Source organism: Dromiciops gliroides, chromosome 2 (assembly GCF_019393635.1).
Source record: "Dromiciops gliroides isolate mDroGli1 chromosome 2, mDroGli1.pri, whole genome shotgun sequence".
NCBI lineage: Eukaryota > Metazoa > Chordata > Mammalia > Microbiotheria > Microbiotheriidae > Dromiciops > Dromiciops gliroides.
Genome location: NC_057862.1, coordinates 358,219,385 through 358,363,563, shown reverse-complemented (window position 1 = coordinate 358,363,563; position 144,179 = coordinate 358,219,385). Strand labels below are relative to the sequence as shown.

General features: G+C 42.0%; 2 protein-coding genes across 3 annotated transcripts; both read left to right on the top strand.

Moving 5' to 3' along the window:
• The first annotated feature begins 12,258 nt into the window (after window positions 1–12,258).
• On the top strand, window positions 12,259–18,662 carry SRSF6 (serine and arginine rich splicing factor 6). The gene is made up of 6 exons (XM_043984238.1): window positions 12,259–12,596; window positions 12,847–12,995; window positions 14,479–14,606; window positions 14,883–15,091; window positions 15,512–15,595; window positions 15,710–18,662. Exons 1-6 carry the CDS (start codon window positions 12,490–12,492, stop codon window positions 16,056–16,058), a joined length of 1,026 nt encoding a protein of 341 aa, XP_043840173.1. The 5' UTR covers window positions 12,259–12,489; the 3' UTR covers window positions 16,059–18,662.
• A 42,472-nt stretch (window positions 18,663–61,134) lies between these two features.
• L3MBTL1 (L3MBTL histone methyl-lysine binding protein 1) lies at window positions 61,135–131,483 on the top strand. Of its 2 annotated transcripts, none has more exons than XM_043982501.1 (22): window positions 61,135–61,247; window positions 67,021–67,174; window positions 67,707–67,921; window positions 68,710–68,851; window positions 69,222–69,345; window positions 69,852–69,975; window positions 70,818–70,899; window positions 99,616–99,707; window positions 100,280–100,384; window positions 102,292–102,427; window positions 102,725–102,816; window positions 103,591–103,742; window positions 105,371–105,447; window positions 106,251–106,336; window positions 108,914–109,024; window positions 112,870–112,984; window positions 113,310–113,409; window positions 116,255–116,452; window positions 116,634–116,683; window positions 123,718–123,824; window positions 124,408–124,470; window positions 131,287–131,483. In XM_043982501.1, the coding sequence occupies exons 2-22, from the start codon at window positions 67,048–67,050 to the stop codon at window positions 131,419–131,421; spliced, it is 2,433 nt and encodes an 810-aa protein (XP_043838436.1). In that variant the 5' UTR covers window positions 61,135–61,247; window positions 67,021–67,047; the 3' UTR covers window positions 131,422–131,483. The 2 variants fall into 2 exon arrangements, with proteins under 2 accessions (XP_043838436.1, XP_043838435.1); XM_043982500.1 differs by having other exon boundaries at window positions 123,667–123,824.
• Window positions 131,484–144,179: the final 12,696 nt, after the last annotated feature.

Here is a 144,179-nt window from a genome sequence, read left to right as displayed (position 1 = left end):
AGAAAAGAAAGAATAAATAAATAAATAAATATTATAAATATATAGACAAATAAATGAATGAATGAATGAATAAATGGATAAATCAATCAATTAATCAATGAATAGGTGAATGAGTAAATAAATAAATAAAAGTACAACCTCTGAGTGGCTTATGGGGCCTTGGACTGAAGTGAGCCTCTTGCTGCATGTCCAAGCTACCAGCCTGCCTGCAGACCTGGTAGTTTCACACCTATGCTATTACCCACTGCTATTTGTTCTCCCAGAACTGTCATCTCAGGTGGGATGGTTACTCTTTGGGAAGAGCTCCCTCCCCTTTGCCTTGCAATCATTTTGATTTGTTCATCTCTTCTGACTCGATATTGATGAGTTTTGCAATGTTCTTGTTTTACTCTTGCTGTTGGTAACTTGTCACTATAACTATGAAAGCTGCTGGCATGAGCACCAGTAAGTCCATTCACAGAACCGTGTCCTTTGGGGATCTAACATAAAAGTTTTAGGCTCTAAGATTAGGATTCTGACCTCCAACAATGATTAGTTCACCCAGGAACACAGCCCAGCACAAATACTTCCCAATTCTCAGCTCCAATGCACAGGTCAATCTATGGGGTGGTTACAAATAGAATCGCTGCTTGGTTGGAGTATTGTCAGGGTCCCATCAAGTTCAGGAACATTCACAGGACCAGAGGTGAGGAGACAAGCTACTTCTCCTCACATGCCCTCACCACAGCCAAAGTCTTCTGAAGCCTTGTCCTGTTGGATTTTCAGTTCAGCTCAAGACTCAAAACCAAAAGAAAGCCACTCCAGCCTTTAGGAATAAGCATCATCAGGTGGTCTGAGTAGATAAACCCTGGAGTGGGGTGATACTGTGCCTTTTATCACTAACCTGTCAGTGTCTCTACTTCCTTTTAACTGGAAGTTATGGCCAGTCCTAAGCCAGTTACAGTATAACTCTTACAATTCGTTACTTCTGAGGACAAAGGAGATTTTTAGTTGTCTTGGAATGTACTCCTGTTTTGCTCCAATAAAAACTGAGTTCAAAGGAATAGAATGTCATGCTTAATGCATCATTCAAGCCCAGGACAGCCCCGCATTAAACAAAAAACATAAGATTAGTAAATAAATTAATGGTATTTAAATACAGCTATCAAAATATATATTTTTCAAAGTTCACAGACCCCAGGTTAAGAGCTGCTCTAACCTAATGTGGTGGGTACATTGATGAATCAGCAACGCAAGTAGCAAATGAGCAGGCTACTTAAATGGCATATATATGTTCATAAATGACATTCCAAAGCCCTAAAAAGAGTCTCATGGAGCACATCTATAGAATCTCCTTCAGGTAAATAAATTGGGGCAATGAGAGGGACTGAAGAAGTGGCCTCAAGAAGCTGGTGGTTGGCTTTTGGGTCTTTTTCCCAAAGAAATCATGCAAAGGGGGAAGGGACCCACATGTACAAAAATATTTATAGCTGCTCTTTATGTGGCGGCAAGAAATTGGAAGTTGAGGGGATGCCCATCAATTGGGGAATGGCTGGACAAGTTGTGGTATATGAATACAATGGAATACTATTGTGCTGTAAGAAACGATGAGCAGGAGTAGTTCAGAGAAGCCTGGAGGGTCTTGCGTAGGCTGATGATGAATGAGATGAGCAGAACCAGAAGAACATTGTACACAGTATCATCAACATTGAGTGTTGATCTACTGTGATGGCCTATATTCTTCTCACCAATGCAATGGTACAGAAGAGTTCCAGGGAACTCATGATAGAAGAGGATCTCCAAATCCAGGGAAAAAAAAAAAAGAACTATGGAGTATAGATGCTGAATGAACCATACTATTTCTTTTGGTTTTGGTACTGTTTTTCTATTTTGAGGTTTTTCATCATTGCTCTGATTTTTCTCTTATAACATGACTAATGCAGAAATAGGATTAATGTTATTATGCATATATATATGTATATGTGTATGTGTGTGTGTATGTATATATATATATATATATATATATATATATATATATATATATATATATATATATATATAACCTATATCAGATTACCTGCTGTCTAGGGGAGGAGGGAGGGAGGGGAGGGAGGGAGAAAAATCTGAAATTGGAAAGCTTGTATAAACAAAAGTTGAGAACTATCTTTACATGTAACGGAAAAAAAATACTTTATTAATTTAAAAAAAAAAGAAGCTGGTGGTTGGGCTTTTCTGAAGATCCCATTGTTTTCCCTCCCTTGAAAAGATCAGGCCCTAACCTGGCTGACCACAGGTAGGCCTAACTATGAAAACCTTGGCTCAGTATGAAGATATATTGCATGAACTAACAATGCAAGAAGCAAACTTTACCCAGAAACAAAATAGGATTAGAATAAACAATGTTGGTTTAGAAGAAGAGATGATGGGGGGCAGCTAGGTGGCGCAGTGAATAAAGCACCGGCCCTGGATTCAGGAGTACCTGAGTTCAAATCTAGCCTCAGACACTTGACACTTACTAGCTGTGTGACCCTAGGCAAGTTACTTAACCTCATAGCCCCACAAAAAAAAAAAAATTATAAAATACACTTCCCTCTTCTTGGGGGGTGGAGGGAGGAGGAGAGAGAGGGGGTAATGAATGCAGAATGTTCAATGTGATATCAGACAATTGCTGTGTCAATTAATTTTGCTTAACTGTTTTGTTTTACGGGAATATGGGGTGGGGGAGAGATTTTACAAGAAAAAAAATCATCAATAGCACTTTTTTTTAAACTACAAGATTAAAAGAAATTAGGTCCAGCAAAATTATTCAAAGATCAGTCTGTCCAGATCAAATGTTGGCAGTACACCATCAAGTTCTCCATCACCACCAGTGTCCCTCTCTCCCATTTTTACAGTCAGTTCTTCCACTATAGTCCTTGAGAAAAATTTCCAGCTGTTCAGAATCATCTTTTATTCAGCTATCTAACTTGTGCATAGAGAGAAGAAACAAATGTTTGCAAGGTCAAACTGAAATTGGAAGAGACATGCTAAAACAAAAGAATGCTTCTAAGACACCCCTCTCATGGAAATCCATGGTAGAAGGAATAAAGGGATGCAGGATGAGAGGAGTAATAATAATTCTAAGATTCAGACATTTTTCTTTTTTTGAATCCCCCACTACCACCCTATGTGTCTCTTGTTTACACAATGTATTTTCCCAGTCCCGTGAGGGGGCAGCCTTTCCTTAGGGAATACCATTTTGATGTTCTTGAACATGAAATCACCAATTTCTGCATCCATGGAGCCTGATTCTTAACACCACCAGAATTAGCCACTGTCATCGTGATAGGTCACCTTGCTCCCAGATGAATGGATTCTTTTCTTTTTAAATAATAAACGTTTTTATTTATAGTTTTGAGTTCCAAATTTTATCCCTCCTTCCCTCTCTTCCCCCCTACCTGAGGTAGTAAGCTATCAGATATGGGTTGTACATGTGCAATTGTGTAAAACACTACCATATTAGTCATTTTGTACAAGAAAACTTGATTAAAAGAAAAAAATGAAAAAAAAGTGGTTCAGTCTGTGTTACATCAATATCATCAGTTCTTTCTTTGGAAGTGGATAATATTTCCTCGTAGTCCTTTGGGATTGTCTTAGATCATTATATTGCTGAGAATAGTTAAGTCGTTCACAGTTCTTCATCAAATAGTATTGCTGTCACTGTGCACAAAGTTCTCTTGGTTCTGATGACTTCACTATACATCAGTTCAAACAAGTCTTTCCAGGACTTTTTGAAATCATCCTGCTTGTCATTTCTTATAACACAATAATAAGATGACTAGGGATTGCCATTCCAAAGCCCTAAGCCTTTATATTTGTTATTTTTGAGCAAAGCATCCACAGAGCTGTTAACAAGCTCAAGCATACATAATTATGCCTCTTCTAATAACCTACTCTATCCCTCTGACCTGGGTTTGTGCAAGCAAGGAGTGGACTATGGTGGTCTGTGACTTGTGAATCAGTTTGATAGGCAAAAATCCTGCACTTACTCAATTAGCTTTCCATGTGATAGAAACATGAATATGTTTTAAGTTTCACTTTTCAATTTAAGTTTATTTCCCCAAAATCAGTCTCTCTCAGACCCTGGCTTTCCCATCAGAGAAAGCAAAGGAAGAAACTGCTTGACCCAAGATCATACTTACTGTATTCTGCCGATGACATGTACAACTCAATAAGGGAGGATTTTATCTTAAAACAGTAATAAAATCCAAACCCAAGGTCATAGGCTCAACTGTATTCCTCTACCCTGTGGAAGTGAGCCTCAGTAAATATAGAATATTATACCTGGAATCAAAATAACCTGAGTTCAAACATGTTCATACACTTAACAGCTATATGACTGGGCATGTCACTTTCTGCCTCAGTTTCCTTATCTGTAAAATGGGAATAATAATAGCACTTATCTCCCAAAGTTGTTGTGAGAATAAAATACTAGTCATTATTGTTATTGTTATTCACTGCTTCTCCACCTGGCCCCTGAAAAGTATAAAAACATCTCCACTTGGGTTAATAGAGGTCTTAAGTCATTCAGTATTTGGGGTAGAGGTCTCAACTACTCCTAGTATATAACTGTTATGTAATCAAGTGTCTGTGAAACAGATCACTTGGTTTTCTGGGCCTCTGGTACAGGACCTGCAATGAACTATGCTCTGCTGATGGGATTCCTGATTGGCACCTGTTCCTATTTATGCTTCCAATAAACTTCACCCCACAATTACAAGTCTCTCAGGCCATCAATTCATACACTTCTTGATTTGAACCCAAGCACTAATCAGCTTGGCCTTTGGTCATAATGACAATATTTCTCATGCCAATTTATAGGTTTAATAGAATACTAATCAAAATACCAGATGATTACTTTATAAAACTATATAGAATAATTAAATTTATATGAAAAATTTAAATATGAAACAATGCTTTTTTAAAAAAACCCTGATGATTAAGAGATTTATTGGACCTAACTTTCAAACATACTAATTTTCAATTTTTACCAAAATTATCTGGTACTTAAAAAAAGAAGAAGAATATATTAATAGAATAGAGTCCCCAAATAGCATATATATGGGAGCAGCTAGGTGGCGCAATGGATAAAGCACCGACCCGGGATTCAGGAGGACCTGAGTTCTGACCTCTTTCAAAAAGATACTAGCTGTGTAACCTTGGGCAAGTCACTCAACCCTCATTACCCTGCAAAAAAACAAACAAACAAACAAAAAAGATAAAGTGTATATAAAAGATTAGTACTTGATTAACTGAAAGATAAAAGCAACAAAATATAGGGAAAAGACGTGACTCAATTAAATTAAACAAATATTTATTAAGTACTAATGTGCCAAGAACTACTCCAGGCACTAGAGAGACAAATAAGAAAAGCAATCAGTTCCTTCCCTCAAAGAGCTTCTATTCTAATGGATTCATCATTCAATAAATGTTGTTGAGAAAATTAAGTAACAAATCAACAAAAAAAAAAAATTTAATTTAACCATTCATAGCATTTAATACATTATATGACAGTTGGATCAATGAATAAAACATCAGAAGGCCCATAAACATTTTAAACTGGCACTACATAATTATCTCATTTGTGGAAAAGATATGTTTATTGAGGGACTCATTGTAAATAAGGTAGGTAGACTAAATTACATAAAAACAAAATACTTCTTTGTAACAAAAAAATATAAGCAAGATAACGGGAAAATAATTGGTTAGGGAAGGTATCTATAGTAAAAGTAACATTAAAATACCTAAAAGAAAATGATACAAATATTGAAACCCAATTTCCAATAGATAAAATGATCAAAGTGCAACAATTGGAATGACACCACCTGCTGGAGACTTACTGTAGAAAAGCTCTGCCATGAGGAGAAGGTCTCTGAGGACAAGCCATATGGTCAAGGTCCTTAGCATCAGGAAGTGACATTTGCACATGGGTACTGTCTATCAAGGCTACCAGCCAATCAACTTGAGGAGCCTCCCATTTCTGGGAGGGGGACACGAAGTAGGAAGCAGACGCTGGCGGAGGGGTTCTCTCTCTTTTTGGTTCCTGACCTCACCATGGGATGATAGGGTCTCTTAGAAATAGTTAGATTTTTACCTTTCTCTCTGATCCTAATGCTCTCTAATAAATACTTTTTTTAAAAATGTATTTATTTGTTTTTTGCAGGGCAATGAGGGCTAAGTGACTTGCCCAGGGTCACACAGCTAGTAAATGTCAAGTGTCTGAGGTCAGATTTGAACTCAGGTCCTCCTGAATCCAGGGCTGGTGATTTATCCACTGCACCATCTAGCTGACCCTCTAATAAATACTTGAACACTTAAATACTCTTGCTTAAGCTTATGACTTGTTGGCGACCACTCATTAGATTTTGGATAGTATAGCTAGAATTTTAGCCCCTTACAGAAGGATACGAACAGATATAAGAATGCAAATTGGGGCAGCTAGGTGGCACAGTGAATAGAACATCAGCCCTGGAGTTAGGAGAACCTGAGTTCAGATACTTACTAGCTGTGTAACACTGGGCAAGTCAATTAATCCCTATTGCCAGAAGGAAGGAAGGAAGGAAGGAAGGAAGGAAGGAAGGAAGGAAGGAAGGAAGGAAGGAAGGAAGGAAGGAAGGAAGGAAGGAAGGAAGGAAGGAAGGAAGGAAGGAAGGAAGGAAGGAAGGAAGAAAGGAGGGAAGGGGAGGGAAGGAGCAAAGAAGGAAGGAAGGAAGGTAGGTAGGAAGAAAGGAGGGAAGGGGGAGGGAAGGAAGGAAGGAAGGAAGGAAGGAAGGAAGGAAGGAAGGAAGGAAGGAAGGAAGGAAGGAAGGAAGGAAGGAAGGAAGGAAGGAAGGAAGGAAGGAAGGAAGGAAGGAAGGAAGGAAGGAAGGAAGGAAAGGAAGGGGGGAGGGGGGAGAGAGGGAAGGAAAAAAGACAAGAAAATCGTTGGCAATCATCGAAAAAATGTTTATCCTCCCTAATAAGATGATGGTGAGGTAGCGTGGCATAATGGATAGAGGGCCAGCCTCTCAGCTAAGAAGACACAGGTTCAAGTTCAGTCTCTGGCACATATTGTCTGTGTGAGCCTGGGCAAGTCACTGAACCAGGCAACTTAATAAGTAAGTTGTAGAGAAGGTGTCTGAGTAGAGGGAACTTCCTTACCTAGTAGTTCCCTATACCAGTGAAAGGACAGGTCTAGTCTCTATGCCTTATAAAATGAAATTTAATGTTTATCCTCTCTAAGGGATGCAAATTAAAACAGCTCCAAGGCACCAACTCCATGAACCAAATTAGCACAAATAACAAAGTAGTATAGGTGTGGTTTATGAAGAAATAGGTATACTCATGCATTACAATACATTGTGGAATTGGAAATCAGTTGGTCAGTCTTTTCAGTGGTGGACTCTTTGGGGTGATCCCATTTTCGGTTTTCTTGGCAAACAGAGTTAAGTGACTTGCCCAGGGTCACACAGCTAGTAAGTGTCTGAGGCCAGATTCGAACTCATGAAATGAGTCTTTCCAACTCTAGGCCCTGCACTCTATCTACTGTGCCACCCTAAGCTGTAACTTCTACATGTTAGTAAATGGTATAATATTGTGATGCTGTGGATGAAAAATAAATCCTCTGTTGGCGAAGCCTCTAGATTGAGCCCCCCTAAATTTAATTAGGCTGATCTTTAGATGACAGACACAGTCTTTTGCCAAGGCCATACTCCAAGTCTTTCTAGCTTAGTAGGACCTTCTAAAAATTGCTCAATCTACTAGATATATAGCCTCCAAGAGCCTGAAGTCACCTCTATGTCATGACAAGGTATACAAATAAACAAAAACACACACAAAAAATATGTTATAATTTTTTTTTGTATTTATAGGACATTTTCTTACTTCCTTGGTCTCTTTGGGATATAGGCTTTGACCCAGCAATACCACTACTAAGCCTACCCTGCAAAGAAATCAAAGGAGGAAAGGGGCTTATATGTACATATATATTTATTTATAGCAGCTTTTTGTGGTGACAAAAAAACTGGAAACTAAGGGGGTGTCCCTCATTTGGGGAAGAACTGACCAAGTGGAATAGAATATTATTGTGCTGTTAAGAAATGAAGACAGTTTCAGAGATACATGGGAAGACTTGTATGAACAGATGCAGAATAAAGTGAGCAGAACAAGAAGAACAGTATATAACATCAACATTGTAAAAATTAACAATTTGGAAAAAACTTAAGATTCTGATCAACCAAGATTCTAGAGGATAAGTGACATGGAACGCTACCCATAGAAAGGTGATAGGCAAAATTTGCAAAATGAGACACACATTTTTGGACTGGATGCATATGGAAATTGGTTTTCCTTGACTATGTTTTGGGGAAAGTTGCTTATTCATTGCAAAGATTTTTTTTTTCCTTTCTCTCTTCCATTTAGGAAGAGAAAAAATAAGCTTGATGATAAAAAAATAAAATAAAATTTGATTTTAAAAAAGACCTGAGTAGAAAATAAGAATCATAAATTGAAAAATATAAAGAAATATGGAGACATATAAAACTAGAACAGTATATACATTAAGTATGACTACATAAAAGAGGACACAAATACAGAGGTGAATGTATAAGTAGAACAGGAGAGGACAGAAAGAATAACTATTATATTATACATATTTGCATATGGAATTTCATTTTAAAAGTATAAATCGTTTTGAACACATATTTAATTGGTTTTATTATTTATAATTATTTCTATCAGGTTATTTTTTAGAGAGGAATGTCTTCATGTGATTTTTGTGAAGATATAATACTAATTCATGTTTAAAGTTATTTTCATGTTTATTATCTCTCCATCTAGACCAATATTCTTTTTTATGGTCAAATATCTATCTTTTTTTATAATAAACGTTTTTATTTAAAGCTTTGAGTTCCAAATTCTATATCTCCTTCCCTCCCTCCCCTCTCCCCTTCCTGTGGCAGTAAGCAATCAGATATAGGTAGTACATGTGCAATTATGTAAAACATTACCATATTAGTCCTTTTGTGTAAGAAAAATCGAGGGGATACCCATCAATTGGGGAATGGCTGAACAAGTTGTGGTATATGAATGTAATGGAATACTATTCTGCTATAAGAAACAATGAGCAGTATGAAAAAATTCTCTAAATCACTATTGATTAGAAAGATGCAAATTAAAACAACTCTGAGGCTGGCTAATATGACAAAAAAGGAAAATAATAAATGTTGGAGAAACTGTGGAAAAATTGGAACACTAATACATTGTTGCTGGAGCTGTGAACTGATGCAACCATTCTGGAGAGCAGTTTGGAACTATGCCCAAAGGGCTATAAAGTTGTGCATACCCTTTGACCCAGCAATACCACTATTAGGTCTTTTCCCCAAAGAGATCATAAAAAAGGGAAAAGAACCCACATGTACAAAAATATTTATAGCTGCTCTATTTGTGGTGGCAAGGAATTGAAAATTGAGGGGTTGCCTATCAATTGGAGAATGGCTGAACAAGTTGTTGTGTATGAATGTAATGGAATACTATTGTGCTGTAAGAAACGATGAGCAGGCAGATTTCAGAGAAACCTGGAAGGACTTACATGAACCAATGCTGAGTGAGATGAGCAGAACCAGAAGAACATTGTACACAGTATCAACAACATTGTGTGTTGATCAACTGGGATAGACTTGACTCTTCTCAGCAATACAATGGTCCAAGATAGTTCCAAAGGACTCATGATGGAAAATGCTCTCCAAATCCAGAAGAAAAAAAAAAAGAACTGTGGAATCTAGATGCAGATTGAATCACACTATTTCTACTTTATTTGTTTTTTTGAGGTTTTTCCCTTTTGCTCTAATTCTTCTTTCACAGCATGACTAATGCAGAAATATGTTTAATGTGATTGTACATATATAACCTATATCAGATTGCTTGCTGTCTTGGGGAGAGGGGAGGGAGGGAGAAAATTTGAAACTAGAAATCTTATAAAAACAAATATTGAAAGCTATCTCTACATGTAACTAGAGAATAATAAGATACTTTTATTATAAAAATAAAACTTTTAAAAACCAATATCAGGGGCAGCTAGGCGGCGCAGTGGATAAAGCACCGGCTCTGGATTCAGGAGTACCTGAGTTCAAATTCGACCTCAGACACTTGACACTAACTAGCTGTGTGACCCTGGGCAAGTCACTTAACCCCCACTGCCTTGCAAAAAACAAAAAAACAAAACAATATCAATGTTTATAGAAGATTTAAAAGGATAAGGACTGAGGATTTAGCAATTAGGAAATCCCTGGTAACTTTGAAGACAGCAGTTTCAGTTGACTTGTGAAGCTGGAAGCCAAACTGCAAGGGATTGAGAAATGAAGAGGGTTTTGTGTTGCTGTTTTGTTGTTTTTGTTTTTCAAAGACTGGGAAGGCCTGTGTTTGTAGGTAGTAGGAAAGGAAGTAGCTAGTAGCTAGAAGGAGATGGAAGATTAGAGAGAGAGATGAGATGGGAGGGTGCAAGGTGTTAGAGGATACAGGAGAGTATATAGAGTCAAAAGAACACAAAAATGGGAGCAGAGCAAAGGAGAGAATGAAGAATAATGTTAAGGAATTCTGAAGTTTAAACTAGGAGAGGAGGAGCTCACAGTAGATGGATCCTATTTCCTCAATAAAACCGGATGAAAGTTCCTCCGCTGAGAGAAGGAATGGAGTGAAGATGTGTGGAATGATCACTGCTACAAGGGTACAGTGATGTAGAAAACAATTAGGTAAGATTAAAAGGATTCCCGCAGCTAGGTGGTGGCAGCGCCGTAGGGCCTGGAGTCAGAAAGACCTGAGTTCAAATTTCACCTCATCCACTATCCCGGTCAAGTCTTAGCCCTATTTGCCTCAGTTTCCTTATATGTAAAATGACCTGGAGAAGGAAATGGCAAACCACTCCGGTATTTTTGCCAAGATTAAAAAAGAATGGTGTCACAAAAAGTCGGACAATACTGAAAACGACTAAACAACAACAAAAGGACGATCATGCAACCTGCGGGGTCGAATTGGGATTCGATGACTTAAATTTACAGTGCATCCAGTAAAAACAAATCGCATGCCTTCCTCCAGAGCTGAATGCAGAGGAGAGGACTGGCACGGAATGGGCACTGAAAGGGCAAAGGGGCCGGGACAGGAAAGTCGGGGTCAGTGCACAGTTGGGCTGCTTCGACTACAGGAAAGGGACTGCGAAGTAAGAAAAGTGAGGCCGGACATGGCAAGGCCTCACAGGGCGGGGAGGAGTGGAGGTGGGGCACTTCCTAACACGGGCCCCGCCTCAACCCCGCCCCCAACCCCCCTTCTCTTACACACACACACACACACACACACACACACACACACACACACACACACACACACACACACACACACACACACACACACACACCCCATCCCTCCCCCTTGCTTACTCGGATCCTCCCAACCAGACGGCATATCTCCCTCCCACCTCTGGCGCCAAGCAGCCTCATATGAGGCTCCTTTGTGGTCAGCACCGCCAGTCATGGATAGCACTTATAGAGAGGTTTTTAAGGTTTGCAAAGTGCTTTCCATATGGTGGAAACTCATCAAACTCGTTTGACCCTTACAACAACCCTCTGAGGGAGGTGCTGTTACCAACTACATTGTACAGACAGAGAATTTAGTGACTCGTCCAGGGCCGCACAGCTACTGTAAGACAGAATTTGAACTCAAGTCAGCCCAGCTTCAACAGAGTTCCAAGGCAGCGATTTTCAGTAAGAATTCCTTGCCGGCAGGGAGGGCGGGATGAACCAACCAGGTCCCCAGGGGGCCAATAGGGGAGCACTGCGTCCCTCACTCAGACGCCCCGGACCAATCCGATGGCATCTCGTGCCCAGATCGGCTATGGGTGGGAAGATACGCCGAGCACGCTAGGACCCGGTGCCAAGGGACCAATCCCGAGGCATAGCGCCCCTCCCCGAGGCCCACTAGCCAATGGACAGAGAAGACGATCCCAGCCTCCCCTAGTCGGGACCAATCCTAAGGCAAGGCAGAGTGGGCAGTTACTTCACGCTGCTGGCACAACAGTTAAAAGCTTTCTGTAAGGCTACGTCGCGAATAACCACACTCACTGACTGGGATTGTACGGAGCAGGGGACTGGGGCGGGAACAGGGAGGGAATGAGGCTTGGAAGCTGTTTGCTGACAAAGATTTGGTGCAGGGAGCGCGAGTTTCGCGCATGCGTGAAGCCTCCCGCACCTGCGCGGTGACGTAGGGCAGCGTGCCGGGAAGCCCCACCCCGCTCCGCCCTTATAGCCACGGCCTCAAAGCGCGCGCGCCATTGTGTGGCTGGGATTCGGCCGCCGTTGTTTCTTCGTCCTCTGTTCGTATTCTCTTGTTCTCCTTTTCTTTCCTTTTCTCCCTTCTCTCTTTCCTTTTCTGTCCCTACCTTCCTAACCCCCTCACCCCTGTGTCCGCCTCCTTTCCCCCCTTCCCCCCCGCCCACCAGCGGAAATGCCGCGCGTCTACATTGGGCGCCTCAGCTATCATGTCCGCGAGAAAGACATCCAGCGTTTCTTCAGTGGCTACGGGCGCCTGCTGGAAGTCGACCTGAAAAACGGGTGAGCGCGCGGCCTGGACGCCCTGGCTCTCGCGGTGTCTCTTGGGGTGAGGTGGGGCGGGGTGTTTTGGTGGGGGGGAAATGAGCGTCCGCGCCGCCGCGTGGCGGAGCTCGCTCTCAAAATGGCGGCGGCCCGACTGACAGGGGGCGGGGGGGGGCGGGGCTGCACGTGCACGCGAGGGGAGGGGGTCTGGCGTGCTCTGTCGGGGGCTTGACCGCCGCGGGGCGTCCCCGCCCCCTTCTGGGTCCAGGTACGGCTTTGTGGAGTTCGAGGACTCCCGCGACGCCGACGATGCCGTTTATGAGCTGAACGGCAAGGACTTGTGCGGGGAGCGCGTGATCGTGGAGCACGCCCGGGGCCTTCGCCGGGATCGCGACGGCTATAGCTACGGCAGCCGCAGTGAGTCCAGTTCCGCGCGTGCCGCGACGCCTCGGGGAGTGAAGGGCGGGCAGGGGCGGGGGGCGGGGGGGGGTGCAGCGGCAGGCAGGCAGGCAGGCAGGCTAGAGGGGCAGGCAGACCTCGGTGGCTCCCCCTGGCGGGGAGGGGAGGCGGGGCGGGGACTCAGCACAAAGGAGCCAAGCGCTCTTAGTCACCTGGGCCTAGGGCAGGTGTGCTGCGTGCAGGGGCGGCCAGGGCAGCAGGGAGAGGAGAGAGCGGGGATGGCTTTGGTGTTCGGTGCCTGCCCAAAGCACCGCCGTCCTAGCTCTCGCACCGAGGAAAACTCTATACAGAGAATCCTCGGGCTGATGGCTGACCAGGGAAAGGGTGGGGGAAGAACCCGGGAAAATCGGGTGCATATTAGAAACATACCTCTGCATTTTGTCTTTCGGTAATTTGTAAGAGCTTGGAATTAAGCCCAGAAAGGCACCACCGGAACCATTTCCGATGCTGGGGGTATTAACACCCCCAAAGGTGTGCTCCCTGAATTTTAGTGCACTAGATGCAAATATCTATAGGCAGATATCCTTCAGAGTTGTAGAATTTGAGAATCCTAGGTTACGGGGTGGGGGGAGGTGGTTAGTGCTGGATAGGCTTTGAGACCTCTCCATTTGACAGTTAATAAGTAGCTTCTCTAGAACCAACCTAATGTTTCATTAGTTTATTCAGACTGGGAATTAGAGTTAGTGTCGTGCTGTAACTGAAGTGTGGTTGGGGCATGTTAAGGGGGGAGGTGGTAGTTATTTGCTACTTAATTAAAATGTTAAATGTTGAAATTGTTGCATGTTGAATTCAAACTTTTTAACAAGTCCTTGATGTTTCAATTTGAAAGTGACCAATGGGGCTGAGGCTGTGTCCACTGAGGCTAAGATGACTGCCTTTCCTGATTGGCCTTGGCTTTTCCATACATTGTGTGACCCTTGCCCTATGACCCTTTGGCTGACCTTACCGGAAGCCATGACGACAGCAGCCTTTTGCCATTAGACGCAGGGTGATGGTGAGGATTCCAAGGGTTAGACAAAACTGGTTAATCTGAACTAGGTGACTGTTACCTTGCGTGTTTTGTGGCCAAACCACCACCAAAAACCTCACACTGTGATGTAAGTACTTAGTGTAACTAGTAAACATTTTTGTAAAATGTAGAAATGCATGTAATCAGTTAAGTTTTATATTTTACAATGTTCTGTAAAATAAAACTTAGCGAGGTAAATTGAATAAAGGAGCAGTCACTTTCTAACAGATTGTAGGAAAAATTTAGTAGGATTTTAGTTTATTTGACTTGCCCTTAATATAATGTATGGCAAATCACATATGTGTTGGAGGTTTAGCAAGATAAAAGCAAAGTCCTACTCCAGTAAATAAATTACTTTGTTTGTACTAACTTTCAAAACATTTTGTGCTCTTAGCATTATGAAACACCTAACTATTCATTTATGTGATAAAGGTGGTGGTGGAGGAGGATACAGCAGTCGCAGAGCCACTGGCAGAGATAAATATGGACCACCTGTTCGAACAGAGTACAGACTGATTGTAGAAAATCTTTCTAGTCGTTGCAGTTGGCAAGATTTAAAGGTAGGGGTAGTTGTTTTTTTTTTAATGAGGCAATTGGGGTTAAGTGACTTGCCCAGGGTCACACAGCTAGTGTCACATGTCTGAGGCCGGATTTGAACTCAGGTCCTCCTGAATCCAGGGCCAGTGCTCTATCCACTGCACCACCTAGCTGCCCCGGGGTAATTGTTTTAAAGGTACTCTTATTAATATATTTTAGAAAGTATGGGTCTTGGAATAATTGCTTTACAATTAAGCTAACCCTATTCAGGAACTAACTAGACTGTTACTGCTACATAGGATTTCATGAGACAAGCTGGAGAAGTAACATATGCAGATGCCCACAAAGAGCGAACAAATGAAGGTGTAATTGAATTCCGTTCCTACTCTGACATGAAGCGTGCTTTGGATAAATTGGATGGCACAGAAATAAATGGCAGAAATATAAGACTCATTGAAGATAAGCCACGGACAAGCCATAGGAGATCCTATTCTGGAAGTAGATCTAGGTAATTTAAACTATTGCTTACCATTAAAACCAACTTTCATTTTGAATCAGTGTTTTTTCTACAATTGTAGAAAGTGCATTGGTTTTTGGAGTCAGAATTATGGTTCTTAAGTCTGTTGTAGCATAGAAGAACCTTGCCTAAATTTTCAAGTAAAATTTGCTTTTTATATATCATGTAACTTGGTGATTAGTTACTATCCTTAGTTTTACGGCATAGATTATTGGTAATGAGAGAATCATTTTCCTTGGGGATAATCGTCAGCAGTATAGTTTGAATACCAATTAAATAAAATCTGAGTAGGATTTCATTGTATAAATGAATGGAAAAGCATTTATTTGTTGCTTACTGTAAGCAGGTGCATGAGGTGGGAGGTGGTGGTACAAAGAGAAAAAAAATACAGTCCATGCTTTCTATTTCTAGGTCCCGGTCTAGACGAAGGTCTCGAAGTAGGAGTCGAAGAAGCAGCAGAAGTAGATCCCGTAGTGCCTCAAAAAGTCGCTCAAGGTAAGGGGTGTTTTTTGTTGTTTGGTTGGTTGCTTTTTTGAAGTTCTGGCCCGCTTAAGGTATAGTCATAAGATAATGTGCATGATAAATTTTTACAATTTATGTCTTTTCAAGATCCAAATCTAGGTCTCGAAGCAAAGATCATTCACGTTCCCGATCTAAAGGCAGAAAATCTAGATCAAAGAGCAAATCTAAAGCCAAGTCCGATCGAGGCTCTCGATCTCGTAGCAGATCCAAGGCAAAGTCGGAGAAGTCACACAGTAGGTCCAGGTCTCCATCTCCCAAAGAAAATGGAAAAGGAGAAACAAAGTCAAAATCAAGATCAAGAAGCCAGTCTCACTCCAATTCACCACAACCTCCACCACCATCAAAGGCTCGTTCTGAGTCTCCTCCAGTCAAAAGGGCTACATCAGTATCTCACTCTAGATCTCGGTCACGGTCAAGATCTAGTTCAAGAGATTAAAAGTCCTGAACTCCTTTGCACACTTATGGAACACTTTCTTACTTGCCAGGCAATTCTGTGGTGTTAAGTACTTCCGATGTTGGCCTCTTCTCAGGAGAAAGCCTGAACTTAGGGGCATAAAGGTTTGATTTGGAAGCAAAATTAATGGGGAAGAAATGAGGCTCTAGAGAAATGGTGACACAAAGCAAGCAAAGACCCCCTTTTGTAGAAATTAAGCTCTTTGATTTTATAGTATTTCAGCAGTAATAACTTTTGTAGAGATTAGGCTTACTTATGATTTTTAGCATTTCAGCAGGATCTGCTGTTGAATGAAGTTTTCTTTTAAAGTATTAAACTCTCAAAAATGCTTTGAACTTTTAAAGCTTTGGAGAGGACTCAGTTGGGTGTTTTTTTTTTTGTTTGTTTGTTTTTTGTTTTTTAATTATGTTCAAGTTACAAATCCTGAGTTGTATTAAAGGTTTGCTACCAAGGGAATGAAAGCCACAGGTCAATATTAAATGGCTTTTGAGCAGTTTTGTCTCATATCAAAATTTTTTTTTAAGTACAAACTGTGTTGTATATGGTTAAGTGTAAAATTAGGCAAACCTAAAATCAGCAATAAATTCAATTTGGTATACCATTGTATTTCCATGTTATTAATTAAAACTTGCTAAAGTAAGTCTCTTCCCACCCCCTGCTTTTTTTTTCCCCACGTTAGAAACAAAAGGTCTTTGTAGGCAGTCTTGCATAATGCAGTAAAGGTGGAAATGTTCTAACTTGAGGTTTGCTAGTGCCCCAGGTAAATGACATTCCAAATATTTTTTTGTTTCTCTTAATTATCACCATTTTCTGGTTGTGGTCAGTGTCCTTAACATCAATTTAATTGTAGGATTTGCAACTTGAACAGGAGCAGCAGCTGTTCCTTAGTCTTCCACTTTTCAAAATGGGATGTGTGAACATTAGGTTTTCTTTTCAAGGTTAACAGTTAATTTCGTAAAACTGTAGTTAGAACATCTGATTTGTTAAGTTGGAGGATAGGGACTTAGACCTTAAAATAAGGACTCTTAGATGAACAAACTTCATCTACTTATAGGTTGGCAACCTACTGTTAGACAATTCCCCTGAACACTAAGGTTAAGTGACAGTGTCTGCAGCTGCACAGCTACGTCTTCCTGTCTAAAAAAGTTGGCTGTCTCTGCTTAGTCATACTGCCTCTAATTTATAAAGTAAAATCCCACCCAATTATCTCCTTTGGGTTAAGAGAATTTAATAATGTGCAATTAGAATTTCCTGGTAAATTTTGTAAAATGTAGTTTTTCTTTAAATCAGTGCTAATTCCAAACCTCTGCTTTCATCAAAACTTTTAAATTTTACTCCTAGTAAAATGAAACTTGAATTCACATTTATGATAACTACATATAAATTGATTTGGAGTATATACATGTATGATCAAGATCTTACATGCCTGTGAGTACTTGACTTTCTGGTGCAAAGACAAGAAATTTGGAGTTAGCCAGATGTTTGTCAACTGAGGGGGAGTTAGTAATTTCTAGAATGCGTACATTTAAAGTTATTACCTTGACACTTAAAACTGAGGCCTTCCCTCAGTTTTATTCAAAAGTCAGCAGAATATCTCAGTGGCTTAGAAGGGTTGTTCATAGAACAAAAGTCCACAGTAGTGCATTGAATGAAGACTTTAATGTTAGAACTGGGCTTTTTATTTTAATTGATTCACTGTTAAAATGTGTACAAAGTAAAATGGGTTAATCAAATGAACAAAGCAAAAAGATGCAATTGGGGCAGTTGTAATTGTTTCTTATATCTAGATGAGAAAAAAAAATCAAGTCAGCCTAAAAATCCTAAAATCCATTTGTATCACATTGGAATAATTTATGAGGTTGACAAAAAGACCTGACAGAAAATTGCCTCAGACTTTGAATTGAGAAAATTCATGGCTATGAGGAAGACTGCTAGGTTTTATCTGAAGGTACAAACCATCTAGGTGTTGGGCTTTTAAAACCTAGCTTTGAGTCTAGTGTCCTTGAGGAACTCCACATTTTGAAGTATCTTAGAGATTGTAGTAGAAATCATTTAACTTGCTGCCAAGACACAACAGGGTGCAAAATAACTGGTGTTTTGCCTTGTGATAACTAGATTTTCCTTGTAAGTTACAGAAAATGAGCTGCTTGTTTGGTTAATTTTTTTTAGATGTTTACTACAACAGAGAGGATGTCCTTTTTCATTTATAGAAGAACTAGGTACTGTAAGATTAGAGAGTAGTAGCAGTCTACTATTTTTTTCCCATACTAGTGACCAGAAGTAAATGGTTGAGTATACTATCTCTGGGGCACTAAGCTAAAATAAAAACCATAAAATAGCTCACCTTTGGCCTTCGTGGATTCATTCTTTGGCTAGATTTTTTTTCCCTCAGTTTTGGGGGGATTCAGTTAGCTTTTCAAAATTTCCAAGGCAAGGTGGTCCTTAATTTGGGCTTTACTCTAAAAGTTACACTACAGTATATAGCAATATTAGCATGTTTGGACATTGTTGACTACTGCCTTGGCTATATAGATAATTGTTTAGCTGTATTATTAAATAAAAATTTTTCAGTAACTACAAAGCCTATTGCATTTATTGAGTTTATCTGGTCACATAAACATAACTTGTTTAATGGTTCTGATTAGGTTAGTTTTTGTTTATAGTATTTGAAATATTTTATCTTTATTTTATCATAAATATAATGGGTAATAGAAGGAGCCTCCTCTGGAAATTGTTACTATGAGAAACCAGTCTTGTAAATTCCATGCTATTCTACCTGAGACAAAACTTAGAAGCTTGACAAATCTGAACATCAACCAAAAGGTGAAGGATTTAGACTAGATGAACTGATATGTCTCCTGAAAAGGAAAGAACATCTAAATACTTAATTGTAAAAGTGCCTACTAGGATGATGGAAAGTGAGTCAGTTTCCCATTTCCTGCAAGTCATGAGTGGATTTGCTAGCTCTGAGGGACCTTCATTCAACTCCCCACTTTACCAGTTAATCTCTCCGACCCATAGTTCATCTACAAAATGAGGGAATTGAACTAGGTAAGAGGTATCAAACAAGTCCCACTGAAAATCTCCCAAATGCAATTAGAGCTAGAATAAAAAGTAATGGGATGGGGCAGCTAGGTGGTGCAGTGGATAGAGCATCGCCCCTGGAGTCAGGAGGACCTGAGTTCAAATCTGGGCTCAGACACTTGACACACTAGCTGTGTGACCTTGGGCAAGTCACTTAACCCCAATTGCCTCACCAAAAAAAAAGTAATGGGAAAATATTTAACAAAGTAAAAATATGCTAGAACATAGATAATGTTAATACGTTGTTTTCTAAGTATGTGGCCAATAGGAATCCTTATGTACAATTTAGTTGCCTCTGCATCTACTAGATACCACTGGACTAGTTGATTTTAAATCAAGATCCCTTCCAACTTAACTACCAGGATCCTATTCTTTCAAAATTACAATTATTGCCAAACCAGCTAAAAGAAGGAAGGGGTAAACTAATGTATTTCATTTCTCTGCAGTGCTGAGTCACAAACCAATACATACCGAATTGTTCCAGTTCCTCATGATATTGTTTTTCAATGGTAATTAAACTGATTTTGAACTAAGTATAGTCTAAAAGGTCATAAAACTGTTGTCCTATTATGCTATTTAGTCATGTCTGACTCTGACCCCACTAGGGGCTCTTTTAGCAAAGAAACTGGAGTGGTTTGCCATTTCCTCCAGCTCATTTTTATAGATGAGAAAACTGAAGTGAACAAGGTTAAGTGATTCCCAAAGTCACAGCCAGTGTCAGGCCAGATTTGAACACAGGATGAGGCTTCCTGACTCAAGGTCCAGCACTCCACTGTACCACCTAGCTGCCCTAAATATCACTTAAAAGACTGTCCTATTAGATTTTTCATTTATGCATTCTGTTATACATGTTGACCTGCATGATAGAGAATACCAAGGTGAGAGGAACAAGTACGTTTTTATGAGGAAATTGGAATGGATTAGCCTCTAGAAGGCAGAGTAATTTGATTTAACCATTATTAAAAATCAAAAGCTAAAAACCGGTTTCTTGGTTTAGAGAATACTGGAAGAAATGAATTTAAGCTGTAGTTTTAGGGTTGATTGATGTTCATGATCTGCTTTTAAATGTATGAGGTTATTTATCTGTGTCTGCAAATATTGAAATAGAATTGCCAAGCTTTGTCTCATGTTTAGATAGTACTTTCACTTTAAATACTTTGAGCCCTTGGAAACTCACAAGGTATGTAAAAGGCATTTTCATTTGATTGAATTTGCCCAGCTTTCAATCATTTTAATTAGTAGGGCTAGAAACTAGGTTTATCCTGTTCTTGCCCTGTTTTCAAAGAATGGGTTTTCAGAACTAGAGGACCTGGATTCAAATTCCACGATTTGACCTTGGGCAAGTCATTTTTCACCTGTTGACCTCAATTTCCCTATCTTTATTATGAGTTAGTGGAATTAGCCTTCTAGCTTTAAGTCTACAGTCATATAATCCCTACATTAAGTCACCAAGTTCCTTTTTAATACTTTTTGTATCTGTCCCATTTTATCCTGACTGCTACTGCATTAATCCAGGCTCTGGTTACCTAATATTTTGGGATTAATACCATGGGTCTTGGAGGCATCATTATTATGCCCAAAATAACTAAGGTAAACTGTCCTCTGATATTCCTCAATTATTTGGCCTGAGTACTTTTTTTTATTTGTAAGGCATTGCTTTGACAGCAAATAATAGAGGTGATAGTGTTTTCTGTTGGATATCTTTAAGGGATTCTTCCTTCTTGTGGATCAGAATAAGACACAAACCTCCTTAGTTTGGCATCCAAGACCCTCCACAATCTAACTCCAACTCCAATTTAACTTCCCAGACTTTTCTGTACTTCACATGTTCTAGTCCAGCTAAACTGGACTATCAGCTTCAACTGAGCTTTTCTAAGCCCCTGACATTCATGTAGGCTCTTTTACCCCAAAGTTGGAATACTTCAAGGTAGGTGTTAAACTTGATTGATACCTCACACTTGTTTTGTAAGTGTGTTTGTTTTGTAGTGTTTTGTAAGTGTATCTGTTTTGTAGATTGTACTTGGATATAAGTCTCCACTTTCAATTAGTTCTTTGAGGGCCAGATTTGTATTTCAATTAGTTCTTTGAGGGCCAGATTTGTATTGTTTTTACATCCTTATATACTTAGCACCTTGTATATAAGCACTTAAACATTTGAATTTAATCTGACTTAGAAACTTTTTCAAACCAAGGACCCATAAAAAAAATCGTAGGCTATTATAATAAAAAGCAACCTAAACTGATTAGGGTGGGAGAAGGGAATATAAAACATTTAACTTAGCTACTTTAAAATTATCAGGGAGTATAAATATGCCAAATAATTTTTTGAATACATAAGCTCTATAATATGTTCAGTTTAGAAGGCAATGAGCGGAACAGCTAGGTGGCGCAGTGGATAGAGCACCAGCCCTGGAGTCAGGAGTACCTGAGTTCAAATTCGGCCTCAGACACAACACTTATTAGCTGTGTGACCCTGGGCAAGTCACTTAACCCCTATTGCCTCGCTTGGGAAAAAAAAAAAAAGGCAATGAGCAAGATTGACTGAAACCAGTTAAGATAAAATGATTTGTACCTAGGAGTAATAAGAAAAAGTAGAGTGAAACAGATGAGTGCAAAATTGGATTCAGTAAACTCTGAGCCAAGTTTTGTGTATGTTGAATAAACTACCTTAATATCAAAAAATAAAGGAAGATTTTTTTCTATGCTGAAAAACTGCTTTTATTTTCAAATGTCAACATTTATTTTTCAAATCAAGCTGATGTGCTTTGTGATAAAGCAACATATTAATTTGAGTTGAGATGTTTAATAAATGTGTTAAATCTTAGAGGGCTTAATAGTGTATCAGCAAACAACCAAAAGATGTCAAGTAGCTAGCTGTTTTGGCAGAAGAGAGGGAAATATCTTGTACCACCTTTGCTCCATGAGAGGTGAAAACCAGCCTCATATCTGGGAGCCGATTCCAAGAAATTTTTGAGACTAGGCAAACTTGTGTCCTTTATCACCTGCTCCTTCTAGTACCTAGATGGTTATTCTTTCCTTCATGCTTAACAATTAGAACTCAACCATAACCCAATTCAGCCTTTCCCCTACCTCTGTCCTAATATTCTCAAATGCATGGTTATTTTTTTTTAGGTGAGGCAATTGGAGTTAAGTGACTTGCCTGGGGTCACACAGCTAGTAAGTGTTAAGTGTCTGAGGTCAGATTTGAACTCAGGTCCTCCTGAATCCAGGGCCGGTGCTCTATCCACTGTGCCACCTAGCTGCCCCTAAATGCGTGGTTATTAACAAACATTTGAAATTGTTAATATTTTTTTATCACATTAAGTCCCATTATTGAGCATTCTAAGTGTCCCTATTCATAAGAATCACAAATTTAGAGCTGGAGGGAACTTTTAGAGGCCATTGGGTCTAACCTCCTCAGTCTATTCCTACCTTTCTCAGAATTTATGGCAAGAATGCTGTTCAAATGGATTCTTTTAACAGTATTGTTATACTTAAATTTTCAGCCTGTACCACCCTACAGAGTGATGAGTTCCTTAATTTTAGGCTTTTTTTGTATTAAAAAAGCCACAATTTTTTACTCAGTAGACTATACCAAATAAAATAATAGTAATTCCAATAAAGCCAAGTCCAGTTACACAAAACTTTGCATACTTGAATCATTTGATAAAGTGGGTAATAAACTTTCTCTGAACCTCATAGACTTCTGATTATTAACTTACTATCTGTCCAATTATTTAGCTTTAATTATCTTTAAGGATTTATTTTTCTCCTACCTTTTCCCTACCCAGTTGAACAACAACAAAATCCTTCTAACATTCATTCATAGGTAAAACAAATTCCAAAGATAATTCCAAAAGACTGACTTCTGCTTCCTGGATTTGAGAAGATAGATAGATAGATAGATAGAGATCACCAAAGCAGGAATTTGGCATATTGTTTCACTATTTTCATTTTCTTCCACATAATAATTTGTTGGTTCTATGATTTGTTCTTTTACCCACTCATTATTTAGTATTTCATTGCTAAGTCTCCATTTGGGTTTGTGTCTTGTTTGTCAGCTCTGAACAAATGAGTCCGTTTATTGTGCTATAGTCTATAAGACACCAAAACTGTTTCCTCTTTTTTATATTCATCTGCAATATCTCTGTGCCCTAATACATTGTCAGTTTTGTAAAAGTTTCATGTGGTGCTGAAAAATATTCGTATTTTTTGCAATCTCATTTAGAAGATGTCATAAGGCTTATGACTAGTTTCTCCAGGTATTCAATTCCATGTTTTCCTTTTTGTTTATCTTCCTGTTTGACTTTTCCAAAACTGAGAGATGAATATTAAAGTCTCCTGTCACTGTAGTTTTACCTTCTTTGTCTTCTTATAGCTCAATTAATATTTCCTTCAAGAATTTAGATATTAAAATATTTGGACTGGAGCAGCTAGGTGGCACAGTGAATAAAGCACTGTGTATTCAGGGAGGACCTGAGTTCAAATCCAGCCTCAGACACTTGACACTAGCTGTGTGACCCTGGGCAAGTCACTTAACCCTCATTGCCCACAAAAACAAAAATAAACATACTATTCCCCACCCCGTTTATTCTATTCTCTCTCTCCTTTCACCCTATCTCTCCTCAAAAGTGTTTTTCTTCTGACTGTTCTCTTCCCCAGTCTACCCTCCCTTCTATCACCCACCCCACCTCCTCTTCTCCCCCTCCTCTCCAACTTTCCTGGAGGTAAAATATATTTCTATACGCAGTTGAGTGTGTATGTTATTCCCTCTAAGCTAATTCTAATGAGAATAAAGTTCACCCATTCTCCCTCAACTCCCCCATTTTCCCCTCCACTGTAAAAGATTTTTTTCTTCTTTTATGTGGGATAATTTACTCAATTCTACCTCTATCTCATTTAAGTATTTATCTCTTACTCATAGCTATGAAAGATATATTATCACTTCTCTTCTAATTTTTTAATGATGTAGTCTTTAATATTCAGGTCATATCCATTTTAATTCATTGTAGAATATACCTATTTTTTTCTAGATTGCCTTCCAGTTTTCCCAGTAATTATTACCAAATAGGAAGTCCTTTCCTAAGTAATTTGCATTTTCTGGTTTATCAAACACTAAATTATCAAGTTCTGTTGTTTTTTATTCTTCCTTGCCTACATTGTTTCATTGCTGCTCTAACCTTTATTTTATTAAACAATACCAAATGTTTTGATCATTGTGTCTTGTTTGTGGGGTTTTTTTGGGGGGAGGGGGCAATGAGGGTTAAGTGACTTGCCCAGGGTCACACAGCTAGTAAGTGTCAAGTGTCTGAGGCTGGATTTGAACTCAGGTCCTCCTGCATCCAGGGCCAGTGCTTTATCCACCGCGCCATCTAGCTGCCCCTTTCATTGTGTCTTTATAATTTATTTTGAGGTCTGTAATTACTGTTGATCTTTCGTTCCTACTTTTTCTCATTTCCCTTGATAAGTCTAGATCTTTGTTTCTTCCAGTGGATTTTATTATTAATTTCTCTAGCTCTATAAAGTACCCCTGTAGTAGTTTGGTATAGCATTAAGAATTTAAATTAATTTTGGTAGTATTTTCATTTTTATTATATTGGCATGGCCCAACTATGAGCAGTAAATTTTTCTCCAGCTACTTAAACTTTAACTTCCTTAAGGAGCATTTCATAATTGAACTGATACAAGTATTGAGTGTGCTTTGGTAAAAATGATACCCAAACATTTTATGCGTTTTGTGGCATGTGTTTTTAACTAAGATTTCCCTTTCTATTATTGCCTCTTAGGTTATGCCCTCACAGTACAGAAATGTTGTTTGTTTGTTTTTTAATTTTTGTGTGTTTATTGTGTAGCTTGCTACCTTGCTAAAGCTGTTGTCTTGGCTTATTTGCTGATTCACTAGGATTTGCTAAGAAAACCATTGTCATGACAAAATAGATAGTTTTACCTCCTCTTTGCCTATTGTCATGCTCTTAATTATTTTCTTCTATCTTATTTCTATTGCCAGCATTTCTAGAACTATACTAAATAATAGTGGAGAGAGTGGGCATCCTTACTTTACTAATGTATTTTTTGAGAAGGCTTCTAGTAGATTGCCATTGCAAATAATACTTGCTTTTTGTTTTTGTTAAATACTGTTTATTATACTTTGAAAAGAGTCCTTTTTTACTATATCTTATAGGATTTTTAGCATAAAAGTGTTCTACTTTTTTGTAGGCCTTTTTTCTTTTTCTTTTTCTTTTTTTTTTTTTTTTTTGGTGAGGCAATTGGGGTTAAGTGACTTGCCCAGGGTCACACAGCTAGTAAGTGTTAAGTGTCTGAGGCCAAATTTGAACTCAGGTCCTCCTGACTCCAGGGCCGGTGCTCTATCCACTGCGCCACCTAGCTGCCCCAGGCCTTTTTCTATTATCTATTGATATAATCATGAGGTTTTGCTTGTTTTTGTTCTTAATATAATTGTTTTGACTTTCTCGAAATGTTGAACCATCCTTGCATCCCTGATATAAATCCAAGTTGGTTATAATGAATTTTGATAATTTTCTTTTGACTGGATTTTTCTTTTCTTTTTGACAAGATTTTATTTAAAACTTTTGAATCTGGGGCAGCTAGGTGGCGCAGTGGATAAAGCACTGGCCTTGGATTCAGGAGGACCTGAGTTCAAATCCAGCCTCAGACACTTGACACTTAAGTAGCTGTGTGACCCTGGGCAAGTCACTTAACCCCAATTGCCCTGCAAAAAACAAAAACAAAAAAAACAAAAATAAAACTTTTGAATCTATATTCATTAATGCCGTTGGTCTGTATTTTCCATCTGTGCTTTGTCATTAACTTGTTTAGCTATTAGAAAAGAATTTAATAGAGTGCTTTCTTTCTGAATTCTTGAGAATAATTTTTTAGGATTGTTATTAATTATTCTTTAAAAGTTTTATAGTATTTGTCTATAAATCCCATAAAGACCACAAATGGTTGTTGTTAGTTCCTTTACAATTAGTGCTTTCTTTTTTTTTTAAGATTAGATTATTATGATTTCTTTTTAGTGTTCTGTTAGTTGGGTAATTTCTTGTTTTTTAAGGTAATCCTCTATTTCTTTTGTATTCTCAAACTTGTAAGCATATATCTGAAAAGTTTTAATAATTCTTTTTATTCTTATGATTTTGTTGTAATTTAACCTTGGTAATGTTTTATTTTGTTTCTTTGATTTTCTGTCCTCTTTAAAAATCAGATTGACTAAAGCTATATGAATTTTATTAATATTTTCAAAGAACTACCTTTTGGTTTTATTTATCATTTTTTAAAATTTAAACTTTTGCTTTATTTTTTTTTAGTGTTTTATTTTCCAATTACATGTAAAGATGGTTTTCAACATTCATTTTTGTAAGATTTTGGGTTCTGAATTTTCCTCCATCCTCCTTTCCATTCCCCCCACCCCCAAAGCCTCAAGCAGTCTGATATAGGTCATACATTACGGTCGTGTTAAATATATTTCCACATCAGTCACGTTGTGAGAGAAGAATCAGAACAAAAGCAAAAAAGAAAGAAAGAAAGAAGAAACAACTAAAAAAACATCATTTCTTATAGCACAATAATACTCTATTATATTCATATACCACAACTTGTTCAGCCATTCCCCAATTGATGGGCATCCCCTCAATTTCCACTTTGCCACCCCAAAAAGAGCAGCTATAAATATGGGTCCTTTTCCCATTTTTGTGATCTCTTCGGGATATAGACCCAGTAGTGGTATTGTTGGGTCAAAGGGTATGCAGTGTTATAGCCTTTTGGGCATAGTTCCAAATTGCTCTCCAGAATGGTTGGATCAGTTCACAACTCTACCAACAGCACTTTAGTTTTCCAATTTTCCCATATCTTCTCCAACATTTATCATTTTTCTTTTGGTCATCTTAACCAATTGGATAGGTGTAAGGTGGTACCTCAAAGTAGTTTTTTGGTTTTGGTTTTGATTTTTTTGTTTTTTGGGGGGGGGGGTTGTGGGGCAGTGAGGGTTAAGTGACTTGCTCAGGTTCACACAGCTAGTAAGTGTCAAGTGTCTGAGGCCAGATTTGGACTCAGGTTCTCCTGAATCCAGGGCCAGTGCTTTACCCACTGTTCCATCTAGCTGCCCCTGCTTCAAAGTAATTTTAATTTGCATTTCTCTAATCAGTGGTGATTGATAACATTTTTTCATATGACTATAGATAGCTTTAATTTCTTCATCTGAAAACTGCCTGTTCATTTGACCATTTCTCAATTGGAGAATGTCTTGTATTCTTATATATTTGATTCAGTTCCCTATACATTTTAGAAAAGAGATCTTTATCAAAAATACTGACTGTAAAAAGTTGTTTCACAGCTTATTGTTGTAAAAGAGCGTTTTAAAAGATTCCCCAGGGGGCAGCTAGATGGCACAGTGGTTAGAGCACCGGCCCTGGAGTCAGGAGTACCTGAGTTCAAATCCGGCCTCAGACACTTAAAACTTAACTAGCTGTGTGACCCTGGGCAAGTCACTTAACCCCAATTGCCTCACTTAAAAAAAAAAAAAGATTCCCCAGGTTTGTTAAGCCCTTACAGGCCATCAATCTGTAAGGGCCAAATTTAATATGGGAAGAGTTAATTGTGAGGCTAGTTGCAATATTGGGATTCAGAAAACAACAGGGGACCTCTGAGTCCCAAGCCTCCTCTCTTCCACACTGCCCCCTCCCCTCTCCAAACCATTTCTCCCATACTGATAAGAAAAGAAACCAAAAAGCCTCTTCTTAATAAAATTAAAAAACAGGGTTTATTGATGTGGAACAAATGTAGAAATAAGGACAAAGACAAACAGGAAATACGACCTGTAAACTCGCCTACCGGACTCAGCTGCTTCGCTTAACTTTCTCTATCCCCTGTGCATCCGTGTTTAACTTTCTCGCCTGCTGCAGTGAACTCTGCTCACTTGCTTTCCCCCATCTCTCTTTCCCCCAGAATAAAAAAACTTTCTCTCCCAGGAAACCCAGGCCGACCACCCACACACCCCAAGCTAATTCGTTGGCACCTCTAGGGGCAACGCCCAAAGCCGGCTGGGGCATGGGTTTTCCTGTAGGGCACACCCAGGGCTTGGGGTTTTTGTCCATATCCCCGCTGGTGGAGGGAGGAGGTAGGGTGTGCCTGAGGCTTGAGGGGCGCGCCCAAGGCTTTCTCATTTTAGCCAGAGATGGGGTCCCAAATCACAATAAATTCTTACACTGTTTCCTTCTAATCTTGGTTGCACTGATTTTATTTGTGCAAAACCTTTTTAATTTAATGTAATCAAAATGATCCATTTTGCATTTTATGTTCTCTATCTCATCTTTGGTCATAAATCCCCTTCCCCCATTCCCACAAACCTCCAGATCTGAGAAGTAAACTATTCCTTTTCTAATTTGCCTATGGTATCACCCTTTATGTCTAGATCATGTACCCATTTTGATTGGTATACGGTGTAAGATGTTGGTCTGTGCCTAGGTTCTGCCATACTGTTTTCCAGTTTTCCCAGTAGTTTTTGTCAAATAGTGAGTTCTTATCCCAGGGGCTAGAATCTTTGGGTTTAATAAATAGGAGGTTGCTATATTCATTTACTGTTGTGCTTTGTGTGCCTAACCTATCCTACAGATCCACCACTCTATTTCTTAGCCAGTACCACATAGTTTTGATTGTTGCTGCTTTATTTTGTTTTTGGTTTTTGTTTTTTGGTAAGGCAGTTGGGGTTAAGTGACTTGCCTAGGGTCACACAGCTAGTAAGTGTTAAGTGTCTGAGGCCGGATTTGAACTCAGGTCCTCCTGAATCCAGGGCTGGTGCTCTATCCACTGTACCACCTAGCTGCCCTATGATTGTTGTTGCTTTATAATGTAGTTTTAGATCTGGTACAGCTAGGCCTTCTTCTTTTGCATTTTTTTCATTAATTCCCTTGGTATTCTTGACCTTTCGTTCTTCCAGATGAATTTTGTTATTTTTTCTAGCTCTGTGAAATAATTTTTTAGTAGTTTGATTGGTATGACACTGAATAAATAAATTAATTTGGGTAGAATTGTCATTTTTATTATGTTAGCTCAACCTATCCATGAGTAATTGATATTTTTTCATTTGTTTAGATCTGATTTTATTTGTGTGAAAAGTATTTTGTAATTGTGTAATTTTGTAATAGTTCCTGAGTTTGCCTTGGCAGGTAGACTCCCAAATATTTTATATTGTCTAAGGTTATTTTAAATGGAATCTCTCTTTCTATCTCTCGCTGCTGTCCTTTGTTGGTCAAATATAGAAATTCTGATGATTTATGTGGGTTTATTTTATATCCTGCAACTTTGCTAAAGTTGTTAATTTTTTCAAGTAGTTTTTTAGTTAATTGTTTGGTTGGTTTTTTTGTTTTTTGTTTTTTGCAGGGCACTGAGGGTTAGGTGACTTGCCCAGGGTCACATAGCTAGTAAGTGTCAAGTGTCTGAGGTCACATTTGAACTCAGGTCCTCCTGAATCCAAGGCCGGTGCTTTATCCACTGTGCCACCTAGCTGCCCCCCTAGTTAATTCTTTAGGATTCTCTAAGTATACTATCATATCATCTGCAAAGAGTGATGATTTTGTTTCATCCTTACCTATTCTAATCCCTTCAATTTCTTTTTCTTCTCTTATTGCTAAGGCTAACATTTCTAGTACAATATTGAATAATACTGATGATGATGGACATCCTTCTTTCACCCCTGATCTCATTGGGAATTCTTCTAACTCATCCCCATTACATATAATGCTTGCTGATGGTCTTAGATAGATACTGTTTATCATCTTAAGCAAAGCTCCATTTATTCCTATGCTCTCTAGTGTTTTTAATAGGAATGGGTGCTGTATTTTCTCAGAAGTTTTTTCTGTATCTATTGAGATAATCATATTATTTTGGTTAGGTTTGTTATTGATATGGTATATTATGTTGATAGTTTTCCTAATATTGAAGCAGCCCTGCATTCCTGGTATAAATCTCACTTGGCCATAGTATATTATGCTGGTGATAAATTGCTGTAATCTCTTTGCTAATATTCTATTTAGAATTTTTGCATCAATATTAATTAGGGAGATTGGTCTATAATTTTCTTTCTCTGTTTTTACTCTTCTTAGTTTAGGTATGAGCACCATATTTGTCTCATAAAAGGAATTTGGTAGGATCCCTTCACCCATTTTTCCAAATAGTTTGTATAATATAGGAATTAATTGTTCTTTAAATGTTTGGTAGAATTCACTTGTTTGTTTGGTTTTTTTTTTGTGGGGCATTGGGGGTTAAGTGACTTGCCCAGGGTCACACAGCTAGTAAGTGTCAAGTGTCTGAGGCCAAATTTGAACTCAGGTCCTCCTGAATCCAGGGCCAGTGCTTTATCCACTGCGCCACCTAGCTGCCCCCTAGAATTCACTTGTAAACCTATCTGGTCCTGGAGATTGTTTCTCAGGGAGTTCATTAATAGCTTGTTCAATTTCTTTTTCTAAAATGGACTTATTTAAGGATTTTATTTCCTCTTCTGTTAATCTGGACAATTTATATTTTATAATATTTTGTAAATATTCATCCATTTCATTTAGATTGTCAAATTTATTGGCATATTGTTGAGCAAAATAGCTATACCTTTTAAAGGCATTTTTCTTTTTCCAACCTATTGACTCTAGCATAACTCTCATTTCTTTTCCCAATTTTTCTTCTACCTCTCTTATTTGGTTTATAAAGTCCTTTTTGAGCTCTTCCAAGAGGGCTTTTTGGCCTTGAGACCAATTCCTCTTCCCCTTTAAGGCTTCACATGTAGGCATTTTGACATTGTTGTCTTCATCTGAGTTTATGTTTTGGTCCTCCCTGTCACCATAGTCATTTTCTATGGTGAGGGTTCTTTTCTGTTTCTTATTCATAGTTTAGCCTATTTCATACCTTTTAAAGTTGAGCTCTGCTCCTGGGGTGCAGCGTGCACTGTCCTAAGCTTCTTTTTCTGGGGCCCTGGGGCCCAGGGGCCCAGTTACTGGCTTTCTGCTCAGAGGCTTCAGTGACTTGCAGCTGGCTCATTGCACTGCAGTGACTCAGCTTAGTTGTGCCTGTTGGGTAGCAGATACCCCATTTGGCAAATTGTCTTCTGTGTTGAAGCTGGGGGCCTCACAACTGGCCTGCTGTACCACTAGCTTGATGAGCTAGGCCCACAGGTCCTCAGCTGCTAATTTGTGCTGGGGCTAAGAGCCTTTTGCTGGCTTGCCCAGATACCCTCTGTGCCAGACTGTGCCCCCCTTCTAGCCAGGTGAGACAGACATTTCCTGAAGACCTTCTAGGTTATCTTAAGCCAGAAGATTGTTTCACTGTCTTTTTGTAGGTTCTGTGGTTCCAGAATCCATTGAGAGGCTTAATTTAACATTGTTTGAGAGAAATTGGGGAGAACTCAGGCAACTTCCTGGCTTCTCTCTTCCATCTTCTATTTATCATTTCTACAGCCTTTTTGGTTTCCAGTTTTTCTATTTCTCTTCTCATTTTCAAGACTTCACCTTTTGTATTTATTTTTGGTTTATTTGTTGTATTTCTTAGTTTTTAAATACATATTAAAATTATTAATCCTCCCCTTTTCTATTTTGTGAGTATCTGTATTTAAGAATACATTTTTTGAGGCAGCTAGGTGGCGCAGTGGATAAAGCAGTGGCCTTGGATTCAGGAGGACCTGAATTCAAATCCAGCCTCAGACACTTGACACTAGCTGTGTGACCCTGGGCAAGTCACTTAACCCTCATTGCCCCACAAAAAAACGAAACAAAACAAACAAACAAACAAAAAAACAACAAAGAATACATTTTTCCCCCTCTGAGGAGTACTGTAGCTATATCCCGAAAATTTCAGTATATTGTTTTATCATTGTTCTTCAAGTAATTATTAACTGTTTCTATGATTTGTTCTTTGACCCACATATTATTTAGGGACTTCATTATTGTCTCCATTTAGAGCTATGTCTTTAGATTGTGCTCCCCAAACTGATTACTGTTTTTATTGTGTTATAGTGTGCAAGAATATGTTTAGTATTTCTTCCCTTTTATACTTATTTACAATTTCCCTGTAACCCCATACATAGTCAGTTTTTATAAACATTACATGTAATACTGAGAAATATATATGTGTGTTTATTATATATAGAAATATATGGGTCTATTAAAGAATGAATATATAATAGACCAATTTAGAAGACACCATAGGTCTTTTAGCTTTTATTTCTCCAGAAGTTTGTTCAATATCATATTTCTTCTGTTGTTTATCTTTCTGTTAGATTTGTCCAATTCTAAAAGAACCAAGTCAACAATTATTTTTAGAGGGATACTATGTGGTAGGAATTGCTGGGAATCCAAAGAAAAGCAAAAACTGTCTCTGCCTTCAAGAAGTTTTTAGTCTAATGACCAGCTTCTTAAAACTGTGGGTCACGACCCCATATGGAGTCACATAATTGAATGTGGGGGTTGTGAAAAATTTGGCAACAGTAAAAGGTTCTGCACACCTACTTTATATACCTGTGTACCCAGGGCCGTGTAAAATGTTCTCAGATGAAAAGGGGATCGCAAGTGGATAAAGTTTAAGAAGCCCTGGTCTGATGGAGGAGACAACATTCAAACAACTAGGTACAAACAAAATATGTACAGGAAAAAGTGGAGATAATCTCAGAGGGAAGGCACTAACATTAAGAAGGGCTGGGAAAGGTTTTTTGTAGAAGGCTGAATTTTAGCTGGAAATTGAAGTAAAAGACACTAGGAGGTAGAAATGAGAAGCGAGAAAATTCCAGACATGGGAGACAAAGCAGTGAAAATGCATAGAAGCAAACTGGGCAGGTAAGCCTGTAGTTCCTGCTACTGGAGAAGCTGAGGCTGTGCATCTCTTGAGTCTGAGAGTTCTGAGATGTAGTATGGCTAAAGCTGATTGGATGTCTGACCTGAGTCTGGCATCAATATGGTGAACGCCTTTGGACTGGAGGGCAACCAAGCTTCCTAAAGAGGGCCATATGTCCCAGGGTGGAAAAACAGAGCAGGTCAAAGCTTCCATGACAATCAGTATTGGAACTGAGCCTGCATATTGCTTCCGCATTTCCATCTTGGATAAGATAGACCCAGTCTCGAAAAAAAAAAAAAAAGAGAGAGAGAAAATTCAGTCAAGAGACTCCGTTGTTGGCAACTCCTTAGTATAATTTCCTCAGTTATTTCTACATTGTGAATTTTTGTTTTTACTTACAATCTAGTACAGGGGATGCAATGTGTACAAATGTAATATCTGAAAGAATGTGATAAGTACACAAGAAAGATACAAATAAAGTGTTATGAGGGTTCAGTTGTGAGTGGAAAATAAGACAGTAGAGGAAAGAAAACATTTGAGCGAGGCCTTGAAGGGTGGATAGAATTTTCTCAGGCAGAAAAGTGGAAAGGACATTCCAGGTAGAAGTAATAGTATGAGCAAAATCAAGGAAGTAGGAAAGTTGAGGATATGTTACAAAGACAGTGAATAGTCCGGTGTGATGGAAATAAAAAATGTGTAAGGGAGTTCAATCACATCTGACTCTTCGTGACCCCATTTAGGGTTTTCTTGGCAAAGATACTGGAGCGATTTGCCATTTCCTTCTCCAGCTCATTTTACAAATGAGGAAACTGAAGCAAACAGGGTTAAGTGGCTTACTCAGAGTCACACAGCTAGTGTCTGAGGCCAGATTTGAACTGAGGAAGATGAATCTTCCTGACTTTAGGCCCACCACTCTATCCACTGGGCCATCTAGCTGCCCAATAAGAACTAGCTGTGTGACCCTGGGCAAGTCACTTAAACCCAAGTGCCTCACTAAAAAAAAAAAAAAAGAACTAATGCCAGAGGGGCAGCTAGGTGGCTCAGTGGATAAAGCATCGGCCCTGGATTCAAGAGGACCTGAGTTCAAATCCGGCCTCAGACACTTAATACTTACTAGCTGTGTGACCCTGGGCAAGTCACTTAACCCCAATTGCCTCAGCAAAACAAAACAAAACAAAAAGAACTAATGCCAGAAAAGTAGCTAGAGCCAGACCCCCAAAGGTCACTAAAGAGTTTAGACTTTATTTTATGAGCAATGGAAAGAGCAGGGCCCTGGGATTGTTGATTGTTTCCAACATGGCTCCTGATGTTGCCAGAAAAACTTGTATCCCTTAAGGGAGCTTGGGATACTGTGGATTGATGACATCAGTGAGCATGAGGTTTATGATCAGAGATCTGAAGGAGGGAGATTAGGTATGGAAAATGGAGTTTGGAAGGTCTTGCAGTAGGCCAAGCAAAAAAAACAAATGATGGTCTAAATTAGAGTAAGGACAGTGGGAATGGTAAGCAGAAGATGATGAATGCAAGAGCCAAAACATTTTCATTCTCTTTACCTTTTTGCTTTATGGTCTTCAAAGGAAGTTGAGAAAGAAAGAAAAAATATCTCTGTCCATACTTTCACTACATCAGACTGAGAACTACTATCTGCTTTGTAGTCCAACATGGAATAGAGAGGAGAAAATTGTTGCTTAGGGGATGATAAAATGGAGAAACATGGCATCATTATATCTTTTGCCAAGACAGGTTTTGTTAAAGTATTTGACAAAACCTCTCATTTTATTAGGGATAGAGAGATATGGGCTAGATGATTGTACAATTGGGCAGATTTGGAATTGACTGAAATGACCAAACCCAACAATTAGTCATTAATAAGTTGATTTCAACTTAGAGGGGGGTCTTTGGTGGAATTTCCAGACATCTATCCTTGACCCTGTATCATTGGACGTTTTAAAAAGTGACTTGGATGAAGACATAGATGGAATGTAGATGACATAGTGGTGGGGATTGGAAACTAACACAATGGATTGCAGGATCCAAATCAGGATCCAAAAATATCCCTATAAGTCAGAAGAAAAATGTGGACTAAATCTAATAATATACAACTTAATGCAGTATATATGGAATCCTACATTTGGGTTCAAAAGATCAATTGCACAGGGACAAGATGGAGTAAGCTTCACTAATCAGCAGTTCATCTGAACTAGATCTGGGGGTTTTAGTCATTTGTAATTTCAATATGAACTAACAGTGAATTATGGCAGCCTATGAGGAGATTGTGGGTGAGGTACCAAGAAGGAACACAAATGCTCAAGGATCACATGTGTCAGGCAGGGTATTCCCCAGTCCTTTGGCTACCAGTAGGAAGCATACCCATATCAAGAGTCCAAAACGCTGAGTCTTAACCCCTATATATGATTGCTATTTCTGGGCAGATTCACAAGAACCAAGTGGGAGGGGCATCATAGGGGCAGTCACCAGCCATCAACCAATCAGCCATTGATTAGACTGCAATTCTACCCACCTCAGCCACCATTGGAAACTTTTCTAAACTGATTATGATCAGGAGAGCCTTGAACATCTGGCTTAGATGAAGCTAAGTGAGTTACTGAGTACATGGGAACTTCCTAGTGCATGAGCAGGTGAATCAGTGCTCAAACATGGAGTTGCTTCTGTCACCTAGGGCCTAGTAAAAGACCAATCTTCACTCAGTCAAGAAAGCTCTCAGGCTGTATTAAAAGAGGTACAATGTCTTCACTTCCCAATACCTGCATTCTTTGGATTTGATTCTTCCATCATTGTGCTCCCCTAGGAAAAGGTCATTAACAGAAAACTCACCATCACAGAGACTGCTTTAGCTTTGGTACTCACACCTCATCAGAACCCCCAGATGACTGCCCCTCTGATTGGAAGACTGAAGGATAGAGTAAAACACTCCCCCTCAAAGTCTCACTTTAAAGAGGACCAGCCAACTTTTCATTTGCCATCAGCTGCATTGCTTTGTTTCCACTCAACCTCATCATTCCCCTGTGCTGTGTACCCTTTGATTAATTATATTTTTTATTTTTAAGTTATGGAATAAAACAAGCATTTCCATAACATAACACAATTTTTTAAAAAAGGTGATTGCAGAGGGCAGCTAGGTGGTACAATGGATAAAGCACCAGCCCTGGATTCAGGAGGACCTGAGTTCAAATCCAGCCTCAGATACTTGACATTTACTAGCTGTGTGACCCTGAGCAAGTCACTTAACCCCAATTGCCTCACCCAAAAAAAAAGATGATTGCAAATGAAACTGCAAATCCACTGTGTTCAATTTACTATTCCTTCTAAATATATGACAGTTATGTAAATTTCTTTTTTTCCCCTTTTTTATCTGTGTGGGGGGGGAGCAACCACCCTAGAGATGGCTTCCATTATACAATAGTTATATGTATGTAAAATTATTCTATTCATACTTATATTTATCACTTTTCTTTCTCTGGATGCAGATATCTATCATCGTATATCCTTTATTTTTCATTTGTATATTTATAATAGTCAAAATTACTTAATCACTCAAAGTCATTCTTAATATAATATTGTTGTTACTGTATAGAATGTTCTCTTTTCACCTCTCCTTTCCCAGCTTCCTTTTGTGTGTTGTCTTCCTTTATTAGATTGTAAGCTCCTCGAGGACAGGGACTTTTTCATATTTGTTTCCCTTGTGCGAGAATAATTTGCCATTTCCTTTTCCAGCTCGTTTTACAGGTGAGGAAACTGAGGCAAACAAGGTTAAGTGACTTGCCCAAGGTCACACAGCTAGTAAGTATCTGAGGCTGTATTTGAATTCATGAATATGTGTCTTTCTGACTCCAGGTCCAATATTCTATCTACTACCTATATACCCTGTGCATGGCACATAGTAGGTGCTTAATAAATGTTTATTGTATTGTATTGCATTGTATTCTCCAGAATGAAAGCTGTAAATGTCCCATTGTACTTTTCCCTGTTTGGAACAAGTTTAAGTTCTGGGTGGTATATTTTAGGAAAAAGATTGACAAGATAGAAGGAGGCAGATAAGTGGTGCAGTACATAGAGTATTGGACTTGGAGTCAGGAAGACCTGAGTTCATAACCCTGCCTGAAATACTATCTGTGGGCAAGTCTCTCAACCTGTCTCATTTTCAGTTTCTTCATCTGTAAAATGAGGGTAAGAATAGCACCTATCTGACAGAATTGTTGTATAGATCAAATGGGATAAGATGTGAAAAGTGCTTCACAAACCTTAAAATACTATTTAAATGCTAACTATTATTATTATGGACAGGAAAGTGGAAACCATTCCATATGAAAATTAGTCAAAGTGATTGGGAATATCTTGCATAGAGAAGTGAAAGCTTAGTCAGGAACAAAATAGCTACTTCAAGTGTTTAAATGGATTTCATTTAGAGGACGGCTTAAGCTTATTATGCTTGACCCCAGAAGTTAAGAACTAGGAACAAGGAGCAGAATTTGCAGAGACAGATTTCCACTCTATATAGTGTTGCCCAAATCTCCTTAGATTTGCCCTCCATTTTAACCACACCCAAGTTGATTGGTTCTTTGTTAATTCAAATCCATAGCTCCAAGCTCTTCTTTGATATTCTCTCCATACCAAACCAAACTAGATGATGCATGAATTCAAAGCAAATACAGTTAATTAACACAGAATTAATGAGGTAATAACAAACAATTGGGTCTAGTATGAAATGCATTTGGCACTCCTCAAATAATTTCCTTTCCCAAAAGTCTCCTGAGAGTGCTAGTCAACTCCCAGTTAACTTCTCTATCTACCCAAAATGGCAGGAGAGGGACACAGTCTGCACATTGCAAGGTGAAAGTGACTAGTGTGCACAGCAGATTCCCCTCTCCTTCCAATTCTTTCCAGCAGCAGTAAACAATGACTTCCTGGCATAGCAACAACAGTGTTGTTTTTCTCAGTACAGCAGCAATCACAGGGGAATAGTCAACTTCTCTTGGATATTGGAAGGGAACTTTTTTTGCTGCATCTTTCTTTCTCTACCATCTCCCCTCCCTATGATAACTGGTCTTGTATCCATGGCCTTAGCATGGTCTAGACATGACTGCCACCATTTCTGAGACTCTCCACAACTGAAACCATACCTTCCAGCTCTATACTAGGTTAACGGCAAGCCTACCCAATCAGATTATAAAATGGATGACGTTGCCATGCTACAGACTGAGCCCACCCACAGGCTTCTGGGGGGGTAATTTAGTTCCAGTAAAATTTCCTCTAACGTGGGGGTCTGTTGGCTTTGGTCCCAGTCTCTGTGTGGGAATGTGGGGTCTCTGCACATTCGTACATAAAGAAAGACTGCCTTGTAATTAGACCTGTCCAGAAGTAGAATTGGCCACCCTGAAAAGTAAGTTCTTCTTTTTGAGTGGTGGCTCGGTGAACTCTTGGGGGAGGATGTCTTAGAGAGGATTCCTATCCAAGTACAGTTACAACTATACTTCTGAAGCCCCTTATAATTGTGAAATGCTGTGAAGTGTGTTCTGTTATTTGAAGTATAATCCTAAATCATCAGACACATTTATATTCAAAGACCAAGATCAATCAATTCAACCCAACAAACCTTTAATTAAGCACTCAGTGTAAAAGGTAAGATAAAAATGAAACAAGCTTTGCCTTCACAGAGTTTACCTTCTACTGGTGAATATAATAATACTGATGGGGAGATAGAAGGGGATTTGAGGAGAGAAGGGAATCTTCAGAGAACAGGAGTCTTGAGCTGAGTATCGAAGGTAAAGATGTTGAAAGATAAAGGAAGACATCCCAGTCCAGGAGGATGGCTTGTGCTTGTGGGAGTTGAACTGCCAAATTGAGGAAAGAGTTAATCATCTTGTTAGGCTAGCCAGGGAGGTGATGTGACTGATTTAGAGCTACAAAGGATTTTAGCAGTCATCTGGTACTATCTCCTCATTTTACAGATGAGGAAAGAGAAGTAATGTGACATACCCACAGTTTCCCAGGTAGTATCAGAGCTGAAATAGGAACCCAGCTCCTCTGACTTTTGAACCAGTATTCTCTTCACTACACCTTGCTGCCTTCCCCTACACGGGTAGGGGAGAGATTGAGGGAAGGAAACAATCATTTAAGTGTAGTGGATAGAGTGCCAGGCCCGGAGTCAGAAAGACACATATTCATGAAATCAAATCTGACCTCAGACATGTCCTAGCTGTGTGACCTTGGGCAAGTCACTTAACCCTGCTTGCCTCAGTTTCCTCATCTGTAAAATGACCTGGAGAAGGAAAGAGCAAAGCACTCTAGTATCTTTGCCTAGGGGGCAGCTACGAGGCACAATGGATAAAGCACCGGCCCTGGATTCAGGAGAACCTGAGTTCAAATCCAGCCTCAGACACTTGATACTTACTTACTAGCTGTGTGACCCTGGGCAAGTCACTTAACCCTCATTGCCCTACAAAAAAAAATGTCATTTTTTAGTATCTTTGCCAAGAAAATCTGAAGTAGGGTCACAAAGAGTCTGACACGGTTGGAAAATGACTGAACAAAGGTAGCAGAAAGCTTAAAATATTATCTCTTGTAATCCTCACAACAGTCCTAGGAGGTAGGTGCTGTTATTATTCCCATTTTACAGTTGAGGAAATGGAGGCAAACAGAGGCTATTAGAAACAGGTAAATTGAGGCATGACTCCCAATCTGGTACAAAGAAGAAAGGCTATTTTATTATGATCTTGCAAAAAAGGGCAGGCACTCTAGAAGAGTGGTGCACCTTGCCACAGCAGTTTCCTTTTTATAACACAAGGTCCCTCCCCCATCTGGGTTCACATCCTTCATGACACTTCTTTTTTTTTTTTTTTCTGGTGGGGCAATGGGGGCTAAGTGACTTGCTCAGGGTCACACAACTAGGAAATGTAAGTATCTGAGGTTGGATTTGAACTCAGTTCCTCCTGAATCCAGGGTCAGTGCTTTATCCACTGCACTACCTAGCTACCCCCTACACTTCCAAACATGTAGACCTCCCCCCCAAGATGTGGCACCACTGCTGCCCCCACCCCATGGGACAACCAGACCCTGAGATTTTATGATTCTTTGTTATCTAACTTCAGAAAACCTCTGTTGACTCAGCAGGGAAAGGAAGGAAAATTTTGGGGAGTGGGGATAAGCCTTTAGGGCTTGAATTATGTAGATCTTATCTGAGAGGAACATGCTCTACTGGTTAACTGTTAACTCAGCAGGAAAAAGGAAGGAATGGTGGAGATGGGGGGTGGGGGGAAAGAAACCCCCAGTACTTGAATAATGTATCCTGCCTTCTGAGAACACATTATTCCTCTCAATCCCTCCTCTTTTTATTTCTTCATTTGTGTCTCTCCTCACCCATTGTTCCCCTCCCATACCAAGTAAATCTTATACACCATTTCTTCCATCTTCTGATCTAGACTTTGTTTAATCCCTCATTGAAGGATCATCATTTGATACCCTTCTTCAGCTCCAGTAGAGTTATTACCTGCATTCCCTCCACCACTCTAATAATTAAGTTAATAAAGCAGGGAATTAGTGTATGACTTTAAGAGCTGCCAGGGCACATAGAAGAAAGAACCCCAATTACTTCCACCAGCTTCTGTTTAGCCATGAAAACCATCCAACCTCAAACCAAGAATTCCATTTCTGAACATGGTACATAAGCCACTTTCCTAATTCTGTGGCCATAGCTTTAACTGCTTCATACAACTGAATACCTAATCCTGTTTCGTAGGTATCTTTCAGGAGAAAAATTGGGGCCTAATTATCCCAACATAACATATACGTTTCCAGTTCTTGGGAAGACATGTGTAAGCAATTTTTGGCCACAAATCCAATAGTGTCCTTTTAAGAGTGGTTTTGTTCCCTGGAAAATTCTATCTTCATATTTTTGGTAACAACCCCCAGATATAATACAAGGAACAGATGTCAATAACTACCAAGATTATAACAGTAAGCATGGCTAACAGCATTAGCTAATATCAAGTCTCTGTAATTTCAGTGAGTACTCCCAATGTCCATTCAATTAGCAATTTCATCTTAGATATCAGATGTCCCATGTAGTTATCTGGTCTCTGGAACTCCTTTTCTTGGGGCAGTCTGGAAGATGTCTTGTCTCCAGGGCACCTCTTCAATGAATTTACTTCTCTGGTTTCAATTACTTGTAGAGACTCCTCAGATGTTCCTGTTAAAATCTCTTACAAAATAGTCTCAATATAAATTGATACAGTTTCTCATTCTACTTCTCCAATAACTAGTCCATGTGGTAAAAACCACCTCAAACCCCATGATTCTGACTTTATCATCAAAATCAAGATCTCATAGTTTACCTGGACCTTAACAAATTTATAACATGGCTATTTATAGCTTTATCTAATTCTGTATCTGATAAACAGTAACAACAGGTCAAAGGGTTACCACTACCTTGATACATGCAAGCCATATAACCTAAATGTTTCAAAATACCACAGAAGGCAGAACTCTTAGATCTTTCTTTCTCTCTGTCTCTGTCTATATATATATATATATATATATATATATATATATATATATATATATATATATATATATATATACACACACACACATTTCACCTTATTTCTCCAAAAATTTTCACTCAATTGTTTAAGATCTAATCCTCACATAAAACTTAGGTTACAGAATATCTTTGTAAGAAGATGACCACAAATGAACCTACATAAAATTTACCCAGTTAACTTCAATTATAGTAAAGGACTTAGGCTGACACTTAAGCAATTAATTTCAAAACAGTACATGTCAAATAAGTTGTCCATAATAAACCATATTTGTATTACAGGACATGCTCTACAGACATGTTATTTCCATATTACATAATGAACTTAAATAGAAATGAGTTTTCATCACGTGTAACAAGTATTCTGTGTTATCCCCCTCTAAGAAAACTGGTTGCATTAAAATTCTTTTCTTCAAAATTGACTTGATATTTCTGATTCAGTTTTAAAATATATAACTAATAACAGATGACAAGGCTAAATGCTTATACATTCTAGTTGTTTAGAATCTGAAAGGGACTAGAACTTCTAAGCCAAATGGCTTGAATCTTATACCTTCATTTCACACATATTATAGTATTAACTTAAGGTTGAAGATCCAATGTTGTGTTCATGCTGATTACATGACATGATTATAGGAATTTGCCATAAAAAAAGAGGAACAAAACTTTGAGGGAATAATACATCCCCAAACTTAATTTCCACTCCTGGTAGAAGTTCTGCAGACAGCCAATGCAGTGTGCCAGGCATAACATCAGCCAGGTGGGAGAGTTTACATTCCATATGTAATATTTGGGGAAACTGAGTCAGGAGATGCCTACCTCAGCCTTTGCCAAAAATTTGGTCTAGCATTTCCCAAGAGAACTCCACCTGCAGTGCATACATGTAAAAACCCCATAGGGTTGCTGGCATCATGGGTCATATGGCTCAACATTCCTTGAGGTCATAACTGGAGTTGGACTCAGAATAATAATAAATAGTCCCATAAAGTCTTAATAACAAACTCCAATAATCAGTACTAAAAGTGAACTCACTTCTCAAGGATCACATATCCTAGATAGCAAGCATTAACTAACAAGTTAAATAAATGCTTTTCATCCCTAAGTTTACACTAAACAAATGGATTTGCTTTAAGATGCTTAATAACAAACAACAAAAGAATTGGAATAAGTATGATTAATCCCAAATTGCATAGAGAACAGACTAGAAAATGTTTCACATAATATTATATAGTAAAACAAGTTCAGGTATTAACCATGTAAGCATAAACATAGGATACTGCCCTCATAATTCCTTTAAACAATGGGAACATCTTTAAAGTGACAACTAGTTTGCATGTGTTTCTACACATGTTCTAATTCAAATTAACAACATAAGTAAACAGATTCCCCATTTAGGTGATATAAGATAGCTCATAAGTTACTATTGTTCACTAACATATCTTATACACATGAGAAGTCCAGGAATTGCTTAATACCAATAAATTCAGATCAAAACAATAAGATCTTTCTCATAGCTTACTAGTTATTTAGATGCTCTAGTATTAATTTAATAGCCAATTAATCCAATATTGCAATAACAAACTTCCACTTTGCGATTTATACACTAAGCCTAAGAATGAAACTCATATTCATATATTCAGGGTCCCAGGAAAGCTTTTTCCATCAATTAATAAAGTCTCACAAATCATAGTAGCTTTGGACATAATTGTTATCAATATCAAATTGTCATTGCAACAAATTAGCTTACAAATAAGATAGCAGGCCTTCTAAATCACACAAGTGTTAATTGAACATGTACACATTATGTCCTGAAAATCTTTTTTTTTAAAGAAACAGCTTTAAATTTATCCTGATGTTAAAAGGAATATTCACAGAAACTTCACGACATAAAATACTTTTAAAATGCTAAATCTCTCTCTCTTTTTCAATCCTCAAAGCCAGAAAGGAACCTTTAAGATTGGAATTTCCCAAGATTAAGTTGAGGCAAGTTAACTTTACCCCCACCCCACCTCTCTCTCATCCAAATGTGTTTGCTGTGGGGAGGAATTTCAGCTTCTTTTAAACCAAAAAGGAAACATTCAATTAACTTATTCTTATTATAATAACAGATTTTTACTGGGCCCTTTTAAAATTCTCTCATTATCTCTTTTGTTTATTTGTTTCAAGTTACGGTATTTAAATACATCACAATATAAAGTCAGTGGGGCCCATAAAATAACCCAGCAGTTTTTTTAGCCAGACCAGAGTTAAGTAATTCAAAGCCAAAAGCTGTTCTTAGGCAGTGTGGCTCAATGATTAGAGACTTTTTTTTTTGGGTAGGGCAACGAGGGTTAAGTGACTTGCCCAGGGTCACACAGCCAGCAACTATCAAGTGTGTGAGGCCAAATTTGAACTCAGGTCCTCCCAAATCCAGGGCCGGTGTTTTATCCACTGGGCCACCTCACTGCCCCAGATTAGAGATTTTTAAAAAAAAGATTTGCACATTACAAATAATTCCTGATTTTAAACTATTCTACTACAAAAGATTTCAAGACAGATCAAAATCTTAGGCACTAGATGCTTATCAGATGGCTCTCCTCCCCCATGGCAGAAACCGCCATGTGGAAAGGGAGAGGAGGAGCTTTAGGACACATGGTGTAAAGATCAATCATTAAAGATTACTTCTATATAATAAACGACTTTATAAATTCTCAGTAAGACCATTCCTTATCTAGGAATATCACAAACTCTTTTCTGAAAAGTTTACAAATTAAAAGGGATTCCAAAAGGTCTTTTTCTGAGTTTACCCCCTTTATCTCCAAAATCAATTAACATAGTCTATAACAAAAATGAGTAGTAGTCTCATTTGATTTACAGTTATTTCCAATTTTAACACACACACACACACACACACACACACACACACACACACACCAATTTAAAAGTTACTTTAGGGGGTAGCTAGGTGGCACAGTGGATAAAGCACCAGCCCTGGATTCAGGAGTACCTGAGTTCAAATTTGACCTCAGGCACTTGACATTAACTAGCTGTATGACTCTGGGCAAGTCATTTAACCCTCATTGCCCCACAAAAAAAAAAAAAGTTACTTTACCATTAATCTGCCTATTACAAAATTCAGGCGTTCCCTAGGAACTCCTTAATTGCTTACTGAATAAATTTGAAATTAAAGAAAAACATATACTCACTCCTTAGATAATGCTATGAAGGGATAGCAGAGAATCCACATTTCAATGGCTCAATTCAAATTCTGAGTAATTTACAATCCTGCATCCTCCCCCAACTCCCCAGCAAAGGTTTTTAGTACCCCCCCCTTTTTTTTTTTAGTAAGGCAATTGGGGTTAAGTGACTTGCCCAGGGTCACACAGCTAGTTAGTGTTAAGTGTCTGAGGCCCAGATTTGAACTCAGGTCCTCCTGACTCCAGGGCCGGTGCTCTATCTACTGCACCACCTAGCTGCCCCCCCCCCGCCCTTTTTTTTTATGGGTTAGAATTAGCCTTATGAACTACAATCAGAAACTTATTGTTCATACAAATAGAACACTTTGCCGCTAATGCACAATTTACACACACACACACACACACACACACCAAAACAGATGAACCCAACAGCTGTGAGATCTTTTTTTGTTTTCCCTGACTCCACATCCTACCCCTCTTCCTGACTGAGATCTGCTATTTCAGTCTCCTGGTAGGATCCACCTTGAGCAACAAGGCCTTACTTTTTGTCCTAGTGATGACATGTTTCAGACCTTGATCTATGCATAGATTTTTCCTGCTCCCTGTGGCAGAGTCAGCTAGCTCCCCCCCCCATTCCTTCATTTGCATCAAGCCCCATTTAACAGTCTTGGGCCAGTGACTGCAAGTCAGAAAGGAACCCTCACCAAGATCTACAGAGATACCAAAAATTTGGTAGGGCACCTGCCCCATCATTATCACTGATGAAAGTTCCTCCCACTTACTTGGTCACTTGAATTATCCCAGATGAGCCCCCAGTTTTTAGAAACAGGTAAACTGAAGCATGACTCCCGGTCTGGTGCAAAGAAGGAAGGCCATTTTATTATGATCTTGCAAGAAAGGGTAGGCACTCTAGAAGAGTGGTGCACCTTGCCACAGCAAAGTTTCCTTTTTATGACACAAGGTATCCTCCCCCATCCAGGTTCACATTCTTCATGACACTTCGAAACATGTAGACCACCCTCCCACCAAAATGTGGCACGACTGCTGCTCTCACCCCATGGGACAACCAGACCCTGAGATTTTATGATTTTTTGTTATCTAACTTCAGAAAACCTCTGTTGACTCAGCAGGGAAAGGAAGGAAAATTTTGGGGAGTGGGGATAAGCCTTTAGGGCTTGAATTATGTAGATCTTATCTGAGAGGAACATGCTCTACTGCGCCATCTAGCTGCCCCTGAAAGTCAAATATAAACTTATTTTGGGGTTATCTGTATTGTAAATGCCTAGGGCTATCTCCAAGGTAAATTACCATTCTCCAACTCCTGAGCCTGTTTAAAAGGGATAACCTGGAATAAAAAAGAGGCACTCAAAGTGCCTGAGTGAACAGGCAGGCTTGGAGCCCCATGGGACTTTGAGGAACCTGTGAAGCAGTTACAGCCTCTTGTATGTGTAAGGGAGACTAGGATTTTTTTCTGTGGTGGCAGGAATGAGGACAAAGGTCACTAGCTCTTTCTCTCCTACCTTCCATTACTAAGTGCCTCATTGAGACTTCCTGAAGGTTCTGGACAATTGTGTGCTATAAGCACTAGCTGCCTGAGACATGTTGACGAGGAATGGAAGGACAAATGAAAAGTGATGTATGTGTTTACCCCCACCATCAGAAAGGCTTAGTGAAGGAAGAAGAGAGGCAGCTTGGGTCAGGGAGTGACAATTATGAGGCTGGAGGAAATCAATAGCTTGTCCTCTCAACTAGGAATGATATAAAAGGAATTTATTCATCCTGACCCAGTTAGGAGTAAGGACTTGGAATGTTTTCTATGAAGGGGAGAAGATGAGGGGGTGAGGTCTCAACAATTGCTTGAGAGGAACCTTTTTGCGTTCTGGCCAAGTATAGCCTTAAAAATAGAAGAGCTAGGAGGACAGAGTCAAGATGGCGGAGGAAAGACATTAAATGCACAGAGCTCCTGATACAATCACCCCAAAAATAGCAATAAAAGAACCCTTGGAGCAGAAAAACACAAAAATACAGGCTGAGAGTTTTCTCCAGCTATAGATCGATTTCAGGGGGCCATGCTGGGCCACAAGACACACCAGACACCCACCCAAGGAATTTGCCCCACTGCCTCTGAATCAGCTGCAGCACCGGCGTCTTCTGGAACTGAGCGTGCAATTGGGTTGAACGACTGGCTGGGGCAGAGGGAGGGGGCGGTAAGTACAGGGGTACCAGTGGACTGGGGGGAAGAATTTGACTGTCCCACCCCAGCGGGGAACCAGGAAGAAATCCTGAGTGGCCAGAGGCCTAGGTGGGGGAGGGGAGCAGAGGAGCAGGCTCATCGAAGCTAAGAACCACACCACAGAAAGTTTTGCTGGTTGGTTGTTTAGCAAGTAGGCTTGAGGTTATCTCTGGACCAGAGAACAGGCCAGGTGAGATTAAAACCTGCCCCCCACCCAAACCAAAACACCTGGGACCCTCTGAAGCTGGGAACAGGAGCGGAGCTGAGAAGCAACCCCCACCCCTACCCCCAGTGGAGAGTTTAAAATCAAATAAAATTGAGGCCATGCAGGCTCAGAAAAAGCCCAATCACCCCCTGGGCCACACTGTAGCTCGAACAGTGTGTCCTGGAAGCAGTGCTACACTTTAAGAAGGACTTAAAAGCCAAGAAATAATAAGCCAGGATGAGTAGGCAGAGAAAGCAGAAGACCATCGAAAACTTCTTTGGGGGAAAGGTAGACCACAATACAACCTCAGAAGAAGAAGATAATAACAGGGTCAAAGCTCCAACATCCAAAGCTTCCAAGAAAAATATGAACTGGTCTCAGGCCATGGAAGCTCTCAAAAGAGACTTTAAAGAGAAAGTAGGAGAAATAGAAGGAAGATGTAGAGAAAGGGAAGAAAGAATGGAAAGAGAAATGAGAGTGATACAGGAGAGTCTTGAGAAAAAAGTCAACAGTTTGAAAAGCCAAATGGAAAAGGAGATTAAAAACTGTTGAAAATAGCTGCCTAAGAATTAGGATCGAACAAATGGAAGTTAGTGACCTTATGAGAAACCAAGACACAGTAAAGCAAATCCAATCGAATGAAAAAATAGTGGTCAATGTGAAATATCTCCTTGGAAAAACAGCTAACCTGGAAAATAAATCTAGGAGAGCTAATTTGAAAATCATTGGACTACCTGAAAACCATGACCAAAATAAAAGCTTAGACACCATCCTCCAAGAGATTGTGAGGGAAAATTGCCCTGATATTCTAGAAGCAGAAGCTAAAATAGAAATCAAAAGAATCCACCGATCACTTCCTGAAAGAGATCCCAAAAGGAAAACCTCCAGGAATATTATACCCAAATTCCAGAACTCCCAGGTCGAGGAGAAAATATTGCAAGCAGCTAGAAAAAAGGAATTCAAATAATGTGGAGCTCCAATAAGGATAAAGCAAGATCTAGCAGCTTCTACATTAAAGGACCAGAAGGCATGGAATATGATATTCCAGAGGGCAAAGGAACTGGGACTATAGCCAAAAATTATGTACCCAGAAAAACTGAGTATAATCTTTCAGAGGAAAAAATGGGATTTCAATGAAAAAGCGGTCTTTCAGGCATTTGTGATGAAAAGACCTGAACTGAATAGACAATTTGACTTTCAAATACAAGACCCTGGAGAAGCATAAAAAGGTAAACAGGAAAAAGATGTCATGAGAGGTATTAAAAGATCAAACTGTTTACATTCCTACATGGAAAGATAACACTTCGAACTGATAAGAACTATCTCAGTAAGGAATTCACAGAAGACACAGGTCTGAACTGAATATGAAGGGATGATCTATAAAGCATTTATGTTTTGTTCTTTGTGGGGCAGACAGGGTCAGGTGTCTTATGTCAGGGGCCACATTTGGGCTTCGGGCCTCCTGGGTCCAGGGCTGGTGCTTTGTCCACTGTGCCACCTAACTTACCTATGATGACATCTTTAAAACAGGGTTGAGGTGTAGGAGGAACAGACTGGGGGAGGGAGAAGGGGAGAGATGATATGGGGAGAGGTAATTCACATGAAGGAAACAAGAAAAAAGCCTATGGAGGGGAGGAGAAGAGGGGGAAGGAGTTGGGGAGTGAGTGAACCTTAATACCATCAGAATAGGCTCAAAGAAGGACTAACATACATACTCAAGTAGGTATAGTAATATATTTTTGCCCTGAGGGAGGGGAGGGAGATAAGGCGGGGGGATGGGGGAGGAGGGAAGGAGGGAAGGGCAGACTTGGGGAGAGAGCAGTAAAAAGCAAAAAACACTTTCAAGGAAGATGAAGATGTTCTGCATTACTGCACAAGTATGACATATTGAATTGCTTGATCTCATAGGGAGGGTTGAGGAGGGAGGGAGGAAGAAAAATTTAGAACACAGAATTAGCTCAAAGACTTTAATCTCATCAGAGTGGGCTCATGGAGGGAATAATATTCATACCCAATTGGGAGGAGTAATCTATTTAACCCTACAGGAAAGTAGGAGGGGAAGAGGATAAGGAAGGAAGGGTGAAAAAAGGGAATGCAGAGCAGGGGAGAGGATAGTCAGAAGTAAAACGCTTTTGAGGAGGAATAGGTAAAAAGAAGATAGAAAATAGAGTAAATATCATGGGAAGGGAATAGGATGGAGGGAAATAGTTATGATGATTGATTATAATGGTAAAACGTATGGTATGTACTTTGCTGGGCTATTATGAAGAAAATTCTCTATCAAGTTTAAGGTGCTATATACAGGTTATAATGAACAGGATACTTTCAGAAAAACCTGGAAAGACCTACATGAACTGAAGCAGAGTGAAATGTACTGTATACAAAATAACTGCAATAGTGTAAGATGATCTGCTGGGAAGTATGTGGTTATTTTCAGCAAAGCAATGATCCAATATAACCCTGAAGGACTTATGAAAATTGCAACCCATCTACAGAGAAAGAATTGATAGTAAATGAAAACAGATGGAAACACATTTTTTAAAATTTATTTTTCCTCTTGACAATTTCTTAATCTGAAGTTTTGGGTTTTGTTTTTTTTTTTACTGTTTTCTCTCACAACCTAGCTAATATGGGAATGTTTTCCATGACTACTCATGTATAACTTATTTTGAATTGCTTGAGTTCTTGTGGGTGGGGGGTGGGAATGGAGGGAGGAAGAGAAGTTGGAACCCAAAGTTTTAAAAAATTGATGTTAAAATTTGTTTTTTACATATATTTTGGAAAATAAAATTCTATTAAAAAAATAGAAGAGCTAGAAATATATTGATTAGCCTCCAGGCATGTTGGCCCTGGATGGTCTTATCAGAGTCATAATAAGCAACCACAGAAAGAAGGGTCAGTAACAACTCTGTGGAAAAACAGTGACTTAGCTTTGGTGTGAGAGAATTGCATCAGAAAGCAGGACTTGAATGAATAATGGCAGCAGAAAGGAGCAAGAGACACTTTGGAATATCACCAAGGGAGCTTGGTACTTCACCTTGGAGATTTTCTCCGAAAGGTTTTTTTTGTTCCTTCCCACTGGAAGAGATTGTATACTTTTTGTATGGGTGAGGTGGAAGAGCAGGCTGAGAATCATTTGATTGCTTTATTTTCTTTGTTCTTTACTTCATCATTCTATCTCAATTAAATGATCTGCAATTTGATTTATGATTCTTTCTTGCTCTGAGAATATACCAAATGGGGGCTTCAGTCATACTCGCATAATTTTTATTACCAAAAATATCCCCTGCTGAACCTGAGCTAGCATAAAGTTAAGGAGATTCTCATGATAGTGGGAAAGCGAACAGATCACCTAGAAATGTAGGCTCCAAGGCGAACAGTGCAATGTCCCTTTGTTTTGGTCCTGGAGCTCTCCTTGCTGTTGCTACTCTATTTCACTTTTATAATTTGATGGAGCCTCCTTGTGGCTTCAAAACTGCCATTCACTGCTTCTCCTCTGAATTGCTCCTAAAAATAACAATAGCTAACATTTTTATAGTGCCTACCATATGCCAGGCACTGTACTAAGAACTTTACAAATATCTCAGTTGATCTTCACAACAACCTTGAGAAATACGTACTATTATAATCCCCATTTTACAGATGAGGAAACTGAGGCATAAAGATATTTAGTGACTTGCCCAAGGTTACATGCTAGTGAGTATCTGAGGCTAGATTTGAAATCAAGGCTTGCTGACTCTAGGCCCAGGACTCTATCCACTGCACCATCTGGTTGCTATTTAATACAGTTGTCATATTATTACTGTTTCCTCCTCAGGGGGAGTATTATGCCTCTTGTAAGAACACTCTTGGCCAACAAGCCCTAAGGCTTATCAACACATTTTCAACTTTTTTGTCTGGCCTATATACACCACTCTTGACTGTCACACAAAAGGATTGCTCAGCCGGATATCAAGATCTTGCTTGTTCATGTACAGCCTACCTCCTTCCCCCCACCCCCACCCCTATTCCCATGTCCTCACTCCTTCCTGGGTCAGGGTAAATAAATTCATTTCTCCTCTCCCTTGACCCAGAGTACAAACTATGTGCCCTACCCATCTCTCCTCTCTCTCCATACACATGATTGACACTTCACACTGAGTCTTTCTGAGACTGGGAATAAATGCATGTGCAATTTCTCATTTGCCCTTTCACCATCCATCATGGCAGCTAGTGTTCAACCATGCAAATTACCTTTGTTACTGCTAGGTTAGTTCTTAAAAATATTCCTTTTTCAAAGAATTACCCACATGATCCAATCAAAATTTAAGTAAAAGTTTTTATTATTTGACATACAGGCGTATGGCTAGGAGAAGAAGCCTAGACTTCAACTCCAGGTAGTTATAGGCTTATGGCATGTTCCTTAATCAGACAGCACATACAGTTATGGCTGGGAGAAGAAACCTAACTTCAACTCCCAGAACAAAAGAGAAGATGACAATTTTATAGAAGGAGAAGGGGGTGAGGGGAGAGACCTAAGACTGAAAAGTTACAACAGCCTGGAAAATGATGGTGTTAACTATTTGGACATATGAATAATAAAAATTCCACATTTCTAACTTGAAATTATTGTCATTAACTGGTCCCGATCACATAGCAAACACAACTGGCTCCAAACTAAGCTCATGTTCAAGGAGCCCGGCTTTCTGGGGGTCCCTGACATGACTGCTTTATTATCTGTTTGACCAACCACTACCTGGTTAATCAACTACTTTACTTCTCCAAGGAAAGAGTCATCTCCAACTGACCCCAGCAAGCTGATCAACCGTATTTCTCCATGGTCACAGTGTCCCCCCTCAGGGCCAGAGCATCCCTAACTGGACCCAGGCCCACCAGGCTGCTACTACACCTTGTTATTTCAACAAGCCTCAAGGAAACATTAACAGTGGAGTGCCACAGGTGAAACTGGTGACCTTCACCCAGCAATCCTGCTGCCACAGCAAAAAGTCCCTATACCCTTTATATGTGTGCATAGATAGATATCTCAGGTCCTTTACATGCATGCATGCATGCATACTTGCTGTCTCCCTGAGTCACTGCTGCCTGGTCTCAGCAACATTGCAAGTCTCTTAAAGAGCTCTGAAGATCTCCCAATGGGACCCAGGACATACAACGGGTCAGGGGGTGATTTGGGAACAAACACATCATTCTGTTCTTTCTGGTTGGAATCTCTGTCTCTTCTCTTTTTCTATCTCTATTGATCTGTTCCTGGAGTCAGTGAGGTGGCACAATGAATAGAGCACTGGACCTGGAGCCACAAAGAACTGAATTCCAACCTAGCCTCACACCCTTACTACCTGTATGGCCTTGGGCAAGTCATATAATCTCTTTATGCTTCAGTTTCCTCATCTGTAAAATGGGGATAATAGTAACACCTACCTCTTAGGGCTATTCTGAGGATAAAATGAGATAATATTTGTAAAGTACTTCACAAACATTAAAGTACTACCTTAAAACTAGTATTAGTATTATTGTTATGTCCAATGAATTTATCTTGTCAGCACTCATGATATCTCCTAGGTGAAACAACTTGCCCTTATTGCATAGTACATTAGACTCTGTACTCAAAAGATCTGGGTTCAAATACTGCTTTTCCCTCTTACTGTCTCTGTGGCCTTAGGCAAGTCACCACCTCCTGGGCCTTAGTTTCTTCATCTGCAAAATGAGAGAGTTAGCATCTGATGTCCCTGGTAACTCCAAGCCACCTCTCAACTTTAATAAAGAATTTCTTTTTTAAGGCAGAGTAAACCTCTATATAAAACGATTACAGAGTCGTAGATAGAAATGTCTGGAGCTAGTGATAAGCTTCCTAATGTTAGCTAGTTCTACCTGGAAATCAGGCCAGGCCCCCAGCCCTGTGAAATTATAGCAGTGAGAAGTCCATCCAGCCATCCTTTCCTTCTAAAGCTTTGGGCTCCAATTCCCCTGCACATGTCCTAAGGGTGAAAATGATACCTGCTTAGTTTATTATCTACAGTATATAATTCCCCTATGCCAAATACACTGGAAATATGGCTTCTTCTTTTTTTTTTGTGGGGTAATGGGGGTTAAGTGACTTGCCCAGGGTCACACAGTTAGTAAGTGTCAAGTGTCTGAGGCCGGATTTGAACTCAGGTCTTCCTGACTCCAGGGCCGGTGCTTTTATCCACTGCACCACCTAGCTGCCCCCAATATGGCTTCTTTATACCCAGCCCAGATCAATGACTCCATTTGCCATCATTCCCCAGGGAAGGAGCCCATGTATAGCATTAGCATTGCCACTTTACTTTATCAGAAATAATCACAATCTGGTTGCACTCACTCTAGGTGTGATGCTTCCCTTAAATACAAAAGCTACTGATGAAGCCAGATTTTCAGCCAGCACAGGGTGGCCAGGGCTTTGTCCCAGGCATGTTCTGTTCCTCACAGGACTAATATGCCCATGTGGTCTGTTCCCTTTTTCCTCTTTTGAGCCATCAGTCCCCAAAATCCTGTGGCCATATTGCCTCCCTCCCAGAACTACCTTTCCATTGGGTTAGAATGTCATTTGTGAACCAAATGGAACCGCTCAAACCAGCACAACCTCTGCAGGGGGATGAGAAGTGAAGGCAAAAAACTCTGGATGCCATGCCCACCCCAAAAGTGAATTCAGCCCTAGCAGTGCCTTGAGGAGCTGAGTAGTTCAAGTCCTCTAGTATGAGGGCAGTGTAAGAAGAGAGAAAAATTGTGAGCCAGGCACCAAATTCATTGAGAAAGGAAGGGGAGTGACCCGAGGGTCTGTAGACAACACCTACCAGGGTTTGGATTAAGTGATACATATGCATAGCAGGAACCTCATAGGAAGAGAGCAATTGAGCAACTGAGGTAGGGTGAGAACCTGGAAGTAACTATGAGGAGGAAGGAATATCCCAACTCCTCTAACTCAACTAGTAAGCAGAGGAGAATGAGTGAAGGTGCATCCAGTACCGGAAAAAGTGGTCCAGGGAGTTTGTGTCATCTGGGGAGGAATCAGGTGTCAGTAAGAACTAGTAGATGGAAAGAGTAGGAGATAGGAAAGAATAAGATGAAAGAGTAGGATAAAAGGGAGTTTGATGCCTATGGAACAGACATTCCACAGGGCACAGTGGAAAGGCTAGGAGGAGTTTAGTTGAAACTTTGGGGGTGGAAGGTTGAGGGTCAGATAGGGTAGTAGAAAAATTAGGAGAGCAGTATTATGAAAACCTAGAGAGGAGAAATTATCAACAGTGTCAAAGGCTGCCAAGAGATCAAGAAGCATGAAGATTGAGTAAAGGCCATGAGATTTGACAATTAAGAGATCATTGGCAATTGTGGAAAGAGCAATTTCAGTTGAGTGACTGATGCAATTGAAAGCCTGCCTGCAGATAATTATGAGAGTTAGAGGAGGGGAAGTCGAGGTACTGAGCCTTTGCTGGTGGCTTTCTCTAGCAGTTTAGTCAGGAAGGAGAAAAGAGAGAATATGATAGCTTGTGGGGGGCGGGGCGGTGTCAGATCAAGGGAGGTTTTTTTGGTTTTGTTTTAAGAGGAGAGAGACTCGGGAATCTTTGTAGGCAGCAGGAAAGAAGCCAGTAGATAGGGAATGATTGAAGATTAATGAGAGCATGAGGATAATAATAGTAGGAGCAATCTGATGGAGAAGACAGATGGAATGGGAACAAGTGTTTGCCTCAGCAAGAAGGGCCACCTCTTCGTGTTAGACAAGGATCAAGAAGGAGATACTGGGGAAAGATACCTGAATGATATGGGATGAAAGGTCGGGGAGAAGAGGGAGCTCTCAGAAAATTCAGTTGTCTCAGTGAAGTATGAGGCAAGGTTCTCTGTTGAGAGGGTGGTGGGAAAGGATGCTATGAGAAACTTGGGGGGAAATGAAAAGGTTTGGAATAGCCCCTATGGTGAGTGAGACAGCAAATTGATTAGGGAGAAAAGAAGTATTATTTTGCTCTCAGTGAGGAGCCAGTTGAGATTACTTAACATAAATTTGTAGTAGCATAGTTTGCTGATTTTCTCTACTTCCATTCCACAGTATATGAATAGGAATGAATGAGGAGGATGGTGGGAGTAGTCTAAGGCTGGGATTTGGCGAGGTATGCTTAGCAACAGCATAAGTGTGCAAAGGACACAAATATAGAGAATAATATGGGATGAACTTAAGCCCCAGAACTGGCAACACTGGACACCTCACTGGTCTTTTTGGATACCTAGTTGTTGATGAAAAACATACAACCCTATTCTTGAGTCCTGGACCTTTTAGGCAGTATTCTAAATAGTGGGACTTTTTTCCCACTGTGATCTGAATGTATCATTCTGCAAAAAGTTTACAATGATTCAAAGGGGAACCTGTTGGATCAGATCATGATTGAATCTCCTTTATCAAGTTGACCAAGTACCCCTGAAACACCATTTGAGCAGGACACATTTAAGCACCTGAAATAACCATCCACTAATTTAAAAAATGATTCAATTCAAGAAACATTTATTTTAACATTCTTTTTTTAAAAATTTTGAGTTCCAACTTCTCTCCCTTCCTCCAGCTCCTCCCTCGCCCACTGAGAAGGCAAACAATATGATACCAATTATACATGAGAAGTCATGCAAAACATTCAAGATATATTTATTCAGGCAAAATGAAACTGGCCCTTCCCTCTTTTGGGGGGAAGAGGTTCACATAAGTTCAATATTCATTCATAAAGATCTCCATTCTCAAATGGTACCTCATAGATGCTTTTAAAAAATCAAATATGTGTTTATGCAGATTTACCATTTCTCTTAGTCCTCTGAATACTTCTTTAAAATTATTTCAGTCAAGAGAAAAAAAACCTAGTCTTGGCAAAGATAAAATGTAAAAATAAGCAGATATCTTTGTGTTTATGTGTAGAGACACATATTTTCATTGTTATGGCAACCGAAAATCTCAACCAATGCAGTCTCATTCCCAAGAATATGATGCGATTAACATTGAGCAATGAAGAATCAACAATTCCATTAGTGTCACAACCACAACAGTTCAGCTCAAAAAGCATCTTCAAAGGTGCTACAGGCCTTTTTTGAAAGGCACCATCCTAGGGGCTATAGATACAAAACAGCTCTTGCTTTCAAGGAGTTTAAATTCTAATGAGGAGAGGGGACATATATGCAGATAAGGAAATGCAAGATATACACAAAATAAATAAGAAATAATTTCTGGGTTGAAGGGATGGGGATCAGGAACCTCACGGAGAAACTGACATCTAAATTGAGCCTTGAAAGAAATTAGAAATTCCAGTGCAGTGGATAAGAGTGCCAGGCCTGGAGTTAGGAAGACCCATATTCCTGAGTTCAAATCTAGCTTCAGATACTTACTAGTTGTGTGACCCTGGGCAGGTCACTTCACCCTGTTTACTCATCTATAAAATGAGCTAGAGAAAGAAATGGCAAAATACTCCAATATCTTAGCCAGGAAAACCCCAAATGGGATCATGAAGAGTCAGATGTAACTGAAAAATGACTGAACAACAACAAACATAATTATAGGGGTCATGAACCAGAAAATTAGTTTAAAGTACACAAAAAGAGAGGATGGATAATGAGAGAAACCGTCTCTAGAAAGAGGTACAAAAACGATTTTTTTTTAAAAAGCACTACTGACTTGCTGTGTGACCTTGGGCAAGTCACTTAACCCCAATTGCCTCACCAAAAACAAACAAAAAACTTTTTTAAAACAACTACTGAATGGAACTAGTTGAAGGGGAGGAGAGGAAAAGGGGAGGGGGGGGGAAATTAAATAAACAGGTAAAAGCAGAAAAGAAAAGGAACTAATTAGCAAAACCCCAAAGGGAAAGAGGTAACAAACAGAAGAGGAGATTAGGGAAAGAGAGCCAATGGGAATAGGGCTGCCTAAAAAAAGATGAAGCTAAAATAACTGAAAGAACATAGTACAGTGTTTATAGCAGAAGAGGGGGAAAATCATAACTTTTAAAAAATAGATATTAAAGATAAATGGAAGAAAATATAAAAATAACTCACAACTTTAAATGTGAAAGGATCAAACAATCCAATGAAACAAAAAAGAGTGGAAGATTAGTTAAGAGGAAAAATTATATACTTTATTACTTAAAATAAATACATTTAAAAAATGAAAGCATGCAAAATAAAACTGAAGGGATGGCTGACAATCACTAAAAAGCCATGGAAGTGATAAATGGAATCTCAAGCCCAGGAAGCAGTAAACAGGCTAGTTTTGGTGGAATACTTAAATCCTACAGAGTGAAACCTGGCAACCTGGTGATGTCTATCCCAGCAAAATTAAATGATGCAGTATGGTTCAGCAAAATGCTAAATGCCTGCCTTTCTAGCTAAAAGAAGGTGCTTGGTATTCATGCATTAACTCTGAACCGAATAATGGTTTCCAGATCAGAAACTGACCTTTTGGACATTTGAATAGAGTATAAGAAACACTACAGGTGCTTCCTATAGTCAGCCATTAAGTCTATACTTCTAGGGACTATGAGACTACCCTCCTGAAGATCTGTTGTGATGACTGGGTAAAGATATTCTCTAAATCAAAGCTTCTTAAACTGTGGGTTGAGACCCCAAATGGGATCTCATAACTGAATGTGGGGATTTCAAAAAATTTGGCAACAGGAAGAGGTTATATATACCTATTTTATATACCTATATACCCAGGGTCACATAAAAATTTCTTGGGTGAAAAGGGATCGAGAATGGAAAAAGTTTAAGAAGTTTTGCTCTGAATGCCTCTTATTTTCCTGGAATGTGTGCCTCCACCACCTACTTGAACTGCTTTCTAAGAGCTGGTAAATGTGCAAACTAGAGGGGACAGCAACCTATTTCTTTTTTTTTTTTTTTTTTTTTTGGTTTTTTTTTTTAGTGAGGCAATTGGGGTTAAGTGACTTGCCCAGGGTCACACAGCTAGTAAGTGTTAAGTGTCTGAGGCCGGATTTGAACTCAGGTACTCCTGAATCCAGGGCCGGTGCTCTATCCACTGCGCCACCTAGCTGCCCCAGCAACCTATTTCTTAATCACAATTTTCATTGTTTCATAATAAATAAAAACTTAGCACACATTATACAAAAAAAAGAGTGCTGGATTTTAGTCAGAGGTTGTTCTTTAGTTGTCATGTCTGACTCTGTGACCCATTTGGGGTTTTCTTGGCAAAGATACAGGAGTAGTTTGCCATTTACTTCTTCAGCTCACTTTACAGATGAGGAAACTGAGGCAAACAGGGTTAAGTGATCTGCCCAGGGTCTAAGGCCAGATTTGAATTCAGGAAGATGAGTCTGCCTGATTCCAAGTCCAGTGCTCTATCCATTGTACCATTTAGCTGCCCTAGAGTCAGAGGACCTGAGTTTAAATCCCTCCTTTGCCACTTACAATCTGTGAGACTTGAAGTGTGTCATTTAACTCTCCCCCCCTGGCCTCTGTTTCTTCATCTGAAAAAGAAGAGGTTGGACTAAATGACTTCTTAGGTCTCTTCCAGCTCTAAATCAAAGATGAGATGACGATGACAAGGACTATGATGATGATGATACTGAGTCTTTCCATCCCTGGTGGAAGTACAGCGGCCACTCATAGGCCTGAGTCTGATACTGATCAGCAGAAAAACTTTAATCTGCTTCATTTGTCCAACCACTCCCTATGCCAGCCTCCCCTTCCTTAGGAAATCTGGTGGCCCTCTGCTCCTGGAAACTCATCCTATTGATTCAGGTCTTGGTGCAGACACCCCAGCTTTAGCCCTTCAGTTCAGGACTCAAGTGATTCGTCAGCCTCAGCTTCCCAAGAAGTAGGGACTACAGGAATGGGTTACCAAGCCCAACTATGATCCTGTATTAAAAGGTTGCTCTCATACAATCAGCAATGTAGTATAGAGAAAAGACCATTGGATTGGGAATTGAGGGACCTGGGTTCCACCTTAATTCTGCCACCAAAATGCTATGTGACCTTGGGCAAGTGACTTCCCTAGGCTTGTTTCTTCCCCAGTCCAGCAGTGGGAGCAGGGTTGTCAAAGGTATCTCACAGGTCTGCATCCTGTGCATCCAATAAATCATATTCATGATTTATTTACTTGGTAAGTACCTGTACCTATGTGTAAGTTAGTGTCCTGGGTGCTATAAGGCACACAAGAGTGAATAATAATCTCATTTCATATGACACTTTATGAATAGAAAAATGCTTTTATATATGGACTAATTGATCCTCACAATCCTCTTTCTAGGAAGGCAATGCAAAGATTTTTGCCTCATTTTGCACATGAGGAAACTGAGGTTCAGAGTGTAAATGGATGTGCCTAAAGTTACACAACTAGTAAGCAATAGAACTGGACTCAAACTGAAGTCTTCCAACCCCAAATATAGTACTCCTGCTACACCAGACCCTGCCTTCAGGGAACTTAAGATCTAGCTGAGGAGATTATACTGGTGCACAGATCCATATAGTACAAAGTAGAGATTACTGCCAAAGAAAGTGCTATAGCATTCAGGTGAGAGATGGACCACTCCCGGTTGAAAGAAGGCCTCATAGTGAAAGTGACTATGTCCATACAAGTTTAAGTTATTGGTTCAACTGGTAATTTCTTAGTCCAAAGGGACTGAACACACATTAACCTTCCAAAAATAGGTTCCAGGTTGTTGATTAGTATCCAGCTAACTGTACCATTTTGCAGTGTAGTCAGGGTACTTGTGATTCTCCAATAGGATAGGGAGTAGGGAGGGGTGAAGAGGCAGCCATGCAGGTCACTGCCCTAGATCGGGGCTTCTTAAACTTTTTCCATCTCCACCCCTTTTATCCTGAGAAATTTTTGTCCAAACTCTAGTATATAGGTATATAAAATGGGTATATATAACCTTTTACTGTTGCCAAATGTTTTAAGACCCCTACATTCAATTACCTGACCTCATATGGGGTCTCGACTCACAATTTAAGAAGCTAGGGCCTAGAGAATCAGCGAGGGAAGTTTGGAAGAAGAGATGCTGGCAAGGGTCAGAATTGGTTCAATGCCAGTGGTAAATAAGAACAGCAGCTGATGACCCTCTAGACATTCTGAGTTCAGCTAAGGTAAGGTCGAAGCCAGAACAAGGTGTTTTGAATGCCCTGCAGCAAGGTCTGAAAATTACAAAATTTACTTCTCTGTTAACTCTTTCCCCACAGCCACCCTCTTGCAGAAAAAAAAAATCTATTTCCTCTTTTCAGATAAGAACCCTTCAAATATTTGACCCTGAAGACAGTGATAATCTCCCACCCACCCTGCCCCCACTGCAAGCTTTTCCTCTCCACGCTGGACACCTCCAACTCTTTCGCGATCCTGAAGGGTACAATTTTCAGGACGCTCCCTCCCCAGCGGGGCGTAGGGCAACAGACTGGAGAGTTAGCTACTTTGTACTGGGCTTTTGAGCTGAGCAGCTGAAAAAGATCGTGGGTTTGTGGCCTCAAGCTAGAGGGGCGAGCCCGACCCCCGTGACTTCTTCCCGGGTGGGAGGAATCAGTGTACATTGTCTAGCTAAACCAGGCGTTGGGCATCCGAGCTTTTCCACTGTCCCAGTGCGGTGTGATGAAACAGGTTTGGAGCAGCCCAAACTCAGCTCACCACCTCTGGGTGTCTGGCCCCCGTCCACCCATCCTTACATCCAGACATCAGCGCCCTTAGACCACAGGCAGCCCTGGCTAGCAGGCCGTGACGCAGGTTTGGAGGCTCCTTCTACGTGCACTCCAGGTGGTCGCCCCCAGCCCCCACCCCTACTCCTAATCCAGACTGAAATACGTTTTGTAATCTCTCCAGTCTCGTCACCCAGACACCTGAACTGATGCCCATCTTCTCGATTGGCCCCTTCGTTCTAATGGAAGGTTTACATTTTGCAAGCCGCCTGGGCTGGGGGCGGGGGTTCCGCGCTGCGCTGGGCCCCCGCCCCAGCTCAGTGTATATTAAATATGCTTCGCTTGTCAATTTCTCGCCCGTACGTTTCTGCAGAGGAGGCGGGTCCGCCCCCCGTGCGCGCAGGCGCGCGCCCAGCCTGGGAAGCCGCAGGCTCAGCGTTCAGTGACCACAGGCTGGTTATTGTAGGTAAGGAATCAGATAAGAAAGTAATTTATAAACCTCTTTAAATCATCAAAATGCAGCTCGCGGAGGGGCTTCTCGGGCTCCCGGTCTTCGGCTTCCTTTTTGCTTGCCGGGCAGGGGGTTTTGAGCAGCCCCCGCTCCGGCCTCGGCCAAGTGGACCGCCTTCCGTGGGCACGTCTTTTGCTAGGGGGGTGGGGGGGGGATGGAAATGAAGATGTTCGAGAAAATCCCCGGTGGAAGTGGGTTTGGCTGCCTCGTGGGGCGGGAAGGGGAGGGGGGGGGGGGGCTGGGCTCGTTTTCGGGGCGTTTTCTGGCTAACCTGGGAGAGTTTGGGTGTGTTGTTGTGTTGTTGTTTTTTTTTAATGCAACCAATTAAGAGTTTTAATTAATGCAGAGGAGAAAGGTGCCCGAGAGGGCAGATTTTTCCTTTTCTGGAAAATGGGTCATTTCCCAAACTTACTTTTTTTTTCTCCTTTCATTGATTTTTTTTTCCCCTGGGAAAGGAAAATGAGATCTGTGTCGGGGGGACAGGAATAAAAAGAATTCCGCCATTTTGATGTTTTAAAAAAAGTAAAGTGGTTTCGGGATGACAACGGCTCGGAGCCAGGGCTGCAAAGGCGGGGCGGGGGCGGCGGCTCGGGGTGGGCGAGGGCTGGCGAGGCTGGAGCGGAGCCCGCGGCGCCGACGCCGGCTTGGGAGCTGTCCCCACAGAGCGCGCTGGATAGAGCGCGGCAGAAGGGTGCTGACCGAGGGCCGGGAACCTGCGGGAGGGGAAGTTTGCAGCGATCTCCCTTTTTCCTGCGGCGGGGATGGGAGGTGAGGGGGAGGAGCGAGAAAGAAGGGGACGGGTACCTGATGTTTGCAGGGGAGAGAGGGACCGAAACGGGGAGGGGGGCCTGAGGAGAAGATGTATGCCGAGCGATAAGAACAGAGGTTCTGGGCCTGTCCACTGCCCGGTTTGAAGGGCTCCCCCATCCCCACCAGCAAAAAGCATTTCATCTTTCCTGAGCCCTACTGTGTGGCCTTGGCCTTGTCCAAAGGTGGAGTCCTGTAGGCAGAGGGACCGTATTTTCCCGACCAAATCCTGACACATGGATGGATATCTCTTCTGTAAGAAGATCAGAGTAAACTTTCTTTTCTTCAAATCCGGACTGTCCCAGAAACCTTGGGAACTGTGGTCTCCCATCTATGTTAGGACACTATCACTACATTGTAGGTGCCCACAGCCTACTAGGGGAAACAATTCAAGTCCTTAAAACCTTTATTAAACGGGCTCTGGGGGAGAGATAAAGTTTATTACTCTGGAGCTCATATTTCAATAATGGTAATATTTATCTAGGCCCTCCAGGCTTATAAGCCCATTGTATATAATATTACATGACGGGGGGGGGGGGGCTGTTATCCCCATTTTACAGATGAAGAAACTGGTGCTCTAAAAGGTTGTTACTTTGTAAACCAAAGTCATGTGTGATAAATAAACAAAAAAATATGGCAAGTAGGAGGCAGTGGGGGGAAAATACTGAATTTGGATTCAGACAACCTGGGTTCACATCCTAGGTCTGCCATTTACTTCATGACCTTGATTATGTCACCTAACCTGGAAGCCTTAATTTCTACCAATGTAAAATGAGTGGTTGGACTTGAGGTCCCTTAAGGTCTATTACTGTCCTGAATCTGATATTATTAACTAGAATGCAAAATAGCAACAAATAATATATGATAAAGGCATGGGAGGTACAAGCAAAGGCATCAGTGATCCCTGGACAGAACTGAGTCAGTGCACCAGAGAAGGCTTCCTAGAGGAGGTGGCATTTGTGTTGGCCTTTAAAGGCATTCCCAGCATTGGAATGGTTTGGGAGAGGCTGTTCTAGACTTTGGGAACTGGGAGCAAGGAAATAAGAAAGTAAAGGGGGATCTCAGGTCTGGGGCTTAGAGTACCCAGGAGGGGAATAATGTGACCACTCCACCCCCATCTCTATTTTTTGTAATCTTTGCCTTCCTTCCAGGCCAAGTATGAAGCCTTCCCTGATTTCTCCTACTGCAAGATTTTGTAACTGGTCTGAGTTAAAGATAAATAAGAATTGAAAATATTTATTGAGTTCTTCCTTGGTGCATCATAATCTCCACGTGTGGATCAGGTCTCTGGTGCCTGATCCCTTGAATTCTGGATCTATCAGAGCTCTGACAGTTGGTACAAAAGAGCCTGTTTCTTTTCTTTGATGCCAGCCTAATGGAGGATGGGAAAGAGAGGGCCAAAGAGTCCTAACTTCCCATTTAAAAAATCTATCCTCTGTGAATTTATATAAACCCAATTATATCTTACAGCCTATCCCACCTCTTGGGATAGCATGTTCCTTCCATAAGTTGACTCCCCGCTGTGGACACTCAAACTTCCCTTTGCTTTGTCCTAAATTTACCTCTTTCAAGTTGGTGTCAAGCCCCCTTGAAGAATCTGAGATATGGTGAACAGCTCCCTCTTCTCCCTGCCACCCTTTCATGACTCAAGTCTTGGATGTCCCTCAAAGGCTTCCCCTCCCCAGATGGAAGGGGGCAGCCTCTTTTTCATCTAGGATGAAAAGGCCCTGTCCCTTGGATGATGTTGGATGTTTTCTGAATATGCTCTATTCCTTTAAGGGACACAGCTCAGTGCTTATGACCTTTGTTCCTTCTGATCCTGTTTATTAGGTCTCTCTCCTCCCAACTTCCCCCCCCAACCCCATTACTTTGTTGTACTGATTTATCTGTGTACACGATGGTTCACCCCAGTAGAGGGTAAACTCAGGGGGTTTCATTTTTGTCTTTGTTTCCTAGGAAAGTAGCACAGTGCTTAGCATTAAGTAGGCACTTAACAAATGCCGGTGGAGTTCCTGCAACATCACAATAGCATAGATTTAGAGCTGTAAGGGTTCATCTGGTCTAACCTTGTCATTTTATAGATGAGGAAACTGGGACCCAGGAAAGGAAAGTGACTTCCCAGGTCACACACTGAGTTGGTGGCATAGCTGAGATTTGAGTTCAGGCCCTCTCACTTCCAATCTGGCCTCTCTACTGTTCCACCCGGCCTTCTGAGAATCTGTTTATAATATACTTATCCATACTGCTTGTTTGGGGAAGCAGATTACTTTTCAAGATACCCATGTGCCATTTGTATTTAAATACTTTTCTAGAATGTTAACTAGTATCTAGCTGCCTTAAAGAAAAAATCCATTCACTTAAAAAAGTGAACAGTTTTCTCCCGGAGGGTAATTATTCTTCTATTCTCTCCTACACAGTATATCCCCACTGATTTGTGGCTGTTTGAGTATGATAAGGCTCATCCCCAGGGATGCTGCTGCTGCTGCTTCCCCTAGAATCCTAGAGACCAGGTTAGAGTTGAATCAGGAACATTCAACAGCCAGGCCTTCTTCCCTACTGGGGACTTTGTGTCTTAAAAGCCGAGCTGGAGCTGGAGCTGCTTAGGAGTCAGAATTAGATGTGGCTAACACTTAACCATTTATAAAGTGCATTTACAAGTGTTATCTTGTTTGGTGCTTGTCACAACCCTGGAAAAGAGGTGCTATTATTATCCCCATTTTACAGATGAAGAAACTGAGTCTGGGAGAGGTTTAGTGACTTGCCCAAGGATCACCCAGAGATTAAGTGACTGAGATTGGATTTGAGTTGAGGTATTCCTTTCTCCCGAGTCCAGAACACTATCCACCATGCCATCTACTGCCTTTCTTTTCTTCTTTTCCTTTAGTCTCTTTGTATTTCTTTTGGTTTGGGGTGAATGATTTGGGGTTGTCGGGTTTTAGAAGGTTATTTTTTTAACCACATATGGCAAGAGTTGACCTCCTTGGCCTCCCGAGCCTGCACAATAAGCTTAACCTTAAATATAAATTTTTGTTTGTTTGTTTTGCGGGGCAATGAGGGTTAAGTGACTTACCCAGGGTCACACAGCTAGTAAGTGTCAAGTGTCTGAGGCCGGATTTGAACTTAGGTCCTCCTGAATCCAGGGCTGGTGCTTTATCCACTGCACCACCTAGCTGCCCCCAGCTTAACCTTACCTGGTGGTTCTAGTCTATTCTCATAATTGGAGCTTCACCCTGTAGCCCTCAGCAGATTACTTCATAGAAGTAAAATCTGTGATTGTATTGGTATAAGGAACTCCCAAGTGAGGAAACTTTCTACCAAAGCAGGTTAATACCTTCTCTGCAACTTATATTGTCTTGCCGGCAGCACTAAAAGGTTAAGTGACTTGACCAAAGTCATACAATCAGAATGTGTCAGAGATGGGATTTGAGCTATGGCCCTCTGGGCTTTGAGGCTCTTCGTCCACTTCACTATGTTAGAATCTTTAAACCTAGAGGAGACCCAGAAGCCATCTGGTCCAAAGTGTGCCTCCCCTTTATAGTATCTCTGATAGACAATCACCCAGCCAATTCTTGAAGACTGTCAGTGTTGGAGAGCTATAGGGCTGGAGAGTTAGAGTTGAATTGCACATGTATAACTTATATCTAATTGCTCACCACCTCAGGGAGGGGGTAGGGGAGGGAGAGAGGGAATGAGAGAGGGATAGAATTTGGAACTCAAAACTTTAAAAAATAAATAAAAAGAGAGTTAGAGTTGGAAAGGCTCTCCAAGGTCAATTAATGCAGCCTCCACATTTGCCAAGGTCATACATGTTGGACAGCTCTGATTGTTTTGTTTTGTTAATTCCTTATGGATATCTGCTTCCCTGTAATTTTCCTCATTTGTCTTCAATCTGCCCTTTGGGACCATGCAGAACAAATCCAGTCCTTCTTTGTCTTAATTGACCTTGCTCTGTGAAGACCATGATTATATCTGCTCCCCCCCCCAAATCTGGTCCTCTCCAAACTAAACATTTCCTTCAACCAGTCCGAGATGTGACAGAGATGTTCTCCTGCCTCCCCATCCTGACCACTCTCCTTCAGTGTTCCTCATAAGATGTTGCCTCAGAGCAGAGTGCCATACTCTTAATTCCTTAGTGCCTAAGCATATCTAGAGACTCTTCCTTTGAATGTCTTTGTTCTATTGGATTGAATATTGAAAAGTATTTAATGCTTCATTTTTAATACATAAGAAAGAGCACGGAGTCTGGGGCCAGAGGAACAGAGTTGAAATCCTACCTTTCTCCTACCTGTAAGACCTAGGGCAAATCCTTTAGCCTCCCTTAGCTTCAATTTCCTCATCTGTAAAGTGAGGGAATTGGACACAATGGCTTCAAAGCCATTCAAGTCTTTTCTTGGATATTTGTTTGTTTTTGTGGGACAGTGAGGGTTAAGTGACTTGCCCAGGGCCACACAGCTAGTAAGTGTCAAGTGTCTGAGGTCGGATTTGAACTCAGGTCCTCCTGAATCCAGGGCTGGTGCTCTATCCACTGCACCACTTAGCTGCCCTCAAAGGTCTTTTCTAGACATACATCTATGATTCTATAATATGGGTATGGATTTTCTTCCCTCTCCCTATTTCCCAAGACCTGGCATCTTTGAACAACTTTGAAGGTTCCTATGAACACATTTGCTCCCTCACCTGATCCTTGAGCTTTATAGGACTGGGAACTAGAGAAATGCCCCGGGTGAAAATTTCCCCAGGCAGGCCAAGAAGCCCACTAGACTGAACAAGTTTTCCTTGACCCCCCCCCCCACATGCTGTGTTAAATGTACCTCCTTCACCAAGAATGAGTCCAGCCCATTTCCTGGGGCTGAAACCTCTTCTGGGGCCTGCTTTCCATGGGGTTAATGATCCCTTTTCTGTTGGGGGGGCTTATGTGCAGGTGGCTGGTGGGGCCCTTGGGTGGCCCATGGATGGGAGAGTGGAGATGGAGATGTTAAGGACCTTGAAGGGCACTGCTGCTGGGGAGGTCAGCGTCCACCTGGTTGCCAACGACAGCACTGGCCACCTGCCAGCCACCACCTTCATCATCCCAGGTGCCCCTGGGCCCCAAGTCCTCAGCCAGCCAGGGGCCCCATCACTGCCTTTCCTCTGTCCTCGAGTGACTCACGGCAGAGTGGGAGCCAAGAAAGAACCTCCCACTAGTTAGCCACAAGCCACACATACCCATTCCAGCTATGTTGTCTTGCATCCCTGAATATGCCCAGGGTCCCAATGCCCCTAGAAACCCTCTCTTGCTTCTGCCTCTGAAGTCCTCCCCATCTCTACCTTAGGGGCCAGGGGCCTGAGGATCAGCCCTGGGATGACCTGGGCTCACCCTCCTTGGGCTCCCTGAGTTCCTGGCAGCATCCTGGTTAGAAATCTCCAGACCATGTCTGGAGAACCCCTTCTTTCCAGACTTTATCCAATGGGCAGGAGATGACTGGGATAAATGATATTTCCACCCTGTTTGCTGGTCCCTTCCAGCTCCCACCATGAGGGAATATGGTGGGGCCTGGAGAAATGGGGACTAAGGATAATGAGGCTCTGTGGGGGCTTGTTCATTCTCTTTCTATGTTCTTCTCTCAGCCAACACCACGACCATCAGCCTCCCCACCAATACCTTAGAGATCCCACGGTTCCCCAGGGAGTCTACAAGAGCAGGAGGACCAGAGCGGGCTCCAGGGAGCGAGCCCGTCACAGCTACCGTCCTCCCCCAGCTCAGTTCGGGGCAGGCTGGAAATACTGTCAGAGTTCTTGAGTGGAAGGATGGGGCAACCTCCCTACCTGGGAGCAACCTACGGGTCAGTCAGTGTGTGAAGGTATCCTCCACCACCATGGCTAACAATGGTGGGCAAGCCTGGAGGCCTTTCTGAGGGAGGTAGCTAAGTTCACTATGGTCTGGTATCAATGTGATACTTTGTAAGGAATGCTCTTTTTGGAATGATAGGAGCTGGGTTCAAATTCACCCTTCTGACACGACACCTGGATAACTGTGGGCAGGTCACCTAAGTGCTGTGGCGCTCAATTTCTTCATCTATAAAATGAGGGTGATGGACTACATGGCTTCTAAGATGCCTTCCAGCCCTCAGCTATGACCCTATGAACCTGTACTCCAGACTTAAAAGAGAAAGAGAAGGGGCAGCTAGGTGGCACAGTGGATAGAGCACCGGCCCTGGATTCAGGAGGACCTGAGTTCAAATCCGGCCTCAGACACTTGACACTTATTAGCTGTGTGACCTTGGGCAAGTCACTTAACCCCAACTGCCTCACCAAAAAAAGAGAAAGAGAAGGGCTTGGCAGAACCCTTTCCTTGTCCCCTCAGTGACCCAGAGGAAGGTCAGAAGCATTGACAAGGACATGCTCTACATACCCCAACCCTTCCCCCCCACCACCATAAACTCAGTTTCTGAATCCTCGACTTTTCCTGGGGGCCCCTGGAGGCCTTCTCCCCTTCCCCATAGCCTTCCCTTGCATGAAGACCTCTGCCAGCATGAAGGGGAGAGAAGGGGCTTGTTACCCTTGGTAGGCCTGGACCAAGAAGAAGGAAGAGGGCTCATGAGAGCCGGCTCACCCTCCCCTCTCTCCACAGCTGCGGATCAGTGACTATGGAACGCTGAAGGTGGTGGGCGCAGACAAGATAACCTCCCCAGAGCTGCTGAGGGAAGACTCGGACCCAGACAGAGCCCCTCAGGGCCCAGCAGGTGGTGGGGATGCGGCCTCCCAGATGCAAGGTAGGGCATTCCCTAGACAGAGTGCTGGGCCTTGGGGTCAGACAAGAGGGTAGAGGCTCTGTCTGCTCCTAAGCAGGGGCTTTTGTGGGGCTCCTGGCCTGGCTTGCTGAGTCTAGATTCCCTTTTCCTGAGATCCATTGTGCTGGGGATTCTGCTGGACTTAAACCAGAAGTTATGGGCCAGAGCAGGGGGTGGGGGGCAGTAGAAGGGGAAGTTGGGTCCTGGAGAGCTTTCCAAGTGCATTTTTTACCCTAGAGGAGGGAAGGAGGCAGGGAGGCCTGTAGTGATGGGTTGAAGGTCTCAGGGACCAGGAATGGAACAGGAAGTTAGGGGACCCTAACCACCTCCCATCCTTTGGTCCTGATTGTAGAGTGCCCTCAGGGACGCCAAGAGGAGGAAACTCTGGGCCATTGTCATATGTGTGGGCGTCAGAATGTGTCAGGGCCAATCAGGGGTTTCTGCAGTGAGCAGTGCCATCGACAATTCAAAGAACGGTAAGAGGAATGGGGAGCTGGGGGTGGGGTAAAGGGCTTCCCCATCTCAGGCTGGGGAATACAAGAGACCCCTGGGCCTGTAGCCCCTCTTCGAGTGGCAGACTTTCCAGGACCACCAGAGAACCTTTCAAAGTCCAGGTCTTCAGCCAGGGACTGCTCCCCAGCTCAGTGGCCCTTCCTGGACCTTGGCTCCCTCCTACGTGTGGTCTTCCCCATTAGAATGTAAAAACTTCTCCAGGGCAGGGAGAGCCTAACAAAGTATTTGTATCCCTGTGCTTAGCAGACAGTAAGTTCTTCGTGAAGGTTTTTCCATTTATTCATTCCTTCATTTTGACATTCAGTTTACTGGATCCTGGTGGGATTGGTGGAGATGAGCAGGCGGGCAGGCAGTCCCAGGTGTCTGTATTTGGAGGGGATGAGAACGGAGGGACCTGGTGTGGGCCCTGTGGAAGGAGATCAGCCCCTCATTTCCCTCAGGTCTCCCTGTTTCTTCTTTCCTCCTTCAGATCTGTGATTGTGGAGAATTCAGGGGGCAGCAACAACACATCAGACCTCCTGAAGCCTGTGAAGAAGAGGAAGAGGAAGGAGTATCAGAGCCCCTCCGAGGAAGAATCTGAGTCTGAACCTCTGGTAGGAAGAAAGGTCTGGGAAGAGGAAGGAGACCACTGGGGCTGGTGACCCAGGCAGGGGTTAGAAGACTCGCAGTGTCACGTCTTCCTTCTTCTATTATCTTATTAGAGTCCTTGCTGTTATTGGGGTCGTGGGCTGGGAGGGATGATTGGATTAGACCCACTCCTGTTGTCAGGGAGCTGACAGCCTGACTTGCCAAGAAGATGAGGATGCTGTAAATGTATCCTCTGAGTCCTTGGGCCCACCTAAGTAACAGCAGCAGCAAAGTCTGTGGGAAGAGGACATTATGGGCCTGAGTAGCAATGGCTACTGAGTCACACAGCTCCTTCCCGAAGTTGAGAGAGAAGTGGGTGTCAGGAATACTGCACTATGGGGCAGCTATGTGGCGCAATGGATAGAGCCTTGGAATCAGGAGTACCTGAGTTCAAATCTGGCCTCAGACACTTAACACTTACTAGCTGTGTGACCCTGGGCAAGTCACTTAACCCCAATTGCCTCACTAAAAAAAGAAAACAAAACAAAAAACAAATACTGCACTATGGTTTCAGGGTGCTAAGGGCTGGAGGACTGGTGAGGGTAGAGTATGGGAACAGCCTTGGGGAATTGGGCACAGAGAGAGAGAGAGAGATGTTGAGTTTACTCACATGGTACCAACTGGGAGCCTGGCCTGAGCCCCACACTGGATGTGTTTGAGGCCTCAGTTTCCCCGTCTGTGGCTCCCACTGATCTAAAGCTCTTTGGGTGGTACATGTCCAGAGAAATATCCAGGGGCCTTTGCTGACAAATTTCACTTGAGGCAGAGGCTCCTTCCTGGAAACTGGGCAAAGGCTTATCTTCCACAGGAGAAACAAGAAGAACGGAAGAGCCTGGAGGCTGAGCCCACCATTGACACCCCCGAAAGTGAGGAATGGAGTAGCCAGCCTGGTATGGTACCTGTGTGTGCAGGAACATCGAGGTCATATAGGTGGCAGTGTGTCTGTACTGTTAGTCTATAGATAAGAATATTTATCATGCATGTATATGAGTAGATTTATCTGTTGTGAAACTATAATGAAATAGCACTGCAGAGGCCCAGGCCAGCTACTCTGAGCCAGGTGACACAGTGGATAGAGTGCTGAGCCTGAAGTCAGCAAGACTTGAGTTCAAATCTAGCCTCTGGTACTTCCTAGTCGTGTGACCCTAGGCAAGTTACTTAACCTCTGTCTGCCTCAGTTTCCTCAAGTAGGGATAATGTATGGGAATAATAATTACACCTACCTCCAAGGGTTGTTGAGTATCAAATGAAATAACATTTGTAAGATTCTTAGCACAATGCCTGGCAACTGTAGGTGCTTCATAAATACTTGTTCCCTTCTCCTTCCATTCCCATCTCATTATTTTATGGATGAGTTGGAGGAGGAGGTGGGATTATTATTATTTTTTTTTTTTGCGGGGCAATGGGGGTGAAGTGACTTGCCCAGGGTCACACAGGTAGTGTCAAGTGTCTGAGGTCAGATTTGAACTCAGGTCCTCCTGAATCCAGGGCCAGTGCTCTATCCACTGCACCACCTAGCTGCCCCTTGGGATTATTTTTTATTAAACTATGCCTGGCTCTGGGTCTTCCCCACTTCCCACTGCCTACCTCCTGGCTTCTCTCTAGGATGCTTGTTTCTCCAGCCTAAAGTTTGGCAATCCAGCCCCACAGGGATGATTTTAGTCAGTCAATCAACAAGCGTTTTTAAAGTGCTTACTTTTTGTCAATGCTGGGATGCAAAGAAAGGCAAAAACAGTCCCTGCCCTCAAGGAGCTCATAATCCAATGGGGGAGACAGCATGTAAGTAAGTAGGTTACATAGAAGATTTATTTTTTTTTTTTAAGTGAGGCAATTGGGGTTAAGTGACTTGCCCAGGGTCATACAGCTAGTAAGTGTTAAGTGTCTGAGGCTGGATTTGAACTCAGGTACTCCTGACTCCAGGGCCGGTGCTCTATCCACTGCGCCACCTTGCTGCCCCAGAAGACTTATTTTTTTTTAAATAAAAGTATTTTATTATTTTCCAGTTACATGTAGAGATAGTTTTCAACATTTGTTTATATAAGATTTCAAATTTCAAATTTTTCTCCCTCCCTCTCCCCTTCCCCTAGACAGCAGGTAATCTGATATAGGTTATATATATATATATACAATAACATTAAACATATTTCTGCATTAGTTATGTTATAAGAGAAGAATCAGAGCAAAAAGGAAAAACCTCAAAAAAGAAAAACAACAGCACCGAAAACAAAAGAAATAGTATGGTCCAATCAGCGTCCATATTCCACAGTTCCTTTTTTTTTTTCTTCTGGATTTGGAGAGCCTTTTCCATCATGAGTCCTTTGGAACTTTCTTGCACTGTCAGATTGGTGAGAAGAATCTAGTCTATCACAGTTGATCAACACATAATATTGATGATACTGTGTATAATGCTCTTCTGGTTCTGCTCATCTCCCTCATCATCAGTTCATGCAAGTCCTTCCAGGTTTCTCTGAACTCCTCCTGCTCATTGTTTCTTATAGCACAATAGAATTCCATTACATTCATATACCACAACTTGTTCAGCCATTCCCCAGTTGATGGGCAGCCCCTCAATTTCCAATTCCTTGCCACCACAAAAAGTGCAGCTACATAGAAGATTTATACATAATGAATGAAGGTAATCTGAAAGGGGGAAGAAAAACACAATTTAAGTTATTTTAGGACAGAAGTAAACTTCTCACATGAGAAACTTTATGGGGTTTTTTTCATAGAAAGTCAAACAGTTGAAGACTATTTGAAGCTTCATCTATTTCATGCAATAGCACGATTGGCTTACTACAGGGGTTTTTTCCCTTCCAATTTATTTTATTTTATTTTTAATTTATGGAATGAAGCAAGCATTTCCATAACATAGTACTTCAGCTTTAAACCCTCTGTCCCCCTTTGTCCCCATGTGCTAAAAGTATTGAATGGTCCTGTCTAGGTCCTCTCTGTCATTGATTTTCATCAGTTTGACATGGTGGTACATGAGCGTACTCATCCATGGCTGAGTACATTGTCTGACTGTACTGGGCTGGGGATGTGTTTATAGCTTAAATGAATAGATACATTTATTCAGTTTTTAGAATTATGAAGACCTAGGTAAGAAATAGAATGCCTTAGGATCAATGGTGGTATTTTTCTTTCTTTCTTTCTTTCTTTCTTTCTTTTCAATTTTTGATTTTTTTCCTTAATAGTGTTTTTTTCCAGTTACATGTAAGGATAGTTTTCAACATTTGTTTCTCTAAGATTTTGAGTTCTAAATTTTTCTCCCTCTCTCCCTTCTCTCCCCCTTCCCCAAGACAGCAAGCAATCTGATATAGGTTATACACGTACAATCACTCAATGGTGATATTTTCATCATAGCTGCCAAATTGATGGTCATTGATGCCCATTGATGGTCAGGACTTCAAGGGAGGGGCAGTTTGGGAAGTGAAAAAGCTGGTTAAGGAGATGGTGTCTGAGGATAGAATCTAGATTCTGACTGTGGCTTACACCATCACGAATGACGGACCCTTGGCCAAGATTGGATTACTCCTAATGAGACCAGTAAAAGATATATTTGCCTGGAATCTTTGAATTGAAGGAAGAGGGCTTTAAACTGAAAATGGGGGAAAAATAGAGAGAAAATTACATTTATAGTATATATACACATATACATACATATGTATATATGTGTGTGTGTGTGTAATCTGCCAAGCTATACTGGAGCCAGTACAACATAGGAAAAATATCAACAAAGAACCATAATTTGTAGCAAATGATATCTAAGAAAGGAGTTAGCACTAAAACAGCTGGACTTGGGGGCAGCTAGGTGGCGCAGTGGATAAAGCACCGGCCCTGAATTCAGGAGTACCTGAGTTCAAATTCGGCCTCAGACACTTGACACTTACTAGCTGTGTGACCCTGGGCAAGTCACTTAACCCTCATTGCCCCCCCCCAAAAAAAACCCCAAAACCAGCTGGTCTTAAATATCTATGGGAAAGCTGCAAATGATAAATATGATGTACTAGAAAAAAAGCATACAAGGAGACAAATTCAACCTTCTAGGTATTATTGAAACTTAGCAGGATGGAGTATGGGACTGGAGTATGGCTCTGTAAAGATATACCTGATTTGAATGGAACAGAAAATAGAAAAGTAGAACATTATTAACAGTGGCAATGCCATTAAGAGTGAAGGTGGGGCAGCTAGGTGGCACAGTGGATGGAGCACCGGCCCTGGATTCAGGAGTACTTGAGTTCGGATCCGGCTTCAGACACTTGACACTTACTAGCTGTGTGACCCTGGGCAAGTTACTTAACCCCCATTTCCCCGCAAAAAAAAAAAGAGCGAAGGGCCAGGGGCAGCTAGGTAGCACAGTGGAAAGAGCACCAGCCCTGGAGTCAGGAGGACCTGAGTTCAAATCCAGCCTCAGACACTTCACACTTACTGTGTGACCCTAGGCAAGTCACTTAACCCTCATTGCCCCACCAAAAAAAAAAAATGTCACTAGTCCAACCCCTTCATTTTATAGATGAGGACCCTGAGGCCCAAGTAACTTGCCCAAGTTTACCCAGTTAGGAAGTGGCAAAAACAAGATTTGAACTTGGGTCCCATGGCTCCAAGTTCAATGTTCTTTCCACTTTAATACTTTCTTTCACTTTGAAAGTTTGCTATTGAACATTTATCTATCCTTGAATCCTGCCTTCATGGGAAGGGGTGACATTTAAAGACTCTAAGATTACCAGGGCCAATAGAATTTGTCTCTTGGCTTGGAGCCTAGAGGTGGGAACCCAGTATGTGTTGCCATATCTCTCTTCTCTCCACCTTCTAAAGTACATGCATGATTCTGCATCTATCCATCTGCCTTCCTTACAGATAGGAGGCAAATGAAGCAAATTAAGCTATGTTAGGATGTCAATCAGTCAATAAGTATTTATTAAGCACTTACTATGTGCCAGGTACTGTGCTAAGTGCTAGGGATACAAAAAAAAAAAAAAAGGCAAAAGATAGTACCTGCCCTCCGAGAGCTTACAATCTAATGGACAGTGGCCTGACAAAGGGCTAAACTTCCTTCTGTTACATTCTTTTTAGATTCTTTTGTCTACTTCCAGTGAAAAAAAGTTGTAGTTTCTACAAATTCCATAAAGCACATCTGAGACATGTGTAAGCATACATTATAAGCATCTATCAATCTGCTATGATACAGTTACAGATAATTATCCCAACTACATTGTATAGTATAGTATTCATGCAGATTTCTCACCTTTAACTTATTGGAATTGATGCAATAATCTTGAATACATGTTTGGGAAAAAAAGAATAACATTTATGATAGGGGCAGCTAGGTGGTGCAGTGGATAAAGCACTGGCCCTGGATTCAGGAGGACCTGAGTTCAAATCCAGCCCCAGACATTTGACACTTACTAGCTGTGTGACCCTGGACAAGTCACTTAACTCTCATTGCCCCACCCCCCAAAAATTTATGATAATTCCACAATCAGTAGACCAAGAACAAAAGCTATGTAATATAACACAGAGCATCCTATCACAGGGTTGTGTGCAATTAATACGTGTCACAGAGTTCAGATGCAGATACAGGCCCATATAACAAGAGTCTGTGAGCACTAGCATATCAGCCTGTTGATCAACAAAGCATAATATGGCATTAAGAGCATACTGCATAATAAATACCTAGGCCTTTAAAGTTATACATTAAATGCCCTCTATCTACATGGGGAACCACTCCCCTGCTATTGCTCTTGAAGTATCATGAATTAGCTTGGTCATTAGTCCAACAGTCCTGGCACTTCTACTGTGGCCTTGGTTCGTAGGGCATGCAGGCTGACCATCTGCATCCTCAGGCCCACTGGCCTGTAGTCCCTATCCTGAGCATGTAGATGGCCCAAGCTGACTAATTCTATCTCCAGGTTTCCTGGTGGCCTCCTGGCAGAGTTGGGAAATTGGGTAAGAGGCTTTTTCTGAGCTGGACTTCCTCCTCCCTCCCTCTGGAGTGAGGCCTTCCTAAGTCCAGGACAAACTCAGTTAACTTTCTCCAGTTGAAGAATAGACTGTTTTCCTCAGAGCTCAATTAGCTAACTGTCCATAGCTCTTGTCCTCCTACTCTCCAGGCAGTCCAGTTCCTCAGTTGAGCAATAGATGGTTGTAATATATCTCTTCACAAGACCCCTTTATTAAAAACTGGCTTATTGAGTTACATTGTTTCTGATTCTCTGTTCCATTGATCTACTTCTCTATTTTCTAACCAATACCAGATGGTTTTGATGACTGCTGATTTCTAATATAGTCTAGAGGTACCATTCCCCCTTTGTCCCTACCTCTTTTCCTCATTTCTCTTGATATGCTAGATCTTTTGTTTTTCCAAATAGAACTTTGAAAATATTTTTATTGAGGTCTATAAAGTATCTCCTTGGTAATTTTATTGATGCAACTTTAAAAGTATAAATTAACTTTAGTATCATTGTCATTTTTATTATACCGACACAACCTAGCCATGAGCACTGAATATTCCTCCAGATGTTTGTTCTTTATTCCTTTAAAGGAACACTTTATAATTGGATCTAATACAAGTTTTTGTGTGCTTTGGTAGATCAAACCCCAGATATGCATTTATTAGTTATCTAGAATAGGATGTCCCTTCTTATTATTGCTTCTTGGGTTTTGTAATTATTATGTAGAAATGCAGTTGATTTTTGAAGTTTTATTTTGTAGCCTGCAACTTTGCCAAAACTATCTTTGTCTCAGTGTCTTTGCTGATTCCCAAGGATTTTCCAAGTGTACCACCAGCAGTTAGTAATAGTCTTATCTCCTTCGTACCTGTAATTTCTTTCTCTTGCCTTATTGTTGTTGCTAGCATTTCTAGAACTATATCAAATAATAGTGGAAAGATTAGGCATCCTTGCTTCACTCCCATATTTATAGGAAAGAGTTCTAGTCTATCTCTCTTGCATATGATGCTTGCTTTTGGTTTTATATAGATGCTTTTTATAATATTTTTAAAAGGTCCCTCTATGTCTATACTTTGCAGGGTTTTAGCATAAATGAGTGCTGTACTTTGTCAAAGGCTTTTTCTGTGCCTATGAAGATAACCTTCACAGGATCTAACCACTCTTTGGAACTATTCTGTTGTCTGATGTGTTGTCCAATCTTCATCTTCTTGGTTTACTAGCTAATAATTAGTGCTGATGTTTATATAACACTTTGAAGTTTGGAAAACACTTTACATATATTATTATCTCATTGCTCCCTCATAACAATCCTGAGAGATAGGTGCTATTATCATCCCCATTTTACAAATTAGGAAATTGAGACTGAGAGAGATTAGGTGACTTATCCAGAGTCACCCAGCTGGCAAGTGTCAAAAGGTCTCCCTGACTCCAAGTCCAGTGCTTTATCCAAGTTGCCTTGGTGTTGAGAAGCTTTCTTTGGGTCTGCTATCATAAGTGTTACCTGATACACCAAGATTTATTCATTCTGTCTCCTTGCTGAAGTACATGAAAGGGAATTTGAATGTCATATCCATATGGGCAGCTTTCTTCAGCCAGGTTGGGAGTATGTCTTCTCCATCTTCTGAGATTCCAAAGAACAGATCAATAGGCAACTATGACTTACATCCAAGTATCAGCAGGCAACATCATTATTGTAGCATTATATGTAGTCACTAGAAATGCTAAATGCTGACTCCACTAAAACTTCTGCTAAGACCTCAGTCCCCAGCACACATTTTCTATACCTACATCTCTATATCTTGTTCAGAAAAATTTTGATAGTATCCAAATCCTAGAAAAGTTCTTAGTTCTTAAAGTTCTTCAGATGTGGCCAGTTAATGATTGTTCCTATCTAATCTGGGTCAGAATTCATTCCCCATGGAGACACTGTGTTACCTACATACTAGAAAAAGGAGCTGCAAAGCTGATACTTGGTCACTGACAGCTTCAGGCTAACATCTTTGATATGATACTTTTGTTTCATTTTTTTCTCATTCTTCCAAAAGTCTTCCTAAAGATGATGACACCCTCTAGATATACCAGTGCCTCCAGGTAGGTCGTGGTCCCAACCACCTTCTCCATAAGCTACTAAAAAGTAGATGACCTAAAGATTCCTGAGGACATATGTTCAAATTAGTAGACTCTAGTTAAAGCATATGAAGGCTGTCTTCTCTGCCACTGGGATCTAATAACATCCTCTGCACAGGGCTAAAATAACAATGGCTTACCTGGCAGACATGCCTCTTTAACTTGTGGAATGGTCTACTGGTCTACTTTTCTTCTTAATCAAAAGTCCAACAGTCAGGGGCAGCTAGGTGGTGCAGTGGATAAAGCACCAGTCCTGGATTCAGGAGTACCTGAGTTCAAATCCGGTCTCAGACACTTGACACTTACTAGTTGTGTGACCCTGGACAAGTCACTTAACCCCCATTGCCCTACAAAAAAAAAGCTGCTAGAAATATTTGGGGGCAGCTAGGTGGCACAGTGAATAGAGCACTGGCCCTGGAGTCAGGAGGACCTGAGTTCAAATCCGGCCTCAGACACTTAACACTTACTAGCTGTGTGACCCTGGGCAAGTCACTTAACCCCAATTGCCTCACTTAAATAAAAAAAATATACAAAAGTCCAACAGTCTACACAATCTGGATCTTCCAAGTTGTCTTCTGTCCTACCATTTTGGAGGAGGAGGTATATGAAATATAAGATTCTCTGGTGATGCTATTGACTAACATGATCAACACGATCAGATGGTTTTCAAGGTCTTCTGTCTCATTGAGAGCAACTTTCTGAGATGGCTCTTGAAACAGTAGGTTGAGTTGTGTGCTCTGTGAGTACACACCACATCTTGCTCCTGCAATGAGAACACACCCTTCCGTTTCTTCCTCAAACAATCTTTCTCAGGCACTGAAGAGTCACCAAATTAAAATTCCTTTGGATGGACTGCTGCTAAGGTGAAGGGGCCATATGGATTGTGACATGTATCATTGTCTGCGTTATTTTATTAATATTTTGAATAGGTTGTAATTGGTCTTGATCAATGCTGATACTTCCGGAATGTTCACCAGGTCAATTAAGTCATAGAATCATAGGTTTAGATCTGGAAAGGATCCTAGAGGTTATCAAGATCATCCCTCACATTATATAGCTGAGGAAGATGAGCTACCTAGAGGTTAAGCACCTTTGCTCATGGTCACACACATTTTGAAGCCCAGCATTCCATCCAAGTGGAATGAACTCAGGGTAGGGGAAACTCTCCTTAGGTTCTTTGGCATCTGAGTAGCACCCTTCTCCCAATCCTGTTGCCATTTCATTAGCTTCTGCTAAACCAGGGCTCCATTTGCCTCTCATGTGTATTCAACTAGACTTCATCTAGCCAGAGAGGTCAAACTCTGACCCTAAGGCCCCCTAAAAAACTTCAAATACAGAACCACATTAAAATGTAATTGAAAAATGTTTAATAAAATAAATAAAAATACAATATATCCTAGATAATGCTAATTTATGGTTTTCTAAGTCAATATGCTACGGGCAGAGATTCCTTTCTATTTGAGTTTGACACCATTGAACAACACAGCTCTCACTGCCTTCAGCTACAACCTGCTCTGCTGGTGGTGGTCTAGCTTCATTCAGGCTGCCATGTCCTCTATTCCCTACACCTTTTGTCTACAGGTCATTCTATTCATCATTTTATGTATCAACTGACTTTCTATGTACATCTGCCTTGAAGACTGGGTGACCTCCGTAGCTTATACAAAAGAAGGTATTTTGGAGCCAGTTGAAGACATTTTTCTTTATTGCAGACCTCTTTCCCATTCTGTAGCTTCTCTTCAAACCATTCTGATCTCTGCAGCCATTGGTCATATACAATCTACCTTTCTTCAGGGCAAGCTGGGTGCACAGACAGATTCTCACCCAGCCGACCATGACTCACTTGGGACAGACTAACAGTATCCATCTCTTCATCTTCATTGTCTTTTAACTCCCATCTTGCAGAGAAGGCTGTCCATAAATAGCACAAAGTAAGAGAAGACTTTCCTCCTTTATGTTGTTAGGGATTAATGAACTGGACATAGTCTCCCTACAGGGTCACTGCTCCACCATATTGCCTATCTAATCTTTGTGAGCATTCCCGCATTGTGGCCTATGTTTCAGACCGAGTATGAGATCAAATCCTGGACCTCTAAGGCTTTTCATTAGTCTTGTCCACATCGGTCCTCAGCATGTGCTTCAGCAAAGCTTCTTAAACTGTGGGTCACAACCCTATATGAGGTTGCCTAACTGAATGTGGGAGTTACAAAAAATTTGGCAACAGTAAAAGGTTATGTATATCTACTTTATATACTTATATACCTGGGGTTGTGTAAAAATTTCTTGGGTGAAAAGAGGTCATGAGTGGAAAACATTTAAGAAAAGTATCTTAAACATGACTCAAATGATTCCTTCTCCTGAGAAGTTTCTTAGGTTGGGGGTGGTGAGTTGCCAGCACCAGTAAGAACATAGTCTAATCAGGGCAGCTAGGTGGCACAGTGGATAAAGCACTGGCCCTGGATTCAGGAGGACCTGAGTTCAAATCTGGCCTCAGACATTTGATACTTACTAGCTGTGTGACCCTGGGCAAGTCACTTAACCCCCATTGCCCCACCAAAAAAAAAAAAAAAAAGGCTAGTCTTATCTCCATCTCTTGCTGCTGCTAGTATAGGTGTCAGTCTCTTCTCCCTCCCCAAAGGCATTACAGTCTATCTATAGGCAATTCTTCTCTTCCCACGAAGTTTCAGACTTTTAAGCAGCTTCTCCTCAGTAGAAGATCTAGTGATCAGTTTCTAGGTATTTCCAACAATTTATCTCTCCGGGGATGCTAGAATGCACCACTAATTCCACTAATTTGCAGAACATAGACAGGGCTTTGTCTACTTCCATACACCCTTTAATAAGTCCTCCACATCTCCCCAAGTTGTTCACAGGACCATATATGCTACTTTCAGAGCTCTCATCATCAACATCAATAAGGTACCCCTAAAACTAGGGGTTCCCTCTGAAGCTCCAAGTTTACTGCTTTATGTCAGTGTTCTAAAAATGTTGCATTCATTCTGCTGATCTATCTGCTTAAAGCACACACAGTACCATGATGAATGGAAATACTTGTTCACATAACTGTCTAATAGTAACAAGCAATGTGACACAGTAATGGCATAAAATTAGAAACAAAGACAAAAGAAGAGGTGAACGAAACGTAGCTGTTATATTAAGGAATGGAATCTCTATAGGAACAACAAAATTTTGAACTATCAATGAAGCCTAGAAGCAGTGAAAAAAGAAGAACAAAAAAAATTTTTTTTAGTCAAACAGGATTAAGCTTAAACTATACCAAACAGATTTGGGAGGGGAAAAATTACAAGGTCTAAAGAAGAAAAAAAAAAAAGAGAAAACTGTAATAAACTCCCACTTACAAATCACTAGGTGGTGCTGTGGGAATGTGTAATCAATTGTTTTACCCTTAGTCAAGAGACATTGAGCACCACTAAGCACCTGGCACTGTGCTAAGATACAAAGAAAAACAAAAGATGGTCCCTGCCCTCAAGGAGCTCACAGTCTAATAGAGGAGACAACATGCAAACACTTGTGCAAGCAAGATTGAGACAGCATCAAATGGAGACAATCAACAGAGGGAAGGCCCTAGAATTAAGGGGAATTGGGAAGGGCTTCCTGTAGAAGGTAGAGTTTTAGCTGGGGCTTAAAGAAAGCCAGGATATATGAGGAAGGAGAGCATTCCAGGCATGGAGGACAGCCAGAGAAAATTCCCAGAGCTGAAGTTCTTGTGTGAGGCCAGAGACAGAGTACACAGAGGTAAGGTATAAGAAGACTAGAAAGGGAGGGAGGGGGCAGGTTATAAAGGCTTTTGGTTGCTAAATAAGGAATCTTATATTTGATCCTGAAGGTTTAGGGAGCTATTAGATTGAATTGGAGGATAGGCTGGAGTGGGGAGACCAGCAGGCTATTTAGATAGTCCAAGTGTGAGGAGATGAGGATCTGCCCCAGAGTGGAGAGCAAGGGGCATATACCGGAGATGTTTACTAAAGTATAATCTACAGGCCTTGGCAACAAATTAGATTTGTGGGATTAGAAAGGGGGAGAATGAAAAACTGAGGACAACATCAAGGATGCAAGCATGAGTGACTAGAAGGATGCTAGTACACTTGACTACAGAGAAAGTAGGAAGAAAGGGAAGGTTTTTTTTGGGGGGGTCCTTTACATTTGTTAGAACCCAGGTATATGGTGGACACTCATATCTACTTGCATTCTGCCTTCTAATATATCTTCCAAGATTTTAATGTGTCTATCAAGGAGTAAAATTGATTCAGTCTCTTGGCTTATGCCCTTATTCCCACTGGTCATTCCTCTTCATAGTGTGGTGTGTCAGTCAGCTCTGAAGGGTCGTTAATTTAATTAGGTTAGGAAAAAAGGACAATAAAAACAGAAGCTTCACTCATATGTAATGTTTTCTAAACATTTCATTTGATCCCAGGTCTGGTTGTTTCCCAGACAGGAAAATCTCTGTTCAATTTGGCATGTATTTTCTTCCCAGCCAAAATCTGGGATCCAGGACCATAAGAATTTTTATCTGGCCATAAACATCCGAGATTCTAGGTGAAGGACAAGATGTAGTCTTAACCCACAATAAGTGCGTTGGCTTGAAGTCCTTGAGACTCCTTTCACTCTTGCTGGGCTTGATTAGATCCACTCACCTCCCAACTGTACCCACTCAGTTATAGGAAAAGCTACTTGTATTCTCTCCTTGATTCCAGGAGATAAGTTGTACCTGTGGGAGCACCACTTGCATCCAACTCTTTCAGTTTTCAGTCTCGTTCACCTTGAAAATCATAGGCTCAAACACTTATCTGTTCTTTCTTTCTTTCTTTTTTTTTTTTTAGTGAGACAATTGGGGTTAAGTGACTTGCCCAGGGTCACACAGCCAGTAAGTGTTAAGTGTCTGAGGCCAGATTTGAACTCAGGTACTCCTGACTCCAGGGCCGGTGCTCTATCCACTTCGCCACCTAGCTGCCCCCACTTATCTGTTCTTAAAGCCCCTTTCCCTTTAGAAAGGATGGATGCTTAATGGTTCCTAAGGCCAATGGAGGCCCAGAACCTGGACACAGGGGAAACACCCAGGCTCTTTCTCTCTCTTTACATGGGGTGTCATGCCTGATATCAACATCTCCTCTTGCTCTTCACTTAAGGGACTAAAATCTCTCGAGGCAAATAGGGTAAATTAAGTATATGAAGATGTTAATTGACTGTCCAAGGCCTGAAATGCCTTCTTTTACATCAAGAAGATAAACCCTTTTAAGGAAATCTAGAAATTGGAGAGGGAATAATGGTGGAGAACATTTTAATAAGGATCAGTTGAGATAGGAATAGAAGTGACATTGTTCCTGGTGAAGATTATAGACCACTTGGACAGAAAGGGGAAATAGCTAAGTATGGAGAATAGATCACAAATTTGGTATGGAGGCACAATATATCAGTGATTATATGTTTGTGTACATATCTAATAGATAACATATACATGTATGCATGTATATAAATATATAAATGTGTATGTATGTGTATGTGTATATATATATATATATATATATATATATATATATATATATATAGGTATATAAAATATACACAGAAAGTAAGGATGGGAAATTATTTCAGCTATCTGGTCATCTAATGAAACTTTGTGCCAAAAATACAGTATCTAATGATTTCTTGACTTGCCTTAATGATAACTTAATCCTTCAAATGAAGGTGCCAGTGGATGATAAGAACAACAAAAAGGACACTTTAGGGGGCAGCTAGGTGGCACAGTGGATAGAGCACTGGCCCTGGATTCAGGAGTACCTGAGTTCAAATCCAGCCTCAAACACTTGACACTTACTAACTGTATGACCCTGGGCAAGTCACTTAACCCCCATTGCCCTGCAAAAAGAAAGAAAGAAACAAACAAAAAAGGACACTTTAAACCACTGAGGGGATAAGGAAGGGCTAAGAAGATATGTGATAGTTGCTTAGAGGGGGTAGAGTCATGATAAAGGACAAAAGAAAGAAGGCAGAACTTCTCAAACCTTATTTTGCTTCTATTTTCCCTATCAAGGAGAATTATCTTCAGACTGGGAAAGATGGAACAAAAAACGGGTAACAAAGAATTGGCTTCAGGGGACCAGAACCAGCAACAATGGGTAGAAATTGAAGAAAGACAGATTTAAATTTGATGGGATTAAAAAAACCCACGACAACTTCAGAATAGGTGGAGTCCATTAGATTGTAAGCTTCTTGAGGGCAGGCACCATCTTTTGTCTCTTTTGTGTCCCCAGAACTAAGCACAGTGCCCAGCACTAGGCAATTAATAAATGTTTATTGCTCGATTTGAGTTATCTAAAAGTAGAATAGGCTACCTTAGGAGGTTCAGTCTCACTCAGAGTCTTCATCAAAAGGCTAGATAACCAGTTGCAGTATAGTAGAGGAGATTCTCATTAAGCTATGGTGTGGATTACATGGCCTCTGAGGTCCTTCCAACTCTGAAATTCTAGGATTCTGATTTTGTGAATTAAAATCCAAAATAAAAAAATCCAAAATAAGTGATGGGATGATATGAGAGCACTTCAAGCAGTGCTCTCAGCACCCTCAGGTCACTTGTATTAACCTCTATTCCAGGACACTGAAAGGATTGATTGCTGAGTTTCTTTAGCAGACCATGGAAATTAGTAAAGGTGGTATGTTCCTGAAGAGAGCAAATATCTGAGGCCTCTAGGCAGCACAATGGATAGAGACCTCTGGGCAGGTGATACAATGGAGAGAGTCCTGGCCCTGGGGTCAAGAGAACCGGAGTTCAAATCTTACCTCAGACATTTACTAGCTGTGTGACCTTGGGCAAGTCACTTAACCCCAGTTGCCTTAAACATCTGGGGCCATTTCCAGTTGTCCTGATGTATATCTTGCCACTGGACCCAGATGGCTCTAGAAGAGAGGGTGAGGTTGGTACAGCCCTCCCTCACTTAAATCCAATTCAGTGCAAGTCATGACATCATCTTGATGTCATGGTCTTCTTGGAGAATGAAGGACTAACAACAACAATGAATAGAGTTCTAGGCTTTGAATCAGGAAGACCTGAGCTCAAATCTAGCCTCAGATGTGAGTGATTTGACCCTTTCCTATCTCACAGGGTTATTGTGAGGATCAAATGAGAAAATATTTGTAAAGAACAGTGTCTTGCACATAATAGGTGCTAAATTAATGCTTTTTCCCTTTCTTCCCTCCCCTATCTCAGTTTCAGAGGACTTGGGTGGTGTATTCCGAAGATAGTCCATTAAACCTGTCTTCAATTCATGGCAAATTTTGTGAGCCTCTAGAAAGTGAAGTGATGTTCACTAAGAGCCAGCCTGGCTTCATGATGAACAGCTCATGCCAAATCAACTTCATTTCTTTCTTTGGTAGAACTAGTAAATCAGGGAAATGTCATAGACTTTGACTACCTGGATTTCAGCACAGTATTTGACAAACCCTCTTCTGCTATCCTTGTGGAGAAGATGAAGAGATGTGGAATTGATGATAGTACAGTTATGTGGAATCAGGCTGATTCAGTGTCAGTATTTGTAAGGGGGTCTTTAACGAGGTACCCCAGGAATCAGTCTTTATCTGTGTGTTGTATTTTATCAATGATTTGGATAAGAGCATCAATGGCGTGCTTCTCAGATATGCAGATGACACAAGGCTGGCAAGAATAACTAATGCATTGGATGGCAGGATCAGAAAAAAAGGCCTTGGGAGGATAAAAAGAACTATGGCCCAAATCTGAATTTATCCATATGAAGTATAATATTATCAAAGTCATACACTTGAGTTAAAAAAATCAACCACATGAGGACAAAATGGGGGAGCTAGACAGTAGCTCATATGTAGAAGATCAAAGGTTCAAGTTGCCTACAAACTCAATATGGGGGGCCATGGCACAACAGAGCCAATGGTATCTTGGGCTGCATTAGTAGGGCTAAGTTGTCCAAGATGAGGCAAGGTTTGGTACTGCTCTTCTCTGCTGTGGGTCAGCTATATTAGGAGTATTGCATTCAGTTCTGGGTGTTAAACATTTAAGAAGGAGGAAAAACTGGACTATGTCTAGACAGGGGTCTGCAAACTACATGCAGGATGACTGCCTTATGCTTTTATTTTTTTCTTTGTTTTCCATTTAATTTTAATTTTCTTTTTCTTTTCAATTATACATAAACAAAAATTTTAACATTTGCTTTTTAAAAAAATTTTGAGTTCCATATTTTTTCCCTCCTTGCCCTCCCCACTCCTTGAGAAGGCAAGCAATTTGATATAGGTTATGTTTTTGTACATCCCCTCAAGCTAAGTATAGTTTTTACATTTTAAAATTCAGGGAGCAGCTAGATGGCGCAGTGGATAGAGCACCGGCCCTGGAGTCAGGAGTACCTGAGTTCAAATCCGGCCTCAGACACTTAACACTTACTAGCTGTGTGGCCCTGGGCAAATCACTTAACCCCAATTGCCTCACTTAAAAAAAAAAATTTTTTTTAAAATTCAATACAATTTTATTTTAAAAGGTAAAAAGAATTCTTAACTTGTGGATTTCTACTGTGGCTGGTAAGATTTGACCTTTGCCTTATAGTTTGCCATCCTCTGGTCTAGAGGAAGGTAAGGATGGTGAGGGGACTAGAGACTATGCCTTCTCAAGGCTAGTCGAAAGAAATGGAGATGTTTCACCTGGAAGAGACTTATGGGGCATGTATTGTCTGTTTTCAAGTTTATGAAGGCATATTAATATGGAAGAAAGGGGGCAGCTAGGTGGCACAGTGGATAAAGCACTGGCCCTGGATTCAGGGGGACCTGAGTTAAACCCGGCCTCAGACACTTGACACTTACTAGCTGTGTGACCCTGGGCAAGTCACTTAACCCTCATTGTCCTGAAAAAAAAAAGAAGAAAAAACAAAAAGGATGTTGTAGAAAGGCTTTCCTCCCAGGTTGGAGATGACCTTTGAGATTCAGTCTAACTCTGAGATTTTATGAATCTATATTCCTAGCTCAGTACCTGTTTCTGTCTTAAATACCAGACATTGGTGGATAGAGTGCTGTATCTGCAAGTCGGGAAGACCTGAATTCAAATCCTACCTCATACCCTAATTAGCTGTGTAGCTGAGGCACACTTCTCTCAGCTATGGTAATGGGGGTAATAATAGCACTTGCTTCACAGGTTTGTTATGAGGATCAAATCAGATAGTATGTGTTAAATGCTTTGCCAACCTTCAAACACTGTTTAAATGTTAGCTATTATTATTGTTCTAGCTTTGGTGACTTCTTAGTGCTGACATGATCTTTCATCATGAAAAATATGAGCCTAGCTCACTACCTATGATGTCCCCCCCTTTTTGGATAAAATAATTTTGTTCTTTGGATCTGTAACGATTGGAATAACGCCACCTGCTGGATACTTACTGTAGAAGAGTTCTGCCCATGAAGGGAAGGTCTTTGAGGGCAAGACCAGGAGTCTTTTCTTCAGGAGTCAGGAAGTGACGCGGACTAGTGGGAGGAGGAAGGAAGAGACTGGCGCTCAGTCTCGGTCTCTCTTTCCTGAGGACGCTGGCGGAGAAGGGAGCTAGAAATGTGCTCTCCCTTTAATAGATAGGAATCTAGGCCTTTCTCTCTCTCTTTACCAAATTCTTATTCTCCTTAATAAACGCTTAAAAGTCTAACTCTTGCTAAAGCTTATAATTTATTGGCGACCACTCATTAGATATTTTAGACAGTTTAGCTAGAATTTTAGCCCTTAACAGATCCCAGACCTGCTTGCTCTCGTTCTCCATTTTATCTTTAGGGCCTCTAGATACATCTCCCTCGAAGAATAAAACTACTTCCTGTTGATCCTCAGTCTCACCACTTCGACCTAAGTTTAAAATAGCCTCACCTTATAGCTTCATCCTTTCCTTGAATTGTATAAAAAAATCGGCCAGAGTTGTGGCAAGAAAATGATTTTACCTGTTGAATGGCCAAAACTTCTCTCTACTTAGTGAAGCCTCAGACTTCCTCATTCTAAGGTTGGGATTTTTATTGAAGAAATAACCCCTTTTTGAATTTATGTGAAGGTAACTGCTACCAAAATCTACCTCCATGAAGAAATTATAGAGGTAAAAACCCAATTTTTATTATGTTTAAATAATATTTAGATCTCATACCCAAATAAATGAATGGATAGATGGATGGATGGATGGATGAATAAATAAATAGATAACTCTGAACAAAAATTAGGATTCTAACAATGACCTCTTATAGACAAAATTATGTTATAGTGACAGAAATTTTTTTTTTACATATTGCAATCTTGTATATTCTACTTAGGCCATAAAAGTTAAAGAAAAGACTGATTCATAATCCCATGCTTCCTTCAATGTCATAAAAGTTGAACAAATTTCAATAAGTAGTCACAATTTCATACATTTCCCTAAGGAAACAAACCTAGTTAAATAAATTCTGTAGGTAAACTGTCAGGTTACAGATTAAACGCTGTTTGCAAAATCCTATACTACAAGGCTACATTGTGAAGAAACCATAATGAACTAATTGAGAGAAGGGATTTACATGTCACGAAGACTTGATGTCAGAGAAATTCTCCCCCAATAAAATATTTTGGGGAGGTTTTAAAGATGTTGTGTTCCTTTCTTCCTCTCATTCAGTTTCTTATCTCAGGAATGTCAAATATCTTCCCTAACATGTTTATTTTAGAAGCCAGATTTTGATCAAGTGAGGTGAATAATAGAAGACAGGCTTTTAGTTAATCAGAAGCTGCAAGAGTAATGGCTCTGAGCATCAAATAATTAAAATTAATCATAGGAAATAAAAAAATTAACATTATAGGATATTGTCAGCAGCTGTCACATCTCTGGGCTCTTGGAATTTCCTCAAGCTGTGGTCTCATTGTCTTTCCCCTACCCTACAGATCTAGTTATTGGTGACAGAATGGGATGGGGAGAAGCTCTGGCCTTATTAAATGGAAAACAACTGAATTGGAGAAGGCTTAGGGCTGAAGGCATTCCAAAGACAGGCTGTGACCTTTCCCAGAGTTAATTAACCTTCAGCTATTCAAGTGTCTGTCTAGTTTTGTTAGAGGATTTTAAAACTTTCTTCCCTTTCTTTACCCCCTTATCCCCTTCCCCATTATTTGTTGGGCCTTACTTTTTTCTTCTAAAGAAGATGATTAAATCAAAGGATTACTTGGAATTTCAGATTTTGCAGTCTGACAATTTCCTTTGCCTACTTGTACCAATGCCTACCTTGATTTATCCCTGAGCATCTCCATTTCACTCACTGCCTGAGCATTCTACATGGCTTTTTGCCATCAGCTTCATCCTTGGTCCATATTCTTACCATATTTTTCTCTCCAGCTTTCTTTACTTTAGGCAGTGTGGTACAGTGGAAAGAGCACTGGACCTAGAGATAGGAGAATTGGTTTTAATTACTCAACAAGCATTTTATTGAGTACCTGTTACATACCAGGCACTGGCAAAGCAAGTATAAAGAATAGCCAAATCGGGGTGGCACACACTTGTACTTCCCAACATTTCAGGGGTGACTGAGGCTGGTGGTTCTCTTGAGCTCAGGAATTCTAAGCTGCAGTGGGCTCTGCTAAGCAGGTGTCAGAACTAAAATGGACATTCATTTGGTCAGATCCTAGGAGTGGGATTGCCTAAGGAAGGGCAGTCAATTGGGCCAGGTCAGAAATGGAGTAAGTTAAAAAGCCTGTATCCATTAATAGTGGGATCGAGCTCATGAGTCATCCCTGAATTTTCAGCCTGGGTCAGATAGGAAGACAGTATATAAAAATAAACAAAATTCTAAATTTAAAGAAAATCGAAGAAATCAAGGCATGAAACAATCCCTTGTTACAAGGAGTTTAAATTCTAATGGGAAGACAACAAGTACATCACTATTACTTCCCAGTTGTATAAGTGGGCAAATCCCTAAATGATTCGCAGTTTCTTCTTTTGTAAAGGGGAAGGATAATATTTGCACTCTCTAACTCACATGGTTGTTATGAGGGAATTGCTTTGGAAACTCTAAAGTGTCATCAAAATGTGAGCTACTATAATCATGATAATTATAATTTTTAAGACCATGCTTGTGATTTTATTGGAGTAGGAAACTCCCTCTACCGAAGCAGATCTGCTTTTGCTTTGTGACTGAGATCCTTAGAGAGCTGTCAGGGTACACTGAAAGGTCGGGTGACTCGTCCAGAGCCACACAGCCCATATGTCAGAGGCAAGTTTCAAACCCGGGGCTCCATGACCCTGTGCTGTTATGTTTTGGCCACTTTCTGGACTCTATCCCTCACATCCTTGGCTTGTGAGAGATGTTGACTTACAAGGGCTGCTACTTTAGTAACAGTGGGATACGGTCTGTCAATGCTATGCTTTCCTACAAGTATCTGGAATATTAGATTTAGGCAGCTGGGTGGCATAGTGCAGAGCTACCCTGTCCAAGTTATTTAATCTGCCTTGGCCTACTTCCCCATCTACAAAATGGGGATAATAATAGCACTTGCTCTCAGTTGTTGTGAGGATCAAGTGTCATATGGAAAGCTCTTTGCAAACCTTAAAGCACTGTATGAATGCTAGCTATGTTATTATTAAGACCACACCCTGCTCTCTGGAAGCTTAAATTCTGAGTTAAAAAAGCATGGCTAAATTCAGGCTTCTCTGACGCACTGTGGCTGATGTTGCCAGAGGGAAGCTCTACTTTGACACAGACCTATTCACATCCTATTCTGAACTTCTGTGGTACGTGTTTTTCTTGAACTCTCCGCCAGGTGTCTTAGGTTAGTAGGGAGGCTTCCCCTCCCTTTCTGAACTACTGAAGGGTTTCTTGCTTTCTCCAGAACTTAGCACGGTGCTTGGCACATAGTAGGCACTTAATAAATGCTCACTGATTGATTGAAGGATTCATCGATCAAGGGAAAAGTCAGGCTGAAGCTAGTTCTTTTCTCTTTTCTTGTTTTTTTTTTTTAACTAGCTTTTAAAAATTCATTTTGAAAAAAAATTTTAAAAGAAAAGAAATTCATTTTGAACTTAGATACAAAAAGGAAAAAAAAGAACATTTCCATGTGCATGGCACAACATAAAAAGAGGATTCAATATAGAACCATAAATTTCCATTTCACACTGTTTACTCTTCTTTGGAAAACTATGTAATAAATACTACACATCATTCTCAAAGCTACCCTGTTTTTCCCTGCTTCATTCTAGGTTTTCTTTTGTTCTCTACTGTGCACTCTTTTTTTCTCCCTCCCTCCCCACCCCATCCTAGAGAAGGCTACCATTAGACACCAAAAAATGTATATATGTATGTATGTGTATATATATATATATATATATATACACACACATATACATACATACATACATACATACATATGTGGAACCATACTCTATATACTTCTGTTTATCAGTTCTTTCTCTGAAAGTGGATACCATCTTTCTTTAAAAGTCCTTTGTAGTTGATTTATGTATTTAAATAGTTACCCCTCCTTATTTATTTATTCAGTCATTTATTTATTTGTTTGTTTGTTTTGCAGGGCAATGAGGGTTAAGTGACTTGCCCAGGGTCACACAGCTAGTAAGTGTCAAGTGTTTGAGGTCAGATTTGAACTCAGGTCTTTCTGAATCCAGGTCTGGTGCTTTATCCACTGTGCCATCTAGCTTACCCACATCCCGCTTGTCATTTCTCATAGCACAATAATATTCCATTACAATCATATGCCACAGCTTGTTTGGCCTGATGAGCATCTCATTGATTTCTAATTCTTTGCCACCACAAAAAGAGCTGCTATAAATATTTTTGTACAAATAGGTGCTTTTCCCTTTTTTTGGATGTCTTTGGGATATAGACCTAGCAGTGGTATTTTTTTTTTCAGGCAATGAGGGTTAAGTGACTTGCCCAGGGTCACACAGCTAGTAAGTGTCAAGTATCTGAGGCCGGATTTGAACTCAGGTCCTCCTGAATCCAGGGCCAGTGCTTTATCCACTGCACCATCGAGCTGCCCCAGCAGTGGTATTTTTGCATCAAAGAGTATGCATAGTTTTACAGCCCTTTGGGCATAGTTCCAGATTACTCCCCAGAATGGTTGGATCAGTTCACAACTCCACCAACAGTGCACTAGTGTCCCCATTGTCCCACATCCCTTTCAACATGCAATATTTTCCTTTTTGTCATATTAGCCACTCTGATAAGTGTGAGGTGCTACCTGAGGCTCTTTGTTGACCTAGGATTGCTGTGAAGTAACTAGGAGCTGCTGGAAGAGACTTAGGGTGCTCATAGGAGGACCAAGAGCAGAGCTGCTTCTTTAGGGTATGACTGTAATATCTTAGTGCCCACTATCTCATGAAGGATCCTTAGTGATGTCAACCATCAGAGAAATCAATGGTTCCTACTTCTACATAGACTCTGCTTTCCAGGGTGCCTTCTACCCTCTCTTGGATGTGAAGGGGCCTTTGACTTCAGAAGATCACAGATTTAGAGCTGGAAGGGACCTTAGAAGCCATCTAGTCTAATCCTTCTTACTTTACAAATGCAGAAACTGAGGCCCAGAAAAGTTAAGTGACTTGCCCAAGGTTACATCAATAGGAAATGACAGAGGATGGATTTGAACCCAGTTCCTCTAATTCCAAATTCAGTGCTCTTTGCACTGGAAAAGTTAATTCAGTTGACCTTCATTTATTTTTTTAATGATAAACATTTTTATTTATAGTTTTAGGTTCCAATTTTTATCCCTCCTTCCCCTCCTCCCTCCCTGAGGTAGCAAACAATCAGACATGGGTTATACATGTACATTTATGTATAACATTACCATATTTGTCATTTTGTATAAGCAAACTTGATTAAAAGAAAAAAATGAAAGTAAAAACAACATGCTTTAGTCTGTTCCATCAATATCAGTTCTTTCTTTGGAGGTGGATAGTATGTTTCATCAGTAGTCCTTTGGGATTGTCTTGGATCATTGTATTGATGAGAATCGTCAAGTCATTCACAGTTCTTCATTAAACAATATTTCTGTCTCTGTGTACAATGTTCTCTTGGTTCTACTTACTTCACAATACATCATTTCATACATGTCTCTTTCCAGGCCTTTCTGAAGTCATCCTGCTTGTCATTTCTTTTAACACAATAATATTCCATGACCATCATATACCACAGTTTGTTTAGCCATTCCCCAATTGATGGGCATTCCTTTGATTTCCAATTCTTAGCCACCACAAAAAGAGCTGCTATAAATATTTTTGTACAAATAGATCTTTTTCTCTTTTTGGGGATGTTTTTGGGATATAAACCTAGCAGTGGTGTTGCTGGATCAAAGGGTATGCACAGTTCTATAGCCCTTTGGGCCTCAGATACTTGACACTTACTAGCTGTGTGACCCTGGGCAAGTCACATGGTTCCAAATTGTTCTCCAGAATGGTTGGATCTTTTCACAACTCCACCAACAGTGGATTAGTGTCCCAGCTTTCCCACAACCCTTCCAACATCCAATATTTTCCATTTTTTTTATATTTGCCACTCTGATAGGTGTGAGGTGATACCTCAGAGTTGTTTTAATTTGCATTTCTCTGATCAATAATGATCTAGAGCATTTTTTCATATGATTATAGATAACGTTGATTTCTTTGTCTGAAAACTGCCTGTTCATATCCTTTGACCATTTATCAATTGGGGAATGAAATTGTATTTTTATAAGTTTGACACAGTTCTCTATATATTTGAGAAATGCCATTGATTTTCATTTAGTACAACCTCCTAATGAGGAACAGAGACCTGAAGAAGCAAAGGAAGGATCCTTCAGTTTTTGAACCCAGGGTCCTCTTTCTCTGAGTTCAGTTCTCTTTCCACTGATTCAGGCTGGCCCAGGGACACAGCAGTGCTAGCTTTCTAGAGCTAAGGATGTCCACTGAGCAACGCTTCCTTCCTCCGCCATCCCCCAGAGAGGGGAAGTAACATCCCCAAGGTTACACAGTAAATTCATAATTCCTAGTTAAGCATATTTCCCCCTAGGATTGGGAGTCTTCTTGCTACACTGCCTCCACAGTGTTTCTCTTCCTTCCCTTCCCTTTCCTGTTCTGTTCATCTCCCTTTCTTCTTTACATCAGCCACACCCATAGGCATTACTCAGCCCTTCAAGGACTCTCTAGCCTCAAATTGCCCCAGGCCTTGAATCTAAGCCCCTCCCCCCCCCAAATGCTAGGATCTTAGAAATAGAACTGGGAGGGAGGTTAGAGGTCACCTAGTCCAACACCATTAGAAGCAATTGAAGTTGGCATTTCCAAAGAGAGCAGCTTTGGTGTGAGCTAGAGGAGGGTCAGAGCCTGACACACTGTTTGCTGGAGATGCTGCAGAGGGGGTTTTGGTTCTGAGAGAGCCTCTGAGGTCCTTCCAGCTCTGACATTTTATGTCACACACACCCCCACCCCACCCCCCACCATGAGCTGCAGGGACGTTCTTGATACTGGGGAGCATGAATCTCACAGACTGGTTGGCATGGCTTTGTGTGTCTGTCTTCAAATTAGTCTTGGAGTAGGAGAGCAGAAAGAAGGTAGCCCTTATGCGCTGAGGAAAGGAACAAAGTGCGCTCAAGCAGGTTGGGGGTATGGGAATCAAGGGGGCTGAAGAAATCATTGGTGCTGGTGGATGCCTTGTTAGGGCCAGGGGAACATTAGTTGAAATAGAAGAGCAGCTAAATGTCTGAGCAAAGGCAGAGGAGGATCGGTGTCTCTAGTGAAGGAATAGCAGACATGGGCTGTTAGGGGATTGCCTGCTAGAAGGAAGGGAATAAGTATATGGCACCTACTATATGAGAGGAACTATACTAAGCTCTTTTTTTTTTTGCTGGGCAATGGGAGTTAAGTGACTTGCCCAGGGTCACACAGCTAGTAATTGTCAAGTGTCTGAGGCCGGATTTGAACTCAGGTCCTCCTGAATCCAGGGCCAGTGCTTTATCCACTGCACCAACTAGCTGTCCCCATGTATTAAGCTCTTTTTACAAATATTATCTCATTTGATCCTCACAACAACCCTATGAGGTAGGTGCTGTTATTATTCCCTCACAATTGAGGAAACTGAGGCAAACAGAGGTTAAGTGACTAGACAGCTAGTAATTGCCTAAGGGCAGCTAGGTGGTGCAGTAGAGTGTCAGACCTGAAGTCAGGAAGACCTGAGTTCAAATTTGACCTTATTTACTAGCCATGTGACCTTGAATAAGTCACTTAACCCTGTTTGCCTCAGTTTCCTCCTCTATAAAATGAGCTGGAGAAGGAAATGGCAAATAACTCCAGTATCTTTGCCAAGAAAGCCCAAAAAGGAGTCATGAAGAGTTGAACATGACTGAAATGACTGAACCATCATCTGAGGCCAAATTTGAATTTAGGACTTCCTGACCCCAGGACCAGTGCTCTATCCACTGTACTACCTGGCAGCTTCTAGAACTAGACTTGTCCACTTAGTGAATATGTGTGAAAGTATAAGAATTTATGTACATGCATGTTAAGGGAATGTGGTTTTATGTATGTGAGGGTACATGTGTGTTCTGTACTTGTGATTGTGTATGTTTGCAGGTATGCATGGATGTATATGGAAATCAGTGTATGCATTATACCCGTTAATGTGTGTACATGAACAATTTGAGTGTGATTGTAGGTCTGTACAAGTATGCAAGGTAATATATGTGTACTATACGTGTGTGTATTGAGGGGAGATGTCAGTATGTATATTATATCTATGAGGGTATATAAGTACATTATGGCTGAGAATGTGCATTCGCATGGGAGAATGTGTGATGGACCAACCTGGTCAGTGATGGCCTGTCCTAGAATTTAGGATATGGTGGTTTGGGTCTTAGTGCTCAAGACCGCAATCAAAAGATTGAGACATCCATTGTGTGTCTTGTCTTCCATGGGAGAGGTCCCAGGATCTTGGAAAGTGTGTGTTTATCAGATAACCAGCCTTAGCAAGACACAGCTGAGGCTGGTCGGACAGGTCAGTGAAAGAAGCAAAGTGGAGCAGGTACAGGATAGAACACTGGACTTGGAGTCAAGAAGAGCTGAGTTCAAATCTTGTCTCAGACACTTACTAAACATGTAAACATGGATAAGATACTTAACTTCTGTATGCCTCAAGTTTCCTCATCTGTAAAATGGGTGTGTAGTAATGGGGATAATAAAGGTGCTAACCTTCCTCCCAGGGTTGTTGTAAGGACAAAATTTGATGATATTTGTAAAATGCTTTGCAAATCTTAAAGTGGTATATAAATTCTAGTCCTCTGGCTTTTTCATTTGTAAAATGAAAAGTTTGATCTTCTAGTTCAAGAATCATTCCAGCCCTGACGCTCTGTGAATTCCATGGAATCTCTTAAGTAGTTTTCTTAACTCAAACTTTAAAAAAATTATCAGTGTAAATTGTAGCTACTCTCCTCTCTCTTATTCTATGCTATCCTTCTCCATTTCTCCCCAAAAATTATGTATGGAAGATACATCTAATATACTGAATCCCTTCTTCTAATCACTTTAATATCTTGGAGGTCCTCAGTGTACCACTTGGGCCATCTTTCTGATATCCCTTGCTCTCAGTACATGCCTGGCCCACCTCCTTTTTCAGTGATACATATCACTTTGATGATGTCTTTTACCTCACTTTTCATGCACAAATTATTGCTGATCATAAGCCTACTTTTTCATCCACCATGTTTATTTCTATTGACCTTTGCATGATTTGTTGATTTGATTCTTATGAGATTATGGTATTCCATTATTTGCATTTTTATAGCAACAGTGAGATAATGCTGATGTTAAATAGATGGGCACTGGTGACATTGAGTAGTTATCCTTCTTAATTTTTATTTGATTTTTTGACATGATATTATTGCATTAATGCTGCCTGGAGCAGTACTGGTGCTTTAGACTGCCACTAAAACTCCCAGGTCTTTTTCTCTCCACCCCCATGCCCACCCCATTCTGCCTCTTTCTCCCTACTTCTTCCCCTCCATTGAAGAGAGTAAGAAAAACTTTTGTTTTATATATTTTTCATTCATTCATTAATCCCCACATTGGCCATGTCTGAAAGTATAAGTCATTGAATAGTTTTCAATGGAATTTCATCAAATGAATGTTTTATCCATTTGCAGATGCTGCAGGGAACACATAGTTTCATACACACACACACACACCCTTCAACCTTCTTTAGTCCCCCAGCAGGGTGATTGTTCTTTCTTGGTTTTGATGGGGGAGTGGGGGTATAGGAACTTAGGTAGATTTTGTTTAGGAGTCCAGTATGGTTAGAGGGAATTGAAGAGTGACCTTCACTTGTTGCCAGGACAGAAGAACTGTGAAGAGCTCTCTGTATCTCAGCACCTGCAGTGAACTAGGGCAGCAATTCTCAAAGTGTGGTCTGCAAACACTGAGGGTGTGGATACCCTTTCAGAGTATCTGCAAGGTCAAAACTATTTTTATAATAATACTAAAATATTTACTCATTAAAATGTTCTTCTCTTTCCCAACTACAATGCTGCATAAATCTAGATTTTCTTCATATCCTTCAGCCAAAGCAACATATCACAACAGATTGAATGCAGAAACAGATAGAATCCAGCTGTTTTCTATTAGTCATATATTAAGGAGTTTTGCAAAAATATATAAAGCAGTGCCACTCTGCTCACTAAATTATTTTTATTTTGAAAAATATAGTTATTTCCCATTTAAAAATATTACTTATGTTCACAGGCAATGGGTTTATTATTGATATTTTAAATAATTAATAAATATTTTAATAATTTATTAGTTTTAATCTCTAATGTGGTAAATATAGGTAGATATAACCCACATAAACAAAAGTTCTTTGGGCTTCTCAATAGTTTTTAGAAGCATTAAGGAGTCCTAAGACCAAAAAGTTTGAGAACCACTCACCTGGAGAAAACCTATTGCTGGATTGTATAGGAGAGACTTGGGTCTCTGAGCCATCCTACCACAGAGACGTGGGATCAGTTCTGTTAAACAGACATCTTCTTTGCAGTGGTATTTGTTGTGACGGGATTCTGGAGAATCCCATTTTTTCATAGAAGACAATCTAGTTTTTAGTAAGGCAGGTGGGCTGGTGCAGTTGTGAGGCTATGCCCAGAGAAGATTGTGTGCATGGGATCTTGGGATTCTGCATTGCTTCAGACAGTTCTTTATTCAGGGTCTCGACTATGACCCGGGTACTAGAAGTGGGAGTGACTCAGTCTCTTCTTTCAAGACGCCAGTTTGCCTAAGCTCAGTGGAAATGAGATGCAGCTTCATTCCTTACACTGTATAGTTATCCGTTCTTTATCGTGGGGTTAAGGGCATCCCCACCACCACCACCGCCCCCACCTGCAATCTGGAAAATCCACATAAAAATTTTTTGTCCCTCCCTTTGTACCAGAGAAGAAGTCTGAATTTTTTTCTTTTTCTTTTATGGGGTGTTTACAAGTACCTTATTGTAAAACTTGGGTTAAGTATTTGGTCATGGGCTCTGTGTCATCTGCTGACCTGTGTGGCGTGTGAGAAAATAAAAGGGTTTGGGGAATGCCCAAAACCCTATTATTTTCTCACACCTTCGTATGTCATCTGTGACTTCTCCAAAACTTCCCCCAAATTCCCATTTACTTTTTTATGCAGACCCTCAATTTATCAAAACCATGATGGGGAAAAAGACATAGATGGATAAAATAGGGGCCTAATTCAGGAACAAAGTTAGAACTGTAGAGTATTAGGTATGAAAGGGCCTTTGAAACAATTCGGTCCATCATTTGACTGCTAGGGAAACTGAGGCCTGGAGAAAGTCATTTGCCTAGAGTCACACAGCCCAGTACTTTTCCTCTGTTATTCTCTAGTGTTGATTCTCTCCAATTTATCCTATCTTGTCTCTACATCATTATTTGCATATTGTCTCTCCCCTTAGACCGTGAACTCTGAGAGGAGCACCTGTTTTTTGCCTTATTTTTTACCCTCAGTCCTCAGTGCAGTGCCAGATGCTTAATAAATGCTTGTTGACTGACTTTCCTCCCCTTTCCTCTCCTGTCCTGTTCTACTCTCCTTAATTCTAACCTTAATTCCCTTTCTTCCTTCTTTACCTATTCCTGGGATCTGCTAACCATACCCCTTAGCACCATTCAGCCCCTTCAGATTCACAATGCCTCTGGATCTGGGATCTAAAGGTCTTGGAAAACATGGTATCATAAATAGGAAACTGGAAGGGAAGTTAGGCGTGAGCTATTCCAGTTCTTTTATTTTGCATATAAGTAAGGCCTCAGGTAGTTAACTGATCATTTAAGTATCAATAGCAGGTCCCTTGACTCCAAATCCAGCCCTTATTATATTATATCATATCACACAGCTCTGTCCAGGCAGACCAGAGCTAGACGGGCCTAGCCTCTCATTCTCTATTGGCCAAACCTGGGATCTAGTCAGGACCCCCGCTCTAGAATCTAATGGAGAATCCAGAGGGAATTCTGAGCAGAGCAGTGAGTCAGGTGCTGGGCTGCAGTGAGCAAGGATTCTGTCCATGCAGGACCCGGCGAGGAGAAGAAGGATGGGTGGTCATGGGCCAGTTACCTGGAGGAACAGAAGGCCATCGCTGCACCACTGGATCTCTTCCATGATGTGAGTTCTATAATTTCCATATAGGAGATCCTACCTGCCTTCCTACCCCAGAGCTCAAAATCCTGGGGAGGCTCATGGCTGGTGGTCTCTGACATTATTGATGTACGTGATAGAAGAGATAGTGAAAGCCGGAGCTGGAGAAGAGAGGATGTAAGGGGGAAGAGGCCCAGGCATTGGCCAACTCTTTGGCCCACCTCCGGGCTTCCTGTCCCTTAAATGTCTGTGCTCTCATACTTTGCTCCTTAGTGTCTATTTCTCAATCCATGAATTTGTTTGGTGAGAGAAAAGGTAGGTACCAGATGTATCCCATGCTCTAGCTCATCACCCCTGTCAAAGTTCAGTGGCCTCAGTCTTGTTCCTAAGTAGCCGGCTCTCTCTGTCTGTCTGTCTGTCTGTCTCTCTCCTCCTCCCCGACCATTTTTCTCAAAAACATAATTCCTTGTAGACCTTTATTCTCTTTTCCTCAGCAATGCTTAGCTAAGCCATGAGGTTGGGTCTTCTTGACCCCCCCTTCTCCCCAAGACCCTTACACTGGATCAGGGCTGTGCCCGCCCCTCCCTTTTATCTTACAGTGCCAGGCTTTCCCTCAGAACAAGAACGGCTTCAAACTGGGCATGAAGCTAGAAGGAATTGACCCTCAGCACCCATCCATGTATTTCATCCTCACAGTGGTGGAGGTGAGTCCTGTCGTGCGCCACTAGTGGGGAGGGAGGCTTGGGAGGAGCCTTTGAATCCTCAGCAGAGCCTGGCACCAAACAGTGAAGTTTTGTAGGTCATATAGTATGTATTTGCAAAAGCATGATGTCCTTTGGGTCTCAGCTAACCTGGGAAGACTTCATGGAAGAATAGGGCTTGGAAAGGTACAAAGATAAAGGGAACATAGTCCTTAGGGGCAAAAGTATTGCAGCTGCAATGCAAGGGGTGTGTTTGGGGGGACAGTTGCACAAATTGCTCTGGTCAAAGTTCAGAGTTCATGTAGGGTAGTCACAAGCGGGAAGGACAGATGGGAGCTGGACCCTAGAGGGCTTTGAATACTATTTTTACCAGACTGGGCAGCAGGCAGGACTTGGACACAAGTCAAGAAGTGAGAGCCAGTCCCAGTGGGGGAATACCTTATGGAGGGAAGGGGCTTTTCAGCTTGGGAGGATTATCTGAACCCCAGAGGTTAGATCTGTCTTCTTCACGGGGGAAACAGATAATCTCAGAACTAAGGGCCCGGGAATCCTAAATGAAGAGGCCCTTAAATATCTGCTTTTGAGCTCTCCAAACCCCCAGCCTTTGTTTAAGTCTTACTGCAGCAGCCCTTCTTTTTTTTTTCATTCTTTCTTTTTTTTTTTTTGGTGGGGCAATGAGGGTTAAGTGATTTGCCCAGGGTGACTTGGTCAGCACCCCTTCTTAATAAGGGTATGTTCAGGGGGCAGCTAGGTGGCACAGTGGATAAAGCACCAGCCCTGCATTCAGTAGGACCTGAATTCAAATCCAGCATCAGACACTTGACACTTACTATCTGTGTGATGCTGGACAAATCACATAACTCTCATTGCCCCACCAAAAAAATAAAATAAAATAAAATAAGGGTATGTTCATCTTCTCTCCCTCCTATAGAATATAAATCAGCAGGCATTTATTGAATGCTTCCTGTGTGCCAAGTACTGTGCTCAATGCTGGGTGGGAAAAGCGAGGCTAAGGACTGTCCCTGCCCTCAAGGACCTCACAGTCTAATGGGGGAGACAGAATATAAACCAGCACATCCAAGAGCTATGCAGGGCAAATGGGAGATGCCCAACATGGGGAAGGCACTAGAAGTGGAGAGGACTGGGAAAGGCCTTTTGTAAAAGGTGGCATTTGTGCTGAGAATGTGAGCTCCCTGCAGGCAGTTTATCAAAAATAAATAAATTAAGGGAAGGCCGACAACAGAGCAGATGAGCAACCAGATGAGGAAACTGGGGCCCAGGGAGTTTCAGTAAGTTACTCAAGGTTACAGAGGCAGTAAGCAGCCAAGGTGAGATGAGGGCTTCATGGTTATTCAGGAGAACGGTGGGGCAAGGAGTCAGAAAGAAGACCAGGTTTTTAGCAGGAGGAATGGAGATGAATATGCTGTGTTCATTGTGGGACATGTTGAGCCTTAGATGCCAAATGGGCATCCAGGAGGAGGTATGCTTGGCCCATGGAAGCTGCAGGTGTTGACCTGGAACTTAGGGGATAGAGCTCAAGGATAGCGATTTAAAGCTGAGAATCGCCCCTCTAAAGGTGATATTTGAAGCTCTGGGAGTTGGCCAAGGGAGAGACTTCAGAATGGGACTGAAAACACAACCAGAACAAGTTCCCCAGGTTCCTCCTGTTCCACTTCCCCATATCCCAGGCGCAATCTAAATTCTATGTCCAGTACTCAGCACAGGGCCTGGCACGTAGTAGGTGCTTAATAAATGTTTGTCAAATGAATGAAGGAGGGGAAAGGAGAACATGAAGGTGAAAAGGTGTAGGAATTGGGAAGGAGGAGGACCAGGAGAGAGGGCCTAGCTCAGCCCCCAGCCTAATACTAGACTTTCTTTCCCTTGAGCTCTTGCATCTCCCCTCCTTGTAGGTTTGTGGGTACCGGATGCGTCTGCACTTTGATGGCTATTCTGAGTGCCATGACTTCTGGCTCAATGCCGATTCCCCCAACATCCACCCCGCTGGTTGGTTTGAGAAGACCGGACACAGGCTACAGCCCCCCAAAGGTAAGGCTTGGCCCAGGCTGGCCCCAGACCAGGACGGGCTAGTAGAGCCGTCTGCCTTTCCTTAGCCGGCTGCTTCTCTCCCTACCCACTTCCCGCATGGCCACCAAGTCCTGGAGGAAGGGGGAGGGCTTGGTGCTCCTTGGCAGGAAGGAGGCTGCTGAACTTCTCCTAGGGCTGGAGGTAGGTGCCCTACTTGACTGCTGGGGTCTGTCCCTTTCATGCTCCCCTGTCCCCCAAGGACCAAGCCATGCCCCAGCTTCCATACCCTGCTCTGTTTGTTCCCCCTGAGGGGACTAGGTTACAAGGAGGAGGAGTTCAGCTGGAGCAACTACCTGCGCAGCACCAAGGCCCAGGCTGCCCCCAAGCACCTGTTTTCCAGCCATAGCAATGTGAGTGACCAAATCCCCACCCCCCACCGCCATGCCGGGAGAGGGCCCCCCCTCTTCAGACCAGGGAGATGGTGACTTCATCCCAAAGCCTGTGACTTGAAACAGCCATTTACCCCACCCGGGCTTCTGTTTCCTCATCTATGAATTGGAAGGGCTGGACTAAATGCTCTTTGAGGTCTCTTTAGGCTCTAGACTCATGAGCCAAGAATCCTGCCCTTCCCTTAGATGAGGAAAGGGACTGATTTTTCCTCCCTGCACAAGCCAAAGGGAGACACCCTTGCCTGCTTCAACTCCTGGGAATGAGCTGGTTGGTCTCGGGGAGGTGGCGGGGGGCCACACCGTCTTATTTTGGGTAGGGGATGTAGTTCTAAATTCCTAGCTCCATTCCCCAGGACATTTTCCTTGTGTCCTTCCTCAGTTTTCCCTGATGTACTGGGTAGTCATCTGTCTTGGTCTCTCAGGCTAGCTCCCTCCAAAGGAGCTTTGCAAGATTGAAAGTGAGAAACCTAGTAAATATAAGCTCTTTGAGGGCAAGAACTGTTTTGGGTTTTGTATCCTCCATGCTTGGTATAGTTCCAGGCATATAGTAGACTCTTGATAAATTTTTTTGAACTGAATTAGATTAAGGGCTTGGCACCAAACTTGCCCTGATTTCCCCAACCTTCCCTTCCCCGCAAGGGTGACCTTGAGGCTACTGTCTCTTCTTTTGTCAATGGACTATAGAGTGGGACAGTGGCTTTGGTCTGTGACAGAGGGGCTCATGTTACCCTACAGAGCTCAGTGCCCACAGGTTTCCAGGTGGGCATGAAGCTGGAGGCTGTGGACCGCATGAATCCCTCCCTCATCTGTGTGGCCAGTGTCACTGACGTGGTGAATGGTCGTTTCTTGGTGCACTTTGACAACTGGGACGACACTTACGATTACTGGTAGTGGGAGCAATCCGGGAGTGGCAGGGGTTGGGGCGGTGACCTGGGGCTCAAGAATTGGGGGTCTGGGGAGACAGAACCAAAGAAATAGGTGCTGTCTTAGCCTAAGACTTCCATGCCGACACTCAATATCCACCTCAGTAGAGTGGAGAGAATGCTAACTCTGGAGTCACAGGGTTTGGATTCAAATCCTGTCCATATCTACCACACTCTATGTGTAGACTTTGGGCAAGTCCCTTTTGGGCTTCAGTTTCTTCACCTGTAAAATGAGAGAGTGGGACTTAGATGACCTCTAAGGCCTCATCCAATTATTATTTTTTTATTTTTTTATTTTTTTTTGGTGAGGCAATGGGGGTTAAGTGACTTGCCCAGGGTCACACAGCTAGTAAGTGTCAAGTGTCTGAGGCCGGATTTGAACTCAGGTACTCCTGAATCCAGGGCCAGTGCTTTACCACTGCGCCATCTAGCTGCCCCGCCTCATCTAATTATAAATTTATGATCCAAGGATATAAAGTCCCTTCCAACTTTAAATCTATGATCCTTTAATCAGACTATCAGCACCACCTTTATGACCTCCACCCTAACCATCAGCCCCTTCAGGGACCACTGTTGGCAAGGAGACCCTCTCAGGATCAAATAGAATTGAACCTCCCATTTCTGCCCTTCATTTCAGGGGCTTCAGGAGGTGGCTAGACACTCTAAGGCCAGGCCACTGTAGGTTCCTTGCCTCTTTCTTTCTCCCCCATCATCCCCACCTCCTCCTCCTCCTTCCTCTCTCTCTCTCTCTCTCTCTCTCCTCTTCTCCACCTCATTCTTTCCCTGTCCCTCTCTACTTTTTCTTCAAAGGTGAAACTACCTCTTTTCTAACAGACCTGGGCACTTACACTTAAGGCTCTAGGGGTCCTAACAGAAAGCTGGACTAATAGAGGGAGGGAGCAAATTCCACTGAAACCAGCAGGAAAAAAGATGGAAAGAAGAAAAGGGGGAGGCAGGAAGAGGAGTGTTCCGCCTTGTGACCTAGGATAAGGGGATAGAGGGGTTCACTGACGAGGTTCCCAGTCAGGCCACAAACAAAAGACCAAAGTTCTTCACCCTTCACTGGCCAGCATTTCAAATAGAGCATCATCCAGTTGTTGTTTTTAACTTGAGGGGGAAAATCAAATGCCACCTCATGTTATTTTAAGGTTTAGGGAATGCTTTCTAATTAGTCAGATAATTAATCTGAAAAGCACCATGAGGTTAGGACAAATTAATTATTTAAAACATAATTTCTACAGAGACAAAATTACACCATTCAGGCTTCCAAAGCCATCTGCTTTTACAAAAAGCAGCTCTTATTAGCATTTTCAGCATGAAAGAGACTTTTAAAAAGTAATAAGCTGGGGGCAGCTAGGTGGCACAGTGGATAGAGCACCGGCCCTGGATTCAGGAGGACCTGAGTTCAAATCCAGCCTCAGACACTTGACACCTACTAGCTGTGTGACCCTGGGCAAGTCACTTAACCCCCATTTCCCCACACAAAAAAAGTAATAAGCTAGAAGTGTTTTATCCCTGAAGCCCTGCCCATCATAAGGAGGCCTCGAGTCTGAGAGCTGCACTTTGAGCATTGAGGTGTACTTGTGTTTCAGGTGTGACCCCAGCAGTCCTTACATCCACCCTGTTGGCTGGTGCCAGAAGCAAGGAAAACCCCTGACCCCTCCACAAGGTGACCTGGCTGATCCCCTTTCCCATGTTCCATCCTTCCCTCCTGTTCCCCTCCTCCAACAAGTATATTTCAATTATGGAAGACTCCAGTGAGAGGGATGCCCTTTCTCGGTGTATGGGTACCACCCGCCTTGTTATCTTGTGTTTGGGGAGAACAATGTCTCTGCCCGCCCAGGAGCCTGGAACCCTTCAAAGCCTTCCAAGAGACTCTAGGGAAGGTCAGCACTCCTGGCTCCCCAGGAGTCCAGCCACAAGGACATGTGCCTAATGTTACCAGTGAGCAAGACAGGTTGAGATTAAGTAATTCAGGCTTTCCTGGAAATCATTCCTTTTCAGTATCTCTAGGGGAAAATCAGGAAAGAGAGACAAGTAGAATAGTAAAGCCAGAGCAGCAAAACTCTAAGGGGAAACAGCAAAGGATTTGGAAATGACGCTCCAGGCTTTGGGGGGTAGATAAAACAGCTTTCCCAGTCTCCTCCCATCCAGTACTGCTTGCCTTCCTTGGTGGCCAAGATTCTGAAGGGTCCAGAGCCTTGAAGCCAGGAGATGGAAGTTGGAAGCTTGTTCTCCCCTTTGACTAGGGGTTCTTCTTCCCTTTCCCATTTGGGTCCCCTAGAATATAATTATGCAAGAACTACTCCGTGTAGCCCCTGACCCATTCATTCATTCATTCATTCATTCATTCATTCATTCATTCATTCATTCATTCATTCATTCCTGGGGACTACTGGAGATTCCTGGAACAGAAGCTCCTGATCCCACCCCCACCCCACTCCATATCTTATTCTCCATCTTCTGCTCTAGATTATCCAGATCCTGATAGTTTCTGCTGGGAAAAATACCTAGAAGAGACTGGAGCCTCTGCTGTCCCTTCCTGGGCCTTCAAAGTGGTGAGTGCTGTGGGAGGAACAGTAAAGGGAATGAGGCTTGGCAAAGGGCTATGGTTGCTGTTTCCAGCAATCTGAAGAGCCAAGGGAAGGATCCAGAGAGGAATGCTGGGCCTCGCTGGCCCACACTCTATTTCCATGACACCAGTGTGGTGCAAAAGAAAGAGCACTGGATCTGGAGTTGGAAGACCTGGGTTAAAATCCTGTGTGACCTTGGACAAGTCAGTTAACCTCTCTGGGCCTCAGTTTCCTCATCTGTAAAATGAGAGGGTTGGAACAGATTGCCTTCAAGGATCTTTGCAGCTCTAAATCTTTGATTCTCTTTAATTAGTTCTAGGTGACCCTTACCTTTGACCCCAGGACTTTGACCTTTAACCATTCTTTCTGGATTTCTTCGATATATTTTATATTTACTTTTCTGAGTACCTGTTGTTTTCCCAATAGGAAATAAGGTCCTTGAAGGAGGGAAAAGTTTCATTTTTGTCAGTGAATGCCCAGAATCTAGCAGTCAGTCAACAAGCATTAAGCACTTATATACCTGGTGCCAGAGATACAAAGAAAGGCAAAAAAGTCCCTGCTCTTAAGAAGCTCATTGTCTAATGGACAGACACATAGTAGGGTCTTTTTTCTTTTTTTTTTTGTAGGGCAATTGGGGTTAAGTGACTTGCCCAGGGTCACACAGCTAGTAAGTGTCAAGTGTCTGAGGCTGGATTTGAACTCAGGTCCTCCTGAATCCAGGGCCAGTGCTCTATCCACTGCGCCACCTAGCTGCCCCTATAGTAGGGTCTTAATAAATGCTTGTTGAATGAATGGATGAGCTCATCAGCCCCAACCAAGGGTCACCTAGTGCCTGGATCCTTTCCAACCTGGCTCCCTGGAATCAGATCCAATTCAATTCAAAAAGGAGCTTACAGTCTGCTGAAAGATGCAGTATATAAATCTATAAATAAATAGAAGATACTTGATATATTTTGAATGTAGGATGGTAGGAGGGAAGCAACACTACCCACTAAGAGGGATACTTGTGCGAAAGGTGGCACCTGAGCTAAATTTTGAAGGAAGATCAGTTACATTTGCTCCCTGTGCTTCTTCTAATGTTTCTGGTACTGCCACAATATCTTAGTGGCCAGTTCTGGCACCTACATCTTTCCCTTCTGCCCCCATACTCCACTCACTCCAAGCCGCAAGAGTGCATAGTCTAGGTTTCATCTGAAAAGAGAAAATTCAAATTCAGAATGAATATATCAGAGTAAGGTAGCAAATAAAACTACCCAGTCCCAACTGTATAGTATTTAACTTCCAAATTCTTCTACTGAGGAACAGTTCCCTGGGCCTTGGTTGGCCCAAGATGATTTCCTCCCAGGTTGCAGTGAAATTCCATTAATGAACTCTCATTCATCCTAATGAGAAGCAAGGTAGAAAAGTGGGGGAAATCCTGGTTTGGGGGTCAGGAGGCCTAAGTTTGAATCCTAGTTTGGGGCAATGGAAGGAATGCAGGATTTGCAGTCAGGAGAGACCTGAATTTGAGTCCTATCTCTATAGTCTTCTTAGCTGAATAATCACTAACTAGTCATTTACCTCTCTGAAGTTTATAAAGTTTTATCATATGTAAAATGGAGTGATAATACCTGTAGTTTTCATCTCCTGGGGTTGTTGTGAAACTCAAATTAGTTGATGTATAGAAGGTATTTTTAAAGTTGATTTTTTTTTTTTGGTGGGGTAATGAGGGTTAAGTGACTTGCCCAGGGTCACACAGCTAGTAAGTGTCAAATGTCTGAGGCCGTATTTGAACTCAGGTACTCCTGAATTCAAGGCCGGTGCTTTATCCACTGTGCCACCTAGTTGCCCTAAAGTTGATTTATAAAGAATATGTTACGAATACGGATATTGCCTTGAGCAAGTGGCAACCTCTGCAGGTCATCTATAAAATCTAAGTTTTATGAATAAACGAGAATGGGGTTTCTTATTTCATAATCCCTGCCCCCTTTACTTGGCATGCCTACCTAGATACAGACTCCTATGTGGAAGAGGGATCATACTTGTCCTGCTTGGCTCCCAGCTGTGGAACAAGAATTGATGGGTAGAAATTAGAGGGAGACAGATTTTGCCTCATTTTAAAGAAAAACTTCCTCATAATTAGAATTGTCCCCAGAGAATGTGCTGCTCCCTGTCAGGGGATGTGTTGAGTCAGAGACTGGATGACTACCTGTTAAGAACTTTATAAAAGAGATTCTTTAATTGGGTAAGAGGTCAGACCAATTCTGAGTGCCTTTCCAGCTCTGAGATTCAGTGACCCCAGTGTTGGATTTACCCCCATAGCCACTCCCGTATTCTCTCTCCTCAGACTGCAGGCCATACAGTAGCACACAGCCTATGGAGGACCCTCCCATGGGGTCTGGCCTCTTCTCTGAGAGACATTTGTTTGGGACTCTCTCCCTGGAGCACCAGCAAGGATGGGGTGGGGTCAGGGTGAATGGCAGAGTGGACAACGTCAATCAGACAACCTGAGGTATCTATCAGATACCCGCACTCAGACTCTGCAGAGCTGGGCTCTCAGCCTGATGGCCTGTCTCCCCACAGCGACCACCCCACGGCTTCCTCATCAACATGAAGCTTGAAGCTGTGGACCGAAGAAGTCCAGCTCTGATTCGGGTGGCCAGTGTGGAAGACGTGGAAGACCACAGGATAAAGGTGGCACCAGGGTCTGGGAAAGGGGAATAAGCTGTTTGGGGGATATGGGGGGAGGGAGTCAACTAACAATGTTGACTTTTGTCAACGTTGTTTCCCTTTTGTTCCCCAGACTCTGTCCTGGCCTACCCTTCAAAGCAAGTAAAGAAACATTTATTAAGTGTACTATGTGCAAAGCACTGTTCCTGGTGCTAGAAATACAAAGATAGATAGATAGATAGATAGATAGATAGATAGATAGATAGATAGATAGATAGATAGATAGATAGATAGATGGATGGATGGATGGATGGATGGATGGATGGATGGATGGATGGATAGATAGATAGATAGATAGATAGATAGATAGATAGATAGATAGATAGATAGATAGATAGATAGATAGATAGATGGATGGATGGATGGATGGATGGATGGATGGATGGATGGATGGATGGATGGATGGATGGATGGGTAGATGGATGGATAGATGGATAGATGGATGGACGAACAGACAGATGACAGAGGACCTGCTTTCAAGGAGTTTATAATCTGATTGGGGAAGAAAGGGTCAGGAAGAGGAAATATACATAAATAATTGAAACTGGGGAGAGTAAGAGGGGAAAAAAGGAACATTACAAGCAAAGTGCTCTGGAAAATTTGAGGAGGGAGAGAATTTTCATCTGGTGGTCAAGGAAGTTTTTATGAAGGAGGTGACATCTGAGTTGGGCCTTGAGGTAAAGAAGGAAATTCAGTAGATAAAGATGGAAGTAGATGGATAATATGAGCATTCATCCCAGGTATAAGGGGAATGTATGGTATGAGAAAAGCACAAAAATGAGAGAGGGCAGAATGAGAAGAATGAACAGAGGAAGAGAGTTTATGCAGCATGATTGGAATATAGATTACATGAAAGGAAATAGTAGGGTATGGATGAGTAAATTGGATCTAGATTGCGGAGGGCCTTGAATGACAACAGGCCTTTATTCTTTATTCAATAGGCAATAGGGAGCCACTGAAGATTTTTGAGGAGGGTCATGCATTTATTGCTAGAAAGCACACTTGGCCACTTTCCTAGAACATCCACTACCATCCTCTCATTTCCTAACTCAGCAGCATCAGATGCTGCAGAGAGTTCAGGAAGGGTGATGATTGAGAAGTCATTAGATCTTACCACCAATCACTGGTAACTCGAGAGAGCAGTTTCAGTTGACTGATGATGTCAGAAGCCTCATTATAGAAGGTTTAGGAGAGAGTGAAAGGAGGAGTGGGAGCAATGAGTGTAGGTAGCTTTTTCAAGGAATTTGCTTAAGAAAAGAAGGACTTGGGTCAAAATTTAGCAGGGATGATGTGATCTAGTGGAGGGGATTTAAGGATGGGGGAGAATAAGGCATACTTAGAGGCAAAATATAAGGAATCAGTAGATGGGGGAGAATTAAAAATTAAAGAGAGAAAGAATGGTAGTTGGGGCAGTATTCTGGAGAAGATGGGTGGGCTTGGGATCAGAAGGTTTGGCCTCAGAGGACCATGGGCTCATTGGACTCTAGGGTAAAGGAGGAAATAATGGGGGATGATGTTCAAGGAGTGGTGAAATGAAGAGGAAGGGGAAAGAGGGAGATCCAAGGGAATGGCCTAATTTTTTTTGTAAGGTGAGGACTTCAGGTGAGAAGGTAGGAAATGTTGTCAAAAGCTTGGTAGCACAGTGGATAAAGCACCGGCCCTGGATTCAGGAGGACCTGATTTCAAATCCTGCCTCAGACACTTGAAACTTACTAGCTGTGTGACCCTGGGCAAGTCACTTAACCCCAATTGCCTCACCAAAAAAAAGTCATTAAAAAATGTTTTTAAAAGCTTGAGGAGAGAAGAGAATAATCACTGGAGAGTGGGATAGAGAATCAGTTAGGGAGGAATAAAAGAACTGCCTTGCTGCAGGGAGAGCCAGCTTGAGATAAGATAACATAATTGTGTAGTGGACCCAGTCAGCCTGGTTAGGAGACTTTCTCTCACTCTGCCTAGCAGCTAGGTGGTGCAATGGATAGAGGACTGAGCCTGGAGACAGGTGGACCTGAGTTCAAGTCCATCTCAGACACTTACTAGCTATGTGACCCTGGGCAAGTCACTTAACCCTGATTGCCTCAAAACAAACAAACAAATAACAGCACCCACTTTCCAAGGTTGTCACAAAGATTAAATAATATAATATTTTTTAAGTGCTTGGCACATAGTAGACTCTTGATAAATGCTTGTTCCCTTCCTTTTCCTTTACAAATAGGAACAAAATACACAGATGGTGGGAGAGATCTAGGGTTGATGTTAAGATAAGAGAACAAGGGATTTGAGAGTAAAGGATAGTACAGAGGTAAGCTGGTTCATCAATGGGTCAAAGTTGAGAAGGAAAGAGAGTATAGCTAGAGCAGGGGAGACAACCTGAGAGAAATTACAGGTTAAGGTGAGGACAAAGACAGATTTAGAAGTAAGGCATAGGGAGAGATGGAATGATAAGATATATGGATCAGATGAAAGGATTGCAACAGTCACTCATTGAGTGGAACACTTTTGGGTGATGACAAGGTCAAGAGTATGACCTGTGTGTAGTTGAGGTGGAATAGAAAAGTAGGGAATGGGAATAGGATATATTGAGGAACTGAGAAGTTTGGCTATTTGGGAGAACTCAACATATAAGCTGGAGGTTATTTGAACAGGAGTTGGGATGGAGAGGGAGGCTGTGAGCCAGGGACTGAGCTTATTGACAAAGGAGAGAGCATTGCTTGAAGCGGGGAGATGAATAATAGCCACCAGGATCTCAGCTGGATGATTGATTTAAATACAGTGAGGAAAGCTTGTTGAGGGATTGTGGAATTCAAGGGAGAGTCAGGTAGGGGCAATGGGGATCCAGGAATATTCCTACTCTACCTCCAGCTTCAGTGAGCTGGGAATATGAGGGAAGGTCCAATTGATATGGGAAAGAGAGTCCAGGAATGTGAGAGGCAGAAGATGGAAGGAATATAAGGGGAAAGAGTCTCAATTATAGAGCAGGCATTCCAGAGGGCACTGCATAATTGAGTAGCTATGAAGTGCGATATTAGGAGGTGGGTTTAGGTAGACGGGGATGAGAGAGCCCATACTCCTAAGACAGGGGCAGTGGTGACACTATGGGTGAGATAGGTCTGGTTCTTGGGAGAGGTAGTTTCAAACATGAGAAACTCGGTGAATAGTAAAGTCACAGATAGAACTAGGGAGGCCAGAGGGAGAAAGTTTGGAAGGAAAGGTAACACTAGCTTGGGATTTGTTGAGTTTTATGTGCTGGTGGGGCATCTAGATGGAGATGCCCTCTATGCAGTTGGAGATATGGGGATCAGCAATTCAGAAGAGAGGTCAGGATTGGAGATAAAGTCATCTTCATAAAGGTGACAGTTCAGGAAATGAATGAGATCAACAGAGGAATGAGTATAAGGAGGGAAGATGAGAGAACCAAGGATACAGCCTGGGATCCCTTTGTCCTCTGAGCTACTCTGGTCAGAGTCTTTCTCCCAGGGGTGCCCCTCTGTCCTAAGACTCTGTGAGCATCTCCCCATTAAATTGGCTGACTTGAGTCAGAGGCTCAGCAAGGGAATCTGCATCCTGCTTAATGTGAGTGCCTGTGGGATGGTTAGAAAGCTCCAGATGAAGAATTGGGTGGAGGAATGGGTTACAGTTCCCCTCTCTTGCCTGGGGGGGTGGGCTTCTTCACTGGATCTCTGGGGCCCTGCTGCAGAGCACCCTAGCTCTGTCTTCCTCCACTCATCCTACAGCCTGGGTGGGTCGGGGGGAGGGAGGAGTTCCTGGAAGTGGCCTGGGGGAGTTGGAGCTTGGTTGCCTTGCTTCCTCAGCTCCACTTCGATGGCTGGAGTCACGCCTACGACTTTTGGATTGATTCTGACCATCCTGACATACACCCTGTGGGCTGGTGCTCCAAGACTGGCCATCCCTTACAGCCCCCACTCAGTATGTACCTATCCTTCCCCAAAGACCCCTGCATACAGATCCCGCCTCTCTGCATATCCCTCCCCAGCAGAGACCTTTGGAGACACCCCCTATATCTCTTTCCCTTAGTATATATCCCTCCCCTCCATTTCATGGAGTCCTGACACCTTCTCCTCTGCAGCCCAATCCTCCCAGGGTTTGGGGGCAGGTGGAGGGATGGTGAGGGTCAATCAGCAGGAGCGTTTGGGAGTCAAGCAATCATGGGTCCTCTGCACAAAGGCCTTAAGCTGGGAGAGGCAGCCCCAGGAAGCTGGCTGACCCTCTCTTGCTGTTCTCTCTTCTCTAGGACCCAGAGAGCCCAGCTCTTCCTCTCCTGGGGGCTGCCCCCCACTCAGCTGTAAGAGCCCACCTCACGTTAAGACCTCCAAGTACAGTTTTCACCAAAGGTGGGTGGGTGAGTGAGTGAGTGAGTGAGCAAGCAAGCCTTTCCCCTTCCTCCTGCCCTGGATGACCATCTCTGCTGGAGAGATGCCACAGGGAACATTGTCTGAATTGTGGGGGGCACCTAGACATATACCCTGAGAAGTCCAAACTTGCCCACAGGGTGCTAAGTGGGCAGCTGAGAATGACCTAAGCTGGGTAAGGTTATCCTGTCTTCCTTTTCCCCCAACCCTGCTGCTAGTCTCTCCCTGGGGCCCCCACCAGAGACAGAGGGCATCTCCTGGGCTTTGGAACGAACTTTTGGACATCAAAAGACTTAGTTAGCTTCTGAAGAGGATTTAAAACTGAAAGGACAAGGAAAAGGAGAAACTGCTCAGAGAGTACTATTGAAAATAAACATTAACTAGCAGAAACCTGGGAAAGAATTTTTGAAACAAATATCTCTGATAAAGGCCTCATTTCTCAATTAGATAGAGAACTGAGTCAAATTTATAAAAATACAAGTCATTCCCCAATTGACGAATAGTCAAAAGATACAAACAGGCAGTTTTCAGACAAATCAAAGCTATCTATAATCATATGAAAAATGCTCCAGATCACTATTGATCAGAGAAATGCAAATTAAAACAACTCTGAGGTATCACCTCACACCTATCAGAGTGGCAAATATTTAAAAAATGGAAAATATTGGATGTTGGAGAGGATGTGGGGAATCTGGGACACTAATCCACTGTTGGTGGAGTTGTGAAAAGATCCAACCATTCCGGAGAGCAATTTGGAACTATATCCAAAGGGCTATAGAACTGTGCATACCCTTTGATGCAGCAACACCACTGCTAGGTTTATATCCCAAAGACATCCCCCAAAAGAGAAAAAGACTTATTTGTACAAAAATATTACAGCAGCTCTTTTTGTGGTGGTTAAGAATTGGAAATCAAAGGAATGCCCATCAATTGGGGAATGGCTAAACAAGCTGTGGTATATGATGGTGATGGAATATTATTGTGCTATAAGAAATGACAAGCAGAATGACTTCAGAAAGACCTGGAAAGATTTATATGAACTGTTGCATAGTGAAGTGAGCAGAACCAAGAGAACATTGTGCACAGAGACAGCAATATTGTTTGATGAAGAACTGTGAATTACTCGACTATTCTCAATAGTACAATGATTCAAGACAGTCCCAAAGGACCAATGATGAAACATACTATCCACTCCAAAGGAAGAACTGATATTGATGGAACACAGACTGAAGTATGCTGTTTTTCACTTTCTTTCATTTTTTTCCTTTATTCAAGTTTTCTTATACAAAATGACTAATATAGTATGTTTTACATAACTGTACATGTATAACTCATGTCTGATTGTTTGCCGCCTCAGGAAGGGGGTAGGTGAGGAAGGGAAGAAAGGATAAAAATCGGAATCCAAAACTATAAATAAAAATGTTTTTTACTTTAAAAAAAGAAAAAGAAGGGGCACCTGGGTGGCGCAGTGGATAGAGCACTGGCCCTGGTGTCAGGAGGACCTGAGTTCAAATCCAGCCTCAGACACTTAACAATTACTAGCTGTGTGACCCTGGGCAAGTCACTTAACCCCAATTGCCTCATAAAAAAAAGAAAGAAAGAAAGAAAGAAAGAAAGAAAAAGAAAATAAACACTAAAGCAAAACCACATATAACGGAGACTCCTTGGATCAAGTCTGCAGTACTGTGTTTAGTTCCAGGCACCATTTTTTATGAAGGATATTAATGAACTGAAGCTCCCAGAGATGGTGCCCAAGATGGAGAAATCATGTCATTTGAAGATGAATTGAAGGAACTAAGGATGTTTCACTTAAAAAAGAGAAGACTTAGGGAAGACATGATGACATGTCAGCTTCAAATATCTGAAGGAATGTCACATGGAAGACAGACTGAATGAATTTTGTTCGACCTCAGAGTAGAACTGGGACTAATGGATAGAAATCACCAGGAAGTGGATTTTGGTTCAATATAAAGGAAAACTTGATAACAGTCAGAGCTGGCCAACAATGAAATGGACAGACTCATGAGATAGGGAGCTCCTCATCTCTGGAAGAGTTGAAGCAGAGATCAAGTGACTGCCTGTTAAGGGTGTTATAGTTGAGATTCTTGTAGGGAGTGGGAGGTTGGCCTAGGTACTCTCTAAAGTCCCTTCTAACTAAGACTTTGTATTTATGAACTCTGCAAACATCCATAACTATATTTGCATGAGGCCTCTGTGACTTTTCTATTTTCAACTCACCCTCTTTAACCCATTCTTTCCCCCCACTTTCCTCCTCTCCTCTGCCCCCAGATCTATCCCCAGGTCTATCCAGGGTGTCCTGGCCAATTTGGGTCACATGACTGGGGGGAGGTTTGAGGTCATGGAAGCACAAGGCCTAATGGGACAGAGCACAGTGATAAGCAGGGATGAACTTCTTCCAGAGGACTGAAAGATGCAACAGATCAGAAGTGCTTACTGTATACCAGACACTGTACTGAATACCGGGGATGCAAATAGAAGCAAAAAGAAAGACTGCCTCTGCCCTCAAGGAGTTTATATTCTAACAGGGAAGACAACACATAAAAAGAAGCTGAAAGGGGGCATGGTGGAGAAAGAAGGCTGGAGAGTCAGGCGCGGGGCCCAGAGAGGAAAGAGGAATGACCATGACTGGCTTCCCTAAAATGGAGGTTCCAGGAGGAAAAGACCAATCAGAGGAAGGGGACGCAGAGACATCCAGGAGCTGTGTCTATGCAAAGGACTCAGGGATACTTGGGCCTGGGCATCCAGGAAGCAGGATCCAGTCTCAAAACTTCCGGTCACTTTGGTTGTGTCTCCTTTCCCTTCCCAGGAAGTGCCCCACACCCGGCTGTGACGGCTCTGGCCATGTCACTGGAAAGTTCACAGCCCATCATTGCCTCTCAGGCTGCCCACTGGCCGAGAGGAACCAGGGCCGAGTGAAAGCTGAGCTGTCAGACACCGAGGCCTCTGCACGCAAGAGGAACCTCATTGGCTTTGCCCCCAGGAAGAAATCCCGACACCACGGCCGGTAGGAATAGGCCTCCCAGCTCCCAGGGCTGGGGGCTGGAGGCTGGGGAAGGGGTGTCTCCTCTGGGGGAAGGCCACAGGTCCTGTGAGGAAGGTGAAGGGGGACATGGGGATCTAGATCACCACAACAGCAATGCCTGCTGGGCCTGTAATTTCCATGGCCTTTCTCTGTTCCTCTTTAGGATTGGACGCCCTCCAAAGTACCGGAAAATCCAGCAGGACGACTTCCCGGGTAAGTGCCCAGGAGCTCTCCTGGCACAGAGTGACCACATTTTCCATCCATTCTAGCAGCTTTTGGCCTGTCCTTTGTCTTGGTGTCTCCATCCCTGCCTGACCCAGCCTAGGACTGCACTCAGTAGGCTCCAAGTGAATGTTTGCTGGATGAATGATGTGAATGAAGCCAGAGAAAACAGGAGGTGACCGGGGGATTCCTGCCCAGGCAGCTGCTAGCCCATCTACAATCCCTTCCAAATGGTCACTCCTTCTCCATTCCTCTGCTCACTGTGTAGAGACTTCCTCCTCAAAGAGGGAGAGATGCTGCCTGATGCTCTATTTAATAAACTGAAGAGAGGCTGCTGAGGGCTGTCACCCTCCTGGATCTTCAGTGGTTAATCTATTATTGCAGATGTCCATTCACGGACACGAGTTTTACCCTGCTTCATCAGCATGGGGTGATTGTGGGCAATGCTAAGAGGCAGAGAGGACTCCTCAGATCCATAGCCAGGGCTTAGTTATAATGGAGCCAGGGGTACAAAGGGAGATTTTAAAACTTTTGACCCTAGGACCCTGTGAAAGAAGCCATACATTCAGTAGGAGTTTAGATAAGGAATGATCACTGGGAGATTATGTGTCTGAGGTGCTTTCACAGAATAAATGGGATATGAGCTGGACCTCCAGGGAGGATTTGGAATAAGGCAAAAGAGGGAAAGGGGCATGAGAGAAGGTATGCAAGGAAACAATTGCATGAGCAAAACTAAAAACAAGCTTGTGTGTTCACTGGACAGTGTCATGGCTATGTCTTAGACTTCCTCTTGATGGAGTAGTGAGAAGTATATGTGGATAGGTAGAAGGGAGCCTGGCTTGTGGCAGGTAGGCCCACAATGGTGAGAGAGGTGCTTTCCCGTGAAGGAAGTGGAGGCCAGTAAAGACTTCAGTGCTTGGTTCCAGATCCTTGGGTGTTCAAGTTAGAGGTTCCCATGGGAATGAAGATGGAAGAAGACTGACACAGCAGCCCTTAAAGACAAATATAGAGTGGAGAAGCAGAAAGATAGGATGACTCCAAGGAAAATGTCAGCAGCTAATATCTGGCTTCAGATTTTGTTATTTTGAAGTCTTTCCCTTGCATCCCAGACTACAGAAAGCAGAGGCTGAGTTTCAGTGAGAGTGAGGGCACAGTTTCCTCCTATGCCCTTCCTCTCTCTATTGGTTTAAGCAATGGGCTCGCCAGGGCTTCTCCCCACCTGACTTCTGCCCTTTCTTCTCCACCACAGACCATATGGGGCTGTGATGTGTTGAGGCTAGCCCCTTTATATCCTCGCCATTTGTCCAGTAGTTTTTCTTGATGCCTAGCCTAACTCCTTCTTGCTGCATCTTTGGCCTATCCCTCTCAGTGGGCACCTACAGCCAGGGTACAGCTGTTCACGTGGAGTCAGCTCTAGGCAGACACTCTCCAGCCGCCAGAGGGAAGGAGACGGGCCAACATAAATAATATATCTGGGAACATTGTCTATTCTAGCCCCTTCATTCAAAAAAGTTTGGTTTGATTTACTGTTTTTATGACTTAATTTATTTTGTGTTTACATCATCTACATTTCCAAATATACCCTTCCCCTGTCACCCATCCAATGAACCATACTTCATGATAATTTTTTCAGGGAGGGGGGCAGGGCAGTGAGGGTTCAGTGACTTGCCTGGGATCACACAGCTTGTTAAGTGTCAAGTGTCTGAGGCCGGATTTGAACTCAGGTCCTCCTGAATCCAGGGCCAGTGCTTTATCCACTGTGCCACCTAGATAAATTTTAAAATTTTTTCTTTAAAAACTGTTCCACAAAACTAACACATTACCTTTGTCTGATGGTTTATGCATTGTTACTTATCTGTAGTCCTCTTCCCCCCACCAAAAAAAGGGAAGGAAATACATTTTCTCCATGTTCTCCAGAGTCAAGCTTAGTCATTATAATTACAAAACATTCAATTTCATTTTTTTGGTTATTATTGTTTCCATTTACCTTGTTGAGGTCATCATGTATATTTTCTTAGTTCTGCTTACTTTGCTTTGAATCTGTTCAAATAAACCTCCCTATGCTTCTAAGAATTCTCCATATTCCTTGTTTCTTATAGCACAATATCTTTCATGACTTCCACATACCACAATTTCTTTAGCCATCCTCTAGTTGAACTCCTTATTTTGCAGAGGATGGAGTGGTGAAGTGGTTTGCCCATTATATACCTAGAGTCCAGAGTTCCTGACTTCCTAGTTTCTTCCTACCACTTCTTGCTCCCTTTTTCATGAAGTTGATGCTGCTGACAATAGGGTTCTTAATAGCTCCCATTAATGATAGCTCCTATTTCTCTAGTACTTTGAAGTTCTTAAATTGTTTTGCAACAACCTTGCAGATTAAGTGGCACAGGGATTATTATTCCCATTTTACAGAGGGGAAAATTGAGATTCAGAGGGTTTAAGTGACTTGTCCATAGTCACACAGTTAGTAAACATAAGAGTGGGGATTGGAACACAGAGCTTTTGACTCCAAGGCCAACGCTCTTCCTGAACAAACTGCAACGTTTCTCATTTATCCTTCTTTGAGCTTTATTATAGTGGCATCGCCCCCAGAATTTTTCCTTTGCAAAAGTGCCTTGGGAAGAAGGTTGGGTGACTACTTGTTTTCCATTTCCCTGAGGTCAGAACCAGAGGAAGTGGCCTTGAGATGCAGCTAGAGGGATGACAGGTAGACATGAGGAAGAATCTGGCTATGGTGTGTGAAATCCCAGCATGAGTTACTGTGAAGCAGAGCTGTAACTAGGGTGGGGTGACTGGAGCTTTGTCCGGGACATCAAAATTTAGAAGGTGCTGACAACACCAGCCCTGGGCATGCTTCCTTCCCCCGCCCCCAGCAGCCACATCCCAGGTGAGCTCCCCCTACCCCACCCAGTCTACCCCCCTTTGTCCAGACTGAAAAATTTCCAGTTATGGTTCTTTGTGAAGAAGGAAAGTTAAATATTTCTCTGGTATTTTATGAGAATAGGGTATACCCCATCTTCTGACAGTACTTTAGGTGGAGACTTCTTGTAACTGTCAGGACAAACAAGGTGATCTGGAGAATCTTGACAGAGATTTTGTCTGGAGAAAGCCCTTGAAGTTGAGGGGAGTAGACTCTGTTGTCCTGAGTAAAGGAGTACAATGGAAAACTTCCCTCAGATTTGAACATGAGGAGGTCTTTGGGGACCTTATAGAAGGCAGTTTCTATGGGGAATGTTGGGCCCTTGGTCAGAGTGGAGATGAGTGGGGAGCTGGAGGCAGGAGATTTAGACCATGCAATTCAGTAGGGGAAGAGGAAAAAGGAAAGAAGGCTGTAATTGGATCCAAAGCTGGATTCTTGGCAATAGAAAGTGTCCTCAAGCCCTACGTACAAAAGTAAAGAACTGTTTCTGAGGGTCACTGACCCTCAAAAACAAGCAACTAAGGGGCAGCTATGTGGTACAGTAGATAGAGCACCAACCCTGGAGTCAAGAGGACCTGAGTTCAAATCCAGCCTCAGATTCTTACTAGCTGTATAAGCCTCTGCAAGTCACTTAGCCCCTATTGCCTTCAAAAAATGTCCTTAAAGGGGGCAGATAGGTGGCTAGGTTGCACAGTGGATAGAGCACCAGCCTTGGAGTCAAGAGGACCTGAGTTCAAATCTGGCCTCAGACATTTACTAGCTGTGTGACCCTGGGCAAGTCATTTTACCCCAGTTGCCTCCAAAAAAATAAAACTGAATCAACTAAGACTCACATATATTTAAAAGTCATTTGCTTCTTTTTTTTTTATTAAGCATTCTAGGCATTCACTTTTTAACTTAATAACACTAAACCTAAGATTCAGTTCAGCAAATAAAGCCTATAATAAATAATAATAAAAAGCACAGTTTGGTTCTTTAGCTAGTTAAGGGAGAAATGGTAAGTAGAAAAAATGAAAGAAGAATGAAGGGAAAGGTAGATTTCAGATTTAGAGATGAAAAGGAGCTTAAAGACCATCTAGTCCAATACCCTTATTTTACATATGGGGGAAACTGAGACCCAGAGAGTTGAAATGACTTGTTAAAGGTGCACAGAGAGTAAATGACAGAGCCAGTATTTGAACCCAGGTCCACTGACTCCAATTCCAATGTTCTTTCCGCTATACCCCACTTTCTCCCAGAGAGAGGGATAGGGAGAACTTTCAGGCTTGGAGAAGGGGTTAACAGTATTGACTGGCTCTGATATGGGCCCGTTGTTCTCCATGCCAGCCTTTAACACAATCCTGAGCGCACAGGACAGGAATACATGAAGGGTCTATGATTCTATCAGTTTGAAGAACTCCCATTGTAAGGAATCTTTCCACCAACGGTAGGCCACAAGTGCCCATAGCTTAGCCGAGAAATCCTAGACAGGTGTGTTGAGACCCATAAAAATTATATAAATTACCCAGGTTCATACCCAGTAAGTGTCAGAGGGAGACTGACCCCAGGCCTTCTTAACACTAAGGCAAGTATTGTCTCTGCACTTCTCTTACAAACACACAGTAGGGGGCAGCTAGATGGCGCAGTGGATAAGTACCAGCCCTGGATTCAGGAGTACCTGAGTTCAAATCCGGCCTCAGACACTTACTAGCTGTGTGACCCTGGGCAAGTCACTTAACCCCAATTGCCTCACCAAAAAAAAAAAACCACAAAAAAAAAAAAACACACACACACAGTGGGCCCCAAATAAATTGGAAGCGCAATGCTGGGCACACTGTAGACAGTGAATGCCTAGCACATTGCTAAGCATCCAGTAGGTGCTAATTAAATGACTGTTACATTGCTGAGGACATAGCAGGGGCTCAAGTGTTTATACAAAATGGATTTTAAGATGTTTAGCACAGGACTGGGCACACAACAAGCTTTTGTAATTATTTGTTCTCTTGAAAGAGGGAGTTTGGTGGGTCAGAAAGGGATGTACCAGTAAGATGTTGAATGTAGGCTTCATCCAACAATGAAAAAGTTTTATTAAGCACCTACTGTTGATCTAGCGCCTCCTACTGGCCAGGCACTGTGCCAGGTGCTAGGGATACAGATTACAAAAAATGAAAGAAACCTGACTCTCAAGGGGCTTAGATACCAACTCAGGAGACCACAGTGCATAGCAAGTGTATGCAGAATAAATACAGGGCCTACCAAAAGTCACAGTGTAGTTATAAGCTACTAATGGCTTCAAGCATTAGGTATTAAAACTGCACAAAGATTTTTGGAATGTCCTGAACAAACAACATAGATAAGTATGAATGCAAGGTAGTCTAGGAAGGAAAGTACTAGCAGTTGGGGGATTAGGAAAGCCTTTATGTAGAAGGTGATACTTAAACATTTAAACTATATCTTTATTTAAATATATATATATATATATATATATACATATACATATATATATATATACATGTATTAACTGGGAGGCAGCTAGGTGGTGCAGTGATTAAAGCACCAGCCCTGGATTCAGGAGGACCTGAGTTCAAATCTGACCTCAGACACTTGACACTTACTAGCTGTGTGACACTGGGTAAGTCACTTAACCCTCATTGCCCTGCAAAAAAATAAAATTTAAAAACAAAAAAGATAATAATAGCACTTACTTCCCATGGTTGTTATGAGGATCAATAAAACACATTAATAAGATATACTTGTGTTAAGGCTAAAATTCTAGCTAGTCTGTCTAAAATATCTAATGAGTGTTCGCCAATAAATTATAAGCTTTAGCAAGAGTTAGGCTTTTAAGCATTTATTAAGGAGAATAAGAATTTGGTAAAGAGAGAGAGAAAGGCCTAGATTCCTATCTATTAAAGGGAGAGTGCATTTCTAGCTCCCTTCTCCACCAGAGTCCCCAGGAAAGAGCTCGAGACAGAGAGCCCAGCTCCCCCTTCCTCCTCCCACCAGCAAACATCACTTCCTGACCCCAAAGAAAAGACTCCTGGTTTTTGCATACAGTAGGTGCTTAATAAATGCTTTTCTCTGTTCCCCTCCGTGTGACCTTAAATAAGTCCCTCATCCCCATTTTAAGTTGACATGACCCAACACCACTATTGTTTGGATAATCAGTGAGAAATCCAAATTCATCTGTTTGTATCCACACAATATGAAGAAACTTAGAGAATGAGCCTCCATTGTGTCAAATAGTGCCCATTGGGGGGTTTATGAGAGGATGTGAGACATGGCCAAAAGTCACATAGGATGGGATGGAAAGGTGGGTATAGGTTACCATTTTCATCATTGGTGGGATCTTATAAAAGCATAGATTTAGAGCCAGAAGATACTTTGAGGTCATTTAATCCAATACCTTCATTTTACAGATAAAGAAACTGAGGCACAAAAAAGATTAAGTGACTTGTCCAGTTCAAAAGTGTCTGAGGCAGGAATCAAGCCAAGGTTTTCTTGACTTCAAGTCCAATGCTTCATTTTGCCTCATCAAGGAGGAGTAATCACATGGATGAATTTGCACCAATCCATCAAAGTATAACAGGGAAGGATAGGAATAATGATTAATAATCAATATTCAACCTCCCTCACAAAGCTTCTAAAGATAAAGTTCCATAGGATGTCCAAGTGCCTTCACCTAGACACATTCATTGTTACTGGGGATAGGGGGTGGGTAGGGATCAGGATCAGTTTTGGAGAAGGCTAAGAATGGACCAGCTTAAGTCTGAAGCCAGGATGTCTTGTGTCAGGGAGGAAGTGGGAGGTCTTAAGCTCTTAGGAACGAGGATCCTGCATTTATTTACTCATCTCAATTGTGATCACAAAGAGGGTGAAAGTGACCTGTCTTGGGTTGATCCACGGGGTGAACCAGACATACACAGACCCCTCCCCCATTCCTTTCCAAGCATGCCCTCTCCCCCAGGCTCAACTCTGCTGGCTTCTAGATGCCCTTCAGGAGCGTCACACACTGCCCAGAGTGGGCCGAGCGCCCCTCCCCATTTGTCTGTCAGGCTTTGCATTTGGTTTCCAGCTTTGCCCCCCGACAACATGCACCAATCCTTCTTCATGTCGGCCTTGCCAGCTCACCCGGGTCGTTCTTTGTCCACATGCTGGGAGCAACACTGCAAACTTCTGCCGGGGATAGCGAGTGTCAATGCAGCATCGGTGACCAAATGGACCATCGAGGAGGTATGAGGGCACTGTTTGGGTCTGGGGAGAGGAAGTCTTCTCCCGCCTGCCTTCACACCCCACAAATGGCAGAGCTTGGCAGAGGTGCCCTAAATGCCATCTCCCAACTTCTGGTCTTCCCTACCTGAGCCTGGTAGAGCCAAGCTGGTGACAAGTCATCATTGCAGGATCACCTAGCCCATATTCTGACTCTTAATTGTTCAGTCCTGGCCCTTTCAAATGCCTTTGTCTAATGGTGCCACCTCAGTTTTCTGTCCTTTGAAAAGTCTACTGGCGGATTTTTAGTGGAGAAGAAGAAGAGGAGCTGCTGGTCCAGCCCAGCAAGGGGTGGGATTTTTCCCATTAGGGGCCCTCAAGCACAAGGACCCCAATTCTTACCTAGCTTGCTGGAGCAGTCACCAAACACAGCATTCTGGGATCAGCTTCATCTGGTGGCTTTGGGCACAGGAGCCCTGTCGATGTCACATGGGAAGCCAGGGGGCATTTCTGGCCTGTTTATTCCACCTTCTTACTTCCCCTCTCTTCCTCTCCTTTCTGCTTCCTTCTCTCCTTTTTATCAATATCCCCTTCCCTGGTTCCTAAGGTCTTCAGCTTTGTCCAGATTCTGACGGGTTGTGATGAACAAGCTAAACTCTTCAGAGATGAGGTAAGGAAAGCCCAGTCAAAGCAATGGGGAGGCTGCCGTTCAAGCCAGAGGGGTCAAGGAGGGCAGGTGTACAGACTAGCTGCTGCAGAGAGCAGTCTGGAGTAGCCTCTGGTTTGGAAGCCAGAGATTCTCATCCCATCAGAGGCCCTGGCTCCCCATGCCCCTCAGTTTCTACATCTTAACAATAACCCATATCCTGGGGGAGAAATGTGGCATGGGCTGTAAAGGGGGATGGCAAAACCCTCAGAGAGACAGCAATGGTGTCTCTGTGCTTGCTAGATTCTGGGGAGGACAATAATTAACCCTCATGAAGTTAATTCATGTTCTGTTTATTCTTCTGTTGTCAACCTAAGCATTTGTTTACTTGAACTAACCAGCATTAGTCTGAAGTGCCAATCAGTATCAATGCTTTTAAATTTCACAGGCATAACATTACCTAGCATAAAGGTTCACCCAAACATGACATTGAAAATCAAGAGGCAGGGGGCAGCTAGGTGGTACAGTGGATAAAGCACAGGCCCTGGATTCAGGAGGATCTGAGTTCAAATCCGGCCCCAGACCCTTGACACTTACTAGCTGTGTGACCCTGGGCAAATCACTTAACCCTCATTGCCCTGCAAAAAAAAAAAATCAAGAGGCAGGACCTTATGTGACCTAATAAAAAGTTGTCATTTAAAATAGAAGTAGAAAGCAAACTCTAATTCATAACTATTAATTCAAACTCTGAGGATTGCAAAGGACATCAGGGGGCATCTAGTCTAACTACTCAAATAGTGTAGAAGCCTTGTTGACTTTTACTTGCATACTGCCAATGAGGGAACTCTCATCTCATTACCTCTCATTACCTCATGAAACCATTCTGTTATTGAGCTGCTCTCACTCTGTAGGAAGGTCTTTCTTAAGCTGAGCTAAAAACCGCTTCCCTGTTCCAAGGCTTGCTTCTGAATGAACACAAAATAAACATGCTTCATCTTCCACATCAATAACTCTTCAAATATTTGAAGATAGTTATCCCATCTCCCCATAATTTTCTTTTCACCAGACTGCACATAACCAGTTCTTCAACTATTCATGCTATATCATGGTGTCCAGATTTCTCATCATGCAGGCCTCATTTCTGTGGTCACCTCCTAAGTTTTCAATGTCCCTCCTAAACAATGAATCCCAGAACTGACCACAAAACAGAACATACTGTATACTTTAGATGTGGTCTGACCAGTACAGAGTACAGTGAGATTATTACTTCCTTTATTCTGGGCAATAGACTTTTACCCAGCACAGCCTAATTGTGACTTTTTTAGAAGCAGTTGCATTACATTGTTGTTTCACATTGGACTTGTGTTATATATTTTTTTTTCTTTTCTTTTTTTTTTTTTGGTGAGACAATTGGGGTTAAGTGACTTGCCCAGGGTCACACAGCTAGTAAGTGTTAAGTGTCTGAGGCCGGATTTGAACTCAGGTACTCCTGAATTCAGGGCTGGTGCTTTATCCACTGCGCCACCTAGCCGCCCCTTGTGTTATATATTTTTTAAAAAGCTCAGGTCTTGGGGCAGCTAGGTGGCACAGTGGATAAAGCACTGGCCCTGGATTCAAGAGGACCTGAGTTCAAATCCAACCTCAGACACTTAACACTTACTAGCTGTGTGACCCTGGGCAAGTCACTTAACCCTCATTGCCCCCAACACACACGCAAAAATTTCTTAATTAAAAAAAATAAAAAATAAAAAAAGCCCAGGTCTTTTTCACCCAAGCTGTTGTCATCTACCAAGGTCCACCCCTTCCCCATTCCTCTACTTGGACAATTAATTAGTTAGCAACTATTTGATTTTCTAGATTTCCCAAGATTGTTTTGAATCTTGTTTCTATCATAAATAGTCTTAGCTATCTATCAGTAGATTTGATAATAAAGTCTGCCATGTCTTCATCCAAGTCATTGGTAAAAATATTGAATATGATAAGACCAAGGATAGAAGTTCTGTGGCAAATGCTGAAGTTCTCTCTAGAGGATATTCAACCATTAATCCACATACTTTAGGTACAGTTATTCAATCCAATAGATAGTATTATCATCTATATTCTTATTTCACCATCTCATCCATGAGGATACCATGGAAGACTCTACCAAGTTCTCTACTAATATCAAGATACATGATGCCTGCAACATTCCCCTAACCAACTCCCAAAGGAAACCTATCCCCCAGAAAGGAGAGGAGGTTAGTTTAGCATGACTTATTTAGAGTGAACTAATATTAGCTCCTAGTGTTAACTGTATTTTTTTTTTTAGTGAGGCAATTGGGGTTAAGTGACTTGCCCAGAGTCACACAGCTAGTAAGTGTTAAGTGTCTGAGGCCGGATTTGAACTCAGGTACTCCTGACTCCAGGGCCGGTGCTCTATCCACTGAGCCACCTAGCTGCCCCTGTATTTTTTCTAAATATTTGCAAACCATCTGGTTGATACTCGATTTTAAAAATTTTGCTATGTAATAATATTTGGCTGGCTAGTTGCTCTGTAGTTCCTAGGATTCACGTTGTTCTTCTTTTGAAAACAGACATTTATAATCTCTAGGTTTCCAGGGCTTCTTCTGGTTTCCATAATTTCTCAAAGATTATTGGCAGTAAGTAGGGAATGATATCAGAAAATTCTTTCAAGTAGCCTGGTTTATTATTCATCTGGATCTGAAGACCTGACCTAATGTAAAGGGAGGAGCAACTCTCTTATTATCTGTTCAATCAATCAAGAAACATTCATTAATTGCTTGCTATGTGCCAGGTACATTGCTAAGCAGATGGGGAAACAAAAAGAGGCAAAAGACAGAAGTCTCTGCCCTGAAGGAGCTTCCAAGCTAATGCTCAATTGTCAGGTGTCCGTGAAATTTGAAATTTCCTCCTTAACTTTGTTTGGCTTGCCCTTTCCAATCTGAAGACCATTCTCATTGCTAGAGATGATGGGAGCAAAAGAGGATCTGCCTAGTTCATTCTTTTCTCTGTCATAAAGTTAAAATCATGACTATCTCCAAGTGGCAGGCTTTTCCCCTGATACTTCTTGTCCTAAGCTTGGCTTTAAAAACTCCTTCGCATGGGGCAGCTAGGTGCTGCAGTGGATAGAGCACTACCCCTGGATTCAGGAGTACCTGAGTTCAAATCTGGCCTCAGACACTTAACACTTACTAGCTGTGTGACCCTGGGCAAGTCACTTAACCCCAATTGCCTCACTTTAAAAAAAAAAAAAGCTCCTTTGCTTATTAGCATTTTTGCAAACCTCAGCCCACCCTAGACTTTGTAATACTATCTTACACACAATGGATCACTCTGTTGTACAGTACTTGTCCTTAGTTATGGGATCCTTCTTCTTGTATACATCCTTTTAACATGAGCTCATTAGAGAGTTCCCTGTGCTGGTTTCTTTAAAGCTTTCCCCTTCATCTTCCACATTGCAACTGCTTGCTACCATACAGTCAAAATTTTCTCTTTTAGAGACTCCCATAAGCTATGTTCTCTCTTAAAAGTCTCTGGCCAACTTTGTGGAGGCTGGTCATTGAGTCCCTGTGGTTGAAGGGTGGGAAGGGGGAGTGCCCTTGCTTTACTTTTTGGGGGGGGGTGAAGCAATTGGGGTTAAGTGACTTGCCCAAGGTCACACAGCTAGTAAGTGTCAAGTGTCTGAAGCCAGATTTGAACTCAGGTCCTCCTGAATCCAGGGCCAGTGCTCTATCCACTGCACCACCTAGCTGCCCTTGCCCTTGCTTTACTTTCATTTTGAAGGATAGGCATGGGCATTCTCACCAGCTGTATATTGCATTGCAACATAGCCCTGGGATCATGACTATATTTTTTTCTTAGTGTTTAAAACTCAAATTTCCTAAGTTTCAGGTATCGCTCTGGGCCTGGTGATCCTTTACCTCACAGCCACCATGCTGAGATGTGATCCTTGTTCCCTGATGGGAAGATTAGTCTCTTCACCTTTAGGAGTAAATTCAGTAACAATTCAGTTGTCATTTGTTTAGCACCTACTAGTGTGTGGAACCTGCTCTCTCTAGCACTTGGGGGAGATGCAGACGGATGCCTGAGACCCCAGTTCTGCCCCCTGGATCTTAGTTTTTTTAAAAAGGAGACAGGGAAATCATGTTTGAGAAAGAGGGCTCTGAGTAGGATCACCTCTGTGGAGAGCATCCTGATCCCTGGCTCAGTGGGAGTCATCTAATGCCTGTGGCAGCCTGGCCATAATCTATAGGGGAAAAGGTTTGGGAGAAAATGGGAGAAAAAAAAGTCTCTGTGCTAAAGGAAGAGGGGAAAGAAGGAAGGAAGGAAGGAAGAAAGAAAGAGATATGAAAAATTCAAGCTTCCAAGCAGAGTTTCACCTCCCAGGAATCTCATCTAATGGATCAGGAAACTCCTTGATCAACCCCCTTCGCATATATAGGCTATTGCAAACAAGTTAGTTTAGATTTAAGCTATTAAATACTATTTATTATTCCTACATAATACTTGATATTAAATAATATTTAATATTCTATTGGATGCTATTTAATATTCATATTTAATAATTAATACTATTAAAGATTTTAGAAACTATTTAATAATTAATGCTATTAAAGTCTCTAGATACTATTTAATATTCCTATCTAATAAGCTATTAGAAACTATTTAATATTCCTATTTAATAATTAATACTACTAAAGTTATAAATACTATTTAATATTCCTATTTTAGAAGCTATTAAATATTATTTAATAATCCTATTTAATAACTAATACTGTTTAAGCTATTAAAGCTTAAAGACATTTGGGATACCTTGGATCTGTAAGTAAGATCATTCTCAGAATTAAGAAGGCCAGCAAGAAAAGCAATTAGAGAGAGGTCACTTGAGCAAACTAAAGCAACTTTACGTTGCAATCAGAATTTCTAAAACGGAAAAAGCTTCTCCGTCTTTAATTCAAAAATAAATATAAAATTTAGAAAATAAACTGGCGAGGCCTATGGATTGGAGCAGTACTGAAGTCTTCCAGACAAAGGGAGCCCCCTGCTCCTAGGCATTCTTAGCCAAATAGGATGAGTACTGGGTGGCTTCATATCCTTTCTGATTACCTGGCTGAAGATCTGTCTGCCAGTAATGACAAGTGCACCTGTCCTTGGAGCTTCCGTTTGGTGACAACAGCACATAGCTAGCCCAGCACTTCCTGTACTGTTTTCCATACTGGATGTAAGCATGCAGGACACACTAGCCCAGAGGTGGTAAAGGATGGAATCACATGCACAGCTCTGAGAAGGGCTTACCCCTTCAGGCTGATGTCACAGAAGACATCCCTTCCTCCCCACAACCCCATCCCAGGGAGGAGATTCTTTCACCTAGAGAGATGCTAACATTACTGTCAGTTGGTTGTTGACTTCTTAAGGGCCTAGAAAAGACCTGTGCCCAAAGGGTGCTTGCTTTCCCCCTACCTGCTAGGCATATACTAGGGCCACATGGAGACCCATGATCCCAGAGCCCCCATGAGGAATGAGAAGAATGAGGATAGCATTGTTCTCCTGGGTTTTCCATAATGAACAATGAGACCCTCAGGCCCAGGCAGCCTTCCCCCTTTGAAAGGGCTCCTTTGTTCTAAGCCATCCTGCCCCTCTAAGAAGGGAAGTTCTTGGGGCCATGGGTGGGAGATGGTGAGGTTGATCTTCATTTAGATTCCCAATTGGGTACCAACAACTCCTTTGATGCTCTTTCAGCACAGCCCCCAGGACTTTCAGAAGATCATAGCTTTAAAGGGTAGCTAGGTGGTGCAGTGGATAAAGCACTGGCCCTGGATTCAGGAGGAGTTCAAATCCAGCCTCAGACACTTGACACTTACTAGCTGTGTGACCCTGGGCAAGTCACTTAACCCTCATTACCCCATTTAAAAAACAAAAAAAGATCATAGCTTTGGAGCTGGAAATGACCCCAGAATTCATCTAATCCAACCTTTTTTCTTCCTATGCTCCCCTCCAAGTCTCAGACCCAAAAGCTCCCCTGAGTCACAAGCAACCCTTCTGGCTTTTGCCTTTTAATCCTTAAAACCTAGCTCCCCATCATCTCTCCCTCCCACTCCTGTTCTGTCACTCAGTCAATTAGTTACCAACGTGTATATGAAAAGGGGGGCTGATCAGGGAGTTCCCTGATGAGATTACCGGGAGGTGAGGTTATGTTTGGAAGCCTGGATTATTCACACTTTTTTCAGCAAGCCTTGATTTTCCATTACCCAAACATCTTCCTCATTAGGAAGTTTTTAGTGACTGTTCCTATGGGGGAAGAAAATCTTGGGCTCAGTGTAATTTCTTTTTTTAAACCACAGAATCCAATGTTCCAACTTTAGATATTTTTATGGAATCCAAAGACATTTTGTACCTAAACCATCAGTGCCTGTGCAAATGCCTGTGTGTTTATAGAGAGAAGCCACTACATCTTTCTTTCCTTCTCTGTCCCTATCTCTTGGTCCCTCTTCCTTTATTCCTTTCTCCTCCCAATCCGATTCTCCTCTTTTCTCCCTTTACCTACTTTTCTCCTTTTTCTTTTCCCTTCCCTGTTTCCCTTTTACTCCCCTCTTCTCTGTCTCCCTTCCCCTTCTCTTTCTCTCTTCCCTTATCCTTTTTATCTCTCTCCTCTTTTCCTCCTCCCTTCCTTGTTTCTCCTCTTCTCTCTTTCCTGATCACCCTTCTCCCCTCTTTCCTCCTTTCTCTCTCCCTTCCCCCCTTGCCTTCCCTTTTCTATTTATCTTTCCTGCTTCCCCCTTTCCTTTCTGCCCTCCTTCCTTCCCTCACCACCTTTTCCTCTCCCCATCCTCCCGACCCCAGAAGATTGATGGCGAGGCCTTCCTTTTGCTGACACAGGCGGACATCGTGAAGATCATGTGCATCAAGCTGGGCCCAGCCCTGAAGATCTATAATGCCATTCTCATGTTCAGAAATGCCGATGATACCTTAAAGTGACTGTTTCCCTGGTCCGGGACTCCCAATCATCAGGGTCCTCCCCCTCCTACTGACATCTCCTTCTGGCCCCAGCTCCCTAAACCTACATCCCCATCTTCTCTCTGTCTTGCCTCTCCCTGTTGGGAGTCTCGTCTGTTTCCATCCCAGGTTTGGTCTCCATGTTTCTGGGGTTGGTCCCTAGGGAGTGGGAATGGAGGGACTTCGGAGAAAGTCCCAACTCCAGAAGCAGAGTTTTCTCCTGAGGTCCTGGCAAAGGCAGAGCATGGATTGGAGATAGATAGGCCTTCCTTCCAAGCTCGCCCAATATCTTGGGTCCAGCTCTGTGCCCACACACTCTAACATTGTTGTGGGTGTTACTGGGTGCTGGGGGAGGTAAGGAAAGGACTTCTGATCAGCGAATACCTGGAGTGGCTCTAATCACATGGTCCCTTGACTTTCCTCAATATCCCCCTCCCCCAGACTTTTGGGGGGGGGGGCAACTGGACTTTTTCAGAGCATTCAAGAGCAACTTTTCAAGAGCTTTAAAAGTTTAGCAGAATGGGAAGCATCCAAGAGGAAGCATCTTCTTCTGCCATAATTTTTCTGAAGTCTTCACCCACTTCTCTCTCCTTGTCAGATTTCCTGTTCTGTTCAGTTGGCCCACCCATGTACAATAATGTCCCTCTTCTCCTTCAGCCTTGGTGAAGGCCCCAGCTCCTTTTCTGTCATTGGTGCCCCTGCCTGACCTCCCTGGGCAAGGCCCCCTCTGCTGGTAGAGCCCAGCCAGGCCCCACCCAACTCCTCCTTTTTTCCCCCTCTGATATTCTGATCCACAGGGAGACTTGTTTTTAAGAGGATCTGTGGCGACTCCCTCATTGCCTTCCTCCCCATTGCTGAGGAGGTCAGAATTTGAGCCAAGATGCCTTCTTCGAACATGCCTTGAGCACCAACCCTGGGCTGTATGATGTTCCAAACTCCAGTGCCAAGGTTCCAGCCCCAGGGCTTGGGAGTCTATGGTCTCTTTCAAGGCAAACAAAGGTTTGGATAATTTTTGTAGACCACTCCTTTGCTTTTCCAACATGCTCTCTTCTCATTGGCTAAAGTCCCCACCCCCCCACCACCCTCAAGCAAAGGCACTTGGGAGTGACTGCTAGTGAGAGAGAGGTTGGCCTAGCTCTTGCAGGACAATCTCTACTAAATCCCTGAGCAGCTCGTGGGGCCAGGGGGAAGGGTCAGGTTCCCATTTCTGCAATCGCTGCCCCTCCCTACCCTCCAAGGATGGGGATGGGCACTCATCATGGAACACCAGCAACCTGTCTTCACTGCTACATGTCTACAATCCACTATGGTGTGTGGGTCAAACTCATGCTAGGCTTCCCATGGAAATGTCGCATTTTGACTCTTTACTACTGAATATGTGGGGTCGCTTCTGACCTGTCATTTACATGTTTGCTGCTTGCTCTTCATGAGAAATTTTTAAAAAGAAGAGGTGTTGGGGGTGGGGGGGAGGCCGTGAGTGTGTGTATGGGGGTGCATGTAGGTGAACTTTTCTATCTTTTTTAATGAGTTCTCTGGCATCTGTCCCTTTCTCATTACTGTCCTTCCTCTCTGCCACTGCCAAACTGTTTCCTACAAGGGTGGGAACTCCTGGGACCCTGGCCCATCTCTGCTTGGGGATGGGGGAGTGGGAGCAGGAGAGGAACCCCTGGCCCTGAACAGTCACTGCCAAACCTGCCCTTTGACCCAGGTGGCAACGATCCTCTTCCTGAGAAGGGTACTGGGCTAGAATGGTGAGATTCCTTTGTTTCCAGCTTTACCAGTGAGGAATTTTAAGAATGTGGGCAAGAAAGACTCTCTTGGGTCTGGATCTTTACCCCTCCTTGTGGTCCCTGCCCTCAGTACTTCGGTGACTGGAAGCTCTTTGCCAAGGGAAACAGACCCCTAACCAGAAGAAGCCCTGTGTCTACCTACCATATACTACATGGGAAGGGCAGGGGGAGGGCACCACTTGTCCCCTTCTTCTGGGGGGCTCACAGAGCCAGCATCTAAGAACAACAAAGGCAAACCCAAGACCATAAAAATATAAATCTGTCCATAGGGTACCAGCCTTGGCTCTTCCAGGGGTCACAAGCTGTAGTCACTGAGGCAGTGGCTCAGTGGGAAGGGGACCCAGGGCTGGGCTTCAGGTGGATCAGTTTATCTGTCCCACCCAGTGGCAAGAATTCGTGCTATCCCAGCCCCAGTATAAGCAGAACAGCTCTACTCTGGCCCCTGGATCTGCTCAGGCTCTGCCCTGTAAGCATGTTGAATGTGATGTTTTACGGGAGAGTAAAGCCTAGATGAAGCAGACAAGAGGGAGAGTGGATGTGGATGTCTGTGTGTCATGAGCAGGTTGAGGGGAGGGGAGGCAGGGATCCTGTGTGTGGAAGGGAAGTATATGAGTGGATGAAATTGTGCATAATGTGAATATGACTGGGGGGGTGATGTCTCTGTGGAGGGGACCCATATATAGTATCTGTGGTCATGTCTGCCTGCATGGTATTATTAGCTGAAATGTGGCAGGGTGATTGAGTGGTGTGTGTGTGTGTGTGTGTGTGTGTGTGTGTGTGTGTGTGTACACATGTGTGGATGGAGATGTGAATGGAGAGGTATATGGGTGTGGAAAGTACCTGTGAGAGCAATATTATCTGTACATAGTATGAGTGCGAGTGTGACCTTTGTAGGGTTCTGTGTGATGAGGGTGACACAGGGTGTTGTACGCTATATCAAACATGAAGGGTATGAATGAGGAAGTGTATTATGAAAATGGATGGCATGAAGGGGAGGGGCAGGGCGGGTGGCATGGAGAGGTGTGTTGTGGAGAGTGGAGAAGGCATAGTGTGTGTGGTATAGAAGAAAAGCAAGGTGGGAACACAGTGAAAGAGGTATGTGAGTGTCAGGGCCTTATGTGTGAAGGGATATTATGGTTAGGTGTGTGATGTGGAGAAGATGTATGAGCACGTGGAGCTGGGGGAATGTCTTCGGGCATAGGGAGCCCTTGCCATAGGTGCTGACCTGAAGGGTCATTTGCCCAGGACAGGGTCAGGACTTGGGGAGAAAGTTAAGGGCTATTACAATTTGAAATGTTTTTTTTTCTTTCAAAACAAAACAAAGACAGACAAGCCCAAAGTACTGCCCACTCCCACCCCGTCACTCCACCAAGGTGGATGGAGCCCTGCTGGGGTTCACTTGAAGCTGGGGAAGCTGAATGAGAGGCCCTGGGCCCTCAGTCTGTAAACTGCAGAGAGCCAAGCAGAGGTAGAAGGATATTTTTGTGGGTGCGTGGGGTGGGGAGCTGGGAATGGAGCCTCTCTTGGGGAAGGGATGAGGGGGTCCCTGTGCAAATGGGGAACTGTGGGAATGGGTATCCTGGTACCACCTGCATCACTCCCTCAGAAGGGGGAGAACTTGCTGTTGTCTTTGTCTATGGTGCTACAGCGACTACTGCTTATCCTGACCAGGGACTCTGAAGCCAAAGGCATGTTGGCATAGGGCAAGGGGGGCTGGGAAACCAGCTGCAACCACTTGCCCAGAGTGACTTGGGACTTATAGGACCTGGCAGGAGCCCCCCCGGCTTCTGGGATTTCCTCTTTGGTGGTGAAGCTACTCCCCTGTTAATGAGGCGGTTTGGTGCCTTGGTGGGGGAGGGTGTCTTGTTTTCTCAATGTCCTGCCTGCTCTCCACCCCCCTCCCACACACACACTTCTCTGAGTTCAGCTGTCTATGGCTCGTGCCAGCTGAATCACTCATACCCCATTGCCTCTGCATTACTGCTCCAGAGTGAAGAAAGACCTCAGAACCCAACACTGGAAGGTGGGCGACTCATTTCAAAAGGACGTGGCTCGCAAGTCCTTTGGTGGCATAGGGTTGGGGTGATAGGGTTGAGTTTGGTCAAGTCCACACTGGTGCAATGAGGGCAAGAAATCTGACTGACCCTCCTCCAATCCTGGTTCTTGGGCCTGGCATTATTTTTTCTAGTCGTGCCTCTTTGTTAAATGGAGGGAAAGGCTCTTTCACCTCCTTCCTCGAGGCAAAATGACTGGTGCTAGGTTAGCCACTTCCGGCCCCCTAGGTGAGGTGCTAAGACAGTATTTGTTTTCTTGGATGGATGAATCTTCCTGCAAAGACTCGTGTTGTTTGGTTGTGGGGAAAGTAAGACGAGCCAGGCTTTCCCAGGAAGAGGCCCTCACATCTCCACACTTGGGAGCATCCATACTTTCTGCATCAATGTCAAGCACTTTGGAATGGAAGAAAAATCACAGAAGGGGAGAAAATTCAGCCATTGCCTTCTATCCCTCCAGGATGAAATCTTTGCACTTGGATGTGGGGGAAGCAATGGAGACTATTTCTGGCCTAAGTTCCTTTACCCCTCCCCCACACACCCCCACCAGTTTCTGAGGGATGGGGAGATGCCTCCCTTTGGCCCCAGACTAGCCCTGGACTTGAAAGGAGAGAGGCCCTTTCTGTTCAATTTTGGCATTTGGGGGTGGGGGGAGATAAATGTGGTGACAACAACAAAGGAAACTTTTGCACTTTTGTTCTTTTGCACATTTTTTGGGCACATTTTTGATATTTGCACCATTTTTTTGTGTTTTCATGAGGAAAATACTCTGGTTCAAGTGGATGCAGCTAATCTGGAGCTTTATGTCCCAAGTATACAGAGATTTAAGTGGGGGGAAAGTTACAAGCAAAGTGTGATGTGTTTTGTCAGTGTTTTGAAATTACCAGTAAATAAATGTGAACAGCTGAATCAAATAATTCCTGGGCTCGCTTCTCTCCATATGTTTATTTACACCCCACCTACTTCCCAATGTTTATTCACACTTCACCTGCTTCCCACAAGGACTTGAGGTGGTTTTTATAAGCCCAGTATAAGATGCAAAAATTTTTTCTAAATGAAAATGGAAGCGGGGGGGGGGGGGGGGGGGGGGAGGTTGCAGAGAAATAGGTGTTACCAGGCACCAAGGATAGATTGTTCTGACAGTGTGTTAGCTCTGTGTGTTTCCTGGAAGCTCAGCCAGAAAGGAGAATGCATTGAGCTCTAAGGCTCCTGGCTAATAAAATGCAGAGACAGCTGTGATGTAGTGTAAAGAATATTGGATGTGGAATGGAGACTGAATGACCTTGGGCAAGTCACTTCCTCTCTGAGCCTCAATTTTCTGTATAAAATAAGAGAGAGTAGACTAAATCACCTGTAAGACACCTTTGAAATTTGTGGTCCTACAATGTATGATTCCTTCTATTTTAAATTCCTCTTCTGTCACTTGCTGTTCTTCAATGCCAATATTAAGAGGACCTATGATTTTATAGAAAGGGAGGAAAGAAGCATTTATTAAGCACCTACTATGTGCCAGGCACTGTGCTAAGCACTTTACCAATATCTCATTTTTTTCTTATCCTAACTCTAGGAAGTAGGCACTGTTATTATCTCCATTTTACAATTGAGGAAATGGAAACAAATAGAGATTAAGTGACTTGCCCATGGTCACACAGCTAGTAAATATCTGAGGCTGGACTTGAACTCAGGCCTTGCTGAGTCAAAGCCCAGTGCCCTATTCACTGTGTATCTACTGCCTCTGTAGGTCTAGGGAGTATGTCCAGTGACATATCACAATCTCTTTGTGATTTATGAAATGGTCTTTATGAGTTACTGTGGCTAAAAAAACCCTGGTGATATGCTGGGATAAAGATCAATACACCACTTAGCCCATACTTAAAAACTTTTCAACTTGGTAAGACTTTCCATAACATGGTCAAATGGCATAGGCATTTAGAACCCAGGATCATCTCTGTACCTCAATGAGGCATCAGCACAGGACTTTAGTGGAGATACCTTTATTAGCAACAAAAACAATAGCTGATCTTAAAATTGTACATCAACATTTACTCTGTACTTGACATGCATTATCTTACTTTGTCCCCAAAACAATCCTGTGAGGCCGATAATACTAGATTTATATAGCAGCCCAGTTCCCTCCAACTCTAGAACCCCTTGATAGCTCCAGGTTCAATGGAAGGCACTTGGAGTAATCATTAATATTCAAATACAGTTCAAACTCCAGGTTATAACCATTAACAGTGGATGATCATCAGGGCTCTGGCCTGGGCCCTGTTCTCCCTCTACACTGCTTCACAGAGCAATTTCCTCAGCTATGTATTTCATTATTACCTACATGTTGAGGACTTTAAAATCTACAAGTATTAACCAACTACTGTGTGCCAGATACTATGCTAGGTGATGGGGGATGAAAAATAAAAAGAAGGGGCAGCTAGGTGGCACAGTGGATAGAGCACTGGCCGTGGAGTCAGGAAGACCTGAGTTCAAATCCAACCTCAGACACTTGATACTTGCTAGCTGTGTGACTCTGGGCAAGTCACTTAACCCCAATTGCCTTACCAAAATAAAATAAAACAAAATCCCTCCTCTGGAGGAACTTACATTCTAAGAGGTGTTTCATCAAGGAAACACCCTGTGTTTCTCAACAAAACAAAGGGGGGAATGTAAAGAATTAATGTTGATTTGAGGTTTTTATGACCCCATCTTTTGGCTAGAATTAAAAAATACCCAGGGCGCACTGGCCTGGGGCTCAGGCCAGCGCCTCTGCAACTTCGTGGTGCTCCACCCACTGGTTATAGCCATTGCCATGGCACTGGCAGCTCAAATCATCACCATTCGCCAACAAAAAAAAAAAAGAAAAAAAACAATATCACTTTGGAACCCACATAAATCATCAGGACTTCTATATATTATCAACAAAACCCTGGGGCAGCTAGGTGGTACAGTGGATAGAGCACCGGCCCTGGAGTCAGGAGGACCTGAGTTCAAATCCAGTCTCAGACACTTAACACTTACTAGCTGTGTGACCCTGGGCAAGTCACTTAACCCCCATTGCCTCACTTAAAAAAAAAATTTACATTAAGTGTCTCTGATAAAGACCTTATTTCTCAAATATATAGAGAACTGAGTCAAATTTATAGAAATAAGAGAAATTCCTCAACTGATAAATGATCAAAGGATATGAAAAGGCAGTTTTTAGATAAAGTAGTCAAAGTCAACTATAGACATATGAAAAAATGCTCAAAATTACTATTGGATTAGAGAAATGCAAATTAAAATAACTCTGGGCTACCATCTCACATCTATCAGATTGGCTAATATGACCAAAAAAAAAGCAAATGATAAATAGTGGAGGGGATGTGGGATAATTGAAACACTAATGCATTGTTGGTGGAGTTATGAACTGATCCAACCATTCTGGAGAGTAATTTGGAACTATGTCCAAATGTCTATAAAATTGTGCATACCTTTTGATCTAGCAATACCACTAGAGGGTCTGTATTCTAAAGAGATTTTTTTAAAGGGGAGGAAAGGGTTATTTGTACAAAAATATTCATAGCAGCTCTTTTGTGGTGGCAAAGAACTGGAAATTGAGGGGATGTTCATCAACTGGGAAATAGCTGAACAAGTTGTAATATATTATTGTAATATAATATGATTGTGCTATAAGAAATGATAAAAAGAATGATTTCAGAAAAACCTGGAAAGACATGAACTGATTCGAAGTGAAGTGAGCAGAACTAAAACAGTACACAATAATATTAATGCTATATGATGATCAACTGTAAATGACTTAGCTCTTCTCAGCAATACAATGATCCAAGAAAATTCCAAAGGACTCATGATGAAAAATGCTATCCACCTGCAGAGAAAAAACTGATGGAGTCTGAATGCAGATCAAAGCACACTATTTTCACTTTATTTTTTTCATAACTTTTTTTGGGGGGGTCTATTTTCTTTTACAACATGACTAATATGGAAATATGTTTTGCATGACTGCACATGTATAACCTATAACAAACTGCTTATTGTCTCAAGGAGGGGAGAGGGAAGAAAGGAAAAGAATTTGGAACTCAAAAGTTTTTTAAATGAATGTTCAAAAATTTTTTACATATAATTGGGAAAAAATAAAATATTTAAAAAAAAAACAAATATGCATAAATTTCATCATAAATTTCAAGTTATAACAGAACAGGTTTTTTGGTTGGCACATTTAAATGTATTTAAAGTGAATCTGGATTAATTTAGAATGTGGAGGAGGGGGGATTGCTTATTATGGCACCATCAGATCCTTTCCTCTGTCCAACCACCTGCCTAGAAATGGTCTTCAGAGAATTACAGACAGAGCCCCTTCCAGGGACTGACTGTTCTATAAACTTTCCATACACAAAAGAAACAAAACTCCTTGGTTCAATTTTCAAGGAAGGGTTTTGAGGATGGGGTCATATTCATTCAATCTGAGTGTTTTGATTTGATCTGTTAGATAATAGGAAGCCACAATTGAGTCCTGACAAGAATAGTGCAAGAAAGCACCACAGTGCAAGAAAGTGTTCACCAAATTATTCAGGCAGTTTTTCTAAGATGTGCTAGAGTAGGTAGAGCCTAGAGCCAGGAGAAAGAATTCTCTTGGAAACTTTTTTTTTTAATTGTCCAAAATCTACCTCTTCCTCCCTTCTCTGCCCTAACTTTATTCTTCCATTGAAAAAGAAAGTAAAGGGGGCAGCTAGGTGGTGCAGTGGATAGAGCACCGGCCCTGGATTCAGGAGGACCTGAGTTCAAATCCGGCATCAGACACTTAACACTTACTAGCTGTGTGACCCTGGGCAAGTCACTTAACCCCAACTGCTTCACCGAAAAAGAAAAAAAGAAAAAGAAAGTAAAACAAAGTCCTTGTAATGAACATGCATAACTATATGTACATATAAATATATGTAAAGTATAAATATCAATTCTCTCATTGGCTATGTCCAAAAAACATATCTCAATCTGCATTCTGACTTCAACATCTCTCTGTCTTGTACTGGTAGCATTTTCTTTCTTTTTTTAAAAATTTTTTGGTTGGGCAATGAGGGTTAAGTGACTTGCTGAAGGTCACACAGCTAGTAAGTGTCAAGTATCTGAGGCCAAATTTGAACTCAGGTCCTCTTGACTTCTGGGCTGGTGCTCTATCTACTGCACCACCTAGCTGCCCCACTAGTAGCATTTTCATCAATAATCCTATGGAATCATGGTTGGCCATTGTGTTCATCAGTTACTAATGCTTTCAAAATTGTTTGTCTTTACAATTTGTTGTTACTGTATAAATTGTTCTACTGGTTCTGCTTCCTTTACTCTGCCTCAGTGTCTTCAAATCTTTTCAGATTTCTCTGAAATTGTTCCTTTCATCATTTCTAAACACACATTACCATTGTATTACTTTTTTTTTTAGGGGCAATGAGGGTTAAGTGACTTGCCCAGGGTCACACAGCTAGTAAATGTCAAGTGTCTGAGGCCAAATTTGAATTCAGGTCCTCCTGAATCCAAGGCTAGTGCTTTATCCACTGCGCCACCTAGCCGCCCTGTATTACTTTTTTTTTTTTAATTTTATTTTATTTTTGGTGGGACAATGAGGGTTAAGTGACTTGCCCAGGGTCCCACAGCTAGTAAGTGTCAAGTGTCTGAGGCCAGATTTGAACTCAGGTCCTCCTGAATCCTGGGCCGGTGCTTTATCTACTACACTACCTAGCTGCCCTCCCTGTATTACTTTTAAATACCTTAATTTGCAGGGGGGCAGCTAGGTGGCGCAGTGGATAAAGCACTGGTCCTGGAATCAGGAGGACCTGAGTTCAAATTTGGCCTCAGACACTTGACACTTACTAGCTGTGTGACCCTGGGCAAGTCACTTAACCCTTGCTGCCCTGCAAAAAAATTAATTAATTTTTTTAAAAATACCATAATTTGTTCAGTCCTTTTCTATTGGATGGAGACCCACTTAGTTTCCACCTCTTGGCCATCACAAAAAGAGCAGCTATAAATATTTTTTTTGTATAAGTGGGTTTTTTCCTCTTTCTTTGATCTCTTTGGGATTATTTGGCCCAGTTCCTGGGTCAAAGGTTACGTACAATTTATTAAGTTTTGGAGCATGGTACCAAATTGCTTTCCAGAATAGCTGGACCAGTTCAGCCAACAATGTATGAATGTGCCTGTTTTCTCCACAGCCCCTCCAGCAGTTGTTGCTTTCTGTTTTTGTCAGCTCTGCCAATTTTATGGGTGGGTTGTGGATGCTTTAATTTGCATTTCTCTGATTATTAGTGATTAGGAACATTTTTTATATGGCTACTGATGGCTTGAATTTCCTCCTCTGAAAAAGTTCCTTTGACCATTTATCAACTTATTTTATAGATTTGAATCTATTCCTTTATATCCTGGAAGTTACATTTATAAGAAAAACTTGCTGCAAAGATTTTTCCCTTATCTGGTTTCTTTCTCATTTTAGCTACATTGATTTTGTTTATGCAAAACTTTTTCAATTTTACATAATCAAAATAAATTTTTTTTCCAAGTTTGAAAACGGTTCTTGACAGTGATTAATATTGTTATTCATGCCTATTAAAATTTTAAGATCATGTATCTAAAGCTGGAAAGGACCTCAGAGGCCAATTAATCCAACCTACTCATTTTACTAATGAGAAAACTTTGGTCCAAGGAAGTTAATTGACTTGTCCAACATCACAGAGTTAGTGTCAAAGGCAGGATTTGAACTCACGTCCTTTGACTGCAGAGCCAGAGAAACAAAAATTTTTGAGGCTGAACAAGAAAATTGAATGCAACATACTCTCCAGAAGACTAAGAAAAAAAAATAAGGAAAGGAAAGGGAGAAAATGAGAAATTTGAAACTATCACTGCTCCTTACTACCTGTGAGACCTTGGGCTGACTACTTCTAGGCCAGTTTCCTCATCTGTAAAATGAGGGCCTTAGACTAGATGATATCCAAGGTCTATTACAGCTTTAAATACTAGGAGAGAGAGAACTCAGAAAGCAGCCAGGAGGGAGGGAGGCAGGCAACAGCCTCAAATGCCCTAGAGAGGAGTAGAGTAGCCCCGCCATCCTTTACTCTCAGCCTCATTTCTAATCGATGGCTACTGTACAGGTCTGACTGTCACTCCTCTCTCCTCAATAAACTCCAGTGGCTCCTATCACCTGTAGGATCATAAATATAAAATCCTTTGGCCCTTTCCAGCCTCCTTACACTTGACTCCTCCGCAAGTACACTAAGGATCAGTGACAGTGTTTCACACACAAGAAACTTCATGTGTCTGCTTACTCCCCCAGCCCTGCTAGTGGGTATCCCCTACACCTGGAATTCTCTCCCTCCTGGCTTCTCTGGCTTCTTTTGGTCCCAGCTAAGATCTCATCTGTAAGAAGCCTTTCCTGATCCCCCCTTCATCCTAGTGCCTTCCCTCTGAGGATCACTTCTCTTTATTCTGTAGTTTTTTGGGTACATAGTTGTTTATACATTGTCTCCCCCATTAGACTCTGAGCTTTTTAGAAGTCAAGAACTGGTTTTGCCTTGTTTTATATCCCCAGCATTTAGCCACTGTCTGGCACCTAGTTGGTATTTAATAAATACTTTTCAAGAGCTTAGTTCAGGCCATTCTTTCATCTCCTTAGGTTCCTGGCAGAACTCAAGGGGCAAAGATGGGAATGCAAGAGACAGAACATGGCTCTGAGATCAGGAGTTCTAGGCACGGGGGAGTCAAAGTAGTGGCCAGTGCAGGATCAGGAAAGAACCTGGCACACATAGTCCCAGGCACCTCTTCCCTCTCACAGGATGTAGACAGCATGCCCTACAGGAATCATCACCATTATTATCATCATTGTGGCTGGCATTTATATGTTACCTTAAGGTTTGCAAAGTGCTTTACAAATATTATCTCAATTAATCCTTGTTGTTGTTCTGTTTGAAGCCCCACTCCTCATGACCCCATTTGGGATTTTCTTGGCAAAGATACTGAAGTGGTTTGCCATTTCCTTCTCCAGACCATTTTGTAGATGAGGAAACTGAGGCAAACAGATTTAAGTGACTTGCACAGCTAAAAAGTATCTGAGTCCAGATTTGAACTCAGGTCTCCCTGATCCCAGGCCCAGTGCTCTATCTCCACTAAGCCACCTAGCTGCTCCCCATTTAATCCTTACAATGCTGTTGTAAGGGGCTAAAATTCTAGCTGTACTGTCTAAAATATCTAATGAGTGTTCGCCAATAAATTATAAGCTTTAGCAAGAGTTAGACTTTTAAGCATTTATTAAGGAGAATAAGAATTTGGTAAAGAGAGAGAGAAAGGCCTAGATTCATCTATCTATTAAAGGGAGAGAGCATTTCTGGCTCCACTCTCCACCAGAGTCCTGAAGAAAGAGAGCGAGAGCCCCAACCTCTCCCCCTCTTCCTCCCACAAGCTAACGTCACTTCCTGACGCCAAAGAACCAGATGTCTTGCCCTCAGAGGCCTTCTCCTCATGGTGGAGCTTTGCTACAGTAAGTCTCCAGCAGGTGGCATCATTCCAATCTTTACACTGTGAAGTAGGTGCTATTATGCTCACTTTACAGATAAGGAAGCTGAGGCTGAGGTTGCAACTTGCCCAGAGCTCCACAGCTAGAGAGTCTGAGGCGGAATTTGAACTCAGGTCTTCCTAATTCTAAATCCAACAGTTTCTTCTGCTGCCCCAGCATATCATGGGTAAGCAGAACAAAGACTTCCTCCCAACCACCATCATCCTTGATGTTACTATATCTGGGACAGGGAGCTAAGCAATAAGAGAAGTTATGTAATGGTAGCAATGAAGCTTGCGGAGAGGCTGCCTGATGTAGTGGTGGGAGTTAGAAAATCTGGATTTGAATGATTTAATAGCTGAGTGACCTTCAAGC

Excerpts from the sequence above, each read along its gene's own strand:
- L3MBTL1 (XM_043982500.1), top strand. The coding sequence starts at position 67,048 with ATGGATGGGAGAGTGGAGATGGAGATGTTAAGGACCTTGAAGGGCACT. Across the intron at positions 70,900-99,615 it reads GGAATGGAGTAGCCAGCCTG|GACCCGGCGAGGAGAAGAAG; the intron begins GTATGGTACCTG and ends CTGTCCATGCAG. Across the intron at positions 105,448-106,250 it reads ACCCCTGACCCCTCCACAAG|ATTATCCAGATCCTGATAGT; the intron begins GTGACCTGGCTG and ends CTTCTGCTCTAG.
- SRSF6 (XM_043984238.1), top strand. The coding sequence starts at position 12,490 with ATGCCGCGCGTCTACATTGGGCGCCTCAGCTATCATGTCCGCGAGAAA. Across the intron at positions 12,597-12,846 it reads GAAGTCGACCTGAAAAACGG|GTACGGCTTTGTGGAGTTCG; the intron begins GTGAGCGCGCGG and ends TTCTGGGTCCAG. Across the intron at positions 15,092-15,511 it reads TATTCTGGAAGTAGATCTAG|GTCCCGGTCTAGACGAAGGT; the intron begins GTAATTTAAACT and ends TTCTATTTCTAG.